The sequence below is a fragment of the Zalophus californianus genome, chromosome 11, assembly GCF_009762305.2.
Source record: "Zalophus californianus isolate mZalCal1 chromosome 11, mZalCal1.pri.v2, whole genome shotgun sequence".
Classification (NCBI taxonomy): Eukaryota; Metazoa; Chordata; class Mammalia; order Carnivora; family Otariidae; genus Zalophus; species Zalophus californianus.
In genome coordinates this window covers 31,721,591-31,865,769 of record NC_045605.1, presented here as the reverse complement: position 1 = coordinate 31,865,769, position 144,179 = coordinate 31,721,591, and the positions used below count along the sequence as shown (strand labels likewise).

Sequence of the window (144,179 nt, the reverse complement as noted above, 5' to 3'; positions counted from 1 at the left end):
TAGGGTGTGCTAAATTCAGGATCTGAATCTTATCCCCTGCCTAGTATCCTGCATTATCATATCACTGAAACAGATAGTGCCTGGGTTACATCTGTCCATTAACTATTTGTGGTCCACTAGACTATGAGCTCTATAAAATCATATTCTATTTGCCTAGGGCAGAGCTCTGCATAAGTTGCCTATCCAAAACCTGATCTCCCTCCTTCCTTAATAAAAACTTGGATTTGAAAAACTCTATAGTTGAAAAAGTCTATTTCTGACTCCTTTGCAATATGGAGTCTATCTGATATAGTTTCTGCCACTGAGATAAGTAAAAGTGATAAATGCGAAGTTTCTGGGAAAGTTTTGTTTTTGTAATAAGTGCTACTGCTACCCCCTATTCCTTGTGATTTTCCTCTTATTCTTCCTGCTTGGAAAATGGATGGGAGGCTGGAAGTGGAGCAATCATTTTGTGCCATAATAATAAAAGCAAGAAGGAGCTTGGGACATTTATATCATCATGGAAGCTGGATTAACTCCAAATTGTTGTTTTATGAGAAATACCCATTATTTGGTTAAATGTTGTAGTAAAGTTTCTTTCATAGTCAGTCAAATGAAATACCTTGCCTCCTTATCATTTTATTAAGCAAAACCATTTACAGAATTAAAGAATATCAATCATGTAGAAAGGACACACTCAACATACATGGTGGCTGAGTAGTGCTAATTTCATGTGTGTCTTTCAAGGAACCAGAAACTCTTGTTTGTGAGATATGACAACATATATATGTATGGTATATAAATGTATACATTTAAACCTTTACTGAGTCATGTTTCTTTCCATTTATATGTTCAGTGGCTGAAATCACCAATCCAATTACATATTATAGAGTTGTAAACTTTAACCTTAAAAATGAATGTTTTGTTCATAATAAATTTTGTTTATAATTCCATGAGAATACAATGAATCTACTTAAAAAGTTATTCATTGCAACAAATAGCTCACGGCAACACAGTTCAACTAGAAACGGTGCATTTTATACAATAAATGTTTCTTTGTACCCTTCTCCTCTCACTTTTTAGAGGGTTGCTCTACTTCAGATGGACAAGATAGATTTATAGACAGAAAGGCCAAAGAGAAAGTAGAAGGAAGAGAACATTTAGGGGTAGTGAAGAGACAGAAATGAGGGGCTCTGTAGAAGGCCTCTGAACATGGGATGTCAAGATTTATGGCCAGAGACTGTTACAGAATGTTGAGCACACGTGAAGACTCCAAATGAACAAGAGACTTTCTCGAGTGACAACATGAATGAGTGTTATGGTTGGGTCTGAAACCCTACATCCTAGGCTCCAATCCAGTGTTGCACTCTACAATTGTGCAGAACCTCAATTCCCTCATTATCAAGGAAGACATATATACCTCATTAGCTTTACATAACATTTTGACTTGCTAATTATAAGTGTAAATTGTATTTCAGTATGTGTGCTTATACTTGTGGACATTTTGTTCTTATAGAATCACTGGCCCACAGGAATTATAGTTCAATGGAAATAGGGCTGGGCTTGGAGCCAGAAAACCTGGCTGGAATCCTGGTTAAGCCATAGACCTAGTTGTATAATTTGGTGAAACTTTTATCTGTAAGCCTCAGAAAAATACAGATAATAGTCATCTTACAGTGTGTTATGAAGCTTTTATAAAATAACGTAGTTGTCCCACAGGACTCCCCAGTAAAATTGAAGAGGTGAAAGATAGAAGCATCGGAAAGCGGTGTGGCCAAACTATATGGGTTAGCAGGCATCTCAGGCTTGAATACCTACTAGTTCATGCACGTAATATAAAGGTGTGAAGTAGTAAAGCTGTGGTGATTTACAGAGTACTGGCCCTGAAGGGCATAGACTTTTGAAGCTCCAACTGATTGTTGTTATGTAAAAAATGTAGGCTTAGATTTTCTGATTTTTAAAGAGATGCCAGGAATGTGGATGTAAAACTTTGTTTTCAAAATGATGGCAAATATTTCAGAATGTTAAAAGATTGTTGGACCAAACAACATAACCATGGATGTCGTTAGTGGGTACTGGTTTGTGATCTTTGAGTTCCGGTGAATTTTAGGGGAGGGCTTCAATTTTTCTTTCCTTCTAGCTGAAGAAAACCTGTTGGTTGAGGAAACTCTTACAAATATCTGAGGTTCTTGTCTCCAACTCAACTTCTTAATTTACCTTGCAAGTAAACAGGCTCCATTAAAAACAAACAAACAAACAAACAAAAAAACACAGGAGAGCTCAGCCAAATATAAGGTGTTGAAAGGAAGTTGCCATATTTCATCTGGAACAATGAGTGGACAGAGGATATATTGGCTCTGTGTGTAAAGTAAGGATGATTGAATGTGACCAGGAAGTGGCCAAGAACATGAATATTTAAAAGAAGTCATCTAAGTCCATCGTCTCTCATGGTTCGTCTCCCCCTCCTGCTATCTTCTTCTTCTTTTTTATTCCTTAACATATATTGCATTATTTGTTTCAGAGGTACAGATGGGTTCTAAAGGGGAGGGGGGTGGGGGGATGGGTTAGCCTGGTGATGGGTATTAAAGAGGGCACATTCTGCGTGGAGCACTTGGGTGTTATGCACAAACAATGAATCATGGAATACTACATCAAAAGCTAATGATGTAATGTATGTTGATTAACATAACAATAAAAAATTTAAAAAAAAATTTTAAGAAAAAAAAGAAGTCATCTAAGATAGGCTCACTGGGGCATCAGAAAAAAAAAAAAAAAAAACTTCATTTGTTTTTACCCACTGTCCAGCATCTTTTAGTTTGAAATCCTCATGTATGGGACCAATTGTAGTCAGTATAGTCAGGTCTTTGTGAATATGAAACACTTCACTGAAATCTTATTGTCTGAACATTTTCGTCCTGATCTCTATTTTTTGTTTTAGTTTTTGGAGCATCATCTCGGGGGAGGAGTGTTCTCTGCTGCTGCTTCATCCTAGCGAGAGAAGCCACATACTTATGTTGAGGTAGGATTTGACAAACACTTCTTGAAACATAGGTTAAATCTATTAGAATCAACTATTGGAAAAGTCAAATTCCTCATAGTGTGAGGAATCATTTATTACAGAGTAGATTGGAGCAGTTATGTGGTGGGGAGTAGCAATTGCAAAAAAAAGGAGAGATCAGATCTGTTGGGTTCTGACTCTGCTCTAAACCTTATGCTATTTGATCTCTTTTGGGAATTTCATTCAGATATGTAGATTTCTGGACCCGTTCCAATTCAACAGAGGCATCTCTGTGTGTAAGCTGCTTGTTTCTTTCCTCATAGATGATAGGTGAAGGGCTTAATAAAAAATAAAAATTAAAAAAATAAACTTTCTGTTGTCTGGATAAGTACTTTATATTATATATCTCTGTAAATTATATATCACATTTTTATCCATATATTTTATGCATCTACATATTTATCATATCTGTATATTATCTATATTATCTACATATTACTATATTATCTACATATTACTATATTACATATCTATATTATCTATATTATCTACATATATCTATATTATCTACATATTACTATCTATATATTACTATGTATTATCTATCTATATATCTATTATAATTTATATTAACATTTATATATTATATAATATATACATACATATTTATATATGTATATTTTAGATTATACATTTATATATTATATTATACATAATATTACATATTATGTATACATTTATATATTATATATTATGTAATATCTATCTAATATCTAATATCTAGATATTACATATCTATCTATATCTTTACATTTTCATAGAATTCTCCCACTTGGGTTTTTTTCCTCTTCCAAAAGCCACCTTGAATTGATGGTTTTACTCTGTATTCAAGTTCAGATAGTGTAGTGGTTGAACTCTGAAGTTGCACTTCTGGATAAGTCTGATTTTCTTAACCTCAATATCCTGACGTGTAAAATGGGTATACTAATTAGATACCTCATGTATTATTAAATAGTACTTAATATAATAGTAGCTGTTATTATTATTAGTTCTTTATATCAACTGTGGAAAATAGGTATTACCTAAATTTTACAGATGTGAAAGCAAGGAATGGCAATAACAAGAAAGTACAACAATCTTAAAAGACTTTTAATTTTTCTTCAGAAGCAGTACCTCTCATGGGAAGTTATAGATTCTCATTGAATCTTCTATCCCTAGTTAAGGAATAGAGTTTCCACCAAGACTGATAATTTTCCAGTTGACCATTTGCCAGAACTAGGCTAATGGAGCACTGGGCTTCTTGATTTGGCTAAAAAACGCAGTACAAAATATAAATATAATAGGTGCGCATTCTCAGGTGCAAAATCAAATTAAAAATGAGAATCTTCCGTGTTGCTAGGACTGCTGGGTAAGACAGCAAGGATGAAAAAACATAGTTTCAAATACCAGGCTTTCAAAATTTTTATTCAATGGGGGAGGAAAACAACACTACTACATATACCTGTTTCAAGCTTTTTGCATTTTTTAAAAAAATTCTAAAAAACAATTTCACAGGGGTTAATTCTCTGTAGTAGACAGCCTGACTGGCAGCCAGTGTCTCCCCAAAACTTCAGAAGAGAGAAAACTTATTATTTTCGAAACTGACCCACTTTAAAAAGGAAGAGGCTATAACCTCGAAGCAAACATGGAACTAAAAGAGGAAGGGGAACTGGACCAGGAGAGAGGTCAAGACCACATTTCCTTCTTCAGCTCATCTAGTTGCCCTTTGATGAGGTGTAATATCTCTTTGAGCTTCATTTTCTGTGCTTCTTTTGAATATGGTCATAATAAAATGTTGCTTTCCATCCAAGATGCTTTTCCAGATGAGATAATGCACGTGAGAGAGTGATTGTGGAAGCTTTGCAAATGGTAGAATCAATAAAAATATAAGGAATTTTTAATATTTCAGCTGCAGCTTGGAAAAAATGAAAAAAAAAGACATGCTAGATTAAATTGTTGTTCTAATGGCAAAAGATTCCATACGCATTATTTAGGGGCATAGGTTGAATTACTATTTCTATTTCATTAAAAAAATCTAATAGCTATTTTATTTTTATTTCTGATGCTTTCAACCTCAAAGATATTTGAGCCTTGTTATGAGACAGTAATCCTATAGGAAATATATGTTAATAGATAAGTAGAAGAAATAGTATGAAATAGGAAGGAATATCTTCAAATATTTGCACTTTAAATTTCCTTAAATTTTAAAAATTCTTACTAAGCTAAGAATCTTATTTACTAAAAGCTCTCCATAGAGCCTAATAGATCTTTCATGTGATATTTTAATAAAGAGATGATGTTGTTTAGGAGCAGCAGAACTAAGGAATGTTTGGACCTACAGTTTTCAGCAAAGCCTCTCCAGTGTTCCCTAGTCTTTAGCATGAACTTTCTGTGGCTGCCATATTTTAAAAGGTCTTCCTAAAAAGGTGAAATTATTTCTAACTAAGAAGATTAGGGAAATGATCATGAGAAAGGAAATTTTGAGTCAGCCCTTAAAAGATGAAAAAAATCTGAAAGATGAATAACAAATCAAAGGACACACTAATGCCAACCATATAGATAACATAAGTATTCTGACACTCATAGGAGATTTCTATCATTGATTATGTTGTCTTATCCCTCTTGTTCTGTCTTAAATTTAAGAATTATACCTAATTCAGTAGGTCTCATTTGTACAGTTTGCCTGGTCACATAGGCAATTGACAAGTACTAAAACTTTCTTTTATGTAACAGAATGCAAGAATTACCTGGATTAAGGTACTTTTAAAAAAGCATATTTCTAATTAAGACACCCCTTTTTTATCTTTAAGAAAAATGAAAAAAAAAAATCAAAGTTCACCAAAAGCTCCAGGGATAGGTAAAGCAGATGGTATAACCATAGTGCTCTCAGCTGAATGCTAATTCATGCTGGACTATATTAGTTCTTCCAAAACCCAACTAACTGCACCCACAGTCCTCTCAAGCGTAAAAGTCAAGGTTTGATTTTGAGTCCTTTGAAACTTCCTGCAGTTTTAAGTTCTTTACTCAAAGTGCAAAGCAGAATGGTCCCAGCCCTTTTCTGCCCTAAAGCCTATTTTTTGTAAGATGTTTGGACATGTCCAACAATAAACATGAATTGTGGACTCTCAAATACATTTACTGCCTCATTTATCTTACCAAAACTCAAACAGATCCCAAAAGAATAAATACAGATTTACGTAGAAGTGTTATCAGGGCCCACTTACGGATCCAGATGCATTGATATATGCAATACTTTGAGTCTCACTGGAAAATATTTGTATCTTTTTTGGTAGCTGTGATTGGAGAGGCATTAGACTTCAGTTGTTCTCAAACTATTTCTAGTCATAGACACCATCATATACAGAATAAATGACCCTTTCAAAAATACCTTTTTATTAACCTAAATTCTAAGATCTTACTTTCCAAAAACCTCTCCCCAAAAGGCCTGTACCTGATAACAGAAATCACACCATTTCCTATGGATGAGGCATGCTTCCCTCTAACAAACAGATGTCACAGGAAGGTGTATTCTATTTATTTACTTCTTAGAGTATTGACTGATCAGCAACTTCCTAATGAGGCAATTCCCTGAGAATGGACTGGTGGGGAGTGAGCATAGACAGATAGAGGTATGCCGCAAACAGCTGGAGTATGGAAGGCCAGTGCAGCCTGGCGCTGAGTTCAGGAGTACCTGGTAGACATGTGGAAGGTGGCTTAAGAAAGAATGAAAGGAAAGAGCAGTTTCCAGTGTGTAGGAGATAAATCTCTACTTTCAAAACTCTCTGGGATCACTTCTGAGTCTTTGGATGACATTTATAAATATGTTTTTTTAATTCTTGAACAATAGTGTGGAATTAGCTAGCAAAAGGTTTTGTTTACAGTAACAATCTAAAAAGTCCATCTAACCCAGAGCCACCTCCTTTGCCAAAGTTCACTTTGTACTTTTGATATAAGTATGCAGAGATTCATGGGAATGCTTATTGACCTTCAGAGCTAGAACATAGAGGAGTTGTAAAAGTACTGTACATAGGAAGCTGAAACCTTTGTTATCCTAATTGAGAAGCTGATTTGTTACATTTTCTTTCAATTGCTCTTCCTGGCAGTGAATCCAGTATGACCTTACAAAGGTCCACAATCTGCTGTGGGACTAACCCCCCTGCCCCGCCCCGGGGGGCTCTCAAGCACTCTGGTGTTCTGGTTCTCTCTCTCTCTCTCCCTCTGTAGGCTGCCCTCATAAAGTGAGTTGCTGCTATGTTGATGTACATTGCTGCTATGTCTGAGTTCCTTGGATGTTGACATTTTTATTTGGAAAAGAAACAAGTCATAATAGCAGCAACAGAGTTTGGAGAAAGAACTAGCTATTAAATAATTCCTAAATGAAATGCCTTTCAAATGACTGCAGGGACAAGAGTTATTTACTGTGGCATTTTTAATGTGATATTACATGTTTAATATTTTTTCAAGTTCTAGGTTTTCTTTTCTCATTCAATAATCTTTCCTATTTTTCTTATTTAACATATTTTAATGACATGGTCAAATGATGGTAGTTTTCCTACTTAAGGGAAATGTCTTAAGCCCCTTCCTTCTAGCTAAATTAACTTCACTGTAGTTTTTAAAATATGAAGTTCTCAAATAGATATGTAAGTACTTTTTCTGTTTTTATTGACTTTTTCATTGATTTTGTTCTCCAAAGACTTTGAAGAAAGTTTGCAACTATGAGGAGTTTCATGCAGTAACTTTGACTTGATATTTTATTTTTAGTCAACCTGTCCAATTACAACAGACGGCTCCAGACTAGGTTCCTTTTTTCTACACTAGTCTGTCTCTATTCTGAACTCTTAACACTAGAATTAAAGCCTATGATTTAAGACTGCAGATGAGATGTAAAGTTCCAAAACTGATAAACCATTGATTAAACTTCGTTCTGACTTTTGTTTCTATTTTTCTCCCCTTTACCCCAAAGAATAAGAAAGATTCCACACCTTTACCAGTGAGTAGGTTAAAGATCATTATCAATGGAGCAGAAATGCTTACTGCCATCATTTTTTTAATTAAGTTTTTTTTTTGTTTAATCCCAGTACAGTTAACATACAGTGTTACAAGTGTGCAATATAGTGATTCAACACTTACATACAACTGCACAGTGCTCATCACAACAAGTGCCCTCCTTAATCCCCATCGTCTATTTCACCTATCACTCCCCTCCCTTCTGGTAACCATCAGTTTGTTCTGGGTAGTTAAGAGTCTGTTTCTTGGTTTGTCTCTCTTTTTCCCCCATTTGCTCATTTGTTTTGTTTCTTAAATTCCACATATCAGTGAACTCATATGATATTTTTCTCTGACTTATTTTGCTTAGCATTATACTCTCTAGCTCCATCCCTATTGTTGCAAATGGCAAGATTTCATTCTTTTTTATGGCTGAATAATATTCTATTATATATATCTTCTTTATCCATTCATCTATTGATGGACACTTGAGCTCCTTCCATAATTTGGCTATTGACAGGGGTGCATGTATCCCTTTGAATTAGTGTTTTTGTATTTGGCAGGGGAGGAGGGGAGTTATTTGCAAATGACATATCTGATAAAGGGTTAGTATCCAAAATATATAAAGAACTTATACAACTCAACACAAAAAAACCCCAATAATACTATTAAAAACTGGGCAGAAGAACAGACATTTCTCCAAAGAAGACATCCAGATGGCCAACCGACACATTAAAATTTACTCAATCTCACTTATCATCAGGCCAATGCAAACCGAAACTACAATGAGATATCATCTCATACCTGTCAGAATGGCTAAAAGAAAAAAACACAAGAAACATCAAGTGTTGGTGAGGATGTAGAGAGAAAGGAATCCTCATGCACTGTTGATGGGTATGTAACCTGGTGCAGCCACTGCGGAAAACAGTATGGAGTTTCCTTAAAAAGTTAAAAATAGAACTCTCATTTATTTTGATTGAGAAAAAAGAATAATCAGAAGTTAATTGTGCCCCCAAACAACTCTATTTATTTTCAGAAATATGAGAATTTCATTTTAATTTTTCATAAATCCATATTTTAAAGCATAAAATGGATAACAGATTATAATTACATTATAGTTGTAGCATAATAACATCATAGTGCTAACTTCAGTGGAAGGTTAAATTCACTACTTCAATTCCATGTGAACAAATTAAGAGGAACCCACAATTTACCAGCCTCTTTGTCAGCTAAAAACACCCATCTGTTAGGGGCTCTACCAAATCAGTAACATTCTGTGGTTGACCTACAAATCAGTGCCTGGCTCGAACTCCTACATTTATATCCTCTACGACCTTGGATGAGTCACATACTCTCTTAAATCTCAGATTATCTATTTGCAAAATGAGATGATGGAATTAATTTCTTTGTTAATATGATTTTCATTGCTGATCCCTCTGAGAAGTTAATGAAAATGATAGAAAACACATGTACATGCAGGCACTAAAGTATACACAGACTGTTGGGATTTAAGCTCCCTCAAATCTTGTCCTTGGACCATTGTTAAAGAAGCCATAGACCAAATGATCCTGAGAGGCCTATGTCACTCTAATGTCCTATGACTCACTGGCTCTATTTTTATTTTAAATTCTCTTAAATGGTATAATGAGAGAGGGAAAAAAAAGGAATAAGTGTATAACATAAGCAACACATATCTGGGTATTAACTATGAATTTCAATACTAGATTATGGTGATAAGCAGTTTGATATGCAGAAATAAATAAAATATATCAGCACTGACACTGCATTTTAATAGTAATGTTTTAAATGATAAATGGCTATTTATTACAACATGAATTGATTTATACATCTTCTCAAGGTACATATTTTCATTTCATTAAAAAGTTCCATAATGAAAAATATACTGATTCAAAGAACAGATTAAAACATAACGACTTCCAAATTAATACAGAAGATACTATTAATTTAACATACATATTTTGAAGATGACTTTTAAATGGGTAATTTTTACATTTAGCATGTGTACTGTTAAAATATTCAGTTGAAATTATTTCACAATTAAGTTTGATTTAATCAATAAAATAAGCTTCCTTATTTTTGTTTGAACAGTTTACCTTGAATTATGATTTGAAGCGGTTATTATTTTGAGCAGTTAAAACAATGGAATCATCTGAATATAGCTAAGAAGAATTAAAATGCAAATTAACATTTTGAATTGTAATGTCAAATTCAATCTTAATAAAGTATAATGGAAAAGATGATTTGTTTTTCAGAACCAAGGTTTTATTAAAACCTTGGATAGAGAGGAGATGGAAAGAAAAACAAAAGAAAAATTGTTTTGCTTATCAAATAAAAACTGCTTTTTAAAAGATAGTTAAAATTAACTGAAAATAGAGTTCAGAAAAAAATGATAAGGTTTTAGGCAGGAAATTTTGAAAGTATCACAAATTAAAGTATCACTATTTTAAGATTCATTAGTTATTTCATTAGTATTTAATACTATCCAATTTTATAATTAAATGAGTAAAATTGGGGTTGTCATTTTGTGAAATTTTTGTAGTAATAAATTAGATTACTAATAGATGTGTGGGAAATAAAAAGAGACTAAATGGTTCTTGCATTTTTCAGAAATTAAGTAGAAATACGTAAATTAAACAAAGAGGTTAAACAAAGACAATAACTACTAAGATTTTATAAAATAAATTAAATAAAAATCTGTTAAAACTTGGATTAAACCACTGTTGTTCAGATTTCCAAAATTTTTGATACATATATATCATGTTCCTTCATCTTTCAGGTAAGAAAAATGAAGTTCAGAGAGGTTAGGTAACTCACTCCACCTCAATAAAAAGTATCAGAGTACAGGTTAGAACTGCAATTTTTACCTTCAGTCTTCCAGTTTCTTTCCTTTATATTTAGCCTGCATTGATGATTTTTGTTGTCTTTTGTAAAAGGTACTTAGTTACATTTTTTCTAGATTGTTTATGTACATGAGTTTGCTGTTATGTATCCATGCATGCACAGAGTTGAGTAGACATTTTCTAATCCCAGAATAATATCAGTGTAAACCCTACTTACTTAGAGATAACTCAGAATAGCAATAAGTTAAAGAAAGCTCCACATGATACATGTAATTTAACTCTATGCAAAAAGGTTTTTAAAAATATGAAAATGTTGTGAATAGCCTCTGAATGTAAGTTCAGTATTTTCTTAGTTCTTGGAAGAAATACATTTTGAGGTCTCATAGCAAAAGGGAAATAAATCACCAGACAAGAATCCAGTGCATTCAGCCCAGTTTAGATAGACAAATCAGATGATTTTTGAACAATAACCTCTTCCTTCTTCCTGGATTACCTCTACTTAGGCCAGTTGCCTCACTGCAAATATAAATTTGTTGTTCAGGAAACATCTATTAACTAAGCTACTTGTAGAGATTTTTGTAACTATACATGAATTTTATAAAATGTTTTTATTTTCATAAAATTTGTTTTAAAAATGAAGACCTGTTGAATAATAGTCATGAACAGGATTCTCTATTTAAAAGGAGAAAACTAAAAATTCTTGGGAATGTGCAAACAATAATTTGTTGACCTAACTTTTTCCAAAAAGCAACTCCTCAATGACCATCTCCCATTGCAGGGCATGGGTCTACAATGGACAGCAATCTCACAAGCTACACAATAGAGTGAGCAGGCTAAAGGTCCACAGAGGACTAGAGGATCCCATTCTCCAGATGGGATTCCACATAAACTGCCTCCAATCTTGTCCTGGGACCATTGTTAAATGTCTTTTGGTTATTAAAAATCATATATTTATTTGATGACCAAAATTAATTTATTAATGTTATCTACGTACATTAGAATATATGTTGTCACTATTAATGATTTTTAGCATGTACTTACCATTATGTAGAAGAATTATAATTGTACAGGGTTTTATAGTGTGCAAAGTAATTTTATAGGCACTATCACATATAAATATGAAACCTTTTGTTAAAATATTGTCTGCTGGATACGTGAAGGGATTGAAGTTCAGAGAGTTGAAAATAGATTACTAAGCTCACAAAGCATTATTTTAGAGATGTGACACACCTATTCTTTAAAACTGTGTGGAATAATGCTGTTTGTTTTATTACATGTATTTGGGTGCTATTAACAACCATCTGAAATTGATGCTTAAGCTATCTCTGTTTAAGTAATTCACAGGTATGCATGTTTTGGTTCACTACCTGTGTATTCTTACCTGTATACCTTAACTTTTTATCCACCATGTTATTATTATTTTTTATTTTTTAGAAATTCTTAGTGATGGGACGCCTGTGTGGCTCAGTCAGTTAAGTGTCTGCCTTCAGCTCAGGTCATGATCTCAGAGTCCTGGGATTGAGCCCAGAGCCCAGCATTGTGTCAGGGTCCCTGCTCAGAAGGAAGTCTGCTTCTCCCTCTCCCTCTGCCCCCTGTACTTGTGCTCACACTTTCTCTCAAATAAATAAATAAAAATCTTTTAAAAAAAGAGATATTCTTAGTGATAATTATTCTTTAGTAAATCAAATACTACAAACATTTCAACCAAAATCAGAAATTTGACCAAGCTAAATGTAAATATTCTTTGGCTAAATTGATATGAATATTGCATAGTAGTTTCTCCCCTCAGTTTGAATTTTGTTTAATTTATAGATTTTAACCTTAGATATTCTATATTTTCTCAAGTTTTGTGGGAATTGATATGATGATATGTTTCTTAATATCCATAGTTTCAATACCTGAAATGTCATTTAGGAACTTGAATAACTTTATAATAATATTTGGTTTATAAATTATAAAATTTTTACAAAAAATCTAACCATTTGTTGATATTGATCTAAGTTCTTAAAATTTTTTTCTTTGAAAAATTCTTCATGACTCTAATGCTTCAGTAAGAACACTGCATCTTTGAATCATTGTCATTATTAGGAAATGTGTAAGATTTGTGAAGATCTAAATAAATCTGACAAGTAAAAACATTTGTTCTGTATCATCCAGGCTGGTTTGATTTAATCTTATTTAAAGGAAACATTATTGGGCAGTTCTGCTAAAACTCTTTTAATAAGAATTAATTTCAAAATTTAAATATAAATTCTATGAATAATTCAATTTACACTGAACTTTTTCTTTTTGTCCAACACATGACCCAACTTAAGTGTTTTTTAATGGAAATACTTAGTGTCTATACCTTTCTTACCTTTAAATCAGGTTTAGATGATTATTTATCTTTTTTTATGTGATTAGTTTTATGTATTTATTTTATTATATTCAGTTAGCCACTGTATCATTAGTTTTTGATGTAATGTTCAATGATTCATTACCAGTGCTTATCACACACGTGCCCTCCTTAATACCCATCACCCTATTACCCCATCCTCCACACCCCTCCCCTCTGAAACCCTCAGTTTGTTTCCCAGGGTCCATAGTCTTAGGCTCCAAACCCAGCGTGGAACCAAAGATGGTTATTTTTCTTAACTTTTGGCATATAAGAATTAAAACATGAAGATAAAGTATGGAAACTTTTAAAGCATTAAGATACCATTTTTATCAGGACTATTTAGTAAATATAATAATGGAAAAATTGAGAATATGAATTTATCCTCAAAATCCCAACCATTAAGAAACATTCCTTGCCAAGTCATTTGGAGCTACACTGAAGCCACAGATAAAATCAGAGAATCTTTGACTTTCAAGGATGATATATTCATCATACTTTATATAACTCCCTAATTTCATTTGAGTAGGACTTTAGGGTATATTTTCTTTAAGATGTGTATATATTTCAAAAAGCACAGTATTGTGGTAATTTTTATAGATGTAGGAGCTATCAGTTCACCTTTTATTCCAAAGTGATATCTCTGTCAATGAAGAGGCCATTTCTCCAACTGCACAGACCATGTCAATTAATTACTTGCATGAAAATATTCTCTCAAAATATGTATATATTTCCAGTAATTAAATGAGATTCAAACCTTTAATCATAAATTTAGTAGGTGAGGAATTTTCTTTTGATCTTTGATTAATTCCTTAGCAGAGGCTCTGATGCTGGGAAATTAGTGGTATTTATATTTTGGCTTTCCCATAAAATTGACGTTTTTCCCCCAAAAGCTTTCCATAGTTTTATTAAGAATTCCAAAGATGAGGGACTTCCAGGGAACATGGAGAACCCTAAACTCACCTCATCCCATGGATACAGTTAGATAACAATCACATCAGTACAAATAACCCAGAAAATGACCTGAAGACTGAGAGAGTAAACTCCACAACTAAACGTAGAGAAGAGGCCACAGTGAAGAGGGTAGGAAGGGCAGAGAAGTGGTGGGGAGCTAAACCCCATGGGTCTGGCCCATGGAGGGAGTATGGATGTGGAGAGGGGTGAGAAACAGACTAGGGAGTCTGCACTGAGATGAATCCCCATAGCATTTGGCTTTGAAAATCAGGGGAAGAATTTTGTGAGTTCTTAGGATCAACAGGACTTAAAGTCTGGAATTTTATTAATCAGCAGGTTAGGCTCTGGGAGAACTCAGAGGGTGAGAGAGAGCTGAGTCCCTGCCCTTAAAGACACAGCACAACAAACAGCCCTCAGAGATACAGCTTAGAAGTAGCTATTTGAAAAGTGTCTGGGGCATATGGGAGGGAGAGTTACTTACTAATCTCAGAGTTCACTGAGGGACTTCTCCAGGAACAAAGGAGTTAGAAGGTGTCATCTCCTCCTCTTGCCCCCCCAGCATAATTACACAGCCACCTAACGGAGCCTGCGTGGGCACAGCATTCACTACTAACTTGCTTACACTGCACCCTGCCGCCTCCAGCTGGGCTTGCCTCAGTACAGGCACTGCAAGTCTCCTCCCCCAGAAGACAGGTGTAAACCTTGCCAACACTGCATCTCCCGACCTCCTGCAGAGGAAATGTGCACCTTGTTAGAATTGCAACCCTAGCCACCGGTATGCTTTGTGGCCTGGCCCTGGCATGCCCTGGTCTCTGCAGCAGCTGTGTGTCCACAGTGGCAAAGGAATGGTGCATACATCTTGTGGCACTAGGCTCATGCCTTCATGCACGTTACAGAGTTGCCAAGGCCCACCAGTTCTGGGTGGCTGCAGTGCGTCCTCTGTGGAGGAAGACAAGCACAACCTTGTTAAAATTGCATGCCCTACCCACTACTTTCAAGAGCAAGAGACAGCTGACTTTCCTAACACACAGAAACAGACACAAAGAGTTAGGCAAAATAAGAAGACAGAAGAATATGTCCCAAAGGAAAGAACAGGACAAAGTCCTAGCAAGAGAGCTAATAAGGGACACAGAGATAAGTAATATGGCTGAAAGAGAATTTAAAGCAATGATCATCAGGATACTGACTGGACTTGAGAAAAGAGTGGAGGACATCAGTGAAACCCTTAACAAAATGCAGAAGAACAAATCAGAGATTAAGAATACAAAAATAGAAATTAAAAATACACTAGATGGAGTAAGTAGAAGGTTAGATGAAGCAGAGGAATGAACTAGTAAGAGAAAAAAGAATTATGCAAAGCAAGCATAGATTTAGGGAACTCAGTGATTCCATCGAGCACAATAACATTCACATTATAGGGATACTAGAAGGAGAAAAGAGGGAAAAGGGGGCTGAAAATCTATGTGAAAAAAAATGGTAGCTGAAAACTTCCGAAATCTGGGGAAGGAAACAGATATCCAGATCCAGGAGGCACGAGATTCCCCAACAACATCAACCCAATGAGGTCCACACCAAGAAACATAGTAATTAAACTGAAAAAGTAATGATTAAAAAAAAATTAAAAGCAGCAATACAAAAGAAGACAGTTATATACGAGGGAAGTCCTTAAGGCTATCAGTGGATATTTCAACATAAATTTTGCTGGCCAGAAAGGACTGGCATAATATATTCAAAGTGCTGACAGGGAAAACTGCAGCCAAGGATACTATATCCAGCAAAGCTATTATTCGGAATAAAAGTAAAGAATTCCTAAGACAAAACAAACATAAAAAACAAAACAAAACAAAAAACCCAAAAGAAAACAAAAAACAAAAAAATAAAATCCTAAAGAAGTTCAGGACCACTAACCCCACCCAACAAGAAATAGTAAAGGGGTCTCTGAGTGGAAAGGAAAGACCATAAATGGGAGTATGGAAAGTAGGAAACACAAAAGCAGTAAAAATAAATATATCTATAAAAATCAGTCAAGGTTTCATAAAATAAAAGGAAGTAAAATATGATACTACATACCTAAAATGTAGAGGGTGGAGAGTAAAGAATGGGTTCAAACTTAAGTGACCACTGACTTCGTATAGATTGCATTTGCAGAAGATGTTATATACAAACCTATTACAAACCTATGGTAATCACAATTCAATAAAGAGTAATAGATTTGCAAAGAATAAAGAGAAAAGAATCCAAGTATAACACTAAAGAAAGCCAGCAAACTGAAAGAAAAGGATCAGAGGAAAACTACAAAAATTACCACAAAACAAGTAACAATATGGCAATAAATAAATATCTATCAATAATTACTTGGAATGTAAATGGACTAAGTGCTCCAATCAAAAGACATGGGTGTGGGGATGGATTAAAAAACAAAAGTCATCTCTATGCTGTCTAGAAGAGAGTCATTTCAGAACTAAAGAAACCTGCAGAATGAAAGTGAGGGGATAGAAAAACAACTATAATGCAAATGGATGTTAAAAGAAAACTAAGGTAGCAATAGTTATATTGGACAAAACAGACTTTAAATAATGACTGTAACAAGAAACAAAGAAAGACACTATATACTAATAAAGGGACAACCCATCAAAAAGATGTTACAGTTGTAAATATTTATATGCCCAACATGGGAGTACTCATATACATAAAATATTTAATAATGAACATAAAGGAACTAATTGATAATACAATAACAGTAGGGGACATTAACACCCCACTTACATCAATGGTCAGATCATCCAAACAGAAAACAAATAAGGAAACAATGGCTTTGAATGATACACTGGATCAGATGGATCTAACAGGTATATTCAGAACATTCTATCCTAAAACAGCAGAATACACATTCTTTTCAAGTGCACATGGAACATTCTCCAGACCAGATCACATACTAGGCCACAAACAAGTCTTAACAAATTCAAAAAGATCAAAGTTATACCATGCATCTTTTCTGACCACAACACTATGAAACTGAAACCAATCACAAGAAAAATGTGGAAAGAGCACAAATACATGGAGGTTAAATAACATGCCACTGTTGAATCACAGACCTGTACCTCTGAAACAATTAATACACTATATGTGAAAAAAAAAGAGAAGATAGTAGGAAGGGAAAAATGAAGGGGGGAAATTGGATGGGGAGACGAACCATGAGAGACTATGGACTCTGAGAAACAAAAAGAGGGTTCTAGAGGGGAGGGGGTTGGGGGGATGGGTTAGCCTGGTGATGGGTATTAAAGAGGGCATGTACTGAAAGGAGCACTGGGTGTTATATGCAAACAATGAATCATGGAATGCTACATCAAAAACTAATGATGTAATGTATGGTGATTAACATAACAATAAAAATTAAAAAAAACTAATGATGTATGGTGATTAACATAACATAATAAAATTTAAAAAATGTAAAAAAAAATAAATAACATGCCACTAAACAACTAATGGATCACCCAAGAAATCAAAGAAGAAATTAAAAATTACATAGAAACGAATAAATGAAAACACAATAGTCCAAAATCTTTGGGATGCAGCAAAAGTGATTGTAACAGGGAAGTTTATAGCAATACAGGCCTACCTCAAGAATCAAGAAAAATTTCAAATAAAAAACCTTACAAATAAAGAACAAATAAACAACCTTACAAAAAGAACAAATAAAACCCAAACCAGCAGAAGGAGGTAAATAATAAAAGCGAAAAGGGAAATCAAGAAAATAATACCATTTACAATTTCACCAAAAATAATAAGATACTTAGGAATAAACTTCACCAAAGAGGTGAAAAACCTATACTCTGAACACTATAAAACACTGATGAAAGAAATCGAAGATACAAAGAAATGGAAAGACATGCCACGGCCTTGGATTGGAAGGACAAATTTTGTTAAAATGCCTACATTACTCAAAGCAATCTATACATTTAATGCATTCTTTATCAAAATACCAACAGAATTTTTTACAGAACTAGAACAATTGTAAAATTGTATGGAACCACAAAAGACTCCAAATAGCCAAAACAGTAAAAAAAAAAAAAAAAAGGAAAGCTGGAGGCATCACAGTTCCAGATTTCAAGTTATATCAAAAGCAATAGTAATCAAAACAATATGGTTCTGGCACAAAAATAGACACATAGATCAATGGTAGAGAATAGAAAATCAGAAATAAGCCCACAATTATGTGGTCAATTAATCTTCAACAAAGCAGGAAAGAATATTCAATGGGAAAAAGATACTCTCTTCAACAAATGGTGTTGGAAAACTGGACAGCCACATGCAAAAGAATGAAACTGGACCACTTTCTTACACTGTACACAAAAATAAATTCAAAATGGATTAAAGACCTAAATGTGAGACCTGAAACCATAAAAATCCTAGAAGAGAGGATAGGCAGTAATTTCTCTGATATCAGCCGTATGTAACATCTTTCTAGATATGTCATCTGAGGTATGGGAACCAAAAGCAAAAACAAACTATTGGGACTACCTCAAAATAAAAAGTTTCTGCACAGCAAAGGAAACAACTAACAAAGCTAAAAGACAACCTATGGAATGGAAGAAGATATTTGTAAATGCTCAATATCAATTAGGGAAATGCAAATAAAAAAAAACTACAATGAATTCGTGTTTTTGTATTCTTTGGGTAAATACCTAGTAGTGTAATTGCTGGATCGTAGGGTAGTTCTATTCTTAACTTTTTGAGGAACCTCCATACTGCTTTCCAGACTATGCACCCATTTGCATTCCCACCAACACCAGTTTGCATTCCCACCAACCATACACCAGTTTGCAGGAGGGTTTCCCTTTCTCCACATTCTCCCTAACACCTGTTGTTTCTTGTATTGTTGATTTTAGCCATTCTGACGGGTGTGAGGTGTTTATAGCAGCATTATCTACAATAGTCAAACTGTGGAAACAGACTAAGTATCCATCGACTAATGAATGGATAAAGAAGAGATGGTATACTATGGAATATTATTCAGCCATAAAAGTCAAAATCTTGCCATTTGCAGCAATGTGAGTGGAGCTAGAGAGTATTATGCTAAGAGAAATAGGTCAGTCATAGAAAGACAAATACAATATGATTTCAGTCATATGTGGAATTTAAGAAATAAAACAAAGGAGCATAGGTGAAAAAAGAGAGAGGCAAACCAAGAAACATCCTTTTAACTAAGGAAAACAAAATGACATTAGAAGAAGGGAGGCAGGTGGGAGGATAAGTTAAATAAGTGATGGGGATTAAAGAGTACAATTATCATGATGAGCAGTGAGTGATAGATAATGTTAAATCACTATATTATGCACCTGAAACTAATGTAACACTCTCTGTTAACTATACTGGCATTAAAACAAAAACTAAAAAAATTAAAAAGATGATTCATCTTGAGGAAGTTTAAACAGGCAGCACATTTACTAAGTTTCTTCATTTCTCAAATAAAAACCATTACAGAAGATTTAATACGTATTCCAGGAAAAATAATTTAATTAGAAAAATGTGACAAACATTTTTGCAAGAGCAATGGTACAAAATATGTATTTATTGAAATATATATATATTTTTTGGCATCTGACCTGTTTCCTGGTCAGTTGGAAGCAGCCAATTTGCTCAAAGAATTAGGATCATCACAGCAGAAATGCTTTATAAAAAAGTCAGTGTTGAGCTTCTGATTTCCACAATTGTTCTTTGAAATCCAGAGCAAAGTCTGGAGAATTGGGTTTTCCCATACAAGAGAAAAGGGTCTTCTAAATCTCAAAAGTATCCCTGAGAGGTAGACTCAAACAGAGAGTTGATAGAAATAGGTGAAGGGAAGGAACTCAGCTGAAGACCCATGGGAAGCCTCTGACAGCAAGAGGTAGTGAGAAGCTTCCGTGATTCCGAAGAATGAAGAGGTAAGTCAAGGAGGTCAGATGACAGTGTGTTAGTTTTGAAGGAGTTGGGATAGGCAACAGAACATCCAGACAAGTAAGGGGAAGTCCAATAAAATCATGAATTTTGTGCATGGATGTAAAGTCTACAAGCATCTCAGAGAAGCCTGGATTCAGCATAGTTCCAGTTGGGTGGGGGCTGAGCAGATAGCCGTGGGCCGTGACTCTCCTGAAGGTGCAAGGTAACTAAATACAGAGGCCACATAGGGAAAGCAGCTGAGCCTAAGAAGGAGTTGTGGAACCAGCAAGAAATGGAAAGTATCAAGGCAGACAAGTCACAGCACCCCGCAGTACTGGAAAGAGAGAACAGATGAGTCTATGAGCCATAGACTTGAATATGAGGTAACAGCAGTGGGTTCTATGACCAGGCATGGCAAGGTACTAGTGATGCCAGTGAGGACCAAGAGAAAAAAAAAAAGCCTTCCTACCACCACTGTTTCAATATAATAAGCTTCTTCTTTCTAGCTTCTGTTGGTTAGTGGAAGTCAAAAGAAAGAAGAGCCCTTGATGGAAACTGAATGAGGTAATCCAAATAAGGCTCTTTGAAACTAAGAGATGGATATATTCTTCACTGCCGGGTTTGCTCCACATTGTATCACTCACCAGCCTTCCTTCCTTAACTCCCCACACTTGGTGAAGAAGTCATGAAGAAGTCTTCATAAAGAAGACATCAAGACCCCTTACAGAGAATAAAGCACTTTTTTTGTGGGTGCCATTTTGTAATTATACTAGATAATGGCATCTGAAGAAGGATCCATACAAATGATATGTTTTTTATTAGTTTAACACAGCTGTTTCCCCTTCCTATTTGCTGATTCCTGAGCTGTTTTAGTCTTACCTTTGTGCATAGACCAGGTGATCTTGAGGTTCAATAGACATGCAAAGGTAGGGGGTACTGGTGGAGGGACAGAGATGTTTGGATAGATAGGATTCTGGAACTTGGTAAACTAAATTTCCTAATTTTTATTGTCTTTCTTGATGAAAAATTTGAAATTTCAACACAGCAGAATAAATAGACATCTGATTTAGTGTTTGACAATTTATATGGTGTATTTCACTTACTTTCCCAAGTTCTGTCAATGCTTCTAAGTTATGTTTCTTTGAAACCTCTGGAAAATTAGGGAAGAGGTCATGATAATCTTCAACTCTTTATGTTTATGACCATTTTTCACCAAAATATTGTAACTTCCTCAAAAATGTTCTCTCTGCCTCCAGGATTAGGCATCTCCAACTCTATTCTCCATAGTTCAGTGAGAATGAGTTTTCTTACCAATCTGAATTATGCTGTTCTCCTGCTTACAACATCATCAAGACGACACAACTTAATACCATGTACAAGACCTCTGATGCTCTGGACCTTGTTTTCTTCCTTAGCCTCATCATCAGCCCCACCTTATACTCTCTCTCTCACCATCAGGTCTATACATATGCCATTATGTCCTGTTTGAAATACTCTTCTTCTCTTCCTGTCTGTGGCATCTTCTGACTACATGCTCAGCTAATTTTTAAATCACTTTTAGATCATGGCTCAGATCTTTTTTCCAAGATGCCTTTGCCCACTCTTAAATCAAACTAGGTGCTTCCCATAGATGCCCCAATAGCTTCCTGTACCTCCTCCATCATTGCACTTATTATACAGTGTTATAACTATTTACCTGTTTCTAGTCTCCATCCAACTGTAAGCTCAGAGAAAGTATGAACTGTTTAAAGTATTCACTGGTTATGTCCACAATCTGGCAGAGCGACTGGCACACACACAGGGAATGCTTTATAACTAGTTGTTGAAGAATAAAATGATGCCTAAAGCAAGACTCTTCAACTTTGAAAAAAAAGTTTGTTGTTGTTGTTGTGTTTCAGGGCCTATTTTTCTTCTATTAACATAAATGACTTAGAGTTGGATACCATTTTGATGTAAACTAATAACAGGAAATTTGTAGTTTCAGAGTTGAAAGGGATAATTTGGTCCTATCCTTTTCCATTTCTTTCTCTCTTCGCTCCATTTCCCTCCCCTCCACTCCCCACCACTTTCTTTTTAAGTGTTAAGACATCCATTTGAGAGCTAAACAGAGTTAAAGATAAGTATTTTTTTTTAAAACCATGTAGCGTCGTTAGAAAATGAAGAACTTAAAAAGCAGAAAGCAAGCCTATGAGCATATTTATGTTTTATATGCTTGGATAGTGAGTGATAATTTCTCTAACATTTAGCATTATTATCCCTGTAACATAACCACCCATGTTTTGTACTACTAGCATAATTGCTTGCTAAATAAGGGAAAATATTTAAGATATTATTTAGAGGAGCTCTCCATCCTTTTGTAAGTCATATTTACTCCTTTCAAAGAAATTTTATATTTTTCTTTTATTTTTTTCCAAGTTACAATGAAAAGCTTCTTTGTAAACTCTGTTCTGATTTTTCTTGTGAATATGCATGTATCAGAAAAGTTAAAATGCACAGAATACTCAGGTCATAAGAAGATACTTTATTAAAGTGATGAGTTCTAAAGACTGCCACATGAAAATCTCTTTCTATTCTTACTTATATCAAATAAAGAGCTTGCCACTTTAAATAAATCTGATTAGTATTTTTACCCTATGGAGAACATACCTCTGTTTTGTTTTCTTCATGTTGCAGAGCTGCATATCTCTCTTTTGATAAGAATATGGTATGCTTGTAATAATTTTCCATAAATGTTTTGGTCTTGCTCATGAATTTTGAAGTCCTCAGAAGACTTACTTTTGTATAATATATTATGACCTCAAATCTCTAGTTCTTAACCTAGTTTAGGAAAGCTATGATAGATATCCATTGATTATTTTGCCATTAAATTTTCTTTTTGTATCTACCAAGTTAAAACTGCATCAGATCAGTGTGGACAGAGTTGTTATGCTGTTCAGCAGCTCAAACTGATATGCCTTTCAAAAATAAAACATGAAGAAATCAAAACAACTATTTCCTAATTGGAATACAGTTTGGTGGAGAAGTACTTTAAAATATAACCTTTTCTAGAGGTGGCTAGTAAAAGGTATCTTTAGTGGCAAAAATGTTAAAATCACTGCTTTCTATAAATTATAAAAAAAACCCTTCATAGGTAAGTAAATATAGAAAAAGAGATGTTAAATTTTATATATAATTGACTAGAGAAAAAATTAAAGTGAGTTTCACTTAGAGTAATTTATGTTTGCTAAATTGGATAATCAGCATTTGATGTATTAAGAGAAATTTCAAAAGATCATAAAAATAGGCTTCAAAAATTATTTACAATACCAATTAAATATTTTGCTCATATCTATCTGAATATTGACCATGATGCTGATATCACATCTCAGAAGTCATACCATACATTTTCTTTAAAACAATGCATGGGGTATGCTTTTTTAAAAAAAAACAATAAAATGGAATGGGTATGGTTTCTTAGCTGCTTAATTCAGCTTTCTCTGAAAGTGCTTTGTCAGTTAAAGCTTTCAACCAGCTTAAACTAAGTAATGCTGTCCCTATTTTTCCATGAGTGGAAAGAGAGCAAACAAACGCATGTTTCACAGTAAGGTCAGCATGACATAAAGTAACAAAAGCCAGTAAATTGAACATGAGGTTGACATTCTGGGACTAATCCAACAGTTCTCCAACAGTCTTCCAAACTGCACAGCTGCATAAAGCTGTAGACAAGCCTGGGCGCAGCCTCCAGGCATGTGGTCAGAGCTCTGTCTCAAAATGTGATCAATTTCAAGGAGAAGAGATCACTTTGTGTTTTTCTTTGGCTACAGGATATTTAGATAATGAACATATTAAGTCACTGGTATTATGAACTGCTTTTTTACTTACCACCAAAATCCCCCAATTCTTAAATCTTCTCCAATGTAAAGGAGGACAAATTATTAAAGGAAACTACTCTTGTTTTCTTATTTTCAAATTTTTAAGGGCCACAGTACAGATTCTATTAGCCCCAGGTAAATGATGGTCTGTAGGGACTTTTTCCTGAGTTTAAAAAGGGATGTAATCCAACTTGAATGCAATTATCTACACCCAGTTCATATTATGGATTCATATGGATGTAGACACATCCAGGCTAGATTACTTTCTACAGTACAGGGTGAGTCATTTATTTTACTGCTTTTTATTCAATTTTTTGATTTGATAAAGAGCAAGGAGTGTGGAATAATGGTACATTAAATAGATGTCAAATGCTAGGTAGAGATAGAGAATGTCCTTTCACCAAACCTCGAGTAAGGAAAATACAGTGAAATCAGAGGCTGAGTGATACTCTTTTCACTAAAATCATTACATGACTTAGTCTAGTGAGAATAAGCAATTTAGAACTTGGCAAATTTTTGCTAGATTATCTGGCTATGTATTTCCTATAAAATTTAAGAGTTGAAGGAATTCCCTACATCTAATGGTTATCTAAAAGTCTCTTCCTTCGGTTGTCTGCTTGTTCATTTTACTGTATCAGTGGAGATGTGATTGTTGAATTTTTTAATACAAAAATGAATTATCTTTAAATTTGAAAAAAATGTTCAAGTTTTAAGTACTTATACACGATGCCCCGGAGATTGTGAAGATATTGAAAGGATTCATACTCTTCCTGAAATCTGGTTGTGTAAAGGATAAGTGTAGATTAGAGAAACTGCTTAGGTATTCACAGCAAAACCTCTAGAAATGTAATAGCAATCTCACCAAAGGAATGCAAGATGCCAGATCAAGGCAGACATGAAGGTCTAATCTGGGCATTTTGTATCTAACCTTCTTAAGGACAGGAATGTTAATTTTTGGGTTGATAATTTCATCATGATTTCTAGACCCATTCTTCCCTTTTGTTAAATTATTACAATAAAAATAGTCTGAGCATGTAGTATATTGCATAGATTTTTGGAGGGTCTGTGTTCTAGTCAAGCTCTCTATTTTAGAGATAACTTTAAAAATGTCAAAATCAGTACCATTATTCTTAATATTATAATGAAAGGGTGATAGGCTCTTTAGATTTCTGATAAAATAGGGCTCAAACTCAAAAGAGTATATCTTTACAGATGAAGAAATTGAATACTTCTAGTAATCTCAGATGAAATCCATCAAATATTTGTGTGTGCGTAGAGACAGCAACAAAGCAACTACATTTTCTAGATTCTTTCTTTTCACTATAGAATATGCTGGATTAATTTGATAAAATCATAGCCAGAATTATGGCTTAATGAGAACATAATAATAGCAGTTACTATTTCTGAACACTTGTATACTTTTTGTTTTCATTTCTATTAATTGCAAACAATTGGGCAAAGTCAGGTTTAATCTGAAAGGTTAAATGACTTGCTTGAGCTCATTCAATTAGTAAATGACAGAGAAGGGCCATAAGCCTGGGTCAACTCTTCTACAGTAAGCATCAGGAAATATGTCACCATAATGGATAATTTAGAAGTTACAGGTTGACATGCCATGGATATTTGAAAGGCACTGTTTTGGTAGAAAACATATTGCTACCATATTTGCATATAATCTGTGTAATATTTTAATGTAAATATGAAAAATAATAGTACTGCCTAATTAAAAAGTGCCATGTTTTTAATAAAAACAACAAAAAATGCTACATAACAACTGAATCAATTAGGTTCGACTCAAATGGCTTCTCAAGCCTTTTTTAGGGACATATTTTTAACTCAATAATGTAGTTTGGTATCCTTCAAGTATTTTCTCATATATAACCTGTCTTCTTATGATTAATTTCCTTTTAGAGCTACCAGAAAGAACATGACCTGTAAAGTGAAGATAAAGGTTATGATGACTGCACAGGAATGGAGACATTAGTATGCAGGAATTTGTAAAGGAAGATTCAGAAACAAGATATCTTCCATTTGATGATGTTATGTTCTTTTTCAAAAGCTTTTCTTCTTTTTTTTAAAGTTTAGCCTGAAATTTTAAATCCTTGTATTTAGACATCTACACTGTAAATCAAGATCAACATCAAGAATACCAAACATTATTATTAGGAGGTTGCAAAACAACAATAACCACAACAGCAAACCCAAACCTTTTGGCCACCACATTCTGTTCCCCCAAAATTGAATGAAATAAAAATAAATAAATTATGTTGGAAATTAAATATGTGCAGGTAAAAAAGGGTTTTTGTCATCAAAATATTGTTTTAAAGTAACAAGAACCAGATAAAATGATCATATCATCAACTGTTCTCTATTACTCGAATGTGAAAGTTTTCTTTTTTTGGATACACCTACATTCATTTACTTGTTACATAATCCCTACAGTGGTAGACTGCCTTCATTGTATATTGGAGAAATTTAAAATGTATTTATTGGGATGACATTTTTGGGGAAAAAAGATATTGAAGTACATACAGATTTAATGCAACTGAATTATTGACACAAATTAAGGGGTTATTTGATATTTATTTTAAAGTTAATACCTTACCTTGTGCTGCATTATTTGTCTCAGTGAAGTTATACATAAATAATGTTTTGCACCTATGAAATCCAAACCGTATTTTCATTTGTACACTCAACAAGTATTTGAGTGCCTACTGTTTACCAGGCATTGTGACTTATGCCTACTACTGGACTGTAACTTTCTTGAGTTACAGTCTTCCTTCAGCTCTAAATTCTCATAACACTTATTAGCACATTCACTTGTGTTCATAAAATGTATTCAATATTTGGTGAATGAAATCAGAAAGGAGAAAAAACTTGTATATTGAGTTAGGTCTACTTAACTATAGGAAACAATTGAATTTGTGGATTTTTTCTTAGGAAGGGAAATAATACTCCATTCAGTTTTGAAATTTAGAATAGGGAGCATAAAGTGTTCTTAATAAATACAAAATGTGCTCATATTCTCCTATGGTAAAGTCAGTATGTGGAGAGGTCTCACAAAGTAAGAAGAGGTAGAAATTTTAAAAGAGATGAAAAGAAATTAAGAGATGTAGATAAGGAGTATGGGAAGACAACGTCATAAAGTCAGGCATACAGACATGAATGATGTAACAAAAGAATGACACAGATCCATGGTGATAGCAAAACTGAGACCATGCCATGCAACTCCCACTCAAGAAAAACTTTTACTACTGTCCTACCTCAAACTGGCTCCCAGGCTCTTAATACTATCAGAATTGTAGAACAAGACACTATTATAATTCAGATGTGCACAAAATAGCTGGTGAACCTTAGGAGGAAGTTAGTCACTATTTGGAAGATGCAGAAAAGAACATTACAAAAATAATGGCTTGGCTGAATCTTGAAGATTGAGATATGGATGTGACTGGTATCAAAGAGGGAAAATTCAGGCAGAAAACTGATGGTAAAAAGATTTGTGTGGCTGGAACATAAGATAAATGTAAGATAGTGGAGGATAAAGAGAGTAAAGTTATAGAAATTGATGCTTGAACATCATTTCAGAGTAACTATTGTGTCCCTGCAAGAATAAGAGTGGAGCAATTAAAATAAAATCACTGAGGATGAAGCCCAGGTAAAGGTATTTTTAAAAAGCTCACTTGGAGACACTAATGTGCAGAGCTGAGAATCACTATAATAGGTGATTGGAAGTCAATGACATTTTAAAGTGAGGATATGGTAAGATTAGATCTTTTTTAGGAAGTTAACTTCGGACTGGAGAGTGGCAAGAGAATGAATCTGTATGTGTATAAAGACTTTGAAGAACTGAACAGCAGTAGTCTATGGTATTGTATTCACAGAAAAAGACATGTAGTTAGACTTACCAAGGAAGAGACTATTTTTTTATTAATGTTAAAACTATTTGAAATACTTGGTTTAAACTCTTACTGAATGTTATAACCAAATGTTAGAAAATTTGGATATTATTTATTATATTTGCCACATAGATCTAATGGACCTAAGCCAAGAGCATTGGATCGAGCTTATTTTAATCCCTGTTTCAAATGCCTTATGTGAATTCACTATTTATAGATACACCATAGCTTATTCCTTTTGTAAATGGAGAATTTACTGGTAAGAAACAGTTATGGTAACATTGTCATGCCAATTTTTTGATCAGATGAAACCACTTTATCTTGTTTTGGGGGTTACATTAGTATTCATTAAGAGATGTTATTGTTCCTTGGTAAACTGCAAAGATTTATCAGTTGAAGGGAATGGGTACTCCAAAATGTATTAAGAAATTGAAGAAGTCAGTAAATGTTTTCTATATTGTTTTCAAAGTTACTTTGGTTTTCTTATTAACAACCATTAATTTGCATAAGGCAGTATGTCTTATTTGTAAGATAATGTCCAATTTTTTTAAAATTTAGAAAAAGAATTTGGTCTACTAGTTACTCTGAGCTGTTAAAAATATTCTATATATTTACTTATATATAATAAATAAAGACAAAAATATGATATATGCCTTAAATGGTATAAATTACTTTATATAGAAAACAGTGATTATTTTTGATTGAATTTTGTCAGTGGTATGGACTTAGTTTTTCCTGTCATTTTTTATATATCTGTATTTATATATACAGATATATAGATTTTTTAAAAATAAATGGATCTCCAGTGACTCATCTCAGAAAAGAACTCTTGTCCATCTTCTAATGCAATATTTTCAGTTCATATAACAGTGTGAATTGTGCTTTCTAGTTATTGTAATTGGTTGTATTATTTTAAGACAGTATCTAGTATTTCTTGAAATATCTCCCTTAGAATTGGATCCAAGACACTCAAAAACATTCAACCTCTGATTTGTCATTATCCCCCACTGAGTAAAGAAAGAGAATAATATTTCTTATTTTCTCTTCCCTTCCTTCCTGCCTCACCCTCCTTCCCTCCCTCCCTCCCTTTCTTTTTTGATTAAGAAGTGAATAAGAAGCTCTGACCAAAAGGAACATTTTGCAGGAAATATAACAGTAGTAAAGGTGAGGAAATTGAAAATCAGTAAGGTTAAGTGATTTTCCACCTGCCCCAGATGGTAAGGAGTGCCATTAAGCCACAGACTCTTCTGGATTCTTATTTGGATTCACAATACCTTATTAAAGGACAAGTCCCAAAAAAGGTTAGTAAAAAACTACAAAACCCCTAATACTGTTGTCATAATGATATGGCTCTCCTTAATAACTTCCTTAGAGATTTGTGTTTCTAATTTGGGAAATAGTCAATATATGAGCTGTTTTTCCTAATATCACACCCTCAATTTATTTCAGGGATTTTAAACTCTTTTTCTCTGTATTTTTTGCATTAAAAACCCTTTGGAAAATCTGATGAAGGTTATGAATTTTCTCCTCACAAAAAATGTATATACACTCATTTAGACAAAATTTTGCATACCATTTTAAAGACTCATTTTTGTAAATATATTCAAGGAGACAAAGGGAGGTACCTAGAAGGAACATATATAATTACTTTTTATTTTTACATGTAAGATTTTTTTCCTCTAAAGTAGAAGATTCATTCGATGCAAAAGTTAAAAATTTTCACCTAAATGGTAGGAAATAGTATGGACAAAACTAAGTTTACTTTGGCAATCAATTTTAGTACTTTTCAATCTTCTAAACTGTTAAAGAATATATAGGTACACAGAAACACCTTAAAATTCTAATTATGCTTTATAAAGGAAAACAATAACTTCACAATTTTTTCTGAAATTTACACAATATATGTTATAAATGTAAGGCTTTGAGAAGAACATTGTAAAAACCCGAGACCTCATAATCCTGACCAAAACAAAAACAGACATATCACAAAATTTAATTTTTAAAGATAAAAATGGCATTCACTTTTTATGAAAGAGCAGAGGTTTCACCATCCCTGCCAAGATCTTGGGTAACTGTGCAGCAATAACTTCAGACATCATTTCTGGAAATTCAACACTCAGAGCCCGGGACTGGATAAATGTATTCAAGCAGTACAGATGAAGCTGTTTGACAAGCTGTTGGTTTCACAAATGGATAAAAAACATGTAAAAATATAATATTCATATAATAAAACACGACAGCTTCTTTTTCTAACAATATAAATACCCATCAAGATGTTTTCTTACCAAAATAACTCCCTTCACTCTCTAGAATAATATGTAAAATATTACATACAATGAAACATTCTGATAGTACAGATTTAAAGAAATGAAAGTCATTCATAATCCCACAGGATAACTGATATGAACATTTTGGTGTCTTTCTTTTTTCTTTTAATACATGTATACAAACATACCCAGGTTTATACACAATACACATAAGGCATATATAATTCCAAAAATGCCATTATTTAATAAAGTCTATTTTGTTAATAGACTGACTTTTTCACATAACAATATATTGAGTCTTCCTCTGTCAACACAAATAACCCAACATAATTCATTTTAATCTAATTTTAATTTTTGTCAAATAATTCATGTAAATAATTTTAAAAGTCAAATAGAACCCAGCAGCAACAATAAAATTCAGCAGTTTTCTAATAGAGTTCTTCCCATCCTTATTCTAGTTGCCCAGATGCAACCATTTTCAACTTCTTTAGCCCATATCTTTAAATATTTATCTCTGTATTTCTAATAAATTTTGTTTTTCAAATTTGATATTATTGATTTAGTTTCTATTATGGAAAATGAGGTTTCAGCTCTCTTTAATACTAGACACCCCTCCCAAATATGCACACTTTTCTCTTCTCATTCTCTATATAGCTATATCAATTTTTTACTAAATCAATATCCAGCAATTATAAAGATTTTTATTGTTTCCTGCTGGATTAAATTTCCTTTCATATAGGACTTATTTTTACTTTGCTAGAGCTAATCACCTTGTGTTTCTGTTTTGCTTTGTTTCCTTTATATTTATCACAAAACCATAGTCAAATTCTTTGACACAATTGTAAAAACTCACCTCAATATGTTCATACATACTGGTAATCCCTCTGTTCCATCTTTTTTCCCTGGTACTAGTATTCTGAAACCCTGTGCATTACTGCTTCAATCTAGAGTAATGATTGTCCAGCACAGTTAATGTGCTAGAACATCCCTTTGCATCTCTCCTGGGTTGGATATTCTACTTCATTGGCTTAGTCCAGTGCTTTACTGTTAAAACATTCCGTAGATGTTCTTGACAAAGGTTGTATTTGAGGTAAGCTCTCTGAGACCTTAGACATCTGAAAATACTTTTTAAGGTACCATCATATTTGTTTGACGGTTTGGATGGGTATAAAATTCTTTGAAGATTTTCCTTTTCTCCAAAATTCTGGAGCCATTGCTCCATTGTTTTCTGGGTTCCAGTATTGTTGTTAAGAAGTCCAACATCATTTTGAATCCTGATCATTTTTATGTAACTTGTTTCTTTTCTCATTGGTATATTTTAGGATAATCTCTTTATTTTTTTAAAGATTTTATTTATTTATTCATGAGAGACAGAGAGAGAGAGAGAGAGAGAGAAGCAGAGCGAGAAGTAGGCTCCCAACTGAGCAGGGAGCCCGATGCGGGACTCGATCCCAGGACTCTGGGATCATGACCTGAGCCGAAGGCAGACGCTTAACCATCTGAGCCACCCAGGCGCCCTAGGATAGTCTCTTTATTTCTGGCGCTCAAAAATTCTACAATAATGGGTCTTTGTTCAATTGTGCTGTGCCTGTACAACGGGCCCTTACAGTCAAAAAATTAAAATACTTCTGATCCAGCAACTTTTATTTTATGATTTTTTTATATAATTTCCTCTCCTTGATTTTCCCTGTTCTTTTAGAAATTCCTTTTAATTGCGAAATGAACCTCCTTGAATTAGGAGATTTTTTCTGAGTTTTATATTTCAGCCCTTCTATTAAATTTTAAATTTCTGTTTTTCTATATTTAATTATCCAAAAGTATTTTCTTTCTTTCGTTTTTTTTAATTTTTTTATTGTTATGTTAATCACCATATATTACATCATTTGTTTTGGTGTAGTGTTCCATGATTCATTGTTTGTTCATAACACCCAGTGCTCCATGCAGAATGTGCCCTCTTTAATACCCATCACCAGGCTAACCCATCCCCCTACCCTCCTCCCCTCTAGAACCCTCAGTTTCTTTTTCAGAGTCCATCATCTCTCCTGGTTCATCTCCCCCCTCTGACTTGCTCGCCTTCATTCTTCCTCTCCTGCTATCTTCTTCTTTTTCTTTTTTCTTAAAATATGTTCCGTAATTTGTTTCAGAAGTACAGATCTGTGATTCAACCGTCTTGCATAATTCACAGCGCTCACCGTAGCACATACGCTCACCAATGTCTATCACCCAGCCACCCCATCCCTCCCACCCCCAACCACTCCAGTAACACTCAGTTTGTTTCCTGAGATTAAGAATTCCTCATATCAGTGAGGTCATATGATACATGTCTTTCTCTGATTGACTTATTTCACTCAGCATAACACCCTCCAGTTCCATCCACGTCGTTGCAAATGGCAAGATCTCATTCCTTTTGATGGCTGCATAATATTCCATTGTGTATATATACCACCTCTTCTTTATCCATTCATCTGTCGATGGACATCTTGGTTCTTTCAACAGTTTGGATATTGTGGACATTGCTGCTATAAACATTGGGGTGCATGTACCCCTTCGGGTCCCTACATTTGTATCTTTGGGGTAAATACCCAGTGGTGCAATTGCTGGATCGAATGGTAGCTCTAATTTCAACTGTTTGAGGAACCTCCATACTGTTTTGCAGAGGGGTTGCACCAGCTTGCATTCCTACCAACAGTGTAGGAGGGTTCCCCTTTCTCCACATCCCCGCCAACATCTGTCGTTCCCTGACTTGTTAATTTTAGCCATTCTGAGGGGTGTGAGGTGGTATCTCATTGAGGTTTTGATTTAGATTTCCCTGATGCCGAGCGATGTTGAGCACTTTTTCATGTGCCTGTTGGCCATTTGGATGTCTTCTTTGGAAAAATGTCTGTTCATGTCGTCTGCCCATTTCTTGATTGGATTATTTGTTCTTTGGGTGTTGAGTTTGATAAGTTCTTTATAGATTTTGGATAGTAGCCTTTTATCTGATATGTCATTTGTAAATATTTTCTCCCATTCTGTCGGTTGTCTTTTGGTTTTGTGGACTGTTTCTTTTGCTGTGAAAAAGCTTTTTATCTTGATGAAATCCCAATAGTTCATTTTTGCCCTGGCTTCCCGTGCCTTTGGTGATGTTTCTAGGAAGAAGTTGCTGCGGCTGAGGTCGAAGAGGTTGCTACCTGTGTTCTCCTTTAGGATTTGGATGGACTCCTGTCTCACGTTTAGGTCTTTCAACCATTTGGAGTCTATTTTTGTGTGTGGTGTAAGGAAATGGTCCAGTTTCATTCTTCTGCATGTGGCTGTCCAATTTTCCCAACACCATTTGTTGAAGAGACTGTCTTTTTTCCATTGGACATTCTTTCCTGCTTTGTTAAAGATAAGTTGACCATAGAGTTGAGGGTCCATTTCTGGGCTCTCGATTCTGTTCCATTGATCGATGTGTCTGTTTTTGTGCCAGTACCATACTGTCTTGATGATGACAGCTTTGTAATAGAGCTGGAAGTCCGGAATTGTGATGCCGCCAGCTTTGCTTTTCTTTTTCAATATTCCTCTGGCTATTCGGGGTCTCTTCTGGTTCCATACAAATTTTAGGATTCTTTGTTCCATTTCTTTGAAAAAAGTGGATGGTATTTTGATGGGGATTGCATTGAATGTGTAGATTGCTCTAGGTAGCATTGACATCTTCACAATGTTGGTTCTCCCAATCCATGAGCATGGAACGTTTTTCCATTTCTTTGTGTCTTCTTCAATTTCTTTCCTGAGTATTTTATAGTTTTCTGAGTACAGATCCTTTGCCTCTTTGGTTAAATTTATTCCTAGGTATCTTATGGTTTTGGGTGCGATTGTGAATGGGATCGATTCCTTGATTTGTCTCTCTTCTGTCTTGTTGTTGGTGTATAGGAATGCCACTGATTTCTGTGCATTGATTTTATATCCTGCTACTTAACTGAATTCCTGTATGAATTCTAGCAGTTTTGGGGTGGAGTCTTTTGGGTTTTCCACATACAGTATCATATCATCTGCAAAGAGTGAGAGTTTGACTTCCTCTTTGCCGATTTGGATGCCTTTGATTTCTTTTTGTTGTCTGATTGCTGTGTCTAGGACTTCCAATACTATGTTGAATAGCAGTGGTGAGAGTGGACATCCCTGAGCGTTCCTGACCTTAGGGGAAAAGCTCTCAGCTTCTCCCCATTCAGAATGATATTCGCTGTAGGTGTTTCTTAGATGGCTTTTATGATATTCAGGTATGTACCCTCTATCCCTATACTCTGAAGAGTTTTGATCAAGAAAGGATGCTGTACTTTGTCAAATGCTTTTTCTGCATCTATTGAGAGGATCATGTGTTTCTTGTTCTTTCTTTTGTTAATGTATTGTATCACGTTGATTGATTTGTGGATGTTGAACCAGCCTTGCAGCCCAGGGATAAATCACACTTGGTCGTGGTGAATAATCCTTTTAATGTACTGTTGGATCCTATTGGCTAGTATTTTGGTGAGAATTTTTGCATCCATGTTCATCAAGGATATTGGTCTGTAATTCTCCTTTTTGATGGGGTCTTTGTCTGGTTTTGGGATCAAGGTAATTGTGGCCTCATAAAATGAATTTGGAAGTTTTCCTTCCATTTCTATTTTTTGGAACAGTTTCAGGAGAATAGGTATTAATTCTTCTTTAAATGTCTGATAGAATTCCCCTGGGAAGCCATCTGGCCCTGGGCTTTTGTTTCTTGGGAGATTTTTGATGACTGCTTCAGTTTCCTTAGTGGTTATAGGTCTGTTCAGGTTTTCTATTTCTTCCTGGTTCAGTTTTGGTAGTTGATACATCTCTAGGAATGCACCCATTTCTTCCAGGTTATCTAATTTGCTGGCATAGAATTGCTCATAATATGTTCTTTAAATTGTTTGTATTTCTTTGGTGTTGGTTGTGATCTCTCCTCTTTCATTCATGATTTTGTTGATTTGGGTCATTTCTCTTTTCTTTTTGATCAGTCTGGCCAGGGGTTTATCAATCTTGTTAATTCTTTCAAAGAATCAGCTCCTATTTTCGTTGATCTGTTCTACTGTTCTTTTGGTTTCTATTTCATTGATTTCTGCTCTGATCTTTATTATTTCTCTTCTCCTGCTGGGTTTAGGCTTTATTTGCTGTTCTTTCTCCAGCTCCTTTAGGTGTAGAGTTAGGTTGTGTATTTGAGACCTTTCTTGTTTCTTGAAGAAGGCTTGTATTGCTATATACTTTCCTCTTAGGACTGCCTTTGCTGTATCCCAAAGATTTTGGACAGTTGTGTTTTCATTTTCATTGGTTTCCATGAATTTTTTTAATTCTTCTTTAATTTCCTGGTTGACCCATTCATTCTTTAGTAGAATGCTCTTTAGCCTCCATGTATTTGAGTTCTTTCTGCCTTTCCTCTTGTGATTGAATTCTAGTTTCAGAGCATTGTGGTCTGAAAATATGCAGGGAATGATCCCAATCTTTTGGTACCGGTTGAGACCTGATGTGTGACCTAGGATGTGATCAATTCTGGAGAATGTTCCATGGGCACTAGAGAAGAACGTGTATTCCGTTGCTTTGGGATGGAATGTTCTGAATATATCTGTGAAGTCCATTTGGTCCAGTGTGTCATTTAAAGTCTTTATTTCCTTGTTGATCTTTTGCTTAGATGATCTGTCCATTCAGTCAGAGGGGTGTTAAAGTCCCCCACTATTATTGTATTGTTGTCAATGTGTTTCTTTGCTTTTGTTATTAATTGCCTTATATAATTGGCTGCTCCCATGTTCAGGGCATAGATATTTACAATTGTTAGATCTTCTTGTTGGATAGACCCTTTAAGTAGGATGTAGTGTCCTTCCTCATCTCTTATTACAGTCTTTGTTTTAAAATCTAGTTTGTCTGATATAAGGATTGCCACCCCAGCTTTTTTTGGTGTCCATTAGCATGGTAAATGGTTTTCCACCCCCTCACTTTCAATCTGGGGGTGTCTTTGGGTCTAAAATGAGTCTCTTGCAGACAGCATATTGATGGGTCTTGTTTTTTAATCCAATCTGATAGCCTGTGTCTTTTGATTGGGGCATTGAGCCCATTTACATTCAGGGTAACTATTGAAAGGTAGGAATTTAGTGCCATTGTATTGCCTGTAAGGTGACTGTTACTGTATGTTGTCTGTGTTCCTTTCTGATCTTTGCTGCTTTAGGCTCTCTCTTTGCTTAGAGGACCCCTTTCAATATTTCTTGGAGGGCTGGTTTCGTGTTTGCAAATTCCTTTAGTTTTTGTTTGTTCTGAAAGCTTTTTTTCTCTCCTTCAATTTTCAATGACAGCCTAGCTGTATATAGTATTCTTGGCTGCATATTTTTCTCGTTTAGTGCTCTGAAGATATCTTGCCAGTCTTTTCTGGCCTGCCAGGTCTCTGTGGATAGGTCTCTTGCCAATCTAATATTTTTACCATTGTAGGTTACAAATCTCTTCTCCCGAGCTGCTTTCAGGATCTTCTCTTTGTCTCTGAGACTCGTAAGTTTTACTATTAGATGTCGGGGTGTTGACCTATTATTATTGATTTTGGGAGGGGTTCTCTGTGCCTCCTGGATTTTGATGCCTATTTCTTTCCTCACATTAGGGAAGTTCTCTGCTATTATTTGCTCCAATATACCTTCTGCCCCTCTCTCTCTTTCTTCTTCTTCTGGGATCCCAATTACTCTAATGTTGTTTCGTCTTATCGTATCACTTATCTCTCAAATTCTGCCCTCGTGATCCTGTAGTTGTTTCTCTCTCTTTTTCTCAGCCTCTTTATTTTTCATCATTTGGTCTTCTATATCACTGATTCTCTCTTCTGCCTCATTTATCCTAGCAGTTAGTGCCCCCATTTTTGATTACACCTCATCAATAGCCTTTTTGATTTCGACTTGGTTAGATTTTAGTTCTTTTATTTCTCCAGAAAGGGTTTCTCTAATAACTTCCACGCTTTTTTCAAGCCCAGCTAGTATCTTTAAAGTCATGATTCTGAATTCTAGGTCCAACATCGTACTAATGTCCATATTGAGTAGGTCCCTGTCTGAGGGTACTACCTCTTGTTCTTTTTGCTGAGGTGATTTTTTTCGTCTTGTCATTTTGTCCAGAGGAGAATAGATGAATGAGAGAACGAAATGCTAACAGGTTTACAACGCCCCCAGCAAATATACTGTATACAAATCAGAAAAGACCTGAAACCAGGGGAAAAGAAAGGGAATGAAAAAAGAAAGAGAAAAAAAAAGAAGAAAAAAGATAAAAACAGAACAATACAGAAAAAGCAGAATGTGATCAAATATGATCAGGCTAGTGCATAGATCAGTGTCACACACTAGATTTTGGGCGTATTTTGGTCTGTTAGAAAAAAGTGCCTCCTAAAATTTTAAAGGAAGAAAGACATATATGTACAAAATAAGGGTTGATACAATGAAGGGGTAGAAGTGACTGTAAAGATGAAAATTATAAAAAAATTTATAAAAGGACTTGATAAGATAAGAAGTTGTTTGAAGAAAGAAAGAAGATTTTAAAAAAAGGGGAGAGAATGTGATCAGGCAGGAGGCTAGAACAGAGCCATACACTAGTGATTTAGGGTATATTTTGATCTGTTAGAAGTAACTGTATCTCAAAATTTTAAAGAGGGAACAACTTATATATATATGCCAAAAATAAGGGTAACTACTATGAAGGGATAAAATATGACTCTAAAAATGAAAAATAAAAAGTTTTTTTTTTTAAAAAGAGATTGATAAGTTGGTTGAAGAAGGGAAAAAGAAAAGAAAAAAAAACAGTTAACAAAAATTAACTTTGATGAACTAATGAATCATGGTAAAAAAAAGCCATGAATTCTATGTGCAGTATTCCCCTAGCACTGGAGTTCTCCCGTTCTCCTTGATCGGTAAACTTGGTCTTGGCTTGCTGGCTGTTCGGGCTGATATTCTGGGGGAGGGGCCTGTTGCCGTGGTTTCCAAATGTCTTTGCCGGAGGCTGAATTGCTCCGCCCTTGTCGGTCCGGGCTAAGCAAGCTGCTCGGGTTTGATCTCAGGAGCTTTTGTTCCCTGCAAGCTCTCCGTACAGCCTTGGAGGACCAGGGCAAAAATGGTGGCCTCCCAATCTCCACCCGGAGGAGCTGAGAACTAGGGGCCCTGCTCCTCAGTGCGCCCACAGAGAAAAGCAGTCACTCCCGTCTCCCCGGTCTCCGGCCTCTCTCCATGCTCACCCGGCCTGTGACCGAGCATTTCTATCTCTGGCACCCAACCCCGTGTGGAGTCTCCAAACCCAGCAGATCCCTGCGGTGCGTTCCCGCGCCGCTCCTCCCCAGGAATGAAGGGGAGTCTCCCCGGATCTGCCGCTTGTTGGGTCCCTGCTGGAGGAGCAGTGGCCCGACTGGGCCGCGGATCACAGTTTATGGCAACCCCAAGCTGAGAGCCCGCGCCTCGGCTCCGTCTCTACAGCTGGCTTCCCTGCTCCGATACCTGGGAGCTCTGCCGCACTCAGGCTCCCCAGGTCTTTCTGTGACCCCGAGGGTCCTGAGACCACACTGTCCCATGAGGGTTCCAACCCCCGCTTGGCCACTGCAGCGACATCCCTCAGCGGAGCCGACTTCTAACAGTTCCGATTTCGTGCTCCGCGACTCTATCACTTGCCAGAAGCGGCCGACGGAGGCCCCTCCCCTGCCGTCTATCCTCCCGAATATCGCCTCGGATTCACTTCTCCGCACATCCTACCTTCCAGTAAGTGGTCGCTTCTCTGTTCAGAGAGTTGGTGCTACTCTCTTCTTTGATATCCTGTTGAGTTCGTAGGTGTTCAGAATGGTTTGATCCCTATTCAGCTGAATTCCTGAGACCAGACGAAATCTAGGTCTCCTACTCCTCCGCCATCTTGCTCCGCCCCCCAAGTATTTTCTTTCTAAATGTACCTTTCCAAATGTTTTCTATTTTTGTTTCATGGATGCAATATCATTCTTTTTTCTCTGAATATCTTAATTTTTTTAAATCTTTTTTTCTCTTCTCTGTTCTGGTGCTTTTTCCTTCATTCCTTTTTTTCTGAGTATTTGATTTCTGCATTTCATTATAGAGGCTTTACCTATATGGCTAAGAATCCTTGGCTATCTGTTTCTCAAATTTGACCTAGTGAGTAGATTGCCAAATTGTCCATTAGCACTGTTGTTATCTTATAATTCCATCCAAAATGATATGAGTCTTATTTTTCACACCCAAACCTTTGCTTTTCCTGTATATATAAAATCTTTTCTAACTTAGGGCAAAATATTTTAGAACATTACTCAGGAAAATGTTATCACAATTCCTATAAACCATTAAATTACTTTCAAATTATACAAATACTAGTAAAGGATATTGGGGTGATCTACATTGAAAATGTAAAAAAGCACAATATAAGTGCTGAGCAGTGTGATGCAAATACTGTTTTAAAACATAAGTACAAATATGAGTTTGAAGAAACCATATAAGGTAAAATGTAGATTTAATATTTAAAAGTTATAGAAATTCAGAAAATAATCACTGATATCCTAGAAAACAAAATACTTACATCATGCAAGTTATCAAGAAGTTTTGTAAGTTGGTAGAAACGCTGTGAGCTAGAGACAACTCCTTTTTGCCTCAAACCAATTGCCTTGATGAGTTCTCTAATGTAGCTTGATCTCATCTCTTCAAACTGATTTTGACTTCTTAGTCCTTCCAAAGGAACTGTAAGAATATAACTGGCAGTTATGTTTAAAAAGATGACAGCAGCAGTTAATAATAAAAATTTCTATAAAGATCTCTTTTGATATGGAATTCTAGACATGAACATCTTAAATAGGAAAGAGTGTTATTGATAGTTTTAGGTCACATAAACTTATAGTTCTCTTGAAGCATATAAGAACAACTAGATAAACTAAGGAACATTTTAGCTTACCTATTTTAGAGCTGTATCAATGGAGTATTCGTTTAACTTAGCATTTGCTCAAAAGAGCACCTGTCATTCTATATTCCTGTCTCAGGAATGGATTTAGTTTACAATTATATGTAAGTTGGGTCTTTTTTAAAGAAAAAGTATTTTTTTTTATTTTTTTAAAGATTTTATTTATTTATTTGACAAAAAAAGACACAGCGAGAAAGGGAACACAAGCAAGGGGAGTGGGAGAGGGAGAAGCAGGCTTCCTGCTGAGCAAGGAGCCTGATGAGGGGTTCATCCCAGGACCCAAAGATCATGACTTGAGCCGAAGGTAGATGCTTAACGACTGAGCCACTCAGGTGCCCCAAAGAAAAAATATTTTAACAAATACTTGGATCTCTCTGTCAAGTTTGTCTTCATATAAATCTGAAGTATTTGTCATTGAGATTATTCATGGATAATTTATCTTTGTTGTAATTTTAATATTGCTTCATGAAATTTCCTAATTTCTCCTGCTCATGAGAGAAAGCTATTGATATTTCAATACTTCTCTTATATCCAACCACTTCATTATACTACTCTATTTTTACTAATTTCTTTTAATTTCTATTTTCAATTCAAATAGTTTTGATTGATTATCTTTTGTGGGGTTTTTTTTGGTATACAATACTGTATTTAAAATATCCTCATTTCTGCCTTCCGAATAGTTGTAGCTCTTGTTTCTGCTTCATGATTCAGTGCATGGTTTAGGATTTCCAGAACAATATTAAATAATAACAATGGCAAATATTCCTTTTTGGTTGCTTATTTTAATGGGAATGCATCTTATTCCCATGTGATGTTAACTGGTAATATATCTCTCTAGTCTTTAATTCTGATAGCCAAATTGTAGGCACAACTTCCTATTCTTACTGCTAGTTCTCTTATTTCTACTACATTGTCTATTTTACCTACAATTTTTTTCCTTAATATTTTAGATCCTTCTGTTGTCACTTGTTTGAGATGCTCTGCTTGATTTCTTCAGCAAATTATCACCAGGACTCCCAATTTTCTTGTTTCTTTTTGCTTTCATTTACCTTACAAATAAACCTTGAAACTTAAATGAAGCAGCTCCCTTTTCCTGCAGCTATATCTAGATTGCTGAAAGAAAAAAAATTATATAATCTCTTGGATTTATATAACTCTACATTAATTATCTTGACTCTTGACCCTTGATGATTTTTAGGAAAAAAAAAAAAAAAAACCAGGCAAACCAAGAAACAGACTCTATAGAGAACAAACTAATGGTTACGGTGGGGTGGGGAGGTTGGTGGGGGCATTGGTAAAATAGGTGATGGGGGTAACCCCTAAGTACTGCACTTGTGATGAACACTGTGTGTTGTATGGAAATGTTGAATCACTATACTGTTCACCTGAAACTAATGCTACGCTATATGTTAACTGGAATTAAAAAAAAAAACACTTAAAAAATAAAATTATTTTTTCTTCTGATTATTGAAGTACTATTTCCCATTAGGTTTTCAAGAACTGGCAACTAGTAACCCAAAGTCTTCACTCTATCCATTCAAGTATTCCCAGCCAGCCTCACATCCTTTTAGTATCGACCACTAATAAGAAGTTTTGGGGATATTATAATCTAATCATTAGGCTCTCATCCTATGCTCCTGAGACATTTTGAAATTTTTCCTCCTCTCCTGCTCTCTTTCCTATATTTCAGATAAATAATGAACCAGCTCTCTTAAATATTTCTATTTGCTTTGAGCTCCTTACCTTAACTCATTTTTGCCTTGATTATTACATCCAGTATTATATGATTGGAGAATTTTTTCTCAGATTCTTGTTGATTCCACAAGTGAGTTTTAGGATTTCTTGCAAATATCTTAGTGGCAAATTGGGAAATGGTGAGTCATGGGCAGTTAGCCAGATGCTATTTTATATAAGAATACTTTTTTATAAAAACAAGGATCTTTATTTTTTGATTTAGCTAACTTAAAAATAACATATATTCATTAGAAAAATTTTAGAAAACATAGATAATACATAAAAAATTATGTCACCAGATTCTACAATCCAATATTTTGGGACATTTCCTAACATTATATTGAGAACATTTACTTATATCTCTCAAAATTCTTTAGTAATAAATATTTTAATTCTCACATTTAATTTCACTTAAAATTGTAGAACAATATATTTAATTGTCTTATCATTTGGTATTTAAAATATTTTGCTAGTCTAAATAATACTTATAATGAATATAATTTTTGATTTTTTAAAAAGATATATCCTTAGAAGTAGAATTATTGCAATGAAAGATATTAACTTTCTTAACACTCATAATATACATTGCTAAACTCACTATTTAACTGTCTTGTGGCTAGTATGGAGTATTTTCATTTTAGGTAATCTTTGCTTTTTACATAGAAAAATAAAATATCTCATCTTCATTTCTCAAATTATTAGTGAGGTTGAACAATTTTTTTATGTGTATTAGTGATTTTTAATTTCTTTTCTGTTTCATACTCACTTATTTATAGGGGCCTAAATTATATTTCAGATATTTTTCTAAGTTTTTTGTTTAATTTTTAAATATTTTGTCACAGTTTTACAACCTTATTAGGGCAAAAAGTAGTGCCCAGGCAACCCAACTTTTCTCATGCTTCAGAGTGTTCCCAAGGTAGGGGGGTAGGGCTATGGATCCTTGGATCCTGTATTGGTCCCTGTCTTTACACAGATTTCATGAGGAAAACCTCCCTTTTTAAGGATAGCTTTTTTGCCTTTGTTTTTCCTGATGTGTACCCCACCACTCCACTATGTGAGATTTGTGCTACTAGAAAGAAGTCTCTGAAAATATACTACTGAGAAAGACCCTTGGCTCACCTTTACTCCCTAAGGTTCTCTTTCAAATCATTGAGTAAAAGAAGGGTCAATTCAGATATTCAAAGGCTGAGCTTACCAGTGCATGGAAAGGACACAGAAAAAGGTGAAAAGTAAAAGCAGTTTTTAAAAACTTTCCCCTGAAGCAGAGGTGTGTGTGATCTTTGTGTATGAGAAAGAGTGAAATGTATATTTGCCTGTCCTTCTGGTGACCAATGCTATGTTTCATAATGTTTCTTCTGGGTATAGAGCTACAGTGTATTTCCCAACCTCTCCTACAGTTAAATATGGGTCATGGAATGTGGGTAGAAGTGACATATGACATTTCTAGGCCTCACGTCCAAATCTTTTCTCACTCAGTGTTTATCTTCTAGTTAGAGCCAATGGAGGACTCCAAGCTGCTCTGTGGAAGGGTGGAGCCCGTATATGGAAGGAGCATGGGTTTTCTTCCTAACCCAGTGGACTGTGAATATGAGTGACAAATAAACTGCAATTGTGTTATACCACTGATCTTTGTAGGTTATTTGCTGTAACTGCCTATTCTACATAAAAATAATAGTTCCAAACAAAATTTTGTATTTTATATAGTAAGTCTTTTGTGGAGTGGGGATGGAAAGAAGATAGTTTGTGTTTATGCAGTATTAACTAGTTCATAATAGCTAATTAGGTGAATATGAAAAAGTCATTTAAGCACATTTTATCTGAAAAAAATAGAAGTCCATAATTGGTGGGATATTTTATTATTATGTAAAGCCTGAGAAATATGAAGTAATTTTATTAATGTCTATGATAGTATATTAGGTGCTTCTCCTTTGCAGCCACAATCTAAGATTCAGACTTCATGTATAACCATATGATCATATTGCCATTTGAGGCTTTCCCAATGAATTAAAAATTAAGAAAATAAACATCTCCTAAAAGTTGCTGTACTCACTCACTTGTATTAAGAAGTAGCAATACTTTCATACACAGGAACTCTTCTTGGCTAACTTGAAGCTTGACAAACTCCTGTGGGATTTGCCACATGGTGAGGCATAATGAATAGAATGATGATTCTTTCATCCTCTGTCTTGTATCACACACAACACACAAAAAGCAACAGGAAAAAAGAAACACACAGACAGTGTCTTAGCCAGTTTGTGTAATTTATCTGAGAAAATGAGATTTGCTAATTTACATATTACAGAAAATGTCTTTTTGTAAACAAACTCAATATTTTGTTCAAAATACTGAATTTTTGAGGTTAAGAAATTTTAAAGTAAGAAATAATATTAAATACATATTGACCAAGATTAATGTTGTTTCTCACTTTTATTATTACATTTAAAAACCTAAGGAGTTGAGAATGTGGAGCTGAGGAACACTCAGGAAATCATATATTTACTGATGATTTTTTTCTGTTAAAAAATAGATACAAAATTTTGTGTGTAATCCAATTGGAGAATGGATTCAGTTCACAGAAACTGAAGAATGTAGAAGAGTTCAGTGTATTCAGTTCAGAGTAGTCAGTGTAGAAGAGTTATACCATGAACTATTCTGGGGGAAATGTATGATGACAAAGAGAACATTACAAAGGATTAAATAACTGACAAGGCCAAACACTAATTCTGAAGGTTGAAGAAAAAATTTTAAAGGTATTTTCTCAACCATGTGCTGTTCTGCAACATCCACAGTAGTCACATACAGCTAACACAAATTGTGAAAAGAAAACTAGATTTTGACTCAGAAGAGCTAAAATTGATCCTGACTGTCACTCAGATTCTTTGGCAGGATATACAATTCCTCTGAGCCTGTTTCCTGAACTGTATAATGAAGGACACTGATTCCTTATCTATTTCAAGGGATTATAAGGGCAAAATGGAATAAAATATATGAAAATTATCTGTTAACTATAAAAACAAAAGTAACTTAATATGGCATATAATTCTGAGTCAGCATTCATCATTAGAATGGTATAAATATTTCCATGAAAAGATTCTTATTCAGTTTAAGGTTCTATGTAGAAAATTAATTATAGTAATTTAAATATAACCAAGGAAATTGAAATATTTATCTTTCAATTTTTAAAATAACCGAACTGTCTGATTTTTCTTCTAGGAGGAGAGATAATATCTTTACTTTTTGAAAGTAAGTTAATACTTTCAAGCAAAAATACTTTTAATTTAATAATTATTTTCATTAGAACCAAGGTATAAAATTTTAATTTGGTAAACTAAAAATTTCATTTTATCTTTAAGTATATTTCTTGATACACTTTTGAAGTTTAAAAAAATTGATTTGACATGACTACTATATATTGAAACAAAAGGGGAATCTCCAAATATCAAGTTACTGATATAATGATAAATTTTATTAATTTTGTTATATCAAGCTATATCCTGAGATAATTCTGATAAGCATTTCAAGAAAATTCTATTATTTGGGATACTAACTATGTAATCATCTACTGAAATGTAATTTTAAAGATTATCCTACATATACACTTATGTGATAATACAAACAAAAATCAAATTACTACTTACTCATTTAGTATTAGATCAGGTGCAAAATATAGCATCTGTCCACTGACATGTTTATAAGATCTCCATCCTAGTCCAAACACCATTAAGCTCATCCAAGAATACTGGATGAGAGTTATCTGGTCATCAATATGTAAATTTCGAAAACCTACAAAACAAATTTAGAAAAATAAAATGATCCCCAAAATCACTTGGGTTAAAATGTTGAAAACACATAGAAATTTGAAAATAGATGTAAGTAGTGTAATATATTGTTTTCAATTTCAATGTATTTTATACTATAAATAAGGAAATATTAATACATAATAGAGTGAGAAATTAAGAAACAACTTTGAAGTCATTAAAATTGGTCACTGTGAGTTAGCATTTCTGGGAATTCACTAATTGACAGTCCATCAGTCACACATTTACTGAGAATCACGTGTGCGCTAGGCACTGTGTTAAAATGGTTAAGAGGATGAAAGACTCAACTCATGCCCTTAAAAGAAACTCACAAGTCAACAGGAAAGACAAGCACATAAGTACAGTGATACAGAAGGTTAACAGGGAATACACCAGGAATTGGGAAGCAGGTCAGGAAAAACTCCCAAGGAGATTGTATGCAAGCAGAGTATAATCAGAGTGTTGAAGAATCTTAAGTCTTTGGGATTTAAAAATAAACTGATTTTATTTTATAAAACTGCTGCTTTCAATTGTGCTTTATTTTTATTTAACATCCCTTAGTTATGTCTTAGGTAGATTCCATAGTTTTATGGTTACTTTTGCTTTTTGAAACTTAATCCAGTCTCATTTTATTTTATTTTTTATTGACATTCACTATTTTCTATTTCCTTTCCAGACATTTATTTATTTATTTATTTATCAATTAGCCAACATATAGTACCTCATTAGTTTTTATTGTAGTGTTCAATGATTCATTAGTTGCATATAACACCCATGTGGTTTAAGAGGTTTAGAGAGTGTGTGTGTGTGTGTGTGTGTGTGTGTGTGAATCCTCTGGTCTTTCATATCTTCACAACCTCTTTTAGGCGCTTCTCTGGTGTTGGTGGTAGAGGAAGATGACAGGGAGAGGGCAAATGCACTGACTCAAATGGTCAAAATCTTCTCTCCACCTCTCTTCAATTCTCATTTTACCTGTTTTGCAGAAAATCACAGCCCAGCACAGATGAACTTAAAGGAGGGAGAAGCAAAGAGGTAAATCTGGATATGGAGGCTGTGGTCAGATATGTCTATTAAGGAGCAACAATATGACATAGCCTTATTTGTGTTTTGGAGGGATTCTTGGTAGGCATGTAGAGGATGGATTCAAAGGAGTTAAGTCTGGAATTACAGAAAAAATGTTGGAGCTACTGCCAAAGGCCAAGTGAGAGATGATAAAAGTCTGAAGTAAGTCACCAGGTAGGCGTACTGAGTAGGGAGTACCTCAGAGAAATATTTAAAGGGTAAAATCAAAGAGATTTGGCAACTGATTATATGTAGTTAGGAGGAAGAAGGAGACTAATAGATGTTTCAGTATTTTTGCAGGAATGGTGGATGACAATGGCATAACTGAGACAAAATAGAAGAGGTAAATAGGCTAGAGACAAAATTGTAAGTTTTGATATGTTGAAAGGACTTTTGGAATGTCCAGACAGTAGTTAGACAAATGAATTAGAAATATGGAGAGATATATGAACTATAAGTATAAATTTGGAAATTATCTGCATTTGAATATAGCTGAAACAATGATAGTAGATGAAATCTTTTATTAAAAGTACATAAAAATCAAGTGTTTTGGTGGGAACACCAAGCTATTTTAATAACATCTGTTCTACCTAAGAATTCATATATATATTTCATTTTCCAGAATATGTATTTCATACATATACTTGCTATACACCAACAAATATATATATTTCCATAATATATATTTTATATATATATAATGACAGGCTCATAGAAAGTTAGGTTCAATTAGTCAGATGTATTAAAACATTAATCAATTGTTCACTACCATCTTCAGGAACATATTTTTATTCTTCATTCCTTTTTTAGTCAATTTCATAACTTTCTGAAGAAAGCATTTCATACTACTGAAATATTTGACCTACTATATTTTTAATCACTCCAGGCCTTTGTTTCATGTTAATCTCTAATTTGAAAATGTTTACATCATAATATAACAGTTAATTCATTTGTTCTTTTTTTTTGAAAACAGATTCCACTTACATTTACATGTTTATGTGTACTTTACCCTACACTTTATTTGGGGGGGAGTTGTTTGTTTTTCTTTTTGCATTCTGGGATTACTAGAAATGAAAATAAAGGAACATTTTTAGTAGATTATAATATAAAAGGCAAATCTTTGCTGAAATAACTTAAAACTTTTGAAATTGCCAATATTTATAGCAGAAAGTGTATTTTCCATTTAACAGAATGAAAAGCAACTCAGAAAATAGCTTTTTAAAATAGCCACCTTTTAGAGCGCTTATCTGTGATAAATGTACACTGTTAAATTGACTTGAACATGCCTGGTACAAAAGTGTTATTTTTTTCCCATTAACTGTACTATCATTCATTACTTTATACTGAAACAAAGACAGGAACACTGAGCTCAAATTCCCATTGATGATAATGATCAGGTAAAGTCAGTACATTTGCAATGATGATCAATGAAAAACTTCACATAGAAAGTGATGGATGATCCTTAATTGTGTTTAACAAGTAGTAAGGAAAAATACCCTTTCCTTTTAAGTGACTTGGCCTGATAATTTCTGACAAAAGCCCTGTTACAAGCTGTTCAATCCTTAATGCTTAAAAAAAAGTATATGGTAACACATGGCATGTTATAACCTTCTAAGTTCTCCTCTGTTACCTCCAGAGTTTTGATAAAATATATAGGTTGTACTTTTGTAAAAACTGTCATGTACTGAAACGTTTAATCTACAACAAAGGTGGAGCATTAAATACCTCAGCACCTTCTGACACAAAGTATGAGTGAAGTTTGAGGAGCACAAAAATGCTACAGCAAAATAAGTATAATCACCAACATATATATTATTTTTTTATGAATAAGGATTTGATGACTAATGATTTAAGATAGCACAGTTCATTTTGTATCAATTCTATCAATTCTATAATTTAAATTTCTAGAAATACTCTTTAAGCTTCCCTTCTGGATGAAGCATTCTGGTTGCAGCTAGGCATAAAGACTAGAAAGATATTTCTGCCTTTAACACTTGCAGTTTGGTAAAACAGAAAATGAGAACATAAGCATAACTCAGAGTGATAGTATGGTTGACAAAGGCAAAGGTAATGTGGTAGAGCAAAGGGGCATTTGACTCAGTCTGGGAAGGCCAGGGAACTCGTCCTCAGGGGAAGTGACAGGTAATTAGAATCCTAAGGTTAGTTAGGGACCAGCCAGGGGAAAATGTGGAAGAAGGGAAGGATCTTCACGTAGGGAAACTATATGGGCAAATGAAGGCAGGATACTAAGCAAACAGCATTGTGAGAACTGAAACTAAGAGTTGCTTGAAGAGGAAGAATGAGAGATAACACTGTAAATTCAGGAGTCAAATCACAGAAGAATCTTGGATGTTAAGGTTAAGAAGTTTGGACTTTGTTATGAAAAGGAAAGGAAATGATATAATTGGTTATAATTGTTTTTAGAAAGATGATTCTGGTGGCAGAGATTGCTTGGTGGTAGGGTGAAATTGGTAATAGGGTTAGTCAAAGAGCTACAACTGAAATCTAGGAAACAAGGACAAGGACCTCAACTCAGGGCAGTAGCAGTGGAAGTAGCATATATAGTGAACCGTCTAGTTAATAAGTAGAGTTGACAAAATTTGATAACTAATTGGACAGGCGGTGAAGGAGAAAAGGGAGAGCAGTATGATACCCAAGATTCTATCTGAGGCACCATTTCAAGATAAAGGAAAAGGTTTTAGGTTTATGGAGTAGAAGGCCATGTTGACCTGGAAATTCATCCAGGTAGAAATATGTAATAAATAGTTGAAATACGTGATTCAAAAGTTCATTAGAGGGGTTGATACTATGTACTTAGGAGTCACCAGAATATAGGCGCACTTGAAGACAAGGCTGTGAATGGGCTCATCTAGTCTGTGTAGAATTAGAAACTACTGGAGTAAAAGATGGAATGCAGGAAATGCCAACTTTATGATGTGAATGGAAAAACAAATCCATAAAGGAAACAAAATGTGTAAATTGAGAGAAACATATCTACCTGAAGGGAAATGGTAAATGCCAAAGTAAGAGTATCAGCAAGAAACGGTACTTTGTTAGTGGCCCCAAAGGCATGCAAAACACGTTAAGGGTTGAAAGTATTCGTTAGACTCGATTAAAAAAAATTTTTTTTTGACATTGGCAATAGTAATTTCAGTGGAATAGGATGCTAGAAAAATCATTTTTGAAGGCTTCATAACAGTATCATCAAAGCTTGACCTTACTCATAGGCTAATTTCACTTATTTCCCATCACTTTTTTGGGGGGAAGTAATTTGATTTATTCATTTTATTTGGGATGAAGGAAAAAATCCTTTGTCACATATGCAGTGGCTGTCCCTGACTCAAAAGATATTTTGGCATGCTTCAAAGGCAAAAACAAGGCAAAAGACTGTTCCAGTCTTCTAATACTGTTGATTGCAAGTAGTCTGGCTAACTAAGATGAAGAAGTAAAATATTTCAAAAACGCAATGTTGAAAAATGTTAAAGCATTGACCCTTAGAGTTTTTTTCACAAAATAAACAGAAGAATCAGGACAAAATTTATAAAAAGGAAATATTTCCCTCAAACCTCTCTGTCATGTAAATTCTGCTATAATATACTGATAAAAAGGATAAATAATATTACAAAGTGAAAGTGAGTTGAGAATAAGTACTTAATAATTTAATTTCCAAAGCCTTCCCTGACTTTCAAGATCCTCCTTGATCAACCCATAACTTATGCCTCTAAGTTTCCTTTGACTACTCTCCCTAACATAAATTTATTATCAGTGGCTTCTTAATAGTTGGGTGATGAAACCCCGGGGATGCCAATAGTCACCAAAATAGTGTTTGAGAAACACTGTGTACACACACACACATACACACACACACACACACACACACACACACTGTATCTTCTTTATCCATTCATCTATCAATGGACATTTGGGCTGCTTCCATAATTTGGCTATTGTAAATAATGCTGCAATAAACATAGAGGTGTATACATCCTTTTGAAATTGTTTTTTGTATTCTTTGGGCAAATACCCATAAGTGTCATTACTGGATCATATGATAGTTCTTTTTTGAACTTTTTGAGGAAATTCCATATGATTTCCCATAGTGATTGCACCAATTTACATTCCCACAAATAATGTGTGAGGGTTCCTTTTTCTCCATATCTTTGCCAACATTTGTTATTTATTGTCTTTTTGATTCTAGCCATTTTGACAGATGTGAAGTGATATCTCATTGTGGTTTGATTTGTATTTCCCTGATGATGACTAATGTTGAGCATCTTTTCATGTGTCTGTTAGCATCTGGATATCTTCTTTGAAAAAATGTCTGTTCATGTCTTCTGCTCATTTTTAAATTGGGCTATTTGGTTTTTGTTTTGTTTTGTTTTGTTTTGGTGTTGAGTTATATAAATCCTTTATATATTTTGGATACTAACACTTTATCAGATATGTCATTTGGAAATAGCTCCTCCCATTCAGTAGGATGTCTTTTAGTTTTGTTGGTTGTTTCCTTTGCTGTGCAGAAGCTTTTTATTTTGATGTATTCCCAATAGTTTATTTGTGCTTTAGTTTCTCATGCCTCAGGAGACCTATCTAGAAAGATGTTTTTATGGTTGATGTCAGAGAAATTACTGACTGTGCTCTCTTCTAAGATTTTTTTGGATTCAGGTCTCACATTTAGGTCCTAATCCATTTTGAGTTTATTTTTGTGTATGATGTTAGAAAGAGGTCCTGTTTCATTCTTTTGCATGTTGCTATCTAGTTTTCCCAACACCATTTGTTGAAGAGACTGTATTTTTCCAATTACATATTCTTTCCTCTTTTGTTGAAGGTTAATTGACCATATAGTTCTGGGTTTACTTCTGGGGTTTCTATTCTGTTCCTTTGATCTGTATGTATGATTCCATGGCAGTACCATACTGCTTAGATTGTTTGGATCGCTACAACTTTGTAATATTTCTTAAAGTCTGGGATTGTGAAACCTTCAGCTTTGTTCTTCGTTCTCAAGATGGCTTTGGCCATCTTTGGGTTTGTCTGTGGTTCCATAAAAATTTTAGGACAGTTTATTCTAGTTCTGTGGAAAATGCTGTTGGCATTTTGATAGGGATGGCATTAAATCTGTAGGTTGCTTTGGGTGATTTGGACATTTTAACAATATTAACTCATCCAATCCAGGAGCATGGAATATCTTTTCATTTGTTTGTGCCGTCTTCAATTTCCTTCACTGGTATTTTATAGTTTTCAGAGTACAGGTCTGTCACCTTCTTTGGTTATGTTTATTCACAGATATTTTATTCTTTTTGGTGCAACTGTAAATGGGGATGTTTTCTTAATTTCTCTTTCTGCTACTTCATTATTGATGTATAGAAATGCAACAAATTTCCCTTTATCAAAGTAATGCTCGTCTTGTAGAATGAATTTGGAAGTTTTTCTTCCCCTTTAGTTTTTGGAATAATTTGAAAACAAAAAGGTATTAACTCTTTTTAAAATACTAGGTAGAATTTACCAGTGAAGCTGTCTTGTTCTGGACTTTTGTTTGTTGAGAGTTTTTTGATTACTAATTCAATTTCCTTACTAGTAATTGGTCCGTTCAAATTTTCTATTTCTTCCTGATTCAGTTTTGTAAAGTTATATGTTTCTAGGAGTTTATTCATTTCTTCTAGGTTGTCCAGTATGCTGCTGGCATGTAAGTTTTCATAATATTCTTTTATAGTCCTTTCATTTCTGTGGTGTTGGTTGTTATTTATCCTCTTTCACTTCTGATTTTATTTATTTGAGTCCTCTTCTTTCTTGGTAAATATGGCTCGAGATGATCAATTTTGCTTATTTTCAAAAGAACAAACTCCTGGTATCATTGTATTATTTTTTAGTCTCTATTTCATTTATTTCTGCCAAAACGTTTATTATTTTCTTCCTTTTACTAGCTTTGAGCTTTGTTCTTTTGCTATCTCTTTTAGGTGCAAGGTGTGAGATTTTTCTGGTTTCTTCAAGCAGGTCTGTATTGCTATAAACTTCCCTCTTAGAAATGTTTTGGCTGTGTCCCAAAGAATTTGCACAGTTGCTTTCAATTTCTTTTACTCCATGTTTAGAGAGAAATACCGAGAGAGAGAGAAGAAGAGAGAGACAGAGAGCACAAGCAGGGGGAGTGGCAGGCAGAGGGAGAGGGGGAAGCAGGCTTCCCACTGAGTAGGGAGCCCTACACCAGGCTCTATCCCAGGACCCTGGGATCATGACCTGACCCGAAGGCAGACACTCAACTGACTGAGCCACCCAGGTGCCCCTTTTCCCTGTTTTTGTTTTTTTTTTTTTCAATTTCTTCTTTGATTTCTTGTTTATTCCATTCATTTTTTAGTATCATGTTGTTTAGCCTCCATATATTTGTGTTCTTTCCACATAATTTCTGATAGTTGATTTCTAGTTTCATACTGTTGTGGTGGGAAGATGCAACATATTATATTTCAATTTTCTTGAATATTGAGAATGGTATTGTGACCTAATGTGATTTATCACAGAATGTCCCACATATACACTTGAAAGAATGAGTATTCTGCTGTTTTTTGATGAAATATTATGTATATATTTGTTAGGTCCATCTGGACTAATGTGTCACTCAAAGCCATTGCTTCTTTGTTGATCATCTGTCTGGATGACTGATCCATTGATGTAAATAGGGTGTCTAAAGTCATTATTATTATTATTGTATTATTGTCGATCTCTCCCTTTATGTCTGTTAAAATTTATTTCCTACCCTAGTTTTTTGTTTGTTTCCATTTTCATGGTAAATGCTTTTTAATCCCTTAACTTTCAATCTTCATGTGTCTTTATGTCTGAAGTGCCTCTGTAGACAGCATACAGATGGGTCTTTTTTTAACCAGTCACCCTATGTCTTTTGATTATTTAGTCCATTTGCATTTAAAGTAATTATTGATAAGTATGTACTTACTGCCATTTTGTTACTTGTTTTCTGGTTGTTTTTGTTCTTCTCTCTTCCTTTCTTCTACTCTTGCCCCCTTCCTTAGGATTTGATGGCTTTCTTTAATGTTATGCTTGGGTTCCTTTCTTTTTTGTGTGTGTATCTATTATAGGTTTTTAATTTGTGGTTACCATTGGTTTCACATATAACATCTTATGTGTACTCCAGTCTATATTAACTTGATGGTCACTTAAGTTTGAACACATTCATGTCCTACATTTTTACTCCCTTCTCCATTTTCTGTATACCATGTCATATTTTACACTCTTTTATTTTGTGAATCCATAGACTAATTCTTGTAGATATAATTAATTTTATTGCTCTTGTGCTTTAACCACCATACTGGTCAATTTACTATTATTTCTTCAAATAAGTTTTCTTTCCCCTTCTCTCTGTTTTCTCCTTCTGGATTAATAGGAATGTTACTACACTTAATGATGTCACTGAGTTCCCTTAACTACTTTTTATTTTTTATTAGTCATTTTTCTTTTTGTAGTTCAGCTTGTTTTCTGAAATCTGTCTTCCAGATGCTGATTTGTTCTTCTACATTGCCTAATATTTTGTTGACTCTCTCTAGTGTAATTTTTATTTCAGTTACTGAATTCTTCATCTCTGGTTCTTTTTATATTTTCTATCTCTCTATTGTAGGTCACACTGAGATCCTCCACTCTTATTTCAGGTCCACTGAATACCTTTACGATATCACCGAATTCTTTATCAGGCATAATACTTACTTCCATTTCCTTTAGTTCTTTTGCTGTGATTTTGTCCAGTTCTTTCATTTGGGATATATCCCTCTGCCTCATTTTGTCTAACTCTGTTTATATGTATTAGGATGGCCAGCTGTATCTCTTGGTATTAAAAGTAGTGGCCTTGTGAAGAAGAGGTCTTGAAGTGCCTGGTAGTCAGTGTCCCTGTTCATCAGAACCATGTGCTCCAGGGGTGTCTCCTGGATATGGGCTGTGTAAACACTACTGTTGTGGCTGAGCCACTTGCTGACTGAGCTTTCAGTAAGCTGCAATGACTGGCTTTACCTGCTGTGGTTTCATAGGACAGGGTTTGGTCCCTGTGCTTTTGTGGGGTGTGTCTAACAATGAGCTTTTTGGTGGGCAATGTCAGTAGTCAGGCTAGCTGTCTGCACTCTGTGTTCTGCAGTTATGTGCACACCAATCATCAGAGTGCTCTCTATTTGTGGCCCCCTGAGCAGATTTTCTTGGTGGTTGGAGCTGGCAGTCAGACCACATTTTTTCCACCCATGTGTCTGTCACAGCTGCAGGCTGTGTGGCCAGCTAAAATGCTCAGTGCTGAAACTGTGCATGTGTTGGTGTGTGGGGTTATTTCCCACAATCTGCAGGGCAGGAGACACTTTGGAGTGGTGTCAGTCCCTGCTGGGGCTACTTGCACAGTGTGTCAGGGCAGGAGCTCCTTTTGAGGCATGCTTGCTGAAGTGGGCAAGATGGATGGGGTGAGTCTGCAGGGGAACATGTTTGGGGTACATGGTGCTAGCAAGATAAATGGTATTCCTGCTGGTATCCACAAGTGTCTAGCAATCTAGGCTGAGGGAGGGAAAAAGAGATAGTGTCTGCCAGCACTTTTGTTCCTGAGGAAATCTCCTGTAGATCATGTCTCTCTAGCCCATGTTCTAAGATTAGTAAATTACTCTCCACATATACCTCAGGCACTATTCAAACTGCTACTCTATGCTGAGTTTGGTTGGTTGGGTTATTTATTATGCTAGGTCTTTAAGGAGAGGAGGTCAGTTTCTTATGGCCCTTTGACCCTCCCAGAGCTAAGCCCAATGATTTTTAATATACCCAGAGTTAGGCCCAACTGATTTTCAAAGCTTGCCAAGTTAAGCCCTAAACTAGATGTTATGAGGATTCATCTTCCCAGTGCGTGTCTCCAGTGCTGAGGGTGCCTAGTGGGTCTGATCCTCTCATGGGTCCTCCATTCTCCTGACCTTTGTCTTGTTCATTTTTTTTTTTTAATTTTGTAAATGTTGTGTCATTTCAAGCTCCAAATAGGAAAATATTTACACACTGAGCTTACAGCTAAAAGTCAATGTAAAATAATTCACATGATAGATACAATATGTTGGATGCAGTGTATCCTAAGACAGCATTTTAAATGTGCTATCATGAGGCTAAAGCATCTTGCAAGTCTCCCTTATGTAGGAGCAACGATATCTCTAAAATATCATGAGATGTCAGATAAGCTGCAATTACTATAGTGGGCCCAAGATGATAGAAGAGCATAGTCAAAGAAAAAATGAGAAGGCCCTGACCAGGCAACAAGCATCCTCTCAGGGAACTGTAGATATATAACTTGGAGCCCTCAGGTATACCATCACCATTGTTATGATTATTATTTTGCATCTGATCTTAATCTGACTTCCAAAATACACTTTCCTATTGTATTGACCTGTCAACATGTTTTACTAGCAGCATTTTTTAAAAATATAAACAAGTAAACTGACATCCTGACTTAATAGGCCTCATTTACCGAAATATCTTTCACAGACCAAGTAACATATAAGTGAATGGATGAAATAAGTTTCCTCTTTGTGCAAAATTGAAGCCCAAATGCTAAGATATGTTGCACCAAAATGTGCTCACACTGTGAGCCCACACTTCTGGCTTTTCTAACACTACTGTTTGTTAGGTCATGCACACAGAAGATATTCAATAGACACTTACTGAGTGAATCAAGTGAGTAAAAACTGTATTCTGGTTTAAAGTCAACTGAAAGGTTTGACTTTACTTTCATGTATGAGTCCTTTCAAAGAATTCAATATAGTCACTCTGGTTCATTGACCATTTTCATCATTCATGCAGTATGCAGAACATGCAAATATAGCTTGAAAGATAATGGGCTTTAACTTGAACTTTTTCACACACTTTTTTTTATATATATAGATATAAGCTTCAATGTAGTCCTTTTTTCCCTATTCAATACTACCTTTATATATATATATATACCAGTTTTAATTTCCCTGTATCTCTGAGAAGTACTGTTCTCTAACAAAGAGAACAAAATACACCCAGGAAGAGGTGAAACACTCTACCTCGCCCACATAAAGGGATTATAGCTACCTTCCCTGCACCCCCCCTTTTTGTCATTTTTTTTTTGTGGGTTTTGTTTGTTTTTATTTTTATACTTTATAAATCTTATTCTTGGGTTTCATTTTGGCTGGGTTTTTTTCAGTGGTGGCTTTCGATTGCTCCAAACTTTCCCAGGATGCACCTGGCCTGAGTTGTGGTTGATATTTTCAACTGTACATCCCCTCAACCACAACTCAATAGAATGACTAGAAGGAGGAGCTCCCAACAAAGAAAAGACCCATAGACAAGAGCCTCTCCTGCAGACCTAATGGATATCGATATAAGCAAGATGTCAGAAATAGACTTCAGGGTAACAGTTACGAAGACAAAAGCTAGGCTGGAGAAAAACATTAACAGCAACATAGATTCTCTAAGGGCAGAAGTGAAGGCTAACCAGGCCAAACTTAAAAATGCTATAAATGAGATGCAGTGTAAATTAGATTCTCTAACAGCTAGGGTAAACGAGGCAGAAGAACAAATTAGTGATCGAGAAGACAAACTGATAGAAAAGAAGGAAACAGGGCAGGCCTGGAACAAACAGCTTAAAATCCATGACAATAGAATTAGAGAAATAAGTGACATCATAAAACATTCCAATGTCAAAATTATTGGGATCCCTGAAGGGGTGGATAGAGAGAGAGGTCTAGAAGATATATTTGAGCAAATCATAGCTGAGAACTTCCTTACTCTGGGGAATAAAACAAGTATTCGTGTCCTAGAAGCAGAGAGAACCCATCTCAAGATGAAGAACAGAACAACGCTCTGGCATGTAATAGTAAAACTCACAAATTTTAGAACCAAGGAAAACAACTTAAGGGCAGTTAGGAGGAAGAGATTCCTACGTACAGAGGGAGGAATATCAGAATAACGTCAGACCTATCCACAGAGACCTGGCAAGCCAGAAAGGGCTGGCAAGACATATTCAGAGTACTAAACGAGAAGAACATGCAGCCAAGAATACTTTATCTGGAAAGGCTGTCATTTAGAATGGATGGAGAGATGCAGAGCTTCCAAGACTGACAGAAACTGAAAGAATATGTGACCACTAAGCCGGCCCTGAAAGAAATATTAAGGGGGGTTCTATAAAAGGGGGAAGATGTCAAGAGTGATATAGAAGAGAAATTTACAAAGACAATCTATAGAAACATGGACTTCACAGGCAACATGATGACAATAAATTCATAACTTTCAATAATCACTCTCAATGTGAATGGCCTAAATGCTCCCATAAAACAGCACAGGTTTGCATATGGATAAAAAGACAGGACCCATCCATATGCTGTCTACAAGAGACTCATTTTGAACCTAAAAATGCATCCAGACTGAAAGTGAAGGGATAGAGATCCATCTTTCATGCCAACGGACATCAAAAGAAAGCTGGAGAAATTCTCATATCAGACAAATTAGATTTTCAGCTAAAACCTGTAGTTAGAAACATAGAAGGACACTACATCATTCTTAAAGGGTCTATTCAACAAGAACATCTAACAACTGTAAATATCTATGCCCCCAACATGGGAGCAGCCAACTACATAAACCAACTGTTTACCAAAATAAAGAGACATATTGATAATAATACGTTTATAGTAGGAGAACTTAACACTCCACTCTCAGCAATGGACAGATCATCTAAGCAGAAAATCAACAAAGAAACAAGAGCTTTGAATGACACATTGGACCAGATGGATCTTATAGATATATACAGAACATTCCACCCTAAAACAACAGAATACTCATTCTACTAGAGCACACATGGAACTTTCTCCAGAATACACCACATACTGGGTCACAAATCGGGTCTCAACCAATATCAAAAGACAGATTATTCCTTGGATATTCTCAGACCACAATGCTTTAAAACTGGAACTCAATCACAAGAAAAAAATTTGGCAGAAATTCAAACACTTGGAAGCTAAAGACCACTCTTCTCAAGAATGGTCAACCAGGAAATCAAAAGAACTTAAACAATTCATGGAAACCAGTGAGAATGAAAACACATTGGTCCAAACCTATGGGATACTGCAAAGGCAGCCCTAAGGGAGAAATACATAGCCATCCAAGGCTCACTCAAAAAAATAGAAATATCCTGAATTTGCCAACTAATTTTACACCTTAAAGAACCAGAGAAAAAGCAACAAATGATGCCTAAGCCATGTATTAGAAGAGAAATAATTAAAATTAGAGTGGAGATTAATGAATTGGAAACCAGAAACACAGCAGATCAGATCAAAGAAACTAGAAGCTGGCTCTTTGAAATAATTAATAAGATCGATAAACCACTAGCCAGACTTATCCAAAAGAAAAGAGAAAGGACCCAGATTAATAAAATTATGAATGAAAGGGGAGAGATCAGGACTAACACCAAGGAAATAGAAACAATCATTAGAAATTATTATTAACAACTATATGCCAATAAATTAAGCAACCTGGAAGAAATGGATGCCTTCTGGAAACGTATAAACTACCAAGACTGAAACAGGAAGAAATTGACAACCTGAATAGGCCAATAACCCATAACGAGATTGAAGCAGTGATCAAAAACTTCCCAAAAAACAAGAGTCCAGGGCCTGATGGATTCCCTGGGGAAGTCTACCAAACATTCAAAGAAGAAATAATAGCTATTCTCCTGAAGCTGTTTCAAAAAAAGAAACAGAAAGAAAGCTTTCAGAGTCATTCATTGAGGCCAGCATTACCTTGATCCCCAAACCAAGCAAAGACCCTATGAAAAAGGAGAATTTCAGACTGATATCCCTGATGAATATGGATGCCAAAATTCTCCAAAATCCTGGCTAATAGGATACAACAGTACATTAAATGTATCATCCAGCATGGCCAAGTGGGATTTACCCCTGGGATGCAAGGGTGGTTCAACATTTGCAAATCAATCAATGTGATTCAACACATTAATAAGAGGAGAGTGAAGAACCATATGGTCCTCTCAATTGATGCAGCAAAAGCATTTGACAAAATACAGCATCCTTTCCTGATTAAAACTCTTCAGAGTATAAGGATAGAGGGAACATTCCTCAAGTTCATTAAATCAATTTATGAAAACCCACAGCGAATATCACTCTCAATGGAGAAAAGCTGAGAGACTTTCCCTTAAGATCAGGAGCATGACAAGGATGCCCACTCTCGCCACTATTGTTCAACATAGTACTAGAAGTCCTAGCAACAGCAATCAGACAACAAAAAGAAATAAAATATATTCAATTTGCAAAGAAGGAGTCAAACTCTCTCTCTTTGCAGATGACATGATAATTAATGTGAAAAATCAAAAAGCCCCCACCCCAAATTAGTAGAACTCAAACAGCAATTCAGTAATGTGGCAGGATACAAAATCAATGCACAGATATCAATTGCTTTCTTATACACTAACAATGTAATGGTAGAAAGAGAAATTAGAGAATCAATTCCAACTACAATAGCACCAAAAAACATAAGATATCTTGGAATAAACCTAACCAAAGAGGTAAAGGATCTATACGCTAGGAACTACAGATCACTTATGAAAGAATTTGAAGAAGACACAAAAAGATGGAAAAACATTTCCATGCTCATGGATCAGAAGAATAAACATTGTTAAAATGTCTATGCTGCCCAGAGCAATCTATACTTTAAATGTCTTCCTGATCAAAATACCAATGGCATTTTTCAAAGTGCCAGAACAAACAATCCTAAAATTTGTATGGAATCAGAAAAGACCCCGAATAGCCAAGGAAATGTTGAAAAAGAAAAACAAAGCTGGGGGCATCACGTTGCCTGATTTCAAGCTATATTACAAAGCTGTGATCACCAAGACAGCATAGTATTGGCATAAAACAGACACAAAGACCAATGGAACAGAATAGAGAGCCCAGATATGGACCCTCAACTCTATGGTCAAATAATCTTCGACAAAGCAGGAAAAAAAATATGCAATGGAAAAAAGACAATCTCTTCAATAAGTGGTGCTGGGAAAATTGGACAGTTATATACAGAAGAATGAAACTCAAGCATTCTCTTACACCATTCCCAAAGATAAACTCAAAATGGATGAAAGACCTCAATGTGAGACAGGAATCCATCAAAATCCTAGAGGAGGACATAGGCAGTAACCTCTTGGACATCAGCCACAGCAACTTCTCTCAAAAGTGAAAATGAACTTTTGGGACTTCATCAAGATAAAAAGCTTCTGCACAGCAAAGGAAACAGTCAACAAAACAAAGAGGCAACCGGAATGGGAGAAAATATTTGTAAATGACACTGCAGACAAGGGCTGGTATCCAAGATCTATAAAGAACTTCTCAAACTCAAGACCCGAAAAACAAATCGTCCAGTCAAAAAATGGGCAGAAAACATGAACAGACACTTCTCCAAAGGAGACGTATAAATGGCTCACAGACACATGAAAAAATGTTCATCATCATTAGCCATCAGGGAAATTCAAATCAAAACCACATTGAGATACCGCCTTACACCAATTAGAATGGCAACAATTGACAAGGCAAGAAACAACACATGTTGGAAAGGTTGTGGCGAAAGGGGAACCCTCTTACACTGTTGGTGGGTATGCAAGTTGGTACACTTTGGATAACAGTGTGGAGTTTCCTCAAAAATTTAAATATAGAGCTACCTTATGGCCCAGCAATTGCACTACTGGGTATTTATCCCAAAGACACAGATGTAGTGAAATGAAGGGCCCTATGCACCCCAATGTTCATAGCAGCAATGTCCACAATAGCCAAACTGTGGAAAGAGCTGAGATGCCCTTCAGTAGATGAGTGGATAAAGAAGATGTGGTCCATATATACAATGAAATATTACTCAGCCAACAGAAAAGATGAATATCCAACTTTTGCATCAACATGGATGGGACTGGAGGAGATTATGCTAAGTGAAATAAGTCAAGCAGAGAAAGTCAATTATCATATGGTTTCACTTATTTGTGCAACATAAGGTATAGCATGGAGGACATTAGGAGAAGGAAGGGAAAAATGAGGGGGGAGAAATCGGAGGGGGAGACGAACCATGAGAAACTATGACTCCAAGAAACAAACTGAGGGTTTTAGAGGGGAGTGGGGTGGGGGATGGGTAGCCCGGTGATGGGTATTAAGGAGGACACATACTGCATGGAGCACTGGGTGTTATATACAATAATGAATCACGGAACACTACATCAAAAATTAATGATGTACTGTATGGTAACTAATATAATGTAATAAAAATAAATAAAAAATAAAGATCATGGGCCACACAATCATTTGCTAATCTAAATCATCAAATAAGCTTCTCATTGTAATAGTTAATGAAAATGGTACCTATAATACTGGTGGATGCCATCATTCTTTTTTACTTATTACAAATTACATTTTTGCAAGATTAAAAAGTTGTTGTTAAACTCAGTGTAATAATTTCCTCTCACTCTTTTTGAGAATATGAAGATGAAAAATCTTCACAGGTAAATGTTTCAACTTAAAATGTTCACTTAGCTTTTACCCAAAGTGAATAAATTATCTTTTAAGCTATAACTGTTTATTTTCTAACTTTGCCAACTGATAGTAGAATCTTTTTAAACAGTAAAGAACTTGCAAAATGCTAAAAATATAAACTATGTCTATCAAAGGAAGCAACTTTTCTAAATAATATAAAAACTGAGAAAAGTTAAACATATATTTAAATACTCCTATTTTTAAAAAGAAAAAGTTCAATCTTATCATAATATCTCAATTTAATAAAGATCTATCAAAGGTGATAATGACTTTATTCAGTAAGTTTTAAAAATTCAGAAATTCTTTAATGGAAAAAAAATTACCTGCCCAAGACTTTCAGCAACAATGGAACTAATAAGAACCTGGGTATTTGGATTTTTCTATAAAATTACTTAGTGAATGTTATTAATTTTTTCTCAACGTGTTTTTTTAAAAGATTCAACAGGAATCTATTTTTCTTTCTCTTTCACATAACCTTGAATTTTGAAGAACAAGTCACCCATTGAATTTCAAACCTTTCAGGTAAAATAATAACAGAAATATATTAAGGCAAATTGAGAAAAAAATTCTTTAAAAAAGGCGATTGAATTTACCTGTAGACTAAAATGGCATAATATGTTTAATTCTTGATCAGATACTGGAAAAATCAACTGTTTTTAAAAAGTGATAAGGATATTTTTGGTGTGAAGAGAATATAATTTTAAAAAATGCTCTATTTCTAATTATGGGATTAATGCCTCCACAAACAATGGCTACCCATATATTCTCCTGGCTCTGCAGTCTCAGATTTAGCCAAGTAAAAACTGCATCCTTGTATGGAGTTGTGCTGAGGAAGTAAAACTAGTTTATAAGTAAAGTGACTTAAATCCTTTCATGATGGTACAAGCCAGATTCTCACTGTTATCCACTTTGTCTGACTATAAATTAGAGAAAATAGTAACTGGAAGAAAGTTCATTTCCTTATGTCCAAATTATTTTATGAATTATTTATATGTTTATGAATTATATGACTTAATTAATTTTAAACACCCCACTATACTCTGAATACTATTTTGATATATTATATGAATAGATACAGTTTTTCAACCATTTGCGGTTTTATTTTCAACCATTTGAGTTAAATTGGTTGTGCTAAATTAAAGTGCTAAATTAAATTAGCACTTAGAATAAAGGAGAGATTTTTAAGAAGACAGTCAATTTGTTTTTCTCTGAACTACTGTAACATCTGTGCTTAAACACATAAACTTATCCTGTTCCTTAACTGTTTCATGCATGTAATTCTTGAATCATCAAGACTCAAAGTGTTATCTATGACTTTTGTATTTCCATAGCACACAGTAGGGTCCTAGACAAGTAACAGATTATTTAAGATCTTGGATAAGTTATTTTGAATTGCTGAAATGCATACTATAACATGCTGTTTACACAATATTTAATTTACTGTGCAGCTTTAACAATCTACTAGTACAAGAAATATGGTAAAATTTTCATTCTATGCTACTATATACAAATTATTATTACCTGGCAACGATTTAGACCACTTGACTACTGAAAGAAGTTGTCTCTCGCCTAGTTGATTAAGACTCGTCAGCAAAGAACTGGAGGTATCAGGTTTGGTGTTGTCATGTCCTGCATAGATCACATCTGGTTCAATGCTCATTAGTAGGTTAATCAATGGGGGGATCAACTGTATATCTTGACTTGGTGAAAAAGAAATTCTTTGGCTTAGGGCTTGGCTTTCATTTGGAATGCCCACAGGCTGCGGGAGAGCAACAGCATCCAGTGCTCTCATAACTCTGACTTTATTGAACTTTTTAAACTTTCGACCTATAAAGGAAAAAAAGAAAAGATCATGTAAATACATATCAACTAAATCTTCTAGCAGACTGTTGTTTTTCTTAAGTTTTAGAATTATAGCATTGTAGGTTTTAGCATCAATCTAATAAAATGAAATTGAATAAGTAAACGTTAGGTCTCAGACTTGGATTAAAGAATTAATTATACCAGCATTTCCTGGGTTGGTGTGGTGTGAATATTTACACCAGTATCTAATGGAAGATTATGGAACTTTGCAGCAATATGTATGAAAAGACAAATGGCTTTCAGTAGAGACTAAAGTGAGTATTGGTAAATATTCTGACAGGACTGTCTCCCAAAAGCTAATGCTACAGACTACATTCCTTAAAACATAGTTTTCAGTAAATGTTGAATCTTCTTTTGAGTTTCATTCTTTTGGGAATGTGTTGAGAGCTAGCCCAGAATAGTGTAAGATGATGGAGTAGGAGGATCTTGAGCTCACTTTGTCCCATAGGCATACTAGATAATAGCTACATCTATTCAACTAACTCTGAAAATGACCTGAAGACTGCAGAACAGACTTTCCACAGTTATTTGTGGAGACAAGGGCACACTGAAGAGCCTAGGAGGGGTGGAGACACAGCTGGGGACTGAACCTTTGGTGGGATTAACCACAAAAGGGAGGGACATCATAAGCATGGATAAGCAAGGGGATCAGACCCCACACCAGGCACTCCCAGCACTGGGCACCTGCAATGGGAAGATAAGTCCATATAACACCGAGCTTTCAATACTAGCATGGCTTAACTTCAAGAGCTTTAAAAATCAGTGGGCTTAATGCCCATTCCTGTGGGAACTAATACAAACACTCATTTACCTTGCTAAAACTGTATGCCCAACAATGATGTTCTCTTGTGGACCCACTACCTCAGCAGGTATCCCTCCAAAGTGTCTCTGGCTATGGGAAGGTGGGGGTTGGAGGGGAAAGAACTTCATACATTATCATGCCCACAGTTCCAGCAGCCAGTCTCTTAGCTGCCTGTGCAGGGAGCAAGCCTTAACCTTCATGCACCCGAAATTGTGGTAGAGTGGTTAACTGAAGACATTTGGTCTGAATGCTGGCCCCATCCACCAATGAGCTCACGGTCACCTCAGACAAGACCCTCAAAATTGTGGGGACCAAACCCTGTCAGTGTGCCCAGCAGGCAAACTGGATAATTGCAGCTGGCTGGGCTGGAATCAACTGCAGATCAGCCACAACAGTAGGTACACACAGCACACACAGGGGGCAGCCCTGGAACACCCAGTTCTGGTGACCAGGGGGGATTGTGCTACAGGGTACCGCAGGATCTCTTCTTCACAAGGTCACTACTTTGAATACCAGGAAATATGCCTGACCTACCAAATACATGTAAACAAACACAGAGTCAGGCAAAATGAAGAGACAGAAAAATCTCTCTCAAATGAAGGAACAAGACAAAATTACAGCAAAAAACCTAAATGAAATGAAAATAACCAATGTCGGATAAATAATTCAAAGTAATAGTCATAAAGATACCCACTGGACTTGAGAAAAGCGTGGATCATTTGTTAGGTCTTCAGTAAAGAGATGGAAAGTACAAAAAGAACCAGTCAGAGATGAAGAATTCAATAACTGAAATAATATACTGGAGGAAATCCGTAACAGATTAGAGGATGCAGAATAACAGATCAGCAATGTGGAAGACAATGTAACGGAAAGCAATCAAGCTTAATGGGAAAGAGAAAAAAGAATAAAAAATGAAAAGAGGTTAAGGGAACCCAGCAGCATCACCAGGAGTAAAAATATTTGCATTATAAGGATCCCAGAGAGAAATGAGAGAAAGAAGAGACAGAAAAGTTACTTGAAGAAATAATAGCTGAAAACTTCCGTAATCTGAGCAAGATAACAGACATCCAAGTCCAGGAAGAACAGAGAGCCCCTAACAAGATGAACCCAAAGAAGTCCATATCAAGATAGATAACAATTAAAATGGCAAAAAGTAATGATAAAGCAAAACTTTTTCAAAGCAGCAAGAGAAAAGAAAACAGTTACATACCAGGGAAACCCCATACAGGTATAAGCTGATTTTCCAATAGAAACTTTGTAAGCCAGAAGGGAATGACATGATGTCCTCAAAGTAGTGAAAGAGAAAAGCCTACTACCAAGAACATTCTACCTGGTAGGCTATAATACAGAATTGAAGAAGAGATAAAATGTTTCCCAGGCAAACAAAAGTCAAAGAAATGCATCACCACTAAACCAGACTTAAAAGAAATGTTGAAGGAAATTATTTGAGTGGGAAGAAAAGGTCATAGCTAGAAGTAAGGAAATTATGAAAGAAAAAAATTTCACAGTAAAAGCAAACATACAGTAAAGGTGGTAACTTGATGACTTGTAAAGCGAATATGAAGCTAAAACCACAAAAGTAGTAAAATCAGTTATATCTCTAAAAATCAGTCAAGGGATATACAAAGGCACATAATATATGGCATCATATATGTAAAATGTGGATGAGAAAGTAAAATTTAGTGCTTATAGAATGTGTTAAAACTTAAGTGACTACCAACTTAGTGTAGACTGCTCTACACATAAGATGTTATATCTGAAACCAATGGTAACCTTACAAATAGAAAGCCTATGATAAAATACACAAAAAAGAAAGGAATCCAAGCATGACACTAAAGAAAGCCATCAAACCACAAGAAAAGAAGAACGGAACAGAAGAGAACTATAAAACAAACCACAAAACAATGAACAAAATGGCAAAAATTACGTACCTATCAATAATTTCTTTAACTGTAAATGGATTAAATGCTCCAATCAGAAGACTCATGGTAACTGCATGGATGAAAAAACAATACCCAATTCTACAATCCTAGAAGAAACTCACATCAGACCTAAAGACACATACAGACTGAACATAAAAAGAAGGAAAAACGTGTATAATGCAAATGGAATTGGAAAAAAAAAAGCCAAGGTAGCAATATTTAGACAAGATTTTAAAACAAAGACAAAGAAGAACACTACATTACTATAAAGGGATGATTTCAATGAGAGGATATAACAATTTTAAATATCTATGCACCCAAAATAGGAGCACTTAAATATATAAAGCAAATAACAGACTTAAAGGGAGAAATTGACAGTAATACAATAACATTAGGGGACCATAATGTTACACTTACATCAACAGATAAATCATCTAGGCAGAAAATCAACAAAGAAACAGTGGCTCTGAATGACACATAGACCAGAAGGACCTAATAGATATACACAGAACAGACCATCCAAAACCAGCAGAATACACATTCTTTTCAAATACACATGGAATATCCTCCAGAAGAGATCACATGTTAGGCCACAGGACAATTCTCAATAAATTTAAGAAGATTGAAATCATATAGAGCATCTTTTCTGACCACAATGATATAGAACTAGAAATCAGTTATAAGAAAAAAAAAAACTGGAAAAAACACAAACACACAGAGGCTAAACAATTTACAGGTCAACCAAGAAATCAGAGTGGGAATAAAAAATACATGGAGACAAATGAAAATAAAAAGAGAATGATCCAAAATCTTTGGGCTGCAGGAAAAGCAGTTCTAAGAGGAAAGTTTATAGCAATACAGGCCTACCTCAAGAAACAAGAAAATCTCAAATAAAGAACCCAACCTTACATCTGAAGGAACTAGAAAAAGAAGAACAAACAGATCCCTAAGCTAGTAGAAAGAAAATTAAAATTATGGCAGAATAAATAAAATTCAGACCAAAAAACCAATAGAAAAGATCAATGAAACTAAGAGCTGATTTTTTTTAAAAAAGTAAACAAAATTGACAAAACCTTAGCCAGAATCATCAAGGAAAAAGAGAGAGGATTCAAATAAATAAAAGCAGAAATAAAGGAGGAGAACTAATTGACACCACAGAAATATAATGGAGTATAAGAGACTACTACAAAAAATTATAGGCAACAAACTGGACAACCTAGAAGAAACGGATAAATACCTGGAAACATAAACAATCTCCCAAACTGAATAAGGAGGAAAAAAAGAAAGTAGAACAGACCAGTTACTAGCAATAAAACTGAATAAGTGATCTAAAGTTCTTAACAAACAAAAGTCCAGGACCAGATGGCCTCACCACAATGAATTCTATCAAACATTTAAAGAAAAATTAATATGTATTATTTTGAAATTATTCCAAAAAAAAGAGGAAGAAAAACTTTCAAATTCATTCCATGAGGCCAGCACTAACCTAATATGAAAACCAAATAAAGACACTAGAAGAAAAGAAAACTACAGGCTGATGTATCTATATCGCTGATGGACATAGATGCAAAAATCCTCAACAAAATATTAGCAAACAGAATTCAATGACACATTAAAAATTACTCAACACAATCAAGTGAGATTTATTCCAGGGATATAGGGGTGATTCAATATTCACAAATCAATCAAAGTGATCCATCAAATAAATAAGAGGAAGGATAAAAACTATATGATGACCTCGATGCAGAAAAAGCATTTGACAAAATACAACATCCATTCATAGTAAAAACTCTTCAAAAAAAGTGGGGTTAGAAGGAATATATCTCAACATATATAAAGGCCATATATGAAAAACCCATAGCTAACATCATACCCAATGGTGAAAAACATGGAGCCTTTTCTCTATGATGAGGAACAAGACAAGGATTTCCACTCTCATCAGCATTATTCAACACTCTACTGGAAATCCTAGCCACAACAATTGGACAAGATAAAGAAGCAAAAGGCATCCAAATTGGTAAGGAAGAAGTAAAACTGTCACAAATTCAGATGACATGATATTTATATTAAGGATTCCACTAAAAACTTTTAGACGTAATGAATTTAGAACAGTTTCAGGGTACAAAATTAAAATACAGAAATCTGTTGCATTTGTATACACTATAATGAAGTAACAGATAAATTTAGAAAACAATTACATTTATAATCACGCCAAAAAGAAAAAAATACCTACAAATAAATTTAATGAAAGAGGCGAAAGACATGAACTCTGAAACTTTAAGGCATTGTTCAAAGAATGACACAAACAAATAGAAAAATAAACCATGGTCATGTATTGTAAAAATTAATGTTAAAATGTCCAAACAACCTAAAACAATCTACAGATTTGATGCAATCTCTATCAAAATACGAATAGTATTTTTCACAGAACTATAACAAATAATATTATAATTTATATAGAACCACAAAATACCCTGAATAGCCAAAGAAATCTTGAAAAGGAACAAAGCAGAGATATATCAGTTCCAAATTTCAAAATATACTACAAAATTATAGAGTATTGAAAACATTATGGTACCAGCACATAAATAGACACACCAGTCAATGAAACACAATAGAGAGCACAGAAATAACCCCCCACCTTAATCTACCACATAGGAGGCAGAATATACAATGGGGGAAAGACAAGCTCTTCAAAAATGGTGGTATGAAAACTGAACAGTTACATGCAAAAGAATGAAACAGTACCACATACATATAAAAAAAAAAACTCAAAATGGATTAAAGATCTAAATATGAGACATGAAGACACAAAACTGCTAAAAATATATAGACAGTAATCTCTTTGTCATCAGCCTTAGCATCATTTTTCTAGATATAGCTCCTCAGGCAAGGGAAACAAAAGCAAAATTAAACTATTAGGAGTACACCAAAATAAAAAAGCTTTTGCACACTGAAAGAAACTCAACAAACCAATAAGGCAACCTACTGAATGGGAGAGGATATTAACAAATGATATATCCAGTAAAGTTTTAATATATAAAAAATAAGCAATCTGATTAAAAAACGGGCAGAGAATCTGAACAGAGTGCTTTTTTAAAGACAAATGGCCAACCTAATCATGAAAAGATGCTCAACATCAGTAATCATCAGGGAAATGCAAATCAAAACCACAGGAGATATAATCTTATACCTTACATCAGAATAGCTAGAATAAAAAAGACAAGCAATAACAAGTGTTGGTGAGGTTGTGTAGAAAAGGGAATCCGCATGCATTGTTGGTGGAAATGTAAATTGGTGTAGCTACTATGGAAAACAGTATGGAGGTTACCCAAAAAATTAGAAATACCATATGATCTAGTAATTCCACTACTGGGTATTTACCCGAAGAAAATGGAAACACTACCATGGAAAGACATATGCACCCCTTTTATTGAAGCATTATTAATGGCAACCAAGAATATGGAAACAAACCAAGTGTCTGGTGATAGATGAATGGTAAAGAAGACGTGATACATACACACATACACACACAAACAATGAAATAGTATTCAGCTATAGAAAATAATGAGATCTTGCCATTTATGACAACATGGATGAACCTGGAGGATATTATGCTAAGTGAAAGACAAATATTATATGATTTCACTTATATGTGAAATCTAAAAACAAACAAAAAATGAGTCAATGAACAAAAAGCAGACACAGATTCATAAATACAGAGAAGAAACTAATGGTTGCTAGAGGGATGGTGAATGAGGGAATGGGCAAAATGGGTGAAAGAGAGTGGAAGATACAGGCTTCCAGTTTTGAAATAAATATTTCACCAGGGTAAAAGTTACAGCATAGGGAATGTAATCAGTAGTACTGTAACAACACTGTATGATGACAGATGGTAGTTACACTTGTGAACAGAGTATAACATAATGAGGAATTACTGTGTTGTATAACTGAAACTAAGGTAACAGGGTATGTCAACTATACTTCAATTAAAAAAAAGAAGAATGCAAGAGATGGGGTGGGGCCTGTGTAAAATAGATATAAACATCCAGTTATAAGATAAATAAGTCACAGAGATTAAAAGTTCAGCATAGGGTATATCGTAAATAATATTGTAATAACTTACTAGGGTGAGAGATGGTGACTACACTTATTGTTATGAGCACTGAATAATGTATAGAACTGTCAAATAATGATGAGGTATTCCTGAAACTAATATAACATTGTAGTCAGCAATATTTCAATAAAAACGAAGAACAAAAAAAATAAAACAAATCTACAGAACTTCATATAATTGTACTTCCAGCATTTTATTGAGAAAATAGATAATGGCAAAAAGTACTCAGAATTAAATAACAATAGTGAATGACTTTGTATTATTTACAATATTATTTATGTACTTCTGAAAAACAATAGCATCGGGAGGTTTGGGTAGCCTAAGTAGAAACTAGAGGTGTAAACGCTTCCACTGTACTCTTCTCCCACCTACTGTGTCTATCTTTAGGAGATAATATGAATGGGAGCTTTCATTATTTTCCTAGAAGGAGAGGAGACTCAGATACTAGGAGATCAGATACTAGGGAGTGGACATGGGGGCACTAGAAAACAGATGGAAAGACTGACTTAATAGTTGTCTCTCACTCATCCTGATGAATGTTATTTTGAGGGATGGAATGTGCAAAATTTCATAGCTGCACTGTATGTAATAGCCTTCAAAGTGGAAACAAATGACTATAAAAATGAGAATGGGGGTGCTTGGGTGGCTCAGTCGGTTAAGCGTCCAACTCTTGATTTCGGCTCAGGTCATGATCTCAGGGTTGTGGAATCCAGCCCTGTGACTGGCTCCATGCTGTGCATGGAGCCTGCTTAAGACTCTCTCTTTCTCTCCCCACTTCCTGCTCACGAGGGCTCTCTCTCTTAAAAAAAAAAAATGAGAATGGATAAATGATAGTTATAGAATGTAATAATATAGTGCAGTAAAAATGAATAAAACAGAATAATACATACCAAAATAAAGAACTTCACTAATGTTAGGTAAATAAGGTCAAATTGCAGAAATATATATGCCATATGATACCATTTTGATAAAGTAGTAAAACCACCCTCAAAACTAAAGATTATATTGTTGATGGAAATAGATATTCAGAAAATTTATAAAATAATACAAGGGAATGATAAACCCAATATTCAAGATAAAGTTTCCTAGAAAAATGATAGCTTACATATAGCAGTAGTAAAAATTCTGAACTATGTTACAAAAAAGTTGTAGGGACTTGGGAAGGGAGAGAAAAAGGTTCTGAACTTATTTAGTATGTGTTATTAAAATAATTTGGTAAAATGTTACAGGCATAGTTATTGTTTAATTCTGATATAATTAAAGAGGAATATAGTTTAACTATGACTCTTCAGAATGAGAAGGTAAGCATTAGCAAAATGGAAAAATAGATTAACAAATTAAAAATGAATGACTGAGTATTGAATGGGGAAAAGAAAATGAAGGAAAAGTGACCAATCTAACAAAGTAAGAAAAGGAGTATTTAAGTAACAAATATACTTAAATAGATACATAAAATATATATAAAATGTATTGGAAGAAATAAAAGCTTGTATATTAATTACCCCAACAAATGTCAATGTCAAATGAAGTCAGGCTGGGTTAAAAAAATTCCATTTTTAGTTTTAAAGAAAAACAATAAAAACATAGGAAAACAAGTGGAAAATTAAAAGATGAGAAAAAGTGAACCAGGTAAATACAACATGTAGAAAGCAGGAGAAGCAATATTAATAATAGATAAAACAGAATTCAAGACCAAAGGCATCAAATGAGACAAAGTGAGGATATTAAGGATAAAAGGTATTCTCCTCAAAGAAAACATAAAGCATAAGCCTTTATGAAACAAACAATACAGAAGCCAAACACTTAAAACAAACCCTAAAAACAAGAAAAAAGAAAACTTGATAAAAACAGAGTGGGAACATTCCTATATTTCTTTCATGTTTTCCATATCAAGTACACAGTTAATAAGCACAGATAGGAAACTTAAAACTGATCCAGTACAAGGAATCTTTAATTAATTCTGAAAAAAATAAACACTATATTGTTTCATCATAACATTATTTTATTAAAGATCAAAGTTAACTTGGCATTTGACACATTTTTCTAGGTAAGCCCTTGATCAATGAGGAAATTTACATAAAAATTATTAATCATCCAGACATTAACAAAAATAACATTTCAAATCAAAATGAATGAGATACAGTTAAATGCAAAAATATATTCAAAGAATTATATAGTTTTTTTTGTGAAAAAATAATGAAAACCAATGAGTTAAGCATTCAATAAAGACATTAGTAGAAAAGAGAAAGTCAAACAAAGAAAAGGAGGAAAAATGTTTCATAGGATGTATGGTAAAGAAACTAACTACAGATACTAGAATAATTAGAAAACAATATTAAACAATATTAAAAGAAACACTTAAATTTGATAATTAGGAAATGGAGAGTTTTATGGAATATAAATTATCAAAATTAACTCTGATAATGTCACAGCCTGTCTTCATTTGTTTAGTGGCAGAGGATTTCTCTTAAACTATCTTAAAGAAAAAAGTCAAAACCTTCCCTATATATTTTATAAAGCAAACTTAACTTGAAAAACATCATACTAGAAATAAAGATTAAGTTGTCATGATAAAAAATAGATAAAATCTTAAAATGATCTAACAACATCTTGAATTCTGCAGAATGAAAAATAGAACACTATAACTTATTCTAGTAGAGCTTGTTCTGAGAAGAAAAGAATGGTTCAATCCTGGAAAATCTGCCATCATAATTCATCATATTGGATCAAAAGAGAAAATCACATGATTTTTCTCAATAAATGACAAAAGGCTTTGAAAGGCAGAATCATGGCTCCTCAAAGATGTCAGGTACAAGAGAGAATTAATCTCCTTAATAGATCACGTTAGATCACAAAACAAGTGTCAATAAATTCAAGAAGATAGAAATTATACCACGCATCTTTTCCTACCAGATGTTATGAAACTAGAAATCAATTATGAGGAAAAAATCTAGAAAGAACACAAACATATGGAGGCTAAGCAAATGCTACTAAACAATAAATGGATCAATCAAGAAATCAGAGGATATAAAATATACCTTCAGACAAATGAAAATAAAACACAACAGTCCCAAATCCTTCAGAAGCAGCAAAAGCAGCAAAGAGAAAAGTTTAGAGCAATACCTGCCTACCTCAAATAATCTCAAATAAGCAACCTAACCTTCCACCTTAAAGGGTTAGAAAAAGAAAAACAAAGCCCAACCCAGCAGAAGGAAGGAAATAATAAAGATTAGAGCAAAAATAAATGAAACTGAGACTTAAAAACAATAGGAAAGATCAACGAAACTGGGAGGTGGTTCTTTGAAAAATTAGACAAATTTGATAAACCTTTAGGCATATTCATCAAGAAAAAAATAAGAGGACTCAAAAAAAGTCAGAAAAGAAGGAGGAGAAATAACAACCAACACTACAAAAATACAAAGGATTCTAAGAGAATATAATGAAAAATTACATGCCAACAGATTGGACAGCCTAGAAGAAATGGATAAATTCCTAGAAATAGTCTTTCAAAACTGAATGAGGAAGAAACAAAAAAATTTTAAAGTTTTTATCTATTTATTTGACACAGAGAGAGAGAGCACAAGTAGGGGGAGTGGCAGACAGAGGGAGAGGCAGAAGCAGGCTCCTTGCTGAGCAGGGAGAGCCTGACGCGGGGCTCAATACCAGGACCCTGGGATCATGACCAGAGCCAGAAGCAGATGCTTAGTGACTGAGCCACTCAGGCACTCCAAGAAACAGAATATTTGAACAGAGGTAGCTAGTAATGCAACTGAATCAGTAATAAAAAAAAAAAGCTCCCAAAAATAAAGTCCAGGAAAAAATGGCTTCACACATGAATTCTACTAAACATTTATTTTTTTTGAAGATTTTATTTATTTGTCAGAGAGAGAGACAGAGAGAGAAAGAGAGAGAGAGAGAGAGAGAGAGAGAGAGAGAGAGAGCGAGCACCAGTAGGGGGAGCAGCAGACAGAGGGCGAAGCAGGCTCCCTGATGAGCAAGGAGCCCGATGAGGGACTCCATCCCAGGACCCTGGGATCATGACCTGAGCCAAAGGCAGAGGCTTAACTGATGGAGCTATCCAGGCATCCCACACTAAATATTTAAAGAAGAGTTAATACCTATTCTTTTCAAACTATTGAGAAACTATAAATCAAAGAGCGAGAAAAACTTCCAAATTCATTCTATGAGACCAGCATTACCCTGATACCAAAACCAGGCAGTCACTACAAAAATACAGGCCAATGTTTCTGATGAACACAGATGCAAAAATCTTCGACAAGATATTAGCAAACCAAATTCAACATTAAAATAATCATTCACCACGATCAAGCAGGATTTATTCTAGAGATGCAAAAGTAGTTCAATATTCTCAAATCAATCAGTTTTATACATCCCATTAATAAAAGAAAGGATAAAATCATATGATTATCTGAAAAGATACAGAAAATTATTTAACAAAATATATATTAAAAACTCTCAACAAAGTGAGTCTAAACAGAGGGAACTTAACTCACCATATGAAAAACCATATATGAAAAACCCACAGCAAAAATGATACTCAATAGTGAAAAACTGAAAACTTTCCTCCTACGATTAGGAAAAAGACAAGGATTCTACACTCACAACTTTTATTCAACACAGTACTGGAAAGTCCTAGCTGCAGCAACCAGACAAGAAAAAGAAAAGGCATTCAAATCAGAAAAGAAGTAAAACTGTCATTATTGCAGATGACATGATATTCTATAGAAAGACCTGAAGGACTCCACCAAAAACTATTAAAACTGATAAATGAATCCAGTAAAGTTGCAGGATACAAAATTAATATACAAAGATCTGTCACATTTTATACACTAATAACAAAGTAGCAGAAAGATAAATTAAGAGAACACCATTTACAATTGCATCAAAGAGAATAAAATACCTAGGAATAAATTTAAACAAGGAAGAAAAAGTTCTGAAAACTATAAAACACTGATGAAAAAAATTGAAGAGAACAAAAACAAATGGAAATGTATACCATGTTTATGGATTAGAAGAATTATATCCTTAAAATGTCCGTGCTATCCAAAGAAATCTACAGATTCAATGCAATCCCTATCAAAATATCAACAGCATTTTTCACAGAACTGGAACAAATTATCCTAAAATTTGTATGGAATCACGAAAATCCTTGAATAGCCCAAACAATCTTGAGAAAGAAGAACAAGCTGGTGGTATCATGCTCCTGAATTTCAAACTTTATTACAAAGCTACAGCAATCAAAACAGTATGATATTTGCACAAAATCAGATATATATGTATCTGTAACAGGATAGAGAGCTTGGAAATAAACCCACACTTATATGGTCAATTAATATATAACAAAGAAGGCAAGATTATACATGGGGGAAAAGACAGTCTTTTCAATAAATACGTTTGGGAAAACTGGACAGCTACATGCAAAAGAATAAAACTGGGCCACTTTCTTACATCATATACAACAAAACAAAACAAAACACCTCAAAATGGATTAAAGGCTTAACTGTAAGACCTGAAACCATAAAACTCCTAGAAGAAAATGGGCAATAATCTCTCTGACTTAGCCACAGAAACATTTTGTAGATATGTCTCATGAGGCAATGGAAAACAAAAGCAAAATCAAATTATTGGGACTACACCAAAATAAAAAGCTTTTGCACAGTGAAGGAAACCATCAACAAAACAAAAAGGCAACATACTGAATGGAAGAAGATAATTGTAATGATATATCTGATAAGGGATTAATATGCAAAGTATATCAAGAACTTATACAACTCAACAACCCCCCAAAAAATCTGATTAAAAAATGGGCAGAGGACCTGAATAGACATTTTTCCAGAGAAGACATACAGATGGCCAACAGACACAATGAAAAGATGCTCAACATCACCAATCATCAGGGAAACACAAATCAAAATCAAAATGGAGGTATCACCTCACACCAGTCTGAGTGGCTAGAATCAAAAGGACAAAAAAATAACAAGTCTTGGCAAGAATGGGAAAAATGGGGACCCTCTAGCACTCTTCAGAATGTAAATTGGTGCAACCACTGTGGAAAACAACACAAGGGTTCCTTAAAACATTAAAAATAGAATCATCATAAAATCCAGTAATTCTACCACTGGGTTTTTACCCAAAGAAAACAAAAACACTAACTGAAAATATATATGGACCCCTATGTTTATTGCAGCATTATTTGCAATAGCCAAAATATGGAAACAACACGTGTCCATTGATAGATGAATGGATAAAAATGATGTGATACACACAGACACAGACACACAAGAATACGACTTAGCCATAAAATAACCTGAGATCTTGCCATTTGCAACAACATAGATGGACCTGTAGGGTATTATGCTAAGTGAAATAAGTCAAACAGAGAAAGACAAATACCATATGATTTCACTTTTATGGGATTCTTTTTTAAAAAAGATTTTATTTATTTGAGAGGAAGAGAGAGAGAGAGAGCACAGAGTACAGGAGCAGGGGGAGGGGCAGATCCTGATGAGCAGGGAGCCCAATGGGGGATGCAGGGCTCGATCCCAGGACCTGGATATCATGAGCTGAGCTGAAGGCAGATGCTTAACTGACCGAGCCATCCAGGCACCCCTCACTTATATAGGAATATAAAAACAGACTCTTAAATAAAATATAGGGAACTGGTGGTTGCCAGAGGGAAGGTGGGTGAGGGCATGTGTGAAATAGATAAAAGGAATTAAGAGATTAAAAACTTCTAGTTATAAAATAAATAAGTCATGGATATGAAAAGTATAGCATAGGGAATATAGTCAATAATACTAGAATAACATATGGTGACATATGGTAACTACACTTATCGTGGTGAGCATCGACTAATGTATAGAATTGTGGAATCAATATGTTGCACACCTGAAATTAATGTAATATTTTATGTTAATTACTCTTCAATTAAAAATTAATATATAATAACTAAATTTAGGAAATAAAAAATCACCATATCAGTTCTAATAATTACCATTTTAAGAATGGAAAATAATATTCTACCACAACAGAGGTGAAAGTTATAAAATAACAAGAATAAATTTAAGAAAATCATAGGACCTGTATTAAAACTATAAAATTCTGTGGGGACCTGGGTGGCTCAGTTGGTTAAGCATCTTCTTTACGCTCATGATCCCAGGGTCCTGGGATGGAGCCCTGTGTTGGGTTCCCTGCTCACGGAGGAGCCTGCTTCTCCCCTTTTCTGCCCACCCCCACTCATGCTCTCTCTCTCTCAAATATAAATAAAATCTTAAAAAAAAAACAAAAGCAAAAAAGTATAAAAATTCTGTCATAGGACATAAAACAAATATGTGATTTAATGAAGAGGCATGTTTCTGGATTGGGAACCTTAAACTGTCACTCCTACTCAGATTAATACATAAATGTTATGCTGTTTCAATCAGAATCCAATATTTTTTGGAACTGGAAATGATGGTTTTACTGTTCATTGAGAAGAATAAATGATTGTTAGAGTAGCCAAGAAAAATAGCAATTGTGATTTTAATATATGCTATGCTATTTATTAAAATTTATAATACTACTACCACAATCCAACATGATGGTATTATATATTTGTATGAATGGACATAGAGACAAACAAGATAGGATACAGAACCCAGGAACATATGCCAAATCTGTCTAGTATCTTAATGTATGTTAAAAGTGGTGGGTGAGAGGAGTTTTAATTGGGGCATGTAAAGGCTGCTGGGAAAGCAGAGAACATAAGTCCTCAGCATCCATTTCATAGTAGAATGTTAAAGGACACCCAAACAAGGACCATATGGTCATATTAACTACTTTTCCCTCACAACTTGGCCTTCTAAGTTTAAATAGAGGCAACCCAGACAAGACATAGAAGAGAGAAATGTAATGGAAAACTGGGAATTATTTTTGGAGCTACTGATCATATTTGACTGAGCAGAGATAAATGTACACTAACCCTTAACACTTTCTATCCTGTGTATCTTTTTTATTTTTTTTCTTAGCATTTATCATGTTCTGTCAGGCTATAACATTTTATACTAATTTTTTTTTGTTTCTGTCCTCAACTAAAACATAAACTCTTTGATGATACCACAGTACCTTGTACATAGTAACAATAAAAAATTTTGTTAAATAAATCAATAATACACAGCAACAAAACATTTTTGCTACAAGGGTGTCAACAATAATCTGATCTCCTGCCATATAACTTCGGCACTCTGAAGAATGAGAAAAAAATCTAAGGGGAATTTCCCTCCAGCAAAAGACACAATCTAGGCCAGAGGGTGTAGCATATTTCATAGAATGTTTGGAATTCACATATGCTTATAAACGTTAGCTGTTGACATTACTCTACCATAGCTACATTTATGTCTCCAACCACTATCTCCCTGTCTTCCATACCAAACCAAATAGCTAAGATTTCAAGTCTTCTAGCTCAAATTATAAGGGCATAATCAAAGCAAAAAGAAAGCCAAGGGGAAATGGCTAACAATTACAAAGTCAAATAGTAGGCCAAGATAGAATTGTATAGACTTAAATGTATAGTAAGTAGCAGACATACCATAAAGAATTTAAGCAAAACTATTTTTAGAAATGATAAAAGGAGAATGTAAAAATTAAAAATCAGATGAATACAAGTTGGAGAATAATTACTGTAGGAAATGGACCTAGGCAAAACTTCCCCTATATTTCAAAAATAAAATGACATCTAAATTTCAAGAATTCAAAGGAGAGAAATATAACATCAAATAAAAGATGCAAGAAATTACAAAACAAGTTAAAATGGGAGCTGAAAAAGAAAAAAAAAATAAAATAAAGCTCTAATGGATTAAAAAGACTTATTAGAAGAATAAGAAAGGAGAACTACCAGTGTAAAAAAAAGGAGCCAGAGACATGATGTAGAGATTTTGAGAAAAATCACCAAATGAAGTATAAAAGAACTAAAATTAAAGTGAGTAGAGAAAGGATAGTAGGTGTGGAAGTCCAAGACCAGAGAGCTAAGATACAGATTATTATTGGGGACCATAAAAAAGGGAAAGAAAACATAAAACAAAAAATCTCTGAAGGTAATAGGGAATACTTTGCTAATATATGAGAAGACTTCAAGTTTCACATATAAAAGAGCTTATTCTGTTTCAGGAAAAAATAATGGATTAAGAAAGAGCTAAGTATTGATGAAATTACTGAAATTCAATGATTAAGAAATACAGGCAGAAGGCCCAGGTCACCAACAAAGGAAAAACATTAGAATCTCATTTTCTCTTCATTTACATTAGATGCCTAAAAACAAAGGCAATGTATACAGATTTGAATGGGGAGGGGCCCATACCACACATTTTCCATGTTTTAATAGAATTTTAGTAAAGATTTGTTTGTCCAAGAGAAGTAGAACACACAGTACACATCTCATTTACTTCCTTTTTCATTTCACTTCTTCTACTTCCCTCAGTCCCATCCTAAGCAACACAAATTCTTCCTTTTGTCTTTGGTAGATCAAATTGGTGAATAACTTTTATAACTTTAGCATACTTCTCGAGTCATAGGCTCTATCCCAAACAGTTACCATAACACTTCTAAAAATCAAAACAAGTAGGACATTCTTCTCCAAAGGTTAAAAAAAATTAACTGAAATATTTTCAATCATTTACAAAATTTTCCTACCATGTAAAATATATACATTTTCTTTCAGATTATGTTTACATGGGAAACATATGGTTTGGGAACATAAATATATATAATAATATTCAATAATTATTACATTAAGTACCTCTACTATCTATGATTCTGTAAATTAATGTCAATTCCACGATACTTGCTTTGATTTTTCCATGGTTCCTACAAAGAAATAATTAAAAACTTTTGGAAGATACAAGAATATATTTTGCATTAAAGTTAAATATTTATTTTGCCAATGATTATATCTGCATAGATGGCTCCAAGATATTTGAAGCCAAAATTTACTAAGCTTTTTTACAGGCCAGGCACTGTGCTATATGCTTTAGATCTATCATTTCACTTGCCCTCATAACTCTCATTATGTGATCTTAATGGAAAAGAAAATAAAGATGTGTAAAGGTTGCAGTGTGTTCCTGATGTCCTGCAGCTATTAGTGGAAATTCATTATTAGTTATTCATAATTAGTAGAAATTCATGTATTATTTTTTAAATTTAAATTCAAGTTAGTTTAACTTATAGTGTATTATTAGTTTCATGGTAGAATTTAGTGATTCATCGGTTGCATATAACACCCAGTGTCCGTGTTCATTGCTTGCCGGAGACGAACACAGAAAAGTTTGTTCCATTTTATGAGTTGTCCTTCTGAGTTTCTGTGAAGGGAAACATTTCATGTAATGTGGTTATAGCGAACACTATAGTGCTCATTACATAAAGTGCCCTCCTTGATTCCCATCACCCAGTTACCCCATCCCCCTACCTACCCTCCCCTCTAGCAGCCCTCACTCTGTTCCTTCTAGTTAAGAGTCTCTTGTGGTTTGCCTTTCTCTCTATTTTTATCTTATTTTATTTTTCCTTCCCTTCCCCTACGTTCATCTGTTTTGTTTCTTAAATTCCACATATGAGTGAAATCATATGGTGTTTGTCTTTCTCTGACTGACTTACTTCACTTAGCATAATAGCCTCTATTTCCATGTTGTTGCAAATGGCAAGATCTCATTCTTTTTGATGGCTGAGTAATATTCCATTATATATATACACCACATTTTCTTTATTCATTCATCTGTTGATGGACAACATTTGGGCTTTTACCATGTTTTGGCAATTGTGGACACTGCTGCTATAAACATTGGGGTTCATGTGCCCCTTAAAATCACTGTCTTTGTATCCTTTGAATAAATACCTTGTATTGTAATTGCTGGGTTTAGTGGGGAAGTTTAATCAAATTTAAATTTAAATCAAAAACTACTTCTTGTGACTCTACATCCTTACTGTTATTATAGTGCTATACCATCTCCTACAGAGTTGCTTTAAAAATTTCTTTTTAACATACTGATAATGTTTAAAATTTTAAAGCAGGGTTAATATATTTGATTGAAATTGGCATAAAATTCTATGTAAACTTCTCTTACTGGCAATGTAGAAAATTAGGTGGCTTATTAATCTTCTCCAGAACACCTAATACGATGGATGAAGTATAACTAACATACTTTAAAGTGCATAGCTAAACTTCTCAAAAAGTCAGCAAAGTATCAAGGAGTCCAAAATGAAGACTATCTCTATCCACTGAAAAAGGGACATGAGAAGAAAGCATGTCTATTTCATCCCTTAGCTCAGTATGGAAAAAAAATCTCTCCTTTGATAATTCTTAATCAAAGGCCCCCCTTTGAAATTATTCTATCTGCATGGTATGGGAATCCTAGAGGTAAATAGTAAATATGAAAAGTGTTCCTTTATCGATTAAATCCTTAAAGTGCTTGAAAGAATAAAATAAAAATTCTCTGGAGAGGCGGAGCAAGATGGGGGAGGAGTAGGAGCCCTAGATTTTGTCTGGTCTCAGGAATTCAGCTGAATAGGGATCAAACCTTTCTGAACACCTACGAACTCAACAGGAGATCAAAGAGGAGAGTAGCAACAACTCTCTGAACAGAGAAGTAACCACTTACTGGAAGGTAGGGCGTGCGGAGAAGTGAATCCAAGGGGATATTCGGGAGGATAGATGGTGGGGGAGGGGCCTCCGTCGGCCGCTTCTGGCAACTGATAGAGCCGCGGAGCACAAAATCGGACCTTTTAGAAGTCGGCTCTGCTGAGGGATGTCGCTGCAGTGGCTAAGCAGGGGGTGGAATCCTCCCGGGACAGTGTGGTCTCAGGACCCTCGGGGTCACAGAAAGACTGGGGGTGCCTGAGTGTGGCAGAGCTCCCAGTTAACGGAGCGGGGAAGCCGGCTGCAGAGACGGAGCCGAGGCGCGGGCTCTCAGCTCGGGGTGACCATAAACTGTGATCCGCGGCCCAGTCGGGCCACTGCTCCTCCAGCAGGGACCCAAAAAGGGGCAGAGCCAGGGAGACTCCCCTTCCTTCCCGGGGAGGAGCGGCGCAGAAACGCACCGCAGGGATCTGCTGGGTTTGGAGACTCCACACGGGGTCGGGTGCCAGAGATAGCAACGCTCGGTCACAGGCCGGGTGAGCACGGAGTGCAGCCGGAGACCAGGGAGACGGGAGTGACTGCTTTTCTCTGGGGGCGCACTGAGGAGCGGGGCCCCAAGTTCTCAGCTCCTCCGGGTGGAGATTGGGAGGCCACCATTTTTGCCCTGGTCCTCCAAAGCTGTACTGAGAGCTTGCAGGGAACAAAATCTCCTGAGAGCAAACCCAAGCAGCTTCCCTAGCCCAGACCGACAAGGGCGGGGCAATTCCGCCTCCCGCAAAGACATTTGGAAACCACAGCAACAGGCCCCTCCCCCAGAAGATCAGCGTGCACAGCCAGCAAGCCAAGACCAAGTTTACCGATCAAGGAGAACGGGAGAACCCCAGCGCTAGGGGAATAATGCACATAGAATTCATGGCTTTTTTTTTAACCATGATTCATTAGTTCATCAAAGTTAATTTTTGTTAACTGTTTTTTTTATTTTTCTTTTTCCCTTTTTCAACCAACATCTTATCAATCCCTTTTTAAAAAAAAAACATTTTTTATATTTCATTTTTAGAGTCATATTTTATCCCTTCATAGTAGTTACCATTATTTTTGGCATATATATATAAGTTGTTCTCTCTTTAAAATTTTGAGATACAGTTTCTTCTAACAGATCAAAATATACCCCAAATCACTAGTGTATGGCTTTGTTCTAGTTTCCTGCCTGATCATATTCTCTTCCTTTTTCCTTTTTTTTTCTTAAATCTTCTTCCTTCTTTTTTCAAACAACTTTATCTTATCAAATCCTTTTATAAAATCTTTTATAATTTTCATCTTTACAGTCATCTTCCATCCATTCATTGTATCAACCCTTAGTTTGTACATATATGTTTTTCTTCCTTTAAAATTTTAGGAGGCACTTTTTTCTAAAAGACCAAAATACGCCCAAAATCTAGTGTGTGGCACTGATCTATGCACTAGCCTGATCATATTTGATCATATTCTGCTTTTTTTGTATTGTTCTGTTTTTGTTTTTATCTTTTTTTCCTTTTTTTTCCTCTATCTTTTTTCTTTCTTTCCCTTTCTTTTCCCCTGGTTTCAGGCCTTTTCTGATTTGTATACAGTATATTTGCTGGGGACGTTGTAAACCTGTTAGCATTTTGTTCTCTCATTCATCTACTCTCCTCTGGACAAAATGACAAGACAAAAAAAATCACCTCAGCAAAAAGAACAAGAGGTAGTACCATCAGCCAGGGACCTACTCAATACGGACATTAGTACGATGTCGGACCTAGAGTTCAGAATCATGACATTAAAGATACTAGCTGGGCTTGAAAAAAGCGTGGAAGTTATTAGAGAAACCCTTTCTGGAGAAATAAAAGAACTAAAATCTCACCAAGTCGAAATCAAAAAGGCTATTGATGAGGTGCAATCAAAAATGGGGGTACTAACTGCTAGGATAAATGAGGCAGAAGAGAGAATCAGCGATATAGAAGACCAAATGATGGAAAATAAAGAGGCTGAGAAAAAGAGAGAGAAACAACTACAGGATCACGAGGGCAGAACTTGAGAGATAAGTGATACGATAAGACGAAACAACATTAGAATAATTGGGATCCCAGAAGAAGAAGAAAGAGAGAGAGAGGGGCAGAAGGTATATTGGAGCAAATAATAGCAGAGAACTTCCCTAATGTGAGGAAGGAAACAGGCATCAAAATCCAGGAGGCACAGAGAACCCCTCTCAAAATCAATAATAATAGGTCAACACCCCGACATCTAATAGTAAAACTTACGAGTCTCAGAGACAAAGAGAAAATCCTGAAAGCAGCTCGGGAGAAGAGATATGTAACCTACAATGGTAGAAACATTAGATTGGCAACAGACCTATCCACAGAGACCTGGCAGGCCAGAAAGGACTGGCAAGATATCTTCAGAGCACTAAACGAGAAAAATATGCAGCCAAGAATACTATATCCAGCTAGGCTGTCATTGAAAATAGAAGGAGAGATAAAAAGCTTCCAGGACAAACAAAAACTAAAGGAATTTGCAAACACGAAACTAGCCCTCCAAGAAATATTGAAAGGGGTCCTCTAAGCAAAGAGAGCCTAAAAGCAACAAAGATCAGAAAGGAACACAGACAACATACAGTAACAGTCACCTTACAGGCAATACAATGGAACTAAATTCATACCTTTCAATAGTAACCCTGAATGTAAATGGGATAAATGCCCCAATCAAAAGACACAGGCTATCAGATTGGATTAAAACACAAGACCCATCAATATGCTGTCTGCAAGAGACTCATTTTAGACCCAAAGACACCCCCGGATTGAAAGTGAGGGGGTGGAAAACCATTTACCATGCTAACGGACACCAAAAGAAAGCTGGGGTGGCAATCCTTATATCAGACAAACTAGATTTTAAAACAAGACTGTAATAAGAGATGAGGAAGGACACTATATCCTACTTAAAGGGTCTATCCAACAAGAAGATCTAACAATTTTAAATATCTATGCCCCGAACATGGGAGCAGCCAATTATATAAGGCAATTAATAACAAAAGCAAAGAAACACATTGACAACAATACAATAATAGTGGGGGACTTTAAAAACCCCCTGACTGAAATGGACAGATCATCTAAGCAAAAGATCAACAAGGCAATAAAGACTTTAAATGACACACTGGACCAAATGGACTTCACAGACATATTCAGAACATTCCATCCCAAAACAACGGAATACACATTCTTCTCTAGTGCCCATGGAACATTCTCCAGAATTGATCACATCCTAGGTCACAAATCAGGTCTCAACCGGTACCAAGATTGGGATCCTTCCCTGCATATTTTCAGACCACAATGCTCTGAAACTAGAACTCAATCAAAAGAGGAAAGTTGGAAGGAACTCAAATACATGGAGGCTAAAGAGCATCCTACTAAAGAATGAATGGGTCAACCAGGAAATTAAAGAAGAACTAAAAAAATTCATGGAAACCAATGAAAGTGAAAACACAACTGTTCAAAATCTTTGGGATACAGCAAAGGCAGTCCTGAGAGGAAAGTATATAGCAATACAAGCCTTTCTCAAGAAACAAGAAAGGTCTCAAATACACACCCTAACTCTACACCTAAAGGAGCTGGAGAAAGAACAGCAAAGAAAGCCTAAACCCAGCAGGAGAAGAGAAATAATCAAGATCAGAGCAGAAATCAATGAACTAGAAACCAAAAGAACAGTAGAACAGATCAACAAAACTAGGAGCTGGTTCTTTGAAAGAATTAACAAGATTGATAAACCCCTGGCCAGACTGATCAAAAGAAAAGAGAAATGACCCAAATCAACAAAATCATGAATGAAAGAGGAGAGATCACAACCAACACCAAAGAAATACAAACAATTTAAAGAACATATTATGAGCAACTCTATGCCAGCAAATTAGATAACCTGGAAGAAATGGGTGCATTCCTAGAGATGTATCAACTACCAAAATTGAACCAGGAAGAAATAGAAAACCTGAACAGACCTATAACCACTAAGGAAATTGAAGCAGTCATCAAAAATCTCCCAAGAAACAAAAGCCCAGGGCCAGATGGCTTCCCAGGGGAATTCTATCAGACATTTAAAGAAGAATTAATACCTATTCTCCTGAAACTATTCCAAAAAATAGAAATGGAAGGAAAACTTCCAAACTCATTTTATGAGCCAGCATTACCTTGATCCCCAAACTGGACAAAGACCCTATCAAAAAGGAGAATTACAGACCAATATCCTTGCTGAATATGGATGCAAAAATTCTCACCAAAATACTAGCCAATAGGATCCAACAGTACATTAAAAGGATTATTCACCACGACCAAGTGGGATTTATCCCTGGGCTGCAAGGCTGGTTCAACATCCACAAATCAATCAACCTGATACAATACATTAACAAAAGAAAGAACAAGAATCATATGATCTTCTCAATAGATGCAGAAAAAGCATTTGACAAAGTTCAGCATCCTTTCTTGATCAAAACTCTTCAGAGTATAGGGATAGAGGGTACATACCTCAATATCATAAAAACCATCTAAGAAACACCTACAGCGAATATCATTCTCAATGGGGAAAGGCTGAGAGCTTTTCCCCTAAGGTCAGGAACGTGGCAGGGATGTCCACTCTCACCACTGCTATTCAACATAGGATTAGAAGTCCTAGCCACAGCAATCAGAAAACAAAAAGAAATCAAAGGCATCCAAATCGGCAAAGAGGAAGTCAAACTCTCACTCTTTGCAGATGATAAGATACTGTATGTGGAAAACCCAAAAGACTCCACCCCAAAACTGCTAGAACTCATACAGAAATTCAGTTAAGTAGCAGGATATAAAATCAATGCACAGAAATCAGTGGCATTCCTATACACCAACAACAAGAGAGAAGAGAGACAAATCAAGGAGTCGATCCCATTTACAACTGCACCCAAAACCATAAGATACCTAGGAATAAATTTAACCAAAGAGGCAAAGGATCTGTACTCAGAAAACTATAAAATACTCATGAAAGAAATTGAAGAAAACACAAAGAAATGGAAAAACGTTCCATGCTCATGGATTGGGAGAACCAACATTGTGAAGATGTCAATGCTACCTAGAGCAATCTACACTTTCAATGCAATCCCCATCAAAATACCATCCACTTTTTTCAAAGAAATGGAACAAAGAATCCTAAAATTTGTATGGAACCAGAAGAGACCCCGAATAGCCAGAGGAATATTGAAAAAGAAAAGCAAAGCTGGCGGCATCACAATTCCTGACTTCCAGCTCTATTACAAAGATGTCATCATCAAGACAGTATAGTACTGGCACAAAAACAGACACATAGATCAATGGAACAGAATCAAGAGCCCAGAAATGGACCCTCAACTCTATGGTCAACTTATCTTTGATAAAGCAGGAAAGAATGTCCAATGGAAAAAAGACAGTCTCTTCAACAAATGGTGTTGGGAAAATTGGACAGCCACATGCAGAAGAATGAAACTGGACCATTTCCTTACACCACACACAAAAATAGACTCCAAATGGTTGAAAGACCTAAACGTGAGACAGGAGTCCATCCAAATCCTAAAGGAGAACACAGGTAGCAACCTCTTCGACCTCAGCCACAGCAACTTCTTCCTAGAAACATCGCCAAAGGCACGGGAAGCCAGGGCAAAAATGAACTTTTGGGATTTCATCAAGATAAAAAGCTTTTGCACAGCAAAAGAAACAGTACACAAAACCAAAAGACAACCGACAGAATGGGAGAAAATATTTGCAAATGACATATCAGATAAAGGGCTAGTATCCAAAATCTATAAAGAACTTATCAAACTCAACACTCAAAGAACAAATAATCCAATCAAGAAATGGGCAGACGACATGAACAGACATTTTTCCAAAGAAGACATCCAAATGGCCAACAGGCACATGAAAAAGTGCTCAACATCGCTCGGCATCAGGAAAATCCAAATCAAAACCTCAATGAGATACCACCTCACACCTGTCAGAATGGCTAAAATTAACAAGTCAGGGAACGACAGATGTTGGCGGGGATGTGGAGAAAGGGGAACCCTCCTACACTGTTGGTGGGAATGCAAGCTGGTGCAACCCCTCTGGAAAACAGTATGGAGGTTCCTCAAACAGTTGAAATTAGAGCTACCATTCGATCCAGCAATTGCACCACTGGGTATTTACCCCAAAGATACAAATGTAGGGACCCGAAGGGGTACATGCACCCCAATGTTTATAGCAGCAATGTCCACAATAGCCAAACTGTGGAAAGAGCCAAGATGTCCATCGACAGATGAATGGATAAAGAAGAGGTGGTATATATACACAATGGAATATTATGCAGCCATCAAAAGGAATGAGATCTTGCCATTTGCAACGACGTGGATGGAACTGGAGGGTGTTATGCTTAGTGAAATAAGTCAATCAGAGAAAGACATGTATCATATGACCTCACTGATATGAGGAATTCTTAATCTCAGGAAACAAACTGAGTGTTACTGGAGTGGTTGGGGGTGGGAGGGATGGGGTGGCTGGGTGATAGACATTGGGGAGGGTATGTGCTACGGTGAGCGCTGTGAATTATGCAAGATGGTTGAATCACAGATCTGTACTTCTGAAACAACGCAACATATTTTAAGAGAAAAGAAAAAGAAGATAGCAGGAGTGGAAGAATGAAGGGGAGTAAGTCAGAGGGGAAACGAACCATGAGAGATGATGGACTCTGGAAAACAAACTGAGGGTTCTGGAGGGAGGAGGGTAGGGGGATGGCTTAGCCTGGTGATGGGTATTAAAGAGGGCACATTCTGCATGGAGCACTGGGTGTTATGAACAAACAATGAATCGTGGAACACTACATCAAAAACTAATGATGTAATATATGGTGATTAACATAACAATAAAAAATTTAAAAAAATAAAAAATAAAAATTCTCCGGAGAGAAACTCCCTCAATTAAGGCCAGAAAGGATTTAAAAAAAAATTAAACTGTGCCAAATATGTGTTTATAATCCAAAATTACAAAAGGCCCAATGAGTGAGAAGTAGCAGAGATAATAAACAAAGTGCTGGAATTGGCTCACAACAGCCTATGAAAACTTATGAAGTATTCGGTAATATTAAGAGCCAGTTTTTAAAACATTGGTAGCCTGAAATTTGTTAGAATTTCAGACTTTATACTACAATCATGGGGAAATTCTCTAAATAATAATGGCTTTTTTTAAACCACTGTGCTACAGTGGCATAATTAGATCTGGAGTTATGGGACTTTGGAATTACTGACTACAAATATTCACAACAAGGTTATTTACAATTATTAAAGTTATATGAAAAAAGAATGGAAACACAAAAAAGAGAAATGCTAGTAAAAATAAGACAGATTTATAAAAGAAACAAGTACAATATCTAAAAAATGTACATCACTAAAATGAAGAAATAGTAAACTTGAAAACATAATTGACTAAATTACCCAGAATATAGCACAGGTATATAACAATACAGGAAATATTAAATAGGATAAAGATATATAGAAGACAGAATGGACTAGAAGACAGAATGGGCTAATTAATACATGTCTAGCAAGTGTTCAAGAGGTAGAAAAATGTGGAGTGAGGCAAAATTTGAAGAACACTGGGAAGAATACTCTTGGTATTTATGAAACATACAAATTCTCAGATTTAGAAATCATGATTTACAAGTAGAACAAATGAAACTAAAATATAATTGGTTATTAGAGTAAAATTGGAGAACCAAGTATAAAAACATTTTATATAAATATAGAGAAAATATTGCCTCAAAGAAACTGTTAGATCAATGGGAGAATTCTCAGATAAAAAATGATACATGCCAGAAGATAATAGATGAACATCTTTAAGGTGTGGGGGAAAAAAAAGTCAACCTAAAATTTTTAAACTACCAAAATCATCATTCAAAAATGAAGATTAAAAAAAGATATTTTAAGTGGAAGCAAATGAGTTTATCATTAACAATTTCCCACAGAAAGAACTTATAAAAATTTTATTTCAAAAATAAACTGAATGAAAGACTGAGTTGGAAAAAAAAACCAACAGGTAAACATATAGGTAGATCTTTTAGACTGAATAAAATAATAATGATTACTAATTCTGGATCATGATCTGAAATGAATGTTGTTTACTTTGCCATGGCCTCTCTGCTATTTGCTATTTCTGGCAAAAAAAAATTATATTGAGTGGATTACACAAGGTGTTCACATGATAATGCCAGGCCTATTGCATGGAGGCAAAGGAAGAGTATTATATTGGATATTAAAATGTAAGTTTTATGGCAGCCAGAAAGATTTTTAGGAACTGGATGAGAAACCAAGATCAGCAGACAGGGAATGGTGCAAATCAAATCTTTTGATATTATGAGGATCGTAATAAGCCTTGCTGTAGTTTTGGTGGATTTATAGGCAATTATCCTAATAGTAGCTCTAAGAAATCATGTCTAGATATATATTTTTACTTTGGGTTAAAAAAAGGATGATGTTGCTGGGATCAGTACACTGGGACTATGCTCTAACAACCCGTTTGGCACTGATTTAACTTGCTTTTCCTTTTTCAGTTTCCACCTCTACTTCCCAGAGCAAAAACTATGCTAGAATTGTTTTAAATCATCCAACTAAAGTCAGACTACAAATGGAGGAGAATCTTTGTACCCCTCAATCCTGACTTTTTACTGGATCTCGAAATAGGAGATACTGCCAGATATTACTGAATACGTTCTACCTGGCAGACATAAAAGCAGTCCCCCAAAACAAACAAACACCACTAAAAAACACCCCCAAAACAAACAAAAACAAAGAAATGAAAATGAGTGCTCTAAGGGATATCCTTAATCTAGCATGTATGAAATGGTATTTAGGGTGAACAATCAGGGAGTGACCAGAAGACATCATTTGGCTGCAGGTTTCAATTCAGTGTGAGGTACTGTATTGGGATGGGTTGCTGATTGATTCAAAGACCAGGGTTTGAGTAGAAAAGGAAATGCAGATAAGAGGAAGACCATGAGAGGTCTAAAAAGGTAGGTGGCAGGCATCACCCAAAGCAATTCCTGCATCAAAGAGAGGGCAGATGATTTCAGTTTTTATAGTAATCAAAGCCATAGACTAAGTTTCTATACATCCATAAAAGTTACTGTTCAGGAATTTTGGAATTCTACAGAAAAAAATTGAGGCTTATTGTCTTCATGTGTAGGAGAAGAAAAAAAGAACACAACTTTACTACACAACCCATATTCTGTAGCCCAGAAAATAATTCTCTTTGCCAAGAGATGTGGGGGTGAATCTAGGGGAAGGAGGAGGTAGGAGAGAAACTAGCTTTCTAACATAACCCTTTAAAATCTGACGAAAAGGCTCTCTACCAAAATAAATAAATAAATAAACAAACAAACAAATAAATAAATAAATAACCAATCCTATAAAAAGTCTCTGGCTTAAAAAAAAATTCAGCTAATATTAAGTATGCTTTTAATCATTCTTTTACATAGAAAGCTACATATTTTGTAAGAACTAATTACCTTTATAATAAGTTAGCATTTTTACCACAAATGCAAAATACAGAGCTGTATTCATTTTAGAATTTTCTGTGAGTCATTACACAAACATGTTTTCCAAAGGAAAGAAGTTAAAAGCAGAATACCTAAATTAGAAGATATATTACCATCCTTCAGTGTGTAACTATCTTTCCTACTCAGTACCGTACAGCAAAGAACAAAATGCAAGAGTTCACTGTGACCTGGTAAGGGCAAGGAAGTGATTCATTAAAAATAAGAATGATATGCAACTAAGAGACCCAATAACTCAAACACAATTCTAACAATCAGAACATAGTCGCTGAAGCTGGTAAGAACAATCTGCAATATCTATGTCATGACATGTCAAAACATTAATATTTTTTACTTCTGATATTCTACCATATGTTTTATTAAATCTTTAAAAATGTTTCAATTTTCTCTCTTTGTTTCATTTTTTGTTATTTAAATGGTTTCTATATCAGAAATGAGAAACCTCAAGAAGGAGTGATAAACAGAAGAAGGAAGGAAGGAAGGAAGGACGGAAGGAAGGAAGGAGGGAGGGAGGGAAGGAAGGAAGGAAGGAGAGAAGGAGGTAAGGAAGGAGGGAAGGAAGGAAGGAAAGAAGGAGGGAGGGAGGGAGGGAGGGAAGGAAGGAAGGAAGGAAGGAGGAAGGAAAAGGATGTATCTCCATTTTCAGTAGTGTGTACGCAATTATTACTTAAGGGAAACTCTTCTAATTTAGGAAGAATCCAACCAGGAGCGACCCTGATTATCACTCAAAAGGAAGCTCTCACATTCTCAGTAGACCACAAGTACACTTCCCCTTACTCCAGAAATTTAATACAGGACTAGCAAATAGAATCTAATCCAGAAATTGAGTATCTTTCTGATTTATAAGAATTGGATTATTGACACTACAGACTTTCGTTACTAACTCTCCCAGGCAAAACATCAGGACCATGGCATATCAGAGTGTGTTGCCAGCTTCTTTCTAATAAACCTCTGTGCAAATCTACTTGTGAAATAATTAAATGCACCACTATTTTATTTCTCAGTGTGTGATGTGACCACATATAAATTAGAATTCAATCAATCTTTCTTTCATATATGTCTGAAATGCAGTAAGGCTTTTTTTCCTTTTTTTTAAATCTCAGAATTATCCCTCAGAAACAGATACTGCATTATATATTAGTCCTATGAACACTCTAACATTATGAAACTCTAAATTATTCTGAATGACAATATGTTGCCAAAGACAAATTAAACTGAAATAACTTCAAACAGCGGTAGTTTGGAAGGTTTGTAGAGAATACCCGATTTAAAAAAAAAGAGGCAAAGAAATTTGATAAGGAATTAGTCTGAGTTTAGGGAAGAATATACCAAAAGCTTCAAAATATCTGTTAATGTCTTATTCCTTACAACAAAAATGAAGAAAATATAAAAAATGATCTGATATTAAAAACTGAGTGATAGATACATAGGTATTTATTTATTTTTATTAATTCAGTAGGCTTAATATATTCTATAATTAAGTAATATAGCAAGTTGTTATATTATGGGAAGCCATTAAAAAACTTTTATGGGGCAAATATTAAAATGGTTATATTATGTGAATGACTATATTTAGCTTGGGATAGATTTCCAGCTACAGTACTATACATAGATTCAAAAAGTGCTACATATCAAATATTTTAGATAAAATGATGATGAACTCTGTCAAATGATTAGCTGACTTACAGAGTGGCTGTATTGAGAAGAAAAGATCCTGCTTGCAAAGGTTTGTGAAATTAGTTTGAATAAAATTACTCATGAAATGTGAGACTAGACATGCACTACTTCTAATTCAGTAGATTTTTGCACGTGACTTAAATATTTGCATGTGACTTAAAAATTAACTAAATTAATACATTATATAAGTAAGCATTTGACTATTTTATCTACAGCCCCAGAAGTTTATATACTAATTTTGCCCAGAACACATTTGCATTTTTTAAATGGGAAAATGGGGGACTTGCCCTACAGCTTAGTTAGTCTGGGACAGTGTCAGTTTATACCTGTTAGCCAAGTTTACTTATTTTTTTAAAGATTTTATTTATTTATTTGATAGAGAGAGAGAGAAAGCATGAGCAGGGTGAGGGGCAGAGGGAGAAGCAGGTTCCCTGCTAAGCAGGGAGCCCAATGTGGGGCTCGATCTCTGGACCCCAGGATCATGACTTGAAGCCAAAGGTGGACACTTAACTGACTGAGCCACCCAGGCACCCCATCCCAGTTTAGTTATTGATAGTGCTCTATTTCACCCTCACTCTATTTCATCCAATCCCAGTTTGGATGATGACTTTTACAGTAACTGGCCATATAAGTTAGTATACTGATTGAAGTAAATTATGTAAAAAGAGAAAAATCCCTAAGATTTAAGGGAAACTGGGGCACAGGATGGCAATAGGAAACCTTGGGAAATACGACAAAATCGAGGATACTATCCCTGGACAATGATAACTATCTGCTCACATTTCTGCCTATTTCTTAACATAATCTCTGAGGTTAGGGCTATTTACCTCTGAATTAAATTCTGTCCTATAATGGAACCAATTCTTCCCTTAAGCAGAAGAAATATAAGAAAAATGAAGTTAGTTACAACAGCTTTGCACCAACATGGTCTTGCTATCCACCCTTCTCTGATGCTAAATTAGTCTATGCCTCTAGAATGGTATATTTTTCTTTCTTCCCAGTTCTGAGTCTTCTCTAAAGCTCTCTTCTTTTTGTTATTCTATTTCTCACTGAGCATCTGTGTTGTTGACTAGAACCAAAGTTTCTCTTCTGAATGAACCCCAGTTTCTTGCAGGGAGAGAAATCTTTCCTCTGAATGAGCCCATTTCTTGATGGTTGTGTATCTGATCACTTCTGCTTTGATAAATTTGCTCCATCTTCCATTATAAGAGTAGAGATGCTGAAGTAAGTAAAATGAGGGCAAACTCCAATCCAAGCTCATTCAAGGGCTTTCAACCTTTTCAGATATGAAAAGCTACATTAAACTCTGTTCCCACAAAATCCCTTTCCCTGCAGTGACTGAAGAGATGGGAAAATTTCACAAGAAATTCACACTTCATATGAAGGACAAGTAAGAGTTCATGAAGAGTAAAGGGAGAATGGTACAGGCAAAAGTAAAACACATGCAAAGACAGGTGAGAGCCAGTGACTATAGTGTAGGTTCCCAAAGGATTGGTGGGAGAAGGGCTTAGAAAAAGAGAGACTAGCTGCTATGTGAGGAAAGGCTCCATGTGCTGCATTTAGAAATTTGGGTTTTATTCCATGGACAGTCCATGAATAGCTTGTTAGAAAAATCACTGCTTCCACTGCCTACAAAACAGTCAAACTCCAGATATCAGCTGGCCCAAAGTAACTTTGAAGCTTCATTTCTTGCTGTTCCCACTAAATAATTGACTTTTCTGAAAATTTATCACTGAAACACATCATGTTTTTTTTCAGATACACAGTATTTTCATTGTAAACACCTTTCTCCTTTTCCACTTTAAAGTATCTATTTATTCTTTGAAAATCTCCTCTTTGAAAAGCTTTTGCCAACTCCCTCAGATAGAATTAATTCTTTTTCTATATTTGTGTAGCAATGTATGGTACCTTTCTTAAACCAATTACTCTTCTGTTTGATAATTATTTTACTAGAGATTAGATTATACTGTGCTACTTAACTCAGTGACTGAGTTAAGCAAGGTGCTTAATGCAGTGGACACTCAAAAAATATTGGTCTAATACACTCTTTCCCAGAGTGCAACACATACTATTCATGGAACACAAGCTATTTTTAGGTGGTATCTTGATTACATATTTAAGTTCTTATGAATTTAATAAAGGCTGTATATGACAAACCCACAGCTAATATTATAGTTAATGGTGAAAAACTGTGAACTTTTCCTTTAAGATCAGGAACAAGGCAAGGATGTTCACTCTTGCCACTTTTATTCACAATATCATTGGAAGTCCTGGTCATAGCAATCAGAGAAGAAAAAGAAATAAAAGTCATCCAAATTAGTAAGGAAGAAGTGAAACTGTCACTATTGCAGATGACATGATATTACAAATAGAAAACACTAAAGACACCACCAAAAAAACTATTAGAAGTAATAAACAAATTGAGTAGTTTCAGGATACAAAATTAATATACAGAAATCTGCTGTGTTTCTATATACAAATAACAAAGTATCAGAAAGAGAAATAAGAAAACAATACTATTTACAATTGTACCAAAAAGAATAAAATACTTAGAAAAAAACTTAATCAAGGAAGTGAAAGACTGGTGAAAACTATAAGGTATTAATGAAAGAAATTGAAGAGGATACAAATGGAAGTGTATACCATGCTCATGGATTGGAAAAATTAGTATTGTTGAAATGTCCATGCTATCCAAAGCAATCTACAGATTCAGTACAATCCGTATTTGCTAATACCAACAGTGTTTGTCATGGAACTAGAGCAAATAATTCTAAAATTTGTATGGAACTACAAAAGACCTTGAAGAGCCAAAGCAGTCTTGAGAAAGAACAAAGCTGGAGGTATCACATTTCCAAATTTCATGATATACTACAAAGCTGTAGTAATCAAAACAGTATAGTACTGGCACAAAAACAGACACATAGATCAATGTAACAGGATAGAGACCCAGAAATGAACCAATCTTATAGGGTTAATTAATCTATGACAAAGGAGGCAACAATATGTAATAGAAAAAAGACAGTCTCTTCAATAGTGCTGTGAAAACTGGACAGATATGTGCAAAAGAATAAAATTGGATCACTTTTTTACACCATACACAAAAATAAACTCAAAGTGGATTAAAGACCTAAATGTAAAACTGGAAACTGTAAAACTCCCAGATGAAAACACAGATAGTAATCTCTTGAACACTAGCCTTAGCAACATTTTTCTAGTTATGTCTCCTCAGGCAAGGGAAATAAAAACAAAATTAAACTAGTGGGACTATAAACTATAAAAAGCTTTTGCACAGTGAAGGAAACTATCAACAAAGCAAAAAGTCAGCCTAACGAATGGAAGAAGATATTTTCAAATGATATCTCTGATAAAGTGTTAATATCCAAAATATATAAAGAACTTACATGATTCAATACCAAAAAAAAAACTGATTAAAAATGGGCAGAGGACCAAAATAGACATTTTTCCAAAGACATATAGATGGCCAAAAAACACATGAAAGATGTTCAACATCACTAATCATCAGGGGAATGCAAACCAAAACCACAATGAGATATCACCTTACACCTGTCAGAATGACTGGAATCAAAAAGGTAATAAATAACAAGTGTTCAAAGGATGTGGAGAAAAAGGAAGACCTGTGCTCTGTTAGTGGGAATGAAAATTGGTGCAGCCACTATGGGAAACAGTATGGAGGTTCCTCAAAAAATTAAAAATAGAAATAACATATGATTCAGTAATTCCACTACTGGATCTCAAAGAAAACAAAAACACTAATTTGAAAAGATATATGCACCCCTATGTCTATTTCAGCATTATAAATGACAACCAAAATATGAAGCAACCCAAGTGTCCATCAATAGATGAATGGATAAAGAAGATGTGGTATACATGTGCAATGGACTGTCATAAAAAAGAATGTGATTTTGCCATTTGCAACAACATAGATGGACTTTGAGGGTATTATGTTAAGTGAAATACATCAGACAAAGTCAAATACCATATGATTTCACTTATATTTGAAATCTAAACAAATAAAAAAGCAGAAATAGACCCATAAATACAGAGGCCAAACATGGTTGCCAGAGTGGAAGGAGCTGGGACGATCAGCAAAATAGGCGAAATTGAGTGAGAGGTACATGTTATCTATTCATGAAATGAATAAGTCATGGGGGTGAAAGCTACAGCATAGAGAATTAAATCAGTGGTATTGTAATAGCATTGTATGAAGACAGATTGTAGCTACCCTTATGATGAGCATAGCATAATGTATAGAGTTGTCAAAACACTATGTTTTACACCTGAAACTAAAGTAACTTGTATGTCAAGTATATCTCTATAGAAATATACATATATATGTATGTCTGTATACACACACACACACACACACACACACACATATATATAAAAGGCCACCTAGGTGGCTCAGATGGTTAACTGTCTGCCTTCCACTCAGGTCATGATCTCAGGGTCCTGGGATCAAGCCCCCACATTGGGCTCCCTGCTCAACAAGGAGCTTGCTTCTCCCTCTCCTTCTTTTGCTCACCCTGCTTGTGCCCTCTCGCTCTCTCTGTCAAATAAATAAATAAAATCTTAAAAAAAAGAAATATGTATACATGTGTATATATATCTAAAAGAAAAAAACTACAAAAAGCTTATGAGTTCATTCTAATGTGTTTTAGAAAAATTATAACTATTACATCAAATGCATATCAGAAATATTGCTTAAGAAATGGTTAAGTGATGGAAACATCACAATTCCAGACTTCAAGTTATATTACAAAGCTGTAGTGATCAAGACAGCATGACACTGACTCAAAAATAGACACAAAAATCAGTGGAACAGAATAGAAAACCCAGAAATGAACCCACAACTATATGGTCAATTAATCTTTGATAAAATAGGAAAGAATATCCAATGGAAAAAAGGCTGTCTTTTCAAAAAATGGTGTTGGGAAAACTGGACAGCAACATGCAAAAGAATTAAACTGTATCCTTTCTTACACCATACACACACACAATAATGTGAGACAGGAAACCATCAAAATCCTAGAGGAGAAAGGAAGAAACCTCTTTGACATCAGCCATAGCAACTTCTTACTAGATATGTCTCCTGAGGCAAGAGAATAAAAAACAAAAATAAACTATTGGGACTACATTAAAATAAAAAACTTCTGCATAATGAAGGAAACAACAAAATTAAATGACAATCTATGGAATGGGGAAGACATTTGCAAATGACAGATAAAAGGTTAGTACACAAAATCTATAAAGAACTTATAAAACTCAACACCCAAAAAACGAATAATCCAGTTAAGAAATGGGCAGAAGACATATAGATGGCTAACAGACACATGAATAAATCCTCAACATCATTCATCGTCAGGGAAATACAAATCAAAACTATAATGAGATACCACCTCACATCTGTCAGAATGGCTAACATCGAACAACACAAGAAACAACAGGTGTTGGTGAGTATGCAGAGAAAGGGAAACCTTCTTACACTGTTGGTGGGAAAGCAAACTGGTACATAGTCTGAAAAACAGTATGCAGGTTCCTCAAAAACTTAAAAATAGAACTACCCTATGATCCAGCAATTGCACTAATAGGTATTTTTGGAAAGGATACATAAATATTAATTTGAAGGGATACAGGCACCCCAATGTTTATTTTTCAATTTTTTAATTTTTTAAAGATTTTTATTTATTTATTTCAGAGAGGGAGAGAACGAGAAGGGAGGAGGGGCAGAGGGAGAGGGAGAAGCAGACTCCCTGCTGAGCAGGGAGCCCAACATGGGCTCGATCCCAGGACCGTGGGATCGTGACCTAACCCAAAGGCAGATGCTTAACTGACTGAGCCACCCAGATGCCCGCACCCCAAAGTTTAGATAGCAGCATTATGAACAATAGCCAAATTATGGAAAGAGCCCAAATGTCCATCGACTGAGGAATGGATAATGAAGATCTGATATGTATATACAATGGAATATTACTCAGCCACAATAAAGAATGAACTCTTATCATTTGCAACAATGTGGATGGAGCTAAAGTGTACTATGCTAAGTGAAATAAGCCAATCAGAGAAAGAGAAACACCATATGATTTCAATCACAAGTGGAATTTAAGAAACAAAACAAATGAACATAGGGGTGAAAAAGGAGAGATGCATGCAAACCAAGAAACAGACTGATGCTAAGTAGAGGGGAAGTGGTCAGGGAGATGGGTGAAATGGGTGGTGGGGATTAAGGAAGGCACTTGTTGTGATGACCACTGGGTGTTGTATATGTAAGTGATGAATCATTAAATTCTACGCCTAAAACTAAAATTACACTGTACGTTAACTAACAGATTTAAATAAAACTTTGAACAAAGAAAAAAAGAATACTTGAAAAAATGAAACTTAAAAGGGGGGAAGAACAAAAAAGAAAATATATTTATAAGGGGGGGAAGGGCACTTGGGTGGCTCAGATGGTTAAGCATCTGCCTTTGGCTCAGATCATGATCTCCAGGAACTGGGGTGGAGCCCCACATCTGGCTCCCTGCTCAGCAGGTAGTCTGCTTCTCCCTCTCCCTCTGCCCCTTCCCTTGCTCTGTCTCTCTCTCTCAAATGAATAAACAAAATCTTAAAAAAAAGAAGGGGGAAAAAGGAAATGGCTAAGTGAAATGAAAATATTAAAGGATTCAGGAGTGACTCCTCTCCCTGATATTTCCTATTAACTCACCCTGTATAATAATTTTTGATAGCACTTATCATAATTTAACATAAGTATTTATTGCTCCTCTCCCCGGAATGTAAGCTCCATTAGGGTAGATGGTTGGTTGGTTATTTATTTATTTATGCATGTATATATGTATGTATGTATATATTTATGGCTGTTATACTCCCGGAACTTAGAATAGTACCTGGTAAATAGTAAGGGCTCAATATACAGTTACTTAAAGAGAATGAGGAAGGGACATAGGGTGATAGGGATTGATGGAGAGAGGGAGGGATGGAGATCATTGTTCTTGACCAATTCACAGAATCAATTTTTGAGCTGGAAAGAACCTCAGTGTTCTCATTTTACAGATAAGGATACTGATGCCCAGAAAGGGTTGGTGACTTATCAAGGCCACACAGTCAATGTCAGAGCCTAGATCCAACCCATGTAACTTAATAAGAGTTTGGTGAACTTCTCATAACATTTACTTATAGGCAATATAGACAAATGAAGGCTTATTGCTTCTCATAACAGATCTCAAAATGATGAAAATCTATAGTTAATGAGATACTAATGGTTGCTTCATTCAGATACCAATAATCATGACAGGAAAAGCAAAGCAAGAACAAAGATGAATAAAAAAACTAGGATTTCCTGACCCATGGTTTTAGAGTGTAAATATTCAACATTAATGATGAAACAGAAGCATTACCTCCAAGGACCATGCCAGCCTGACAGCATTTTCTAAGGCGACATGCTGGGCAGTTTTTTCTGCGGATTTTATCAACAATGCAGTCATTTCTTCCAGCACATAAATAGTTATGCTGCCCTAAAAAAATAACACAAATAAAAGTTATCTACAATATCTAAAGACCATTGGAAATTTTATGCACTGACAACTTAAAAAAAATGCACATCAGCAAGTGCATTACTGTCTCAGCCAGCCTTTTGTTTGGCGTAAATGAATGTTGGTGATGATCCAAATCTATTTAATACTTTACCTATGTCTTCAGGAGCATAAGGAGATGAACACATCTTATAAGTCAATTTGAGGGCTCCTTTAAAAATCTTTGGCACAATATTTCTGTGCATCTTCTTAATGGTGTCAGCATCAGATTGCCCTTAGAACTTTCCATCATTTCAAGATTAGTTACATGCTGTTGATAAGTATTAGTTGTGTAAGATAGTCAAACTGTAGTAAATTTTTTTTCTTTCTGACATCTAAACCATCAAGAACACAGATACAGACCAAAGAATTAGAGATGTTTCTAAAATAGATCTTTATAAAATCTATACACTTAATTCTATTGGAATATCCTGGAGCTTACTTTTAAAGGGTCTGATGATTTTGAGTAACACATGAAAAAAGATGTTACTGATTGTACTGACTTTACTGCCCAGTTTATTTTGGCTGCAAATTAGAAAATACAATAAATAGAAATAATGATAAAAGAACAATTTAAAACAATGAGAAGTATTGAATGAAGGAGAGGACAAGAATTATAGAAGAAACGTGGATAAATGTATGATCCTGGGATCATATGTGCAGGAGAAATAACATATCTTTCAAAAGTTCTGGAATTTTAATTTAATATTTAACCATGATGATTTTAAACCACAGATGTGTTCCATTTAATAAAGCATGGACAACCTAATTTATTTGGGTTGAACAAAAAAAATCTCAGCTTAAACATATAAACCTTAATTAACTGGAAAATTTACTTTTTTGGCACTCTTTATTTTCCAATAAATTCCTGTAACACAGCCTGAGTCTTTTAACATCTTTGCTAACAAATAATCAAGTCAAAAAATGGGCAGAAGACATGAACAGACACTTCTCCAAAGAAGACATACAAATGGCTCACAGACACATGAAAAAATGTTCATCATCATTAGCCATCAGGAAAGTTCAAATCAAAACCACATTGAGATACCACTTTATACCAGTTAGAATGGCCAAAGTTGACAAGGCAAGAAACAACACTTGTTGGAGAGGTTGTGGAGAAATGGGAACCCTCTTACACTGTTTGTGGGAATGCAAGTTGGTACAGCCACTTTGGAAAACAGTGTGGAGGTGCCTCAAAAAGTTATTTACCCCAAAGACACAGATGTAATGAAAAGAAGGACCCTATGCACCCCAATGTTCGTAGCAGCAAGGTCCTCAATAGCCAAACTGTGGAAAGAGCCGAGATGCCCTTCAACAATGAATGGATAAAGAAGATGTGGTCTGTATGTACAATGGAATATTACTCAGCCATCAGAAAGGATGAATACCCAACTTTTGCATCAACATGGATGGTACTAGAGGAGATAATGCTAAGTGAAATAAGTCAGTCAGAGGAAGTCAATTATCATATGGTTTCACTTATTTATGGAACATAAGGAATAGCAGGGAGGACATTAGGAGAAGGAAGGGAAAAATGAAGTGGAGGAAGTCAGAGGGGGAGAGGAACCATGAGAGACTATGAGGGTTTTAGAGGGGGTGGGGTGGGGGATGGGTAGCTCAGTGATGGGTATTAAGGAAGGCATGTATTGCATGGAGCACTGGGTGTTATAAGGAAACAGTGAATCATAGAACACTACATCAAAAATTAATGATGTACTGTATGGTGGCTAACTAAAATAAAATTAGAAAAAAACACAAATCTTTAAAATGAACAAAAACAAAATCTTTAGCTTACTCATACTTCTTAAGTATGAAAAGTAATTTTATAAAAGATTATGGAATTTCCTTTAATATTTTATATTAGTCAAGATTAAAATCAGATTCACTCTTCTGGCCAAAGTTTGTGGTAAAGAAACACAGAGGTATCTTAAACATTTGCTTAATCAAGCAGGGGAAAGGATATGTCATCTGTCTTTTTTGAAACCTGGGGCAATACTGCCAGAGGTCTGTAATAGAGCACCATATTTTTTTCTTTCTCCTTGGAAAATCTTGTATATACATTAGGGTGGGAAAAGCAAGGGGTGATTACTATTACATCTTTTCTTTTAAATTACATATTTCTTTTATTTTATGTTCTAGCTGTACCAACATCCTTATATTTCCCCAAAATCTCTCATGCCTTTATGACTCTCTTCCCTTTTCTAAATTTATCTTCTTGACAAACTCTTGGTCATCTTTCAAATCTGGTCTTAACTGATCCCAGAAAGACCTAGACCTTTCTGTGTAACTAACGAAATATTCAATATGCATCTATTGTAAATACTGCTTACTTGACTCCCCTAGGTTTTGTAAAGTTAAAAACTAGGTCTTTTGTAAGGCTACTGTAAATTAAGAGTTCAATAAAGATTTGTTGAATATATGTATACTTAATTATATTTATTGTTTCACTTATAACCATAACTATTGTTGTACTCAACAATATAAACTCTATAGTAATATTTCACTTATTGTCATATATAGTAAATTTTAAAAATTCTCTTGCTCTAGATTTTTATTTAACACCTTTCAACGTTTTTATACAGAGTGCCTGTTATTTCAACAAATTTCTTGCCTTTTTACATTAATAGACCATGAGTTAGAGTCTTTAAGAATCTTATTTTTATACTTTTATTTTTATTATAATTTTTAAATTCCAGTATAATTCAAATAGTGTTATATTAATTTCATATGTACAATATAGTAGTTCAATGATTCAATATATCACTTGATGCTCATCACGGTAAGTGTACTCTTAATCCCCTCTATTTCACCCATCCTCCCACCCACCTGCCCTCTGGTAACTACCAGTTTGTTACTTATATTTAAGAGTCTGTCTCTTGGGGTGCCTGGGTGGCTCAGTTGGTTAAGCGACTGCCTTCAGCTCAGGTCATGATCCTGGAGTCCCGGGATCGAGTCTGCTTCTCCCTCTGACCCTCCCCCCTCTCATGTGCTCTCTCTCTCAAATAAATAAATAAAATCTTTTAAAAAAAGAGTCTGTATCTTTTCTCCTTTGTTCATTTATGACAAGCTTATTTTTAACATCTACCTTTGCAAAGACAGAAGTTATTATTTCTGAAAAATTTATATTTAATAATCTGAAAAAAGGGATTATGGAATGGCTGACTCTACCTATGTATTATTTCTAACTGCTCTCTGTATTTAATATGTTTATATAACTTCAAGTGTTACTCTTATTAAAAGAATCATATTCTGTGAAAATAAAAGCACTATTAAAATGTGAGTAGATCATTTTATATGCCTAATGACTTATAAACATTTTAGATACATGACAAAAATTCCATTTTGTTTGAAATGAAATCTATTATTAGCTACAAATTATTTATTATTTAATATAAGAATTCTATATTATTTATGTTGCCTTATAAACACAAGTAAACACATTTCACTTTGGTTTGAAAGAAGTCACAACTTTTTCATGCCTTTCCTTGAAAAGGAGGGGGAAATGTACTAAAATGGCAGAATAAATGAATATATATCTTTAACAGATAAAGAACAAAGAAGAGAAACTTGGCATGGTATGATTCATGAAGCACGGGCTCAAGACAACATGTGCTTCCACCACAAACACAAATGTTGAATAAAATATAGCAAAAGCATGTTGTTTAATGACAGTCTAGAACAGAAAAAGGGGGGAGGCAATTCCTATAAGCCAGAAATTAAAAAAGAAAAAAGAGGGGTAAACTGGAATGGACTGTATATTGGTCAAAAAAAGTTTCAGATCAGATATAGGACCTAGGAGCCAAGAACTAGGGTTTAACACCCACGAGGGGCCGGGATTTGTGGCCTCAGTCCCACTGGGAGAAGAGCGTAGGAACTGAACTCTACATAAAATGGAGAATCTCAAAACACTGTCTTTCTGTGAAAATTGTACTAGAAAACACTACCCAGACTATGCTGATGAAGCCAGGAATCTGCCCAAAATTTTGGGTGGGGAGAAGAGCCACCCATAACTAAAAACAGAATATACAAATATCTTGGCCTTTATGAGAGGTGATTTTCACTACCACATGATGTATGAACCTGTGCCAAGAAACAAATACTGGTCTAGGACCAATAAAACTCCTAGGATCCTGGGAGAGCCAAATGCAGAACTCAACCGTAAGGATAGGTATGCACATAGGCCAAAAAAAAAAAAAAAAAGAGAGAGAGAGATCTGCGCAAGAATATGTATAGAAGCACTGTTTATAATAGTCCCAAACTGAAAATCCCAATGATCATCTATAGAATAATATATAAGCAAACTTTTATTTTTTCAATGATTATACAGCAAGGAGAATAAATATCTAGCCTATGCAAAAATGTGGATGGGTCCATAAATATAATAGGTAAAATAATAGACACAGAAAAATACTGTATGTTTCCATTAATATAAAGCTCCCAGTTAACCCCTCTATAATGTTATAAGTTGAGATGGTAGTTACCTATGGGGAGTGACTGGAAGGGGTGCAAGAGGACTTTTGGGAAGCTAATGACTGGTAAATTGTTTGACCTGGATGATGATAGCCTAGTTTCATTTATTTAATGATAATTCATTAAGTTCTACACTTCTCTTTGAGCACTTTTAATTTCTTTTTAAAAATAGTTCCACCTGAGAGGACAGATTAGAGGACACTGTGATCCAACAGAGGGAGACAGGGAGTCTGTGTAGGGCCAACCATTTGAAGTACAGAGACAGCATATAAGTAAGAAGAGAGAAGAGAGGTAACACCTGACCAGAGAGAAGAGAGTTATCACCTACATTATAGAATTACAGTTGGAGTTTTCCAGTGAAATATCCCAAGAATCCGACCAAGTATCTTGCTAGAGAAATAGCCAGCTATAATCATCCACCAAACACAGAGAACTCTAGTGACAGTCATGTATGTACTCGCCAAGTACAACTGTGCCCCTCCTTTTAACCCCTCTCTTTCCTATGCCTTTACATCAAAAAGGTCAAAATCAGCTGTTAAGGGGACTTAGGAATGTGAGCATGGTAAACATAGAAGAAGGTGATCTTGTTGGCTCTCTGTAACTTCAGGCCCCCAGCAGTACAAAGGAAAAACCCTAAATTAGGTGAGAATTTGGAATTTTGACTATTATGCTGGCCTGTGCATTTTTTAAAAAAGATTTTACTTATTTATTTGACAGAGAGATAAATAGAGAGCACAAGCAGGCAGAGCATCAGGCAGAGGGAAAGAGAGAAGCAGACTTCCCGCTGAGCGGGGAGTCTGATGCGGGGCTCAATTTCAGGACCCTGAGATCATGACCTGAGCCGAAGGCAGCCACTTAACAGACTGAGCCACCCAGATGCCCCATGGCCTGTACATTTTGATCACTGAAATGAGACTGTTTTTTTGATTAAAAACTATGGGAGTGGACCAAGATTTCATAGAGAAGATGGAACAATAAGCCCATAGATGTGCTGTTGTTAGAGTTCAGGCTATGTTGGCATTGTAAAAATGTGTGCGTGAAAACACACATACAAATACATAAACACATGGATAAAAACAATAACGGAATTATTTTAATATTGTTATAAATAAAATTGTAAACCAGTACATCTCAACTAGAGACATTTTTGCCCCCTTCCCCTAAACCACTTCTGGAACATTCTGCAATGCCTGGTTCACACAACTGAGGGGTAGATGCTACTGAGGCCAGGGATGCTGTTAAATCTCCTACAATGCACAGGAAAGTCCCCAAAACAAAGAATTAATGGGCCCCAAATGTCAGCAGTGCCAATGTTGAGAAACTCTAGTGTAAACTCATGACTGCCCCACTTTTTAAAAAAGATGTGTTTTCCAGGTTGGTCCACTCAAAACGCCTAGAAGCAAACACAACCACAGCAGCAATAAACACTGGGATCCAGACTGCTGTATCTAATATCATTTTCATCTGAAAGGAACCAGAGCTCCTTGGAGGAATGGCGGATCTAGGACTGTGGCAGGAAATGGACAAGTTGAACCTGTGTTACTTTGTTGTGAATTATTTTGATGTTATTGAGGGTTAATGAAACAGTGTCAAAGCCACACTGACCAAAGACAATTTGAACATCAAAAAGAATTTATTTCAAGTGATTAAAACGTACTGACTATATAAGAAGCCATCAGTACATAATGGTATGTAAGAAAGGAAAGAAAGAAGAAGAGAAAGAAACAAAACATACTGGAAACTACAGGAGGATGCTATGGCACAAACTCATTACTTTGAAAATTGATAAAGGGAAATAATCAGGCATCTACTAGGCCTTCCAGTATTTTAAGATTATTAAATTACCTTTTGGAAGAAAGAACTATAAAAAAGATTTATAGCTGATAAAATCAGAAGGAATAAGAGAAATAGAAAATCATCCTTTTGCAATCCCTAAGGAAATGGTGACCACTTGTCAAGTCTGAAAAAACAATTAAAATACTCCTCTATTTTTCAACTGCATATCTGTGTGATTCCACATTTTTTTCATATGCTTCAACTAAAACAACATAGTGCAACAGGCTGACTTTAGGCACAGATACGAGATGCAGCTGCATTCCATTAAGGCAGACATTAAAATGACTTGTAAAAATGTAAACCAATGTCACACTTTTTATTAAAATTTTTGGTCTGGAAAATTAACATCAAATGGGTTTGCTATTTTTAAAACAACTTAATAAGTTTCAAAAACTTACCACTTTAAATTTATAATATGATAAATACTGAGAGACATAATCCACATAAACAAAAACTCTTTGAGCTCTCAATAACTTTTAAGCATGCAAAGGAAAGGGGTCCTAAGACCAGAGTCTTTGAGAACCACTGGCCTACACATGATTCTTGTAAAAATGTTTAACCTGAATCTAATTGGGTGTGTGTGTGGGGGGGAACCCACAAAACAGACAAATCCAGGTTGTAGAAATTTCTACAAAAGAGCTGGCCTGGACTCCTCAAAAGTGTCAATGTCCTGAAAGACAAAATAGGTGGGAGGATCTTTTTAGATTAAAGGAGAAGAAAGGGGCTTGTTAACCAAAGGAAATTCATCGTTCTTGATAGATCCTTCATGAAAAAAAGAACCTACACAGGACATTTTGGGAACAAATGGGGAAATCTGAATATTGAGTATGTAAAAGATAATATTATGGTATCAATATTAAATTTTCTAGTGGGATACCAGGGTTATTTTACAGAATGTTCTTGTCCTTAGAAAGTATGCTCTGAAATTTTGAGAGGTAAAATATGATGCTTGCAATTTAATTTCATATAGTTGTATATAGATATTCATAATACTATTCTTTCAAATTTTATGGTTGTTTTCTAGCAGGCAAAGTTTTCTGAAGACACAAGCAGAATGAGATAAAGGCTTGGACTCGTTTTTCACATTAGCCAATCTGGGGCTGGTGATGTAAAACTGGAAAGAAGACAGATGGGAACAAAGACTATCTGACAGTATGAAAGGTAGCTGGACAATAATGAAGCACTATGTTTTAAAGTATATTCATATAAGATCCAAGGGTTTTGTTTTGTTTTGTTTTTGTTTTTGTTTTATTAAAGTGAAGGAAAATGTAGGTGGGGAGGGGGGAGAAAGAAGAAAACATTTTTTTTTAGGTGGGCTCCATGTCCAATGTGGAGCCCAAAGCAGGGGCTTAAACTCACAATCCTGAGACTGAGACCTGAGCTGAGATCAAGAGTTGGATGCTTAATCCACTGAGCCACCCAGGTGCCCCAGGGGAAAAAAAATTTACTGAGTACACTATGTGCCAATATATTAGGAATTTAACTGGCTTATTTCATGTAATCCCTGTAACAAAATAGATACTTCATAGGTATTTAATTTTTCCAAGGGGAAAATGACTAGTGAGATACATGGAAATACCTCAAGATAAAGTAGACATAAAGAGTCTTCAGCTGAGAACAAAGAGGGCACAGAATATGTCCCTTAAGAACAGACATGGGCACTGGGCATCAGACACAAGCATGTGACACCTGAAAGGAGCTGCTTGAGAGTTACATCACACTGGCAGGCAGCAAAGGCAGAGAATGGCATGGCACCTCACATCTCTTATACAAGAATGCTGCTAAGCTTCATCCTGAACCAGAGGCCACCCAAAGAATCCAATTTCTCTCAAGTATCAGGCAAACATGTACTTTAGAAGAAGTTGGGCATATTCCTAAACCCTAACATGTAAGTGAGAATGTGTGTTACTTTCATCTAAGAATTATAACTCATCCTGATAGAATTCTTGCCAATCCCAACATTTAGCATTTCAAAGAGGAACTCTAATGTCAGCCCAATTTTTATTTCTTGGTAATGAACCAGTTTTTTTCTCCCCTGTTTAAACTCATGTATGATCTTTTCTATGTAAAATTAAAAATGTGTCCAATATACGTAAAGGTAAGCCCTTTTGATATACAGAGTAAAATTTTTATTTAACTTTTAAATTTACTTCTGTTATCCAAATTCTACCACCTATTAATTATAAGACCTTTAATAAATCATTTAATTTCTTGATGCTTCATTTTCCTCATCTATAAAATAATGGTTCAAAAGCTGTTTCAGAATTAAATAAAATAATCTGTTAAATATGTGTGGCTCCTGGGTAACTCAGTCAGTTGAGCACCACACTCTTGTTGATTTTGGCTCAGGTCATGACCTTGGGGTCCTGAGATTAAGGCACCCCTAGCCCCTCCAAGTTCAGCAGGGAGTCTGCTTCTCTCCCTCTCTTCTGCTCCAACCCCTGCTCACACAAACACTTTCTCTCTTTCTCACTCTCTCTAAAATAAATAAATAAATCTTAAAAATTATGTAGCACTAGACCCAGAATAAATGCTTAATAGCTAGAAATTAGGACAGTTCAATAAACAGATATTTACTGAATATTTTCCATGTCTTAACATTGTCCTAGGTGCTGATAAGCTCTCAGACCTTACCATAATCAGTTAATACTTTTCCTTAACTTATTTTTTAGTTTATTCTTCAGAAGCACTGATTATTTATGTGCTGAATATCTGCTCTCTATTCATCGTATCTGTTATCCAACAGCACCGTGATAAGACCACACATTTTATATCAGACATACTGTTACTCAAATTCTAGTTCTTACACTAGCTATACCTTGAGAAAATGATCTAAGTCTTAGGTTTCCCACTTTTAAAATGGAAATGAAGATAAACACTATATAAGGCTGTTATACAGGTTAAATGAAATAAGTTAGATAAAATAGCGCACTGGTACATAGCAAACACAACAAATCATAGCTTAAAATTTTCATCAATTTATCCTTTCTCCTTCATCGTGAAGTAATGCCTTAAATGGAAACTCTACACAACTTATTTTATTCTATTTATAGTTCCCAATATAGATTTTAACTCTGCTATTACATTTTTGGATCTCAACGTCATGTTTTCTTACATCATCCAGCTATGTTATCATCTTATCTAGTTCTTTCCTATGACACGTTCTTGTTTCACAGATGCTGTCATCTTTTATCTTAATAACTCAAAGAAGATTCTTATTGAAATATTTCTTGTTTCTTTTTGCAAATCAATTTAAGTATGCCTTTTCCTAAAATCAGATCTATCTATTAATGATGAGGTGTTCAATCAAACAACTTGACAAGACTCTCATGGGAGAATGTGACTGGCAGTCACCAAAGTTCAGTATATTTAGGACATTTACCAAAGCTGGAAGTTAGAATGAGTTGGATGAGTGAGGAATGTCAGGAAATAGAATTAGAGAGGAAAGAGCTAATTACACAGATCCTGAGAGATGGCCTGGATTATCAGGAAACTAGTGAAACTAGTAACCAGAGGGTTAATAGGACTAATATGTACAACAGCAACCAACTTTTCACTTAAATATACTTGTTCTTGGAATGCAGCCTGCCACTTGCTTCTATAGATAACATTCTTTCTTGATACCATGGTAACAAAATGTTGATATAGTTATATTGCAGAGACTCAAGTTTTCACCAAGAAACTACCAGAGCTGGTCAGGACCACTGACCTATTCGAGCATGCACAAGTATCTGATGAATGAAATTTTGACATAGAAGGCCTAAACTCCATCCTTGGATCATGCCAAGGATGTCATTTTCTGGTCATGGGTCATGTGAAGATGTATGTAGAAGATCTGTGCAGGCACAGAAAACAATCTTCAATCCTTCCTTACTTATTAATGTCCTTTATTTGACTTTTTAAAATTAAATTTTATTTAAATTCAATTAACATATAGTGCATTATTAGTTTCAGAGGTAGAGTTCAGTGATTCATCAGTCTTATATAACATCCAGTGCTCATTACATCATGGGCCCTCCTTAATGTCTATCACCCAATTACCCCATCCCTTCACCTCCCTCCCCTCCAGCAACCCTTTGTTTACTAAAAGTCTCTTATGGTTTGTCTCCCTCTCTGATTTCAACTTGTTTTATTTTCCCCTGCCTTCCACTATGTTTCTCTGTTTTGTTTCTTAAATTCGACTATGAGTGAAATCATATGATAATCATCTTTCTCTGATTGACTTATTTCCCTTAGGATAATACCCTCTAGTTCCACCCACGTTGTTGCAAATGCCAAGATTTCTTTTTCTGATGGTTGGGTAATATTCCACTGAATGTACATATATCACATCTTCTAGATCTATTCATCTGTTTATGGACCCTCTGGGGTCTTTTCATAACTTGGCTAGTGGATATGATGGCTATAAATATTTAGGTCCAGTTGCCCCTTTGGATCACTATGTTTTTATCTTTGAAGTAAATACCTAGTAGTGCAATTGCTGGGTCGTAGGATAGCTCTATTTTTAACTTTTTGTGGAACCTCCATACTGTTTTCCAGAGTGGCTGTACCAGCTTGCATTCCACCAGCAGTGTAAGAGGGTTCCCCTTTCTCTGCATGCAGGCCAACATTTGTTGCTTCCTGAGTTGTTAATTTTAGGCATTCTGGCTGGTGTGAGATGGTATCTTATTGTGGTTTTGATTTATATTTCTCTGGTGTTGAGTGATGTGGAACATTTTTTCATGTATCTGTGGGCCATTTGTATGTCTTCTTTGCAGAAATGTCTGTTCATGTCTTCTGCACATTACTTGACTGGATTTTTTTGTTTTTTGGATGTTGAGTTTGATGAGTTCTGGAAAGATTTTGGATACTAGCATTACATCTGATAAGACATTTGCAAATATCTTCTCCCATTTTGTATGTTGCCTTTTAGTTTTATTGACTGTTTCCTTTGATTTGCAAAAGTTTTTATCTTGATGACATCCCAATAGTTCATTTTTGCTTTTGTTTCTCTTGCTTTAGTAGATGTATCTAGGAAGAAGTTGCTGCAGGCAGGGTCAAAGGGGTTGCTGCCTGTGTTCTCCTCTAGGATTTTGATGGATTCTTGTCTCACATTTAGGTCTTTCATCCGTTTTGAGGTTATCTTTGCATATGGTGTAAGATAATGGCCCAGTTTCATTCTTCTGCATGTGGCTGTCCATTTTCCCAACACCATTTGTTGAAGAGACTTTTTTCCATTGTATATTCCTTTTTGATTTGTCAAAGATTAGTTGACCATAGAGTTAAGAGTCCATTTCTTGGGTCTCTATTCTGTTCCACTGATCTATGTGTCTGTTTTTGTGCCAGTACCATACTGTCATGATGATCACAGCTTAGTAATATAGCTTAAAGTCGGGCATTCTGATGCCCCCAGCTTTGGTTTTCTTTTTCAACATTCCTTTGGCTATTTGGGGTCTTTTCTGGTGCCATACAAATTTTAGGATTATTTGTTCCAGCTCTGTGAAAAATGTCAGTGGTATTTTGATAAGGATTGCACGGAATGTGTAGATTGCTCTGGGTAGCATAGACGTTTTCATATTTGTTTTTCTAATCCATGAGTAGGGAATGTTTTTCCAACTCTTTGTGTCTTCTTCAATTTCTTTCATGAGTGTTTGGTTAGGTTTGTTCCTAGGTATCTTATGGTTTTTGGTGCAATTGTAGATAGGATCAACTCCTTAATTTCTCTTTCTCCTGTCTCATTTTTAGTGTAAAGAAGTGCAGTTGATTTCTGTGCATTGATTTTATATCCTGCCGTGTTGCTGAATTCCTGCATGAGTTCTAGCAATTTTGGGTTGGAGTCTCTTGGGTTTTCCACATAGAGTATCATGTCATCTGTGAAGAGTGAGAGTTTGACTTGTTCTTTGCTGATACAGATGCCTTTTATTTCTTTTTTGTTGTCTGATTGCTGAGGCTAGGACTTCTAGTACTATACTGAACAACAGTGGTGATCATGGACATCCTTGTTATGTTCCTGATTATAGGGGAAAAGCTCTGTTTTTCCCTGTTGAGAATGATATTCACTGTGGCCTTTTCAAATATGGATTTTATGATATTGAGGTATGTTCCCTCTATCTCTACACTGTGGAGAGTTTTAATCAAGAAAGGATGCTATATTTTGTCAAATGCTTTCTCTGCATCTACTGACAGGATCATATGGTTCTTGTCCTTTCTTTTATTAATGTGACTTATCACATTGATTGATTTGTGGATGTTGAACCAACCTTGCAGCCCAGGAAGAAATCCCACTTGGTCTTGGTGAATAATCCTTTTGATGTACTGTTGGATCCTATTGGTGAGAATATTTCCATCCATGTTCATCAGGGATATTGGTCTGTAATTCTCCTTTTTGGTGGGGTCTTTGTTTTTGGGATCAAGGTAATGCTGGCCTCACAGAATGAGTGTGGAAGTTTTCCTTCCGTTTCTATTTTTTGAAACAGCTTCAGAAGAATAGGTATTAATTCTTCTTCAAATGTTTGGTAGAATTCCACTGGGAGGCCATCTGGCCCTGTACTCTTGTTTGTTGGGATATTTTTGATTACTGATTCAATTTCTTTGCTGGTTAGGGGTCTGTTCAAGTTTTCTATTTCTTCCTGTTTCAGTTTTGTTGGTTTATATGTTTCTAGGAATGCTCCATTTCTTCCAGATTGCCTAATTTGTTGGCATATAATTGCTCATAATATGTTCTTATAATTGTATATTTTTGGTGTTCGTTATGATCTCTCCTCTTAATTCATGATTTTATTAATTTGGGTCCTTTATCTTTTCTTTTTGAAAAGTCCAGCTAGGGTTATCGATCTTAATTCTTTCAAAGAAGTTGCTTCCAGTTTCATTGATCTGTTCTATTGTTCTTTCGGTTTCTATTTCATTGATTTCTGCTCTAATCTTTATTATTACTCTTCCCCTGGTCAGTTTAGTCTTTGTTTTTGCTCTTTCTCTAGCTCCTTTAGGTGTAAGGTTAACTTGTATATTTGAGATTTTCTAAATTTTTGCTTTATGGTATCACTTATCTCTTGAATTCTCCCCCTCATGATTCAGTAGTTATCTCTTTTTCTCAGTTTCTTTAGTCTCTATCATTTTGTCTTCTATATCACTGACTCTCTCTTCTGCCTCATTTATTCTAGCACTTAGAGCTTCCATTTTTTATTTCACCTCTGTAATAGCCTTTTTTATTTCAACCTGATTAGATTTTAGTTCTTTTATTTATCTAGAAAAGTATTCCCTAGTGTCTTCTATGCTTTTTTTTCAAGCCCAGCTAGTATTTTTATAATCATTATTGTGAATTTTACTTCTGACACCTTACTTATATTCATATTGATTAAATCCATAGTAGTTAGTAGTGCCTCTTGTTCTCTTTTTTGGGGTGAGTTCTTCCATCTTATTCTGTCTGGAGAAGAATAGGTGAATGAGAGAATAAAATACAAAAATATCAACAACGACCCCAGTAAAATATGTACTAAACAAATCAGAAGAGATCAGAAACCGAAAAAGAAGAAGAAGAAATAAAAAAGAGAACAAAATCAAACAGATGAACAGAATAGAACATTAAACTAGATCCTGGATGTATTTTGGTCTGTTTGTTAGAAGAAACTAGATTCCAAAATTGTAAAGAAAGAAAAACTTATACAAAAATAAAATTGAATAAAATGAAAGGAAACCAAAAATGAAATATATATATAATGTAAATGTAAAAATGAAAATTAAAAAACTTTAAAAAAGAGTTAATAAAATAAGAAATTAGCTTGCAAAAAGTGGTTGCTTTTCTATTTGTAGAATTGAAGTTTTCTTTTTTTAAATCTCTGGTTGAGTTTACAGGCATTCAGAATGATTTGCTAGCTATCTAGCTGAATTCCAGGGACCAGACAAAACTAGGGTCCCCTACTTCTCCACCATCTTCCTTGCCTCTCCTCCTTTATCTGACTTTGAAGTCACATAGGTCCTCTCTTCTATACCCAGATCCTTTCCTATCTGTCATTAAATATCACTGATTCTCCCCCTTCAGGGAGAAAGATTTGAGCCAGACTTCTGTCTCCTTGTTTGGCTTCTTCTTGAATAAACCTTTCCTTGCTGCATACTGCATGGATAAGTGCTTGGCTTTGTTGCACATCTGGCATATGAACTTGGATTTGGTTACACTGGTAAGGTTAGAGCTGACTGAGCGAGAGGGAATGGCAGTGGCAAAGAAGGTCAGAGTATAGCAGGACAAGACTCAAGAGGGCCTTGGAGACCACTGAAAGAACTTTGACTTTTCTCTGAAGGAAGTATAGTGCCATTGCAGAGTTTTGAGCAGAGGTGTGACATAATCTGGCCTATGTTTTAACAGCATCATTTTGGCTTCTAGTTTGAGTATAGACTCTAGAAGCACAAGGGTGGAAAAGAACAGTTAAGATGCTATCATAATAAATCCAAAGAAGAATAATCATGGTGATAAGAGGTCAGATTCTAGATATATTCTAAAGGAGGAATGAAGTAGTTTACAGAATCTAACAGGTGACATTCTGATATTTAACATTTTAAGTCCTTGATGTCACCATTCACAATCTTTTCCTCTTCTTTCTTCTCTTCATTTCCTTTTAATTTCTTTCTGACTCTGGATCAATTGCTCCTTCCTGAGGCTAGTCTTACTGCTCTTTTTATAAAGAAAATAATGCCTCTGGATCTCTTCTGACCTCTCTCCTAATTATCTACATATCTTTTAAGTTTTAAAACACCAAATTATATTATATATATATATATATATATATGATACTTTCAAATATGTATTTAAGCTAACAAGTAGGCATTTAGAGAAGAAATTACATACAAAATTTTAAAACCCACACAATTATGTTACTTTAAGAAGATTTCATATAATACTGAGAAATGGAATAGTTATCTATAAAAATATGAAAAAAATTACAAAACTATATGCCAACAAGGGTCTTAAATCATTGTGATACTCTGATACAAGATTATGACTTTTTAAACATATAAATGGCTCTTTCCCTCATATCTATGAGTTTATTTTTTCTTTTGAGTACTGCACTCCTGAATTTATAAAGTTTCAACTTCATTATTTTGTTCAAACTTCTGCTTTAGCATATCAGGTGACTTATAACTATTCTGTTATAATTCTCCAGAGTCACTCTGACTTCACCTGAAATTGGCTTTGTAAAAAACTAGAATTATATGGCTAATTAATAAGCATTTTCCTACTCATCATTTAGGCTTAGGATCCCTTATAAATATATAAGACTTTACTATTATCAGATTTTTAAGCCTTTTATGATAAATCTCTTAGTCAATTGCTATTACCACGTTTTACTTCAAACACAGTGCTAAATGATGTGGTTTAGTAAAAGCAGTTTAGTCTTTGGAGTCTGAAAGAACTCGGTTTGATTACCAACTCCACTACTAACTGGCTGTGTGACCTTAGGCAAGTTACCTTCGCTAGCTATCTCAATTCTTACATTTGCAGAAAGAAATGGTAATAACTCCTCCAGCAACTCCTAACTGAGAATTAAAGGAGATAATGAATACAGAACCATGTGCCTACTATGGTACCTGGAATATTATAAAAACACAAAAAGAGAGTATTCATGCTCCCTCCCTGTCCTCTCACATTTTTTAGGATTCTCCCTGGAGGAGGGAGCATTCTTGGTAGGGGCAACTACCTATATGTCTTCTACACTTTAACTTCACTACTTTAGGGAATGAAAAGTAGTTTTTCCTCAGCAGAGGACTGAGGGCCCCTAATCTAGATCAAATAGTATTTTAAATAATCTTAAAACTGGCTCCCTAGCATCATCTCCTGCTCATCTTCTTTATTGCTTTTAGAGTTAACTTTCTCAAAAACAAAGCTGACCATGTCACTTCCCAGCTTAAAGACTTTGGCTCCCCCCCCCAAGTAAAGCAGTACTTTATTATGCATAAGAACAGTTGAATAGGTCATTAAAATGCAGAATAGGAGCTAACTTTTGGACTTGTTAATTGAGAGGTTGAGTAGTAATTTATGAAGTTATCAAGTCAGCAGTTGGATATATAAGTCTGGAATTCAGGGGAGAAGTCTGAGCTGAAGATAGAAATTTAAGAGCGATTAGAATGATTTACCTAAAGCCATGAGACTAGATTATATCCCCAAGGAAGTAAGTACATAAAACAGAAGGGAAAAGGTCCACATACTGAGCACTGGGCCTTCTGATATTAAAAGCTAAGGAAGAAGAGGACATTGAACAGGAGCCAGTAGGGAAAGACCAAGAGAATGTGGTGTCCTGAAAGCCAAGAGAAAAAAAGTATTTCCAGGAAGCTGGAGCAATCAAATGTCAAATGCAAGTAAGATGGGACTGAGAATTGCCCATCAGATTTTTGCCATGTGGTAACCTTGACAAGAGATGTTTTGGTGGAATGAGTGGAAAAGACAAAACCCCAACTGGATAGGTTTAAGGAAGAATGGAAGAAAACTCATCAGAGGAATGTGGCTGCAAAAGGAGTAGAGAAATAGTAGGCAGTTGAGGAATAAGTAAAACCAACAGAATTATTTTGGCTTTATTTTAAGATGGGAAAAATAATGGCATGTTTACATGCTGATGGGAATGATCCACCAGAGAGGGGAAAAATTATGATTTAAGTAGAGAGGGGGAAAATTGCCGTGGCCTGCTCTTGAGTCAACAGTAGAAAAGGGACCTGGGGCACAAGGGGAGAGAGGGCTGGCCTTGAAGAGCATTGCAGATCTCTAGTAACAGGAAGAAAAGTTGATTATAGGTTAGATGCTACATGAGGATATGTGGTGATAGCATTTTCAGAAAGTTTTCTCAGAAAATTAGGAATCAAGGTCACCAGTTGAAAGTGAGGGTGGGAGAGTGTTGGAAGCCTAAGAGGAAGGTGGAAGGTAGTCATCCAGAAACCATAGACAATGAATGGACTTTATTTGCAGGGCTTATTACTTAGTATTGTATTAATTTTTCAATCCCACCTACCTATTATGCAAATTTTCTTTTCCTCTGAAATTCAGCTAGCAAATTTCCTCCCTCCCTGATGTAAATCAGTTTTCATTACAAATAATTAGGACAAAGAGACAATAGATAATGGATAAGATGTAACATAATGAATGAGAGAGAAATTTCTCTAGGTTCCAATCTCAGCCCTGCCATTTATTTTCTATTTGTCTACACAAGTGATTTAACCTTTTTGTGCTTCATGTAATACATAAAGTTGTTTATGTAATAAACTTATTACTTATTAATAAATGTTACATAAATGCCACTATTATTAAATATATTCAGAACCTAAGCATTGAAACCCTTTGGAAGATTTTTTTAAGAACTTAGAAAATTTGATTTCCAAGTGTTTATGTAGTTTTGAAACTTCTTTTTTCTATAATGTATTTATAATGCTTTCACAACAAAATCAAATAACAACCTAATCCCCTGCAGATATCAGTTTTTCAAAATGCTCTTTACATCACAAACAGATGTCTAGCAAAAGGGAGTTACTTCATTTTTCTAACAAAAACTTTGCTTTTAGCTTGAAAAGGCAAAGTGTCCCTTCTGCTAAATGTAGCATACCACTGTGACACTTATCATAAGAAACATCAGCAATTTGGAACACATATCCTTTTATAAAAAAAATATGTAGTTTAAATTTGAAACTCTTTAAGTACTGTGCAGTGAGAAAAACACTGTATGGTAAAAAAGATTTTCATTGTCATGCCTCATTATGTTGCAAAATATAATTAAGATTCTACTGTATTTTAAGGTCCCTGTGTTAAAAATCAATCACAGCAAATGACATTTGCAGAGCTTTGTTCATTTAAGATTTCAACTTATTTGCTGTAGCCATGTTGAATGTTTTATGCTTATCATCTCTGTTTCCATTCCTATTTTTTAGATACATGAGCAAAGACCCACAACTTACCAAAAATAATAGGTAGTGCTGGAAGAGCTTATTTATTTTGTCTTGTAATAGTAAGAAAAGGTTCTTTCTTGGAAATAGTAGGACTTACTTCCAATCTTTAAAAAAAGTAAGAGTTAGGCATTAAGATTTCATTTTCAGATGGAGTACTCAATAAATGATTCTTGGACTACTGGCTTATTATACAAAAAAAATCAGGGGGTCAAAAATTTAAGGTTTTTTAAGGAAAAAAATTAAAAGCATGGGAAGATGGAGGTATGTATTTTATAATCTTGGAGTGCTTAATTTTCTAATATTGACATGAAATCTAGAATTCAAAACCAAATTTGGTCAATTTTACTACATAAATAAATTTCTAAACTTATTCTTTAAGGCAAAAAAGTCTGTGTTACATGTATAAGTCAAAAGAATGTCATTACTAATATGTAAAATATTCTTATAAACCACTAAGAAAAAAAGACAAAAATAAAAAAATATGAAGACAATTCATAAAATACAGTCTACAGATGTATGAAAAATGTTCAGTGCACAATAATTATTACTGATTAAAATAATAATGGTCATTCTAGCAATCACATTGATAAAACAATGAATAATGACCATTTGAGAATTAGAGGGCAATTTGGTATTATCTATTTAAAGTATACATTACTTGGCCCAACAATGTCATTTCTAGAAACCAGTTCTCAAAAAACCAAAAACAAAAAACAAAAACTAAACTCCAGAGACACCTGGGTGGCCCAGTTGATTAAGTGTCTGCCTTCAGCCAGGGTCATGATCCCAGGGTCCTGAGATCGAGTCCAGCATGGGGCTCCTTGCTCAGTGGGGACCCTGTTTCTCTCTCTCCCTGCTTATGCACTTGCGCTCTCTCTCTCAAACAAATAAATAAATAAAGTCTTAAAGAAAATACTAAACTCTAGAAACGTGTAGCAATACCTCTAGGTGGATATTTATTACTACATTTTTTGTGAAACTGAAAATAGCCCAAAGTCTGTGAATAAGATAATAAATTATGATACACCCTTACAATGAAATATTCTGTGACATTTTAAAGAGTGAGCTAGCTGTTTATATTACAGATGTGAAAATATATCTAAAATATAGGATTTTGCGAAAAAAGCAAGCTATAATGTCTTTTGGATTAAAATAATTTCATCCATTTGATATTACTACGTATAGAAAACTATCTGAAAAAATAAACACCAAACTACTTACTGACAGGATACAATATGATGATATGCTTTTTTCTTCAAGCAAGAATTGCCTGAAGAGGCGACTATTACATATCAACCTAGTGCCTGATTTCCCTCCACACCAGCTCTACATTGTCTGAGGAGCCTCTGCTCCCTAGCGCAGTCTAGTGGCCATAGTACACCAGTTTTGACCTTCAGGTATCCTAGGAACTTAAAAGGGACCAACAAGGAATGACATTTTCAGAGGAATAATTCAGGACAAAGCTTGAGGTTACCCTGCATCATGAATTAAAGAATCCTGACTGACTAGATAAAGCCAAGAACTGAGAGAGGTTCACAATTCCTCATTCACAATTTCTTTTTTTTTTTATTATGTTCTGTTAATCACCATACATTACATCATTACTTTTTGATGTAGTGTTTCATGATTTATTGTTTGCATATAACACCCAGTGCTCCATGCAGAATGTGCCCTCTTTAATACCCATCACCAGGTTAACCCATCCCCCAACCCCCTCCCCTCTAGAACCCTCAGTTTGTTTCTCAGAGTCCATAGTCTCTCATGGTTCGTCTCCCCCTCCAATTTCCCCCCTTCATTCTTCCCCTCCTGCTATCTTCTTCTTCTTCTTTTTTAACATATAATGTATTACTTGCTTCAGAGGTACAGATTTGTGATTTAACAGTCTTGCACACTTCACAGCACTCACCATAGCACATACCCTCCCCAATGTCTATCACCCAGCCACCCCATCCCTCCCACCCCCCACCACTCCAGCAACCCTCAGTTTGTTTCCTGAGATTAAGAATTCCTCATATCAGTGAGGTCATATGACACATGTCTTTCTCTGATTGACTTATTTCACTCAGCATAATACCCTCCGGTTCCATCTGCGTCGTTGCAAATGGCAAGATTTCATTCTTTTTGATGGCTGCATAATATTCCATTGTGTGTGTGTGTGTGTGTGTGTGTGTGTGTGTATACATACCACCTCTTCTTTATCCATTCATCGGTCGATGGACATCTTGGCTCTTTCCACAGCTTGGCTGTTGTGGACATTGCTGCTATAAACATCGGGGTGCACATACTCCTTCGAATCTCTACATTTGTATCTTTGGGGTAAATAAAAACCGAGTAGTGCAATTCCTGGATTGTATGGTAGCTCTATTTTCAACTTTTTGAAGAACCTCCATACTGTCTTCCAGAGTGGCTGCACCAGCTTGCATTCCTACCAACAGTGTAGGAGGGTTCCCCTTTCTCCACATCCCCGCCAACATCTGTCGTTTCCTGACGTGTTAATTTTAGCCATTCTGACTGGTGTGAGGGGATATCTCATTGAGATTTTGATTTGGGTTTCCCTGATGCCGAGTGATATTGAGCACTTTTTCATGTGTCTGTTGGCCGTTTGGATGTCTTCTTTGGAAAAATGTCTGTTCATGTCTTCTGCCCATTTCTTGATTGGACCATTTGTTCTTTGGGTGTTGAGTTTAAGAAGTTCTTTATAGATTTTGGATACTAGCTCTTTATCTGATATCTTCTCCCATTCTGTCGGTTGTCTTTTAGTTTTGTTGACTGTTTCTTTTGCTGTGCAAAAGCTTTTTATCTTGATGAAATCCCAATAGTTCATTTTTGCCCTTGCTTCCCTTGTCTTTGGTGATGTTTCTGGGAAGAAGTTGCTGCAGCTGAGGTTGAAGAGTTTGCTGCCTGTGTTCACCTTTAGGATTTTGATGGACTCCTGTCTCATGTTTAGGTCTTTCAACCATTTGGAGTCTATTTTTGTGTGTGGTGGAAGGAAATGGTACAGTTTCATTGTGCATGTGGCTGTCCAATTTTCCCAACACCATTTGTTGAAGAGACTGTCTTTTTTCCATTGGACATTCTTTCTTGCTTTGTCGAAGATTAGTTGATCATAGAGTTGAGGGTCCATTTCTGGGCTCTCTATTCTGTTCCATTGATCTATGTGTCTGTTTTGTGCCAGTACCATACTGTCTTGATGATGACAGCTTTGTAATAGAGCTTGAAGTCCAGAATTGTGATGCTGCCAGCTTTGCTTTTCAACATTCCTCTGGCTATTCGAGGTCTTTTCTGGTTCCATACAAATTTTAGGATTATTTGTTCCATTTCTTTGAAAAAAGTGGATGGTATTTTGATGGGGATTGCATTGAATGTGTACATTACTCTAGGTAGCATTGACATCTTTACAATATTTGTTCTTCCTCATTCACAATTTCAGTACACAAAAAGACTTGCTAAAATAAGTTTTGCTGTAGTTATTTGTCAATGAGACTTCACTTGACCTGACTTCATTTGGCAGCAGAATCAGGCCCCAAACTTACATTTTATAGGCTGTGTTCACACACTTTGCTGTATAAATATTAATGTGTTTCATTATGAAATTTTATTCTAGATCATCTTTTAAAATGTCTATACAATTCTGAAACACATCTGGCCCAAAAGATTGTAGCTTAGAGATTTTGGACATGTAGTAAGAAATAAATTTATAGATTTTATTGAACATGGTGCCCGCTGTAGTTTTGCAATGTAGCAGCCCTGAAAATTATAATAAATGTTTATGAAACAATTATTGTTATTTATTCTTCCTGTCCTTTACTACCATATTGGGTTCTGCAGAAGGTTACAAAAGATAAATAAGCTATCATTCTTAAATTCATAGAATTTTAGATTCCATCAGGGAGGTTAGAAAACCCCATAGGTATAACACAAGTAATAAAAACTAATTGTGGTTTGGATCTTGAGGGTAAAAAAAAAATCATATTAATTAGAGAGACAAAAACAATGAATGTTCTTCTGGGGAAGGTAACATGTTAGATGGACTGCTGAGAATGCATGATTTTAAAAGCAAGAATTGTAATAATGGCTGTTATAAACAAAAAGTCTGGAATAAACAATAGTACAATTTAAGGTTCAGGATCCAAGAATACCTTGTAATTACATATAACATTTTTGTGTTCTTTTCTGGGGTGATTGCTCTCATGACATTTTCAAAGGAATTTGCTCATGGTCCATACTCACCACTTATTTATTCAGTCTCATAAATCACTTTGTCACAGAAGGGAAAATAACACTGAAAGTATTTCTTTTTCTGAAGAAATACTACTAGTGAGTAGTATGCTACAAAAAATGATTCCTTAAAATTTTATATAAAGTACATAACACCAAAGGCTGTAGTAGCAGTTGAGAACCAAAAACCTAAGTTAATTACATTAAAAAAATTGAGCATGAAAATTTAGTTCTTTACATTGTAGGAGTTAAAGGAAAGCACAATAGGCTGACAAATTACGTGAAATATGCACTATGTAGTTTATTACTATATGAGGGTCATCCAGCATTAAGAAGGATATTGTGTTTATCTACCCTTCTCAAATTAGGTGGCTATGGAAGATCGATAGAGTATCTTTCTAAAATTCTAAATGAGGATAAAATTTAAAAATCCAGGGAAGTAAATGGTTAGAGTCACTGTCTTAAGTATCAATTATTTCAATCAGTCCTTTAAAGAAGTGATTGATAAAAGATTCCCTGGAGCTACTTTGTTTTGCTGACAAAGATAGAGCTCTATAAGTCAGATGTGATTTTCAGACAATAATGTTCATATTCTGTTTGAATACTTAACAGTTGGATTTGAAATCTTGACCAAATGTTCATCCTACCTTTGCACAGATGTCAAAAAGTCAAGGAACTGTTTAGGATTCACTCAAATACCTGAATAAACACTTGTTTGAGGCCTAACAGTTTCCTGTTATGATGAAATGATATTTAAAAGAAAATGTTGGCAGAGAATCCTTTGTGCAAATAAAATCTTAAGTGGAAGAATAAACCAAATAAACAGAGAAAACAGAGTTGTTCTGGTTTGAAAAACGAATGGGACTGACTTGAGCAGTACAATTTGGAAACCAATCTCCTGGAAGAGATCATGTTTTTGTCTGAAGAATTATAAAGTAATTAACATTTATTCAAATACAAAACATTCTGGAGAGGTAGCATATGGGCACACAAAACACATAAGTTGCAGTCAGATGCCCTGGATTTGAATCTTGACCCCTATACTTTGTAGTGACCTACTCATCTGTGAAATATAGATAATAAGAGTACTTCTATCTCATAAAACTCTTAGGAGGATTAAATGACTTAATATAGTAAAGCACTTTGAACAGTGCCTGGGTCATGGTCAAGAGTAGTTAAGTGTTTTTAAATAAATAAGCCTCTTATACAACATCAGGATATGTTAGTGGAACAAACTGCAATTCTTCTAGAGTTGTCTAATTGAATACTATGATGTATCATCCATGGCTTTGGCATAACTAGAGTTGAAGTATTCTCATGTTTACTAACTATACAATGTTTTTTTGTTTTGTTTTGTTTTTTTTCTTCTTCCTGATTTTGGATATATCAAAAATGGGGATTATGTACATATTCATCTTTCTAGTTCTAGCATAAGCAACTTTTAAATGTAGTAAGTATCAACACATGTATCTGGAGTGAATAAATTAATGACTTAAATCATTTTAGCAGCATGAAGGAAGCTAATCATGTAGTTCATTTAGAGCTGATTAAAAATAATTATATTCTCAAAAAAGGAAGAAGGCATGTACTCAAGGAGGCAAACACAAAAAAACTTACTCAAGTAATGTATGACAGTGATGCCTTAATAAAAGGATTTGCATACTGCAAGCTGGGACAGCTACTCTGGAGAACAGTATGGAGGTTCCTTGAGAAGTTAAAAATAGAGCTACCCTCTGACCCAGTAATTACACTACTAGGTATTATCCCAAAGATACAAATGTAGTGATCTGAAGAAACACCTGCACCCCAGTGTTTATAGCAGCAATGTCCACAACAGCCAAACTGTGGAAAGAGCCCAGATGTCCATCAACAGATGAATGGATAAAGAAGATGTAGTATATATGTGTGTGTGTCTGTGTGTGTGTGTATATATATATAATGGAATATTACTCAGCTATCAAAAAGGATGCAATCTTACCATTTACATCAGTATTGGTGGAACTGGAGGGTATTATGCTGGGTGAAATAAGTCAGTCAGAGAAAGACAATTATCATATGGTTTCATTCATATGTGGAATATAAAAAATAGCACAGAGGATCATAGGGAAAGGGAGGGAAAAGTCAAAAGGAAAAAATCAGAGAGGGAGACAAACCACGAGAGACTCTTAACTATAGGAAACAAACTGAGGGTTGCTAGAGGGGAGGCTGATGGGGTAACTGGGTGATGGGCATTAAGGAGGGCACGTGTTGTGATGAGCACTGGGTGTTATATAGAACTGATGGTTAACTGAATTCTGCATCTGAAACTAATGATAAACTATATGTTGGCTAATTGAATTTAAAAAATAAATAAAAGGATTATCATACTATGAAATATTATGCAATAAAAAACAAGCCAGGACTATAAATAAACACAGAGCTTCAAGTCATTGTTGCACGAAAAAATGATGAAGGATTATTACATATAGGATACCTTTTATGTATGGACATATGCAAACAACATTATATACACATACACACATTAAAAACTAAGATAGAGGTAGAGAATAATGGTAGGGAAGGGAACAGATTAGAAGTATTGATCAAAGAGGACTAAAACCTTATTGATAACTTTTTTCCTTTCCTACTAATACATTCCTAAGGAGAATGTATTATTGTGTTACTTGAGTAATTAAAGTATAATAACTCAAAGGCTGAAGCAGAAGCACTAGCTGTTAGAATTAGCATGTATGTCTTGATACCAATGCCTCCCCCCTCAGATTCTTGCAGTGGTGTTAAGATGCAGGTTCTGAAGAGGCATTAATAATTTGGCAACCCTAAATAAGCAAATTCATTAAGCAGATGATCCCCAATGCAATCTTTCTGCGACTTCTTTTTCAGTAAAATGGAGACTTTAATGGGTCATAATGCAAAATTGTGCTTAAAACCAGCTTACTATTCATACTAAATATTAAACTGAGAGACCTGTAGCATAAGTATAAATTACAGGTATTTATTAATAAGAATATTTATTATTTATAAAGTTTAGAACTCCAGTCCAGTGAATTACTTCATGTTTATTTTTAGGATAACAGAAAAACTGTTCAAGGGTAGACCCTACTGGAGAGAAAATTAAATAAGATTATTGGCAAATCATCTTCTCAAGAGCCCAAATTTTAATCAAAGAAGTTATGGTGGGAGGGATTGTTGGATAATTTTGTGGAGTACAAAAGACACAGAAAACATTATAGAGCTCTAAAGACAGAAAAAATAATTCATGAATTGGTCCATTAAAATTTGAATGTATAATTAGAGCAGGCTTCAAAACAAGGAAAGTTCTTAAGGATAAAAAGGAGCATTACATAATGATAAAGGAGTTGATTCTCCAAGAAGACAAAACAATCATTAATGTGTAAGATCTAACAACAGAGCATTAAAATTTTGTGACAAGAGCTGATAACACTGCAAGGAAAAATAGATGAATCTACTATTATAGTTGGACATTTCAACATCTCTCTATCAGAAATGGACAGATCCACTAGGCCAAAAAAAAAAAAATCAATGAGGACACAGGTGAACCCAACAACATCATTCATCGGGATATAATTGACGTCTATAGACTACTTCATTCAACAGCAGCAGATTACACATTCTCAAGCCCACATGGAACCTTCACCAAGATAAACCACATTCTAGGTCATAAAACACACTTCAACAAATTTGAAGAATACAAATTATAAAATGTCTGCTCTTAGACCACAGTGAAATTGAACGTTAAACAGAAAGACAACTGGAAAATAAAACATGTGGAGATGGAGATTTTACAACACACTTTTAATTAACACATGATTCAAAGAAAAAAATCTTGAGAAATTAAAAAAATTTTTGAACTAAATAAAACTGAAGGGATGCCTGGGTGGTTCAGTCAGTTAAGCATCTGCCTTCAGCTCAGGTCATGATCCCAGGGTCCTGGGATCGAGCCCTGCGCTGGGCTCTCTGCTCAGTGGGGAGCCTGCTTCTCCCTCTCCCTCTGCCGGCCGCTCCCCCTGCCTGTGCTCTCTGACAAATAAACAAATGGGGAGGGTATGTGCTATGGTTAGCGCAGTGAATTGTGTAAGACTGTTGAATCACAGACCTGTACCTCTGAAACAAATAATACATTATACGTTAAAAAAAAAGAAAAAAGAAAAAGAAGAAGCTAGCAGGAAGGGAAGCTAGCAGAAGGGGGGAATCAGAGGGGGAGACAAACCATGAAAGATTGTGGACTCTGAGAAAGAAACTGAAGGTTCTAGAGGGGACGGGGGTGGGGGGATGTGTTAGCCTGGTGATGGGTATTAAGGAGGGCACGTACTGCATGGAGCACTGGGTGTTATACGCAAACAATGAATCATGGAACACTACATCAAAAACTAATGATGTAATGTATGGTGATTAACATAATAATAAAAAATAAATTAATTTAAAAAATCTTTTTAAAAATATTAAAACACAAATTAGCAAAATCGGTGGTATATAGTATTACGTAAGCAGTGCTTACAGGGAAATTTATAGCATTTAGAAATACAGCATTAACTGTATATTTTAGAACAGAAGAGCTAAAATTTATAATCATCAAAGCTCACCTTAGCAAACAAGAAAAAGAAGAGCAAATTAAGCCACTGAAAGTAGAAAAAAAATAAAAATTAGGTCAGAAATCAATGACATTGAAAGCAGGAAGTCAATAAAGAAAAAAACAAAACCAAAAGCTGGTTCTTTGAAAAGATCAATAAAATCAATATAAGCCTCCAGCCAGGCTAATTAAAAAGAGAGAGATGGGGCGCCTGGGTGGCTCAGTTGGTTAAGCGACTGCCTTCGGCTCAGATCATGATCCTGTAGTCCTGGGATCGAGTCCCACATCCGGCTCCCTGCTCGGCGGGGAGTCTGCTTCTCCCTCTGACCTTCCCCCCTCTCATGTACTCTCTCATTCTCTCTCTCAAATAAATAAATAAAATCTTAAAAAAATAAATAAAAAGAGAGAGAACACAAATTACTAATATCAGAAATGAAAGAGGGATATCACTGTAGATCCTATAGACATTAAAAAGATAATAAAGGAATACTATGAACAACTCTATGCCCACAAATCTGATAACTGAAATGAAATGGACCAATGCCTTGAGATAGACAATCTGCCAAAGCTCACACAAGAAGAAATAAATAATCTGAATAGGCCTATATCTATTAATGAAATTGAATCAGCAATTAATAACTTTCCAAAACAGAAAGCATCATGCCCAAATGAGTTCACTGGTGAATTCTGCCAAATATTTAAGGAAGAAATCATACCAATTCACCACAATCTCTTAAATAGAAACAGAGGGAATACTTCCTAATTCATTTTGTGAGGCCAGCATTACCCTGATATAAAACCAAAGACAGTACCAGAAAACTACAGACTGATATCTCTCACGAACATAGTTGCAAAAATCCTCAAGAAAATCTTGCAGATCAAATCCAAAAATGTTGAAAAGAAATCCACAACATGACCAAATGGGATTTACCCTAGGCATGTAAGAATGGTTCAACATTTGAAAATTAATGTGCTGCATCACATCAACAAACTAAAAAAGCAGTATCACGTGATCATATCAATAGATGCAGAAAAAGCACTTGACAAAATCCAGCACTCATTCATGAACCAGAAATAGAAGTGAATTACTCAACTTTATAAAAAATATCTACAAAAAACCTATAACTGATGTCATACTTGATGGTGAGAAACTACAAGCTTTCCCATTAGACCAGGAACAAGACAAGTGTATCTCCTCTTGCCACTCCTTTTCAACACTGGAGTGGAAGTCCTACTAATGCAATAGGACAAAAAGAGGAAGTAAAAGGTATCCTCGTTGGGAAGAAAGAAATAAAACTATCTTTGTTTGTAGGTGACATGATATTCTATGTAGAAAATCCAAAAGTACTGACAAAACAAGTCCTGGAACTAATAAGCAACTATAGCAAGGTTGCAGGATGTAAGGCTAATATATAAATGTCAGTCATTTTCTTATATACTAGCAATGAAAAATGGCATTTGAAATTTAAAACACTATCATTTATATTAGCACCCCAAAAATGAAGTACTTAAGTATAAGCATAACCAAATACGTACTAGACCTATAGGAAGAAAATCACAAAACTCTAATGAAAAAAATAACTAAATAAATGGAGCAATATTCCATGTTCGTGGATGGGAAGATTCAATATTGTTGACATGACTTCTCCCAATATGACCTACAGATTCAATGCAATCCCAATTAAAACCCCAGAAAATTATTTCATGGTTATTGACAAACGATTTAAAGTTTATATGTAGACGCAAAAGACCCAGAATATTCAACACAATATTGAAGTTGGAGGCCTGACATACCTGACTTCAAGACTTACTATAAATCTATAGTAATCAAAATAGTGTGGTATTGGTGAAAGAACAGACAGATAGATCAATGTAACAGAATAGAAAACCCTAGAAATAGACCCACATGAATATAGTCAACTGATCTTTGACAAAGTAGCAAAGGGAATACAAAGGAGCAAAAACTGTCTCTTCAACAAATAGTCCTTAAACAACTGGACATCCACATGCAACAAAGTGAATCTAAACATAGACCTTACACTCTTCATAAACATTAACTCAAAATTGATCACAGACCTAAATACAAGACTCAAAATAAAAAAATATATAAGTCCTAAATATAACTTGGGAGCAAATGTAGATGACCTTAAGTTTCATTAATGATTCTTTAGATACAACGTTCAAAGTCATGATTCATGAAAGAAAGAACTGAGGAACTGGATTTCTTTGAAAGTAAAATTTTCTGCTATGCAAAACACATTGATTTTCAAGAGAATAAAAAGACACAGAGTGGGAGGAAATATTTGCAAAAGACGTATCTAATAAAGAATTGTTATCCAAAATATATAAGAACTGTTAAAACATAACAATAAGAAAACAACCAGATTGAAAAATGGGTAAAAGTCCTTAATGGGCTTCTCATCTTCTCACCAATGATACATGGATGCCAAATAAGTATATGAAAACATGCTCCACATCATACATCATCAGGGAAATGCAAATTAAAACAACGATATATTACTATACACCTATCAGAATGACCAAAACCCAGAACACAGACAAGACCAAATGATAGCAAAGATGCAGAGTGACAAGAATTTTCATTCATTGCTGGTGGGAATGCAAAGTAGCATAGCCACTTTGGAAGACAGTTTGAAGATCTCTTACAAAACTAAACATCCATCAAATGTAGCAATCATACTCCTTGGTATTTACCCAAAGAAACAAAACAAAACATATGTCCACACAAAAACCTGCTCATGGATCATTATAGCAGCTTTCTTCATAATTGTCAAAACTTGGAAGCAACCGAAATACATTTCAGCAGGTGAATGGATAAACTGTGTTACATCCAGACAGTGGAATATTATTCAGAACTTAAAGGAAATGAGATATCAAGCCATGAAAAGACATGGAGGAAACTTAAATGCATATTACTAATTGAAAGTAATGGCATTCTGTAAAAGGCAAAACTATGGAGAGAGTAAACAGATCACTGGTTGCCAGGGATTTGGGGACAAAAAGGGATGAATAAAGAATACAGAGGATTTTTAGGGCAGTGAAACTACTCTGTATGATGCCATAACTATGGATACATTTTATTGTATATTTATTCAAACCCATAGAATGTACAATACAAAGAGCAAACCCTAATGCAAACTATGGATTTGGGGTGATTATGAAGTGTTCATAATTGAAGTACATTCATCAATTGTAACAAAAAATGTACCACTCTAATGGAGAATGTTAATAATAGGGGAGGCTATGCCAGGGCAAGAGGTATATGGGAAATCTCTGTACCTCCCTCTTGATTTTGCTATAAACCTAAAATTTATCTTAAAATAACAAAATATTTAAATGAATTTGAATGTTCATTATTTCTCTTTTGGAAGCCATAACAGGGAGAATATGCTACCAAATCAGTTTCATTTTTAGTCTCTGACACCAACTCTATTCAACTTTTGAAAGAAATACTTTATGCATAAAAATATTTCATTTCTATCCAGTTTCCTCTGTAGTCTACTTATGATGGTGTCTTTCTAAACCTAAAAGATATTTCCCATCATTCCCAGTTTCTGACAGAGGGGTCAATTCTCTAGTTTTCCAGGCATTGCTTAAACTATTCACTTAACACATCTATAATTCATTATATAAATGCTAATTGATAGAGTGTTTCTTGCCTCCACTATACTGTAAACTCCACTAGGGCTGCAGCTAGCCAGGTCTGTCCCATTTTACTGCATTTTCAACTAGTACCTAGCATAATGCCTAGCACAAGGCAGGTGCTCAATAAATACATGGTTATTAATACATGAACAAATCAAATTAGATGAACCTAGAGGACATTATGAATGAAATAAACCAGACAGAGAAAGACAAATACCACATGGTATCATTTACACATGGAATAAAAAAAAATCAAATTCATAGAAAGTAAAAAATGGTCACCAGGGGCTGGGAAATAGGGGAAATAAGGGGAGGTTAGTAAAAGTGTACAAACTTTTAGGATGAATAGGTCTGAGGATATAATAAATAACATGGTGACTAGTTGAGAACATTGCATTATATGACTGAAATTTGCTGAGAGTAAAACTTAAATATTCTTGCCAAAAAGAAAAAAAGATAAATAAGTGAGGTGATGGATGTGTTAACTTGATAGGAGAATCCTTTCACCATATATATCAAATTATCATATTGTACACTTTAAATATCTCACAATTTTATTTGTCAATTATACTTCAATATACCTGGAATAAAAATGATGCTAATAATGTAGTATAATTACAAATCCATCAATACTTACTTAGTGTCTTCTAAATAAGGTTTATTGTATTACACAATTTCCCCACCCATATTCCATCAAATTTATTCACTACAAATGCTGTCACAGTAAAGAGCATCTAAAGAATAAGAGTTTGGCATCATTAGTTAGGATAATTTAGAACAAATTTACTGAATATCTATGAATATCTAGTATATTCCTAGCACCAAGCTAGTCACAGTACATACACAGAAAAGCCAATGAGAAATGATCTTTTCCATCTTACTATGAAGTCATGGCCTGCATTTTTAGAATTGGTTGGGTCATTATGACTTCATCTCCTTGAAAGGTATTAAGGCAATTTTTGACCACTTCCTGGTTCATTCCAAGTCTTAGTAAAGGAATGCAATGGGCTATTCAACCAATTGCTTTTTGGCTAATTCATTTTCTTAGGTTAAGAGAGGTCATCTCTTCCCACCCCCAAACACTCACTTCCAGAGTGGTTTGTCTTTCCTTTTCTTTTCTTTCCTTTTCTGCCTCTTCTGTCTTCTGTCTCATACCAAGAGAAACCCAGTTTTCCTGGGTGACTTCTTTACAGGCTTTATTGTCTCTCACTCCCAACTTGGAGGAGAGGTAAAGAAACTGGTTCTTGGTCCCCTATGTCTTCTCATAGCTGTCCTAAAGGTGAAGTTAGTATCATCCATCCATTTATATTACACACTTTTAATCACTCTTCATCTTGCAATCTCTTTTAGGATTCACTTTTACCTTTCTAGATGTTTTATCATTTGGCTCACATTTTTTCTTACAACCCTCTATTGTTTTTCTTTGAAATTTAAACAGCATTTCCTATTAAGAGAAATGTAGTATAATTGAGAGAAATGTAGCACAGATTCTGGAGTTACACCACTTGGGTTTGAATCCTCACTCTACCACTTCCTAACTATGGTTAAGGCAATTTAACATCTCTGGCCTTAGTTTCCTTATTGGTAAACTGAAAATATAATGATTATAAGGATTAAAGGAATTAAAACACCCATAAAACATATAGTCCCTAGTACATAGAAAGTACTCTAAAATGCTATTATCACTTTTTTAAAAGATTGTATGTATTTATTTGAGAGAGAGAGAGAGCAAGCACAAGCAGGGAGAGTGAAAGAGGGAGAGAGAGAAGCAGGCTCCCCACTGAGCAGGGACTCGGACATGGGGCTTGATCCCAGGACCCTGAGATCATGACCTGAGCCAAAGGCAGACGCTTAACCAACTGAGCCACCCAGGTGCCCTGCTATTACCATTATTATCCTTGGTAACAATATTTATATTTTTGACCACCAATTTTCCATTTCTGGACATATTGGCATCCACACATAGTTCTACCTTGAACTACCCCTACTTTAGATTTCACACCCATTTCTTTCCAACTGTTAAAGTCCTTCTACTCATCTTTCTTAGTCATGAAAATTCCCAGAAACTTCTATTAACTTGTCTTAAATTACTGATTTTATCCCAATTCATTCAAACACCAGCAATTAAACTTCCCAACCTTTAATTTTAATGATTTCCTAATATAATTCTTCAAGTCTTAGTCAGTCAAATCTTAATCTTTTCACTTCTCTTTGGACATATATACTTAAAAGCCCTCCTCAATGCCCAGAGATCAATAATCTTACTCGTTCTCTAGTAATCAAATGAAGTTCATATTTTCCATGAAGTCTTCTCCTGTCATTATAGAATAAGCACATTCCATCCTACAACCAACTTCCTCCCGCTAAACACACTAACTCACAAACCACACAAATCTTAACTACTTTACAAATTTGCTTATCTGGGCATTTAGTGAGAATCTCTATTTTATATGCAAAAATACATGCATATATGTTACCTCCTCAACTCTATCATAAGCTCCTTGACAGAAGTGACACCAATTGAAGTTGACAATATACTAGGCATTTATTTCAAAACTTTGCATGTATTAACTCATTTAATCTTTATAACAACCCTGAGGCGTAGCTTTGTTATCGTCATTTCATATCTAAGGCAGAGAGAGGTGAAGTCAAGGGAAGAATATCTTTGCCACAGATCTAAATATAAGAGTTATAAAATAACTGTTGAATGGGAGTACCTGGGTGGCTCAGTTGGTTAAGCTGCTGCCTTTGGCTCAGGTCATGATCCCAGGGTTCTGGGATCGAGCTCCACATTGGAGCTCCGCATTGGGTGCCTTGCTCAGCGGGGACCCTTCTTCTCCCCTGCCTGCCGATCCCCCTGCTTGTGCTTGCTCTCTCCCTCTCTGTCAAATACATAAAATCTTTTTTAAAAAATTAAAATTTAAGTTAAAAAAAAACCCTGCTGAGTGAATGAAATTACTCATATCATTTTGTAATCTTGCTTTCATTTCATGAATGACTTATAAACACCCATCTTGAGTTCCTTTTTGTAAATATTGCCAAATAAAGGTACTTCATTTCTACTACTCAAAACTAAAACAGGATCATGCCAACAGTAATGGTCCAACAAATGCTTACTAAGAGTAAATTTGGGAAGACATTTTATGTGGCTTCTGAATACTATTTTAATACTATAAAAGCATTTGTATTTTACTTAGGGTGCTCTTGGTTCTATATGCACATTTTGAAGTAACTTCTGAAAATTAAGTAGCATTCATCATATATCTACTTGTGCACACCATTTCTGATTTATAAGCATTGCAGTGAAAGAGTATCTAACCTATGCTGACTAACAATTAGTTACTAACAAGTTGTGTGCTCTTTGGAAATTCAAATTTATGTCTTTGGGACTTGCTTATCTATAAAGAGATGGAGCTGGGCTAGAAAAAAACTGGCCTTCAGACAGGGGATTCTACAGGCGTCATTCACTTATAAAATTAGACTACTCTAAGGAGACTGTAAGAATGAAGGAAATCCTATTAATGTCAAAAGGAATGTTCAAAAAACCAAAACTAAAGTCACATGGAAATGGTAACTCCAATTATGTGCTGGAGAATCTACTCTTCCACACAAAGAACTCCTACTTGTAACTATGACTAAATAATGTCAATAGGAAAGTTGGGGTCACTCTCAGTGGTGTCCCATTTTCTCATGTAGCCTCTTTATACACAGTGCTTCAATTAACTTAAAATGCAATTAAAACCTCCCGAAGCTGAATACATTTGTTCAGTATCAGTTAAGTATATTCATCCTTTGTGGAAAAAAAAATCATAATCTAGATAAGTATGAAGCAAATATTCTTTAAGAAGAATTAATTTAAGTAGAATTATTACAAATACTACTAATAAATGGTTGGAAATCATTTTTACCAAAAAGGTATAATAGTTGTAAAGAATCACCTTTTAACACATCTACAAGAATAGTGAATTTAAAATGTCTTTTAGGTTATATTCTTCTGATGCATATTAAATATGCACATCAAACTCCTTTGAAAATTTCGTTAAGGTAAAAATTCCCCATTCCTTCCTCCCCTACTTATAAATAGAAGGCTCTTGAAATTAAAAACAAAAACAAAAACAAAAAAAACCCCTCACAAACAGGAAGCAAAAAAGCAGGTAATCAGATCTTTTGTTCCTTGTCCAGGTGTGATCTCTTCACTCCAGAGGAAACCCTAAACTCATTTCAGCTCCGTTCAAGTCCAAAATACATTATGTAAGTCAATTCAAAATCATTAGGTAAATACGTAATTTAGATGATTTTAAAAATATGAAGGCCTTATAGCAAACTACTTCTTCAGAAACTGTTATTGTGATACCCAAATTTTTCATTTGCTTTAAACTGTTTACTCCTATCCCCTTATAAAAATATACCAAACAAAAAGAGAATTTTAAAAATTTGTTTAGAATTACCATTATATAAGTATTACATAGATATGAATGTAGAGAAAAGACAAAATTATGTAGAAAATTTGTAACTGTGTCAGATATATATATGCACACACATATAAATACATATACATAATTTCAATGACTTTTACCATTTTTCTTTTGATTAAAATTTTAAATTTAGTACATGTTACATATAATATATAATAGAAATATAAAAATACAATTACAGCCAAGCTGTTTCTTTAAAGCTAAATAGGTAATGAACAATAGCAACATTGTCCCCAAGATTAGTATAACTTGAGTCTAATATTGAAAGGGCTAGTCAGAGTATGCAATTAAAATATCCAACCACATTCAATTTTGAGTATTATAAATAAAAACATTGTTAAAACATAGTCATATATTTTAAGTTATATGGAAATGTCACCATTTCTTAGAAGCAAGGGATAATTAAAATCTAAAAAATAATAGATGGTCTCGGTTTACAATTAAACCAAAAATAAAGGATCAGGAAAAAGGAACCTACCTTCCATTGCTCTTTTAAAGAAGACCTTACAGCTCCCGCAGGTGAGGACACCATAATGACAGCCTGATGCTTCATCTCCACAGATTAAACAAATCTTCTGAGGTAATGACTCGAAGTTGTACTGTGGGCTCTGGCTGGCATCTGAATCCGGCCTTGAAATGCAAAACAAAGTACTCCATTTATTTTTAGGTGCACCACTAGCTAATACTAAAGTTTTCTTAACAGAATTGACAGAGTGAAAGGGGATTTTAAAATAGAAGTGAATGTATACACACCCTTGAAAGACATGCAAATTAAACTTGGTGTACTGTTACTGGATTCACCACATTTGCAAGTTATTAGTCATTCATCAGCAGCACCAACATAAAAGAATAATATATAATTTTATGTTCAGGAAAGCAAAGGTTCATTGGTTCTGTTAAAAAAATATTTCTGCAAAACTCCTTATATAGAACAATAAATTTACTCTTTGAAAAATGAAATGTTATTCCCTTCCTGTAGCCTGGGTAACTATAAACACGGTTTTAAGGGTTCAGTGGTACTTAGCAATGCTTTTGTTTTGAGTTTTTAACAAACCCCTAATGATTGTTTACTTACACGAGTATATGTGTTTGCCATTTTAAAGAATTGTTCAATATATTGACACTGTTTTGCCCATTCACAGCAATAAGATTCTAAAGCGAACATTCTTTAAAAATTCCACTACTTCAGTATGTAAATCAAAATGTTTTTGAAAACCTGTGTGAAAAAAGTTGTAGCGAAACCGAAACAATAATAGAATACAGTGCACTGGTAGTGATTGATGTTTAAATCCATAATGTAAACATATTACACACAACTTTAGCCTTGAGATTCGTATGAAAATTGAGCCATTAAATGTCCCAATCCGTGAAGTTATGCTTTCAGTTCTGGCAAGCTACCATACATCAACTACCACCCCTCCAGGAGGATCCATGCCTTAAAGTCTCTTCTCCAAGAAAGACAATCCCGGTAAATGTCCTTCTAAGAAAATAACCATTTTATAAAGCCCCCAACTCGCTGCGCTTTTTCCGCTCCACTGCGGCACCTAGAATGACGTTGCACATTTTAAATCAGGGCTAGTTTTGCCTCGCAGATTTGGGAAGTTTAGAAAATATTTTTGAGGAGGCACGCTCCAAAAAGAGGCATATTATGCGCCCCCTTTGTGTCCCTAAAATAGTAAGGAGAGGAGGGAAGTAAAAGGAAACCAAATTACCCTTGTGCTCCGCCCCGACCACCCATCCTCTTGAGGCCACTCGGGTGAGTGGGACCCTGAGGGCCAAAAGCTAGCGGCGACGAACTGGCTGGTCCGCTATTCGCGAGACTCATAGGAATCCCCGCGCCCCGCCCGGGGCCCTTACCTCAGGTAGTTGAGATAAGGCTGGTAGACCTGCGGCAAGCCCTCTTTGAGCACCGCCGCCTGGTAGCCGAGCTGCGGGAGCCCGTTGAGGCTGAGCTGCGGGTAGAGCGCAGGGGCCGCCCCCGCAGCGACAGCAGAAGCGGAGGTGGAGGCACCGTCCCGGGGCAGCAGGCAAGCGCCTGCGCCTGGCGCCTTGCAGGGCGGCGGAGCAAACGGGCCCTGCTGGGGCGGCGCGCCCTCGGCTTTGTACAAGATGCACTCTAGGGTCGACCCCGACGAGGACACCGAGGAGACAGAGGCACTGGCGGGTGCGGCGGCCACCACCGCCGCTTCCGTGGGTCTGGACGATGGAGCTCGCGGAGGTAGCGGCTGCAGAGCCAGCGGCAAATCCGGGAAAACAGCCGGATTAGGACCCGCCACCAGGTATTGCCGCGGGGAGCGCACAGCTGCCTCGGTGCCTTCCTCTTCCTCCTTGATCTTCAGGGCAGGCGGCTGGAAGTCGCCATAAAGCTGGAACCCATCGTCCTTGGGCTCGGCGTCGGGCGGGTATGCACAGTCGGAGAAGTCGCTGGCAGCTACCTGGGTGGACGAAGCCGAGGGCGAGCCCCGCGGCGGGGCAAAGGCGCTGATAGCCGCAGCCCCGCCGTCATAGTTCTCCCCTTCCAGCAGTTGCCGGGTGCGGGCGGCCAGGAAGGCCGAGTTGAGGGGCAGAATGGGCACGTGGATAAAATCCATCATCGTGGTGGCCAACGGGGAGCACCCGGGCGCCGCGGGAGCGTCCTGCTCCGCCAGGGAGACCTTGGGAGCCAAAAAGCGGGAATCTTCCTTGGGGACCAGGGTGACGCCTCCTGTGGCCACTCCAGGAGCGGTGGCCGCAGCTCCTCCTGCAGCTACCGTGCCTCCCAGAGGCCGGGATCTGCCTTTCAGAAGCGGACCCACGGAGCCCTCGGACTCGAAGCCATCCTCCTCCTCTACGTCCACCACAGCCGGCTGCGGTGTCGGTTTCACTGCGGCCCCCCGCCAAGGAGGGTTCCCAGAGGTCAGGGGCAACAGCTGCCGGGACGGTGACAGGCCCCTGGGCAGCACTTTATGGGCAGTTGCCCTCCCGGAGCTGTCGCCAGCCTTGCTCTCTGGCCGGCTCATCAGCGGGGACGACACCCCCTGGGTGGTGGGGGCAACCCGGGGTTCTTCGGGAAGCTTGGAGCCAAACAGGCACCAAGGGCTGGTGGACTCACAAGCAGGAGGGCTGGCGTGGCTCTGCCCCGGGCCTGCGGGCTCCAGTAGCGTGTCCAAGACACTGTCCAGCAGCCCTCTGTCTTTTTCTGGGGGTCTAGAGCTGTGAGCTCCTGCACCGCTTGTGGCTTCTACTCTGGGATACGCCCCCTCCACGTCTGACAGCGGCTGCTGGTCCTGAGTTTTCCCGTCCGCGTTCTGTCCCTGGCAGGGCCGAGGGAAGAGCAGCCCGTCTAAGGAGATGGGTATGGCCGAAACTACAGGGGAGGCGTCCGAGGTCTGACTCGCCTTGAAGGAGCCAGCGTCCCCGCGCCCCGACAGAGGCGATCCGACCCGTGTGGGCGCGCCGCCCGCCACGTGGGGAGCCTGGGAATCCTTTGCCTTCGGCTCTGTCATGACGACCTGAACTCCCCTTTTTCTCCTCCCCTGTCCGTAAGGAGGAGGGATAGAGGAAGGAGGAGGAAGTGTGGGAAATATAGGAGCAGCGGGAGGAGAAAGTTAAGTTGAATTTGGCTGGACTCTGTGGGGCGGGGTGGGGGATCTCCACCTCCCGGGTCGGTAGGGGGCGGCGCTGGTCAGCTACTGCCTTTGCCCTCCATCTGGTAGGCAGAGGAAGGGTGGCAGTCAGGTGGGGAGAGCAGGAGAAGGTAGTCTCCTAGCTGGGATAGTTCTCCGACTTCAGTCGGAGGACCGGAGGCGCAGAGTACTCACAATTCCAGCACTCGAGTGGCGGTGACTTCGAAAGCAATTACGTGAGCGGCTCTCTCTCCCGACTTTTTCTCCGGCTTCAAAGCGGAGCGTGTCTTGTAGCTCCCAATCCCTGACTGCGTTCCACTTTCCTTCTCATTAAAACTTTGGGGCTACTTGGACTTCTCGCTACAGCCCATTCTCAAAAACAGTCGGGTTTCTGCCTCCTCCCAATAAATAGCGGGCGACAATCATCCCTGGAGCTCTCACGTTTCTCGGCAGTTCAGGAGGACGTAACGTCTGTACTTATATATTTCACTCAAGTGCTGAGGGAAACTAGTTTGCATTGAGAATGCTGCTTACACATCATATCCTCGAACACAAATAATACTAAGCTTAACTGGAGTAATGACAGCTGTAGCCTGGCCCCACCGCTTTCTAATGACGCCTCCGCCCTATCAGGATGCCCCGCCCAAAGCCCCTCCCTACACCAATGACGCACCTGATCTGAAATTCTGGATTTGGTGTCCTCAACCACTAGTCTGAATTCCACTCTGAACGGCAGGTGCTGTGGAATGGAACTTCATAAACATATTAAGATATTGTACTACCAATTAAGAATCATGCTCAATCTAACTGGAAAAACGAATGGATTCTTTCAGGATTTCAGTTTTGTAAAGATTTAACATGGAGAAAGATATTTGGCTATGTTAAATAAGATATCAAAGATGATCCTAAATAATATAAAAGAGATTCTCTCTGTTATGACTTCCATGAAAGTGAGTACTTTCAAATTTCTCTTAATACAACCAAGATGTCCTGCTCCTCTGGAACAGTCCTCAATGTGGCAGAGAAATTTGGGAGTGGAAGATAGTTGATAATACCTCTTCACCGGTTCTGAAGTTTAGAGGTTGTGTGTCGTATTTTGATTTGTCTAAGGAATTTATTCCAACTTTTATTAACTAGTACTTTAAGGAAAATTTCCCTTAGCTCCATCTTATATTCTGTGCTACATCATAAGTCCCTCAATAGAGATGGTGAATAGTATTTTCTCCCCCAACATATTTATTCTTAAAAATAATTATCTTTGAGGTTTATTGTTTAAGAAGATCACCTCTTATTTTATAAGATATAATAGGGAGAGGGGAAGAATATTGCAATATATTTGAGGTACTAACAATCTCTGCTGAACCCAAGACCATTGGTTATCTTGATGTCATCCTAAATGCCATGTTCAAAACTGAATTAATCATTTAAAAAGTTCCTCAAGATCCTATCTGTGCTGATGCCCCACAGGTTCTCTCAGCCAGATATAGAGAATACAGTGGAAGATTCCAAGACTCCAGGATGGGCAGAACTACTAGAGGTAAAGATCTTGGATCCCTAAATCACCTGGGGCAGGTCTACGTGAGTGAGAAATAAAGCTATATGATGTAGGCCACTGGATTTTGGAATTGATTGTTCTAACAATTAGCTTATTCTGACAAATTTTGAATATAAAGGAGTTAGAGAGGTAGAAGAGGGGTGAAGCAAATTCTAGGAAGCAGATAGAGATGTCCATAGGACATCAAATGGGAAGACATAATATGGGAACTGCAAGGATGCCATTCATTATAGATGGAGCATAGGGTAAATATGGGAATGGAAGGGGATGAGACTAGAGAGGTGAACCAATTTATTAATACTGCCATTGTTGCTTTCAGGCTTTTTCTAATCTATTTTAAACCACTTAACATATTTTATTGAAATATAATTCACATACCATACAGTTCACCCATTTTAACATACAATCTCATGGTTTTTAAGCATATTCACAGTTGTGTAACCACCATCACTATCAATTTTAGAACATTTGCATTACCCGCAAAATAATCCTCATACCCATTAATAATCACTCCTCAATCCTCCCACCCCAAATCTACCAGCAGCCACAATCTACTTTTCTTCTCTCTGAATTTACCTATTCTGGGCATTTCATGTCATATAAATGGACTCATACTGTATGTGGTCTTTTTTTGATGGCTTCTTTCACTTAGCATAATGTTTTCAAGGTTCAGCCATGTTGTAGCATGTATCAGTACTTCATTCTTTTCTAAATAATATTTCATTGTGTGGATATACCGCATTTTATTTATCCATTTACTGGTTGTTGGACATTTGGGTGGTTTCTACTTTAGGTTATTATGAATAATCCTCCTATGAACATCCATGTATAAGTTTTTGTTTGAACATATATTTTCATTTCTCTTGGATATAACTAGGAGTAGAATTGCTGGGTCATATGGTAACTCTAGGTTTCACCCTCTGAAGAACTGCCAGACGGTTTTCCAAAGAGACCACACATTTTATATTCCCACCAGGAGTGGATGAGGGTTCCAATTTCTCCACATTCTTGGCAACACCTGTTTGTCTTTTTTATTATAGCCTGCATAGTGTGTGTGAATTGGCATCTCATTATGGTTTTAATTTATATTTCCCTGATGGTTAATGCCATAGAATCTGTAGAATTTGTACCATCTGGAGAGCACTACCAGGTAGTCTTCTAAGGCCTTTACATGTGTTAATTTATTTAATCCTTCAACAGTCCTGTAAAGTAGACACTATTATCTCCATTTCATAGTTGAGAAAATTGAGGCATAGAGTAGCCCAAAATTATAAAGACAGTAGCATAGCCAGATTTGAACCCAGGTGATCAAATGTCAGTCTTCTTAGGGGTCTGAGTTTTAAATAGCAGATGGCTTAGAATTTGGTTTTCAGATTGCTATAGCCATAAAATTGGCACTAGGCTTCATTTTAAATGGCAAACTGTATTTGGCTCAATTTTGACTGGTCATAAAAATTCCCTTAAGCTAACAGACTGACTAGTTTGTTTCCATAAGATTTAAAATCTTGAGGTAGGAAAACAATAATAAAGATGCCCAGCACTTCCTTTCATTATGCCATGAAATTTAATGCTGGGTGATGAGGCATTGTTCGCACAGTAATTCTCAAATATAAGAATTTTGAGTGAAACAAAATTTACTGGTTAAATTCGGATGTGAGAGGGCAAACTCCAAATATTCTTGGAGACTATTTTTGGAGAAGAGAATTCAAATTTAGAAGTTTGTTTATACTTTGAAAAAAGAAAGCTTTATTAAAGTATAATTGTCATACAATAAGCTGCACATATTTAAATGTACATTTTGTGAAGTTTTGACATATTTATGTACCTGTGAAACATTCACCACAAACAAGATGATAAATAAACCCTTTTGCACCAGAAGTTTCCTCACACCACTTTTTAATCCCTTCCTACTGCTCTTTCCTATCCTCTCCCAACTCTGTCATTCGCCATTTGTCCCCAGGCAACCATTAATCTGCTTTCTGTCACCATATATTAGGTTTTGTTTTTTTTTTATTTCATAGCTGATTTATTAAACATGTTAAATTATACAGCTGCATATATTATTTGGGACTGTCTCCTCTAATTTTTTTTTTTTTACTGATAGCCTTTACTTTTTAGAACAGTGTTAGATTTACAGAGAAATTAAGCAGATAGTACAGACAGTTCCTCTATATCCTCTGTATAGTGTCTCCTATTAACATCTTATATTAATATGGTATATCTGTTATAACTAATGAACTAATATTGATATAATTCCTTAGTTTCTATCTAATGTTCTTTTCTTTCCAGGGTGTTATCCAGGATACCACATTATACTGTTGCCATGTCTCCTTAGGCTCCTCTTGGCTGTGACAGTTTCTCAGACTTTCCTTTTTTTTTTTTTTTTTGATGATGTTAACAGTCCTGAGGAGTCTGGTATGGCATATTGCAGGAAGCCTTTTTAACGGAATTTTATGTTTTCCTCATGATTAGACTAGGCTTATGGGTTTTGAGGAGGAAAATCACAGCAGTAAATACCATATTGATTACAT

General features: G+C 35.5%; 1 protein-coding gene and 1 long non-coding RNA gene across 3 annotated transcripts; one reads left to right on the top strand and one right to left on the bottom strand.

Annotated features, from left to right (window-relative positions):
• The first annotated feature begins 27,195 nt into the window (after positions 1 to 27,195).
• LOC113914571 lies at positions 27,196 to 43,381 on the top strand. Its single transcript, XR_003517483.1, has 3 exons — positions 27,196 to 27,448; positions 28,962 to 29,158; positions 43,255 to 43,381. It is a non-coding gene; the product is annotated as an uncharacterized LOC113914571 (long non-coding RNA).
• On the bottom strand, positions 29,481 to 139,973 carry PGR (progesterone receptor). 2 transcript variants are annotated; one of them, XM_027579913.1, is made up of 8 exons: positions 138,346 to 139,973; positions 136,967 to 137,118; positions 101,164 to 101,280; positions 63,684 to 63,989; positions 45,403 to 45,547; positions 43,819 to 43,949; positions 39,656 to 39,813; positions 29,481 to 30,031 (listed from the first exon to the last, which is right to left on the bottom strand). In XM_027579913.1, exons 1-8 carry the CDS (start codon positions 139,971 to 139,973, stop codon positions 29,876 to 29,878), a joined length of 2,793 nt encoding a protein of 930 aa, XP_027435714.1. In that variant the 3' UTR covers positions 29,481 to 29,875. The 2 variants fall into 2 exon arrangements, with proteins under 2 accessions (XP_027435714.1, XP_027435715.1); XM_027579914.1 differs by lacking the exon at positions 63,684 to 63,989 and having other exon boundaries at positions 29,876 to 30,031.
• Between the last annotated feature and the right edge of the window lie 4,206 nt (positions 139,974 to 144,179).

What these genes read in the sequence shown, in the direction of transcription:
- PGR (XM_027579913.1), bottom strand. Translation starts at nt 139,973, where the DNA reads ATGACAGAGCCGAAGGCAAAGGATTCCCAGGCTCCCCACGTGGCGGGC. An exon ending in CCTTATCTCAACTACCTGAG is followed by an intron (nt 137,119 to 138,345) that starts GTAAGGGCCCCG and finishes TTGCATTTCAAG; the next exon opens with GCCGGATTCAGATGCCAGCC. An exon ending in TTCTTGATAACTTGCATGAT is followed by an intron (nt 30,032 to 39,655) that starts GTAAGTATTTTG and finishes TGAAACCAACAG; the next exon opens with CTTGTCAAACAGCTTCATCT.